The following is a 132,311-nucleotide window of genomic DNA, read 5'->3' on the forward strand; positions in this document are numbered from 1 at the left end:
ACATCCAGGGTTGAGGCAGAAGTGGGAATCCTGGTTTTTGTTTTGGTGTTTTCTTTGACTGTACTTACCACCATCAAATGGAGTTTTTCAAAGCAGTCATTCTCATTGTTTTAAAGGATGAAATTTATGGTTTGAAATTAATGGCTGCCAACCTCATAAAATGAACTTTAATATCACCACAGACATTCTCACAATTGGTCAAATCCCCAAGACCCCTATGAAGAGTGAACTGCCCTAGGCAGAAAAGGATTAAATTCACTCAGCATCATAAAAATACACAACGAACTCCACATTCTTTCTCATTTTCCAGGGACAGGCACGCTGGGCAGGGGTCCCCTGGACCTGATTTTCTGTCACCTCATTGTGTCCTCCTCCCAATATTCACATGTGTTGGCCTCCATGCTCGCCTCACATGGGCTCCTCTTTACTCCCAGATCTCAGCCTCTGACATCAGCTGGACCCACTCCAACCCTGTCAGTCGGTATCTTCTCCTAGATCAGAAGAACCAGGTGAAACTAGAATTTGTTTCCAGATATTAAGGATATGGACTCATTAATTAATATAGACTCATGAAAAGCTTATATTCACCTTGACCTGGGAGATATGTGAAGAGATATATAGATTGTACTTGGCTTTATGTACTGTGACCTTGGGTAGAGGAATAAATTTGCTCTGTAACTGCTTATTCACCTGTTTGATGATCTTTCTTTTGTGTTTTAAATATAGAAAAATAACTTTACTATGTGATCTCACTTACTACTCACTAAAATCCTATGAGATGAGTTATATTACCTTCACAGAAATTAGAGAAACTGACACTATACAGTAAATAGTGGAGTTGAAATTCTAGTCCTGGTTTGTCTAAATTCAAAATCCTTACTCTTTTTCCAGAGAACTCCATCCATCCTTGGGTGAATTCTTGGAGTACTTACTAGGTAACAACATGCAAGATGGCAGGAAAAGACTGATAAAGAAGGAATAGTTCTGAGACCACAGTAAAGGCAACTGGAAGGACAAGAGATATTGTGAAGATTGAAGTAACTTGACAGGAGATAGAGAGAAGGGACATTGGAGTGACCAAACCAAACTGAGGTTTCAAACCTTAACAGTCCAGAAGGTGATGGAAGAGACCAATGCCAAAAACTTCAGAGAGAGCATGCCATCTTTAGCATCAGGACACTAAATGAGAATGTCTAGGAGGAAATTAAATTAGGGATGCAAGATTTTAGATGTTGAAGAGATTAGAGATAGAGAATCTAAATATGAAAAGCAGCCACAGTAATAATTGGTAAAGTCACAGAGGCAGTGGAAAGTCCTCAGTACAGAGAGAAAAGCTGTGAGCTGAGAACAAATGTGGATGGAGGATTGGGAGGAAAGAGCAGTCAGAGGGCAGGAGGAGAACAGAGCGCCAGGGTCACCTGGGGCAGAGACCACTTTCCCAGTAGGGGTGCTCCAAATCCTACAAGAGGACTTCCCTAACAGAAGGGAAGCTCTCACTTTTCTTTTATATCGAGGTAGTTAGTTTACAAGCATGCATTCTTTTTTAAAATTCATTTCAACATAGTGATGAGGGTGAGGTCAGATTACTGATGATTAAAGACTCAGAGGAAAGAAAGACAGAAGTCATAGACCATATGCTAAAAAATATTTAGACGGGAAAAGATTTTAAAAGGTAACAGCAGGAGTAAATAAAGTTACTTTTCTTTCCCTTCAAAGTCAACTACTTGAGTGTGTCTGACTGCAGAAGGGAGGGAGCTGGTAAAGATGGAGACTGAGTAAGGAAAAGAGGATTCTGTAAAAGCTCATTTCTAAAGAATTTGATGTGGCTCAGGGCACACTGTATATTTTAAATACAGTGTATACTTTTTCTTAAACTTTTCCTTAGAACTAGGGTTCAAATAAATGGATTAAATTATATAACAACTAAGTCATACAGATATGTGGACACACACACACACACACACACACACACAAGCAAGAAAATAATGAGTCACTTCTAAAGGGAAAGAGAAGAGGCAGGAATAAGGAGGCACACAGGAGATCCCAAAGGTAAGAGCAATAGTCTCTAAAGTGGGTGTTGAGTGTTCCCTGAGCCATTAGTCTTTTTTTTTTTTTTTAAGATTTATTTATTTATACATACAAGAACTGGGGTATAGGCTAAAGGTGTGGGGGGTGAGAGGATTCACCAGAGACAGCAGGGAACAGAACAGGCAGACTGACTGAAATACACTGCTGAGGGGAGCAGCAGGCGAGTCAGGAGAGGTCTGCTGCACCATGTGGGTAGCTCCCTGGTGGGGGATTGAACTCAGCTGCAGTGGCTGCAGGTAGTTTCATAGGTTGCATCCTAACCCTTCGCATCACCAGGGAAGCCCTGAATCATTAGTCTTTTTATTCTATTCAATTTGATTAAAAACAGTCAGTGAGGATCACCAGGTCTGGTGGTTTGCGTGGCCAGAGGTGCCTCCACGGGACAGCAATTCCTACTCAGCCAGAGCTTCAGGTCAGATGGCCCTTGGGAAGAATGTGTAGAAATATTTTCAGGCACCCCTCAGCAGTAAGAAAGTGCTTTTTTATTTTTCCTTTTAAAATAGGCTTGCCACCTGAACTGGATTCAGGGTAATCTCCGGCTCTGATGGATTAAAGATTAAGTATGTGTGAATGTGTGTGGCCAGGAGTGGCTGAAGAAGGATGAAAGTGAGAAAAGAGAAGAGGGTGGTGGTGTTGCTGCTGGTCAGGGTCCAAAAGACAAGGCTCCAAGTAGGGAGAGGCTATGGGAACGCTCCTTAGAGCACCCAAAGAAAATGAGGATGAATGCTACATGCACCAATTAATGCACACTGCATCTGCAGCTAGGGCCAGATGAAACCAGTTTGATTCTGGCTAACAGCCAGAGGAAAAAACCCCACTGGGCCCGATTTCACAGTGCCCTTGAGGATGTACCTGGTAAATGGGCACTTTGGAAGGAAGAATAAAGGGTTATGTCAGTTCTTGCCAACTTCTTATCCCTGTAAGGTACCAGCATCAATTAAAAATGCCTCGATCCTGTTCAGCCAGTCTGCCAGGGGACAGGGTGGAATATACTGGCCTCGCCTAATACCAGGATTGCTCTGCCTTAGTCTTTCCTGAAGTAAAAATTGGCTCTGGCCTCCAGCGTGGCAGAAAGACAAGCCCATCCCTCCCAGCCCTTCACCTCAGCTTGGGGCGGGAAGGTAGGTGATGCATGAAGCGCCTCTGGGCAGGGCCCCACTGGGCTGGCCCTGCTTCTCCAGGCACAGGATTGCAATCAAAAGGCAAGAGTGGAGACTCCACAGCTCCGGATCGGCTGTCTTCAGAGCTCCAGCTGTTGGGTCTTTTTGGTTTTATTACATTCATCTTTTTTTTTTTTTTTTAAGGTTTTTAATCAGCAAGAATCAGTGAAGCAGGCTTTATGGTGCAATAATTCTGCATGTTTTGTTATAAATATCCCCAGGCAAAGTTAAGGTTATTTCATAGACTATCAAAGTAACACACCCGCTTGGGTTGCAGCAAGGAATCTATGGGGACTAGCAAGCAGAAAGCATACCATCTGCATTTTTAAAAGGCTTTTCTTTTAATAAAACAGGCACATGTTTACCTATAAAAGATTGACCAGCTTGCATTCAGAACTGGTGAGAAGAAGGAAAGATACAGAGAAATCACCTTATTTGCTAAACTGAAAAAAAAAAAAAATTCACCTACCCACTTACTTCCCAGTGAGTTGTGGGTTTTGGCCATACCGATGTTTACAACAACTCGCAGTGCTCAAAGGCTCCGGGTCCAAGACTAGAGGTCCCAGCTCTATGAAAGACGCTGAGGTCTGGTTTTTAGTTTAGTTTTGTTTTTGTATTAAGACAGTTTCCTTTCCTTTCGATGAAAAAAACACAACAGATGAAAGTTTGAAATTGTTAAATTCAGGATGAACAAACACTCTTGTGGTGCTGTTTCATATATTGCACTCCGTCTTGTTTATTTAGAGCCTGAAGAGGTTTAGCAGCAGACACAGCGAGCTCGCAGAGGGGGCGGTGTGGAGGCAACTCTTCTGCTCTTTTCTGTGAAGACTCACTGATGGGCCTCTTAGGACAGATTTCCGAACTCCGTGTTTTCTGCCAGGGCAGATTTCACAGTTCTTTCCCCTCAATTTCCCCTGCAAGTCTCAAAGCAAATGTTGTCCCGGGTTGGGAGACATTATCTACAGGGTGTCAGATTTGGGTAGGAAGTTTGTTTGTTTGCTTACCGTTCAGTTTACTGAGCAACCCCCATGCCCCAGCCCTGTCCTGCCCTGGGCATTTGCATACTGAATCATCCAACGATCCCTCCAGGCAAGCAGACTTCTCCCTCCCTCTGGCCAACCTTCCATCCCCAAAGGTGGGAGGAGGGTGAGGGCCCCCATCTCCCCAGAACCAGCCTAGTCCCTGAGGGCTGGGGAGAGTGATCTTACCACCCCATGCCCACTCTCTACCAGAACCCTTTCTGCTCTCCTTCCTAGGGGCCCTCCACCATTCAGGTGTGCAAGTTGAGACACATGGACACCCATGAAACTCGGCAAGAACTTGACCAGGAGGCAGCAGGTGAGGAGTCTCAGTCTCACGCTCTATGGAGGTAGCAGGTGTGGGGACTTGATGTCAAACTGTAACAGGGTGGTCCCCAGGAAAGGGGGAAGTTCCAGGATGGCAGAACCCATGTAGAATAGGCAGGTTTGCGGGGTTTGGGCTGCCCCTCTCCCTGTCCTATAACAAAACCATCCATCCAGATCATGAGTAGGAGGAATGGTTGACCCAAGGCCCCCCCTCTGCCCTGACTGTACCTTCTCCTTGAAGACCTTTCCAGAGGGCGTCCCAGGCCATGTGTCTCCTGTCGCACACTAATGGAGAACAAATGTATACCTCTAACCTCCAGCTTACCTCTCTGAACCAGGCGGTCTATGATCTGCGGTGGTGAGCTGGGGAGCAAGAGCACTATCTAGGAGGCCTCTAACGTTCCCCAGGTAACGTTAACCCTGGGCTTCCCTTTCAGCCTTTGCAGTGCCGGTCACCCAATGGGCCAAGGAGAGACACTAATCTCACTCATAAATTCACATAACTCCCATGGACACAATCAGCACGCTATGCTGGTATTTGGATGGGAGTTTTTATCCCAAACCCCTTGCTACAGTGGAGAGAGGAGACGACTTGGCTATAAGCTATAATAGTTCCTCCAGTAAAATATCTAGGGGGGCAATTGCTGATGACTAAGCCTTCAGTTGGTTTCTGAGTAGAAGAAGTGACTAACAGAGGGGTCTGGAAATAAAACAGGTTTACTCATCTTGATTTCAGAGCCTGAGGCCCTGCTCCCAGAAAAAACAAGGTGAGGGGAGTGGAAAACACCAAGCTTCTCTCCTCTGTTTTCCAGTATGAGGGACACTATTTATTCTCGTGAGGGAGGAATGACCAGGAAGTCATTCCCAGTGGGAGAAGAGGCAGGAGGAGAGGAGAGCTGCATTTTGCTGAGAGACCCTTGGGCAGATTCCTAGGAAGCCAGGGGGAGTCTTGGTACTACAGAACTCATTTGAAAATGCTTAACCAGGGCTGGTGCCTTAAACGGCAAAGCTAACCTGCTGGCTGTGGCTTCCAGAAGGCAATTTAAAAGAAAGGGTTCTGCACCCAGAGGACTCACTTACCCCCTCTCAGGAAGTCTAGAGGACCGTGCCTGTCACTCAAAGGTGGCCTGTGCTGCCACCAACAGTCAGAAAAATAACCATCAAGCCCTGCCTAGCCGGTTTGACTCCTGCTGATTTCCACAATCTACATTCTAGAAGAGCTAAAAAAAGATGACAAAGTGCCTACTTAATTATGGTTTCTGGCTTCTGTAGGCCCTTCCTCCCCCAGGCTCAAGCTATCTGGCAAGCAGCTAGGAAATGTTCCAGGTGCCTAGCGCCTGGGTGGGGGCCTCTGCTGGTACTGAGCCTCTCAATCCAGCAGGAACCACAGGTCTGCCTTCAGCCTTCAAGCCTCTACCAGATATGGTTTTCTCTAAGTGAGGTTGCCATGAAGGGGCTTTCCTTTTTTTTTTTTGTTCTCACCAGGCAAGGGCAGCCTTAGTGGACCAACCTCATGTGTGAGGACAACCATAACAATCCCACCCTCTCCCACCCGACCAGTCCCATTAAGGAGGAGGAGGAGGTGGGGGCTGGGTGGAAGAGCCTCTGGAAAGAACCCCCAGAGCCTAACAAAACAGGCCTCCAGAGGGGGCCCTTCAACTACTGCCTTAGGCTACTGCAATAACCTAACTTCTCTCAGTGTTGGTGCCCAGGAGACAGGCAGGGCCACGAAAAGATGTCTTATCATTTATTTTGCAACATATGAAAGGTTGAAGCCATGCATGGAGGGGTGTGTGTATGTGTGTGTGTGTGCGCACACAGTGAGCAAAAATGAAGACTATGAGAAAACTGAGGCTCTATCATACTTAAATTCAAGTAGACCTTGCCTCTCATTAGTGCCTGTGGGTGTACCAACAACATATCATAATTCATTTTTATTTATTTATTTATTTAAAAAAGATTTATTTATTTATACATACAAGAACTGGGGTACATGCCAGAGGTGTAGGGGGTGAGAGGATTCACCAGAGACAGAGTGGGGAACAGAAGAGATAGATTGACTGAAATACACTGCTGAGAGGAGCAGCAGGTGAGTCGGGAGAGGTCTGCTGCACCATGTGGGTCACCTCCTTGGCTTGGGATCGAACTCGTGCTGCAGTAGTTGCAGATTGCTTCACTTAACCCCTTGCGCCACCAGGGAGGCCCAACATAATATAAGTTAAAGGACCCCAGGGCCTCCCTGGTGGTGCAAGGAGTTGAGAGCAGCACTGTGAAGTTGTCTGCAGCCTCTGCAGTGCAAGTTTGATCCCTGGACATGGAGCTACCCACATGGCTCAGCAGACCCTTCCTGACTCACCCGCTCCTCCCCTCAGCAGTGTACTTCAGTCTATCTGCCTGTTCTGTTCCCTTCTGTGTCTCTAGTGAATCCTCTCACCTCCCACACCTCTGGCCTATACCTCAGTTCTTGTATGCATAAATAAATCTAAAATAAATAAATAAATAAATAAATGACTCCAGTGTCAAGGGAGTTTGGGATACATGACCTATGCGACCAATGCAGTTTAGTTAACTACTGTACTTCTTAACTTGTTTTACAAAAGCTGTCAATCTGCGCTTTCCATCTTACATGCTCCAGCCTGGGCAACCTTCTTCCTCAGCCTAGATAACTCCTATCTATTCTTAACCTCAGTATAAAGGTTCCCTAGCCCCGTTCTTCCAGAATAGGTCCTTCTTCTCTCTATCCATGGGGTCTAGACACCCTGTTACAGCACTCAGTACATCCCACTCAGTTACTTGGTGACAGGTTTCTCACCCCCATTGTTGTTTATGGGGGTGAGAGTTTTTCAGATACCATGGATCATTGACAAAATAAATCAATATGTTTCTATCCCTTAGTGTTTTGATTTTTTTTTTCAAGAAGAAAAAGAAACTGAAAGAAAAGATAGAGAGAAGTGGAAGTTGATGCAAACAACAAAAGACCTCCCATAGCATGTAGTTTAATCTACACGCTTGCCACGTGGTGCTGATGTTGTTTTGATGAGGTTTTGGTTCCAATGAACTGATTCCTTATCTTCTTTCTAGGAAAGTTTCCACAGAGTTCCTGTTTCAGCAGCAAATGGCAAGTTTTCCTGGGAGACAAAGGCATTTGCACAGACAAAAAAAGGCAAGCAAAGATTGCATTTTAAGAGGATAGGTTCATTAGGAAAGGGAGAGAGAAAAAGAAAGGCACCTGCATAGATCCAGTGAGCTGGAGAGATGCCTCTTGCCACCGCAGGAATTGTACTGATACAGTGTTCTTCCTTTGGGGAGGGGCTCACTCTTTTGTGGAAGAGTGGCCTTCCATCTCCATATCCCCAACTCTGGTCTGTATCAATACTTCTGTAGCAGTGGGATACTTGCTACAGCAGTTGGCACTAAGGATTTTTCATTTCTATAGCTGGTTTAACAACTATGCTAATCATTGCTTTTTTTTTTTTTTAAAGAATTATTTATTCATACAAGAACTGGGTTAACTCCCTGGCCAGGGATCGAACTCATGCTGCAGTGGCTACCAACAGCTTCATAGTGCTGTCTTAACCCCTTGTGCCACCAAGGAAGCCCTATGCTAATCATTTCTACCCCCACCTCTGGTCTGGTCTTGTGACTCCTACATCCTCAATTCTCTCTGAGCCCTCATTAGTGTTACAACCACCTGCTTGCCTGTATGTCTAATCTGCTTCATGGTGAACTCCTCAAGCAGAACATGCGTCTTCATCTTGGAATCTCACTGTAGGAAAGGCAGTGCCTGGTATACTATAGATACCCAGCATATGCTGGATGCATGGAAAAACCAATGAACACAAGAAATCCACAAATAAGACAGCAGTACTATGTAGTGATTTTTAAATTTTTATTTATTTTTGCATAGAACTGGGAAGTAGACCAGAGGTGGGGGGTGTGGGGGTGGGGTGAGAGGATTCACCAGAGACAGAGAGGGGAACAGAACAGGAGGACTGACTGAAATACTCTGCTGAGAGGAGCAGCAGGAAAGACAGGAGAGGTCTGCTGGCCCATGTGAGTTAGCTCCCTGGCCGGGGATCAAACTCAGACTGTAGGGGTGATAGCACTGAGACTTAACCCCTAGGCCACCAGGGAGACCCCAGTACTATGTGTTGAAACAAAATAGTGGGGTAAATTAAAATGTATCCAACTTACAAGCAAGAAAACTGTAGACCTGAAAGGAAGAGACAAAACTAAGACTTTGTCATTGGGGATTAGGGGTAATTATTTTACTAGGCAACCCTAGCATATGCCCAGATGCCAGGCTGTCAAACTCACAAGTCCAGGTTCATTTCCACAAGGGACATTGATTGGCTAAAGCCTCAACAACACTGCAGACACCAGGTATGGGTGCTGCTGTGCTGGCCTGAGTAATCTGTGTTGGGGACCAGCTCCAGAGTAGCCATCTATAGGTGGGCCAGCTGCCCCTGTCATAGTTTAGCACAAAATCACCATCCAAAAGATATGAATATCTAAAAGGAAAAGTATTTAATAGAGCCAACCACTTCCTCTCCCTTAAGTGGTTTGAATGTGGCACAGAGAATGGTGCCCAGGTATGAAAATACACAGGGAGGCACTAAATGGAGAACAAAACCAGAGTTAAAAAAGCTAGTAGTAAGCTGCAAGGGATAATAAATAGCATAGTTAAGTAAATAACTTGAACAGGAATATCCTCAATAAGTGAGAGAGTCAAGATGTAAATAATTGTGACTGGTTAGAATAGCAGGCCAAAACCTACAAAAGGAAGCATAACAGGATGCATAGAATGTTTTCCCTGTGGGATCACTAAGGCCATTGATCAGTTAGAGAAGTGCTTCTCAACCTTGAGTGAGTGCAAGATTCACCTGGGCTTCTTGCTAAGATGCAGGTTCTGATTCAGTTGGTCTGAAGTGGTGTTTGAGACCCTGTGTCTTTAACAATTGCTTCCGTGATGCCAATGCTATTGATTCAATGGCCACTCTGAAGAGCAAGACTGGAAAACACTGGGGTGTTTAGGTAACCACAGGCTTCCGCCACCACGGTCTGACTTTGCACCAACAGCAGCAAAGAACTCTGACCTCGGCAGTGACGGACCTACAATCCTCCCTGCTCCCATCTCTGTGTTGCATTTAGCACAGAGAACCATGGTTTATTTTTATTTATTTTTGAGAGTAACTGATCTTTTATTAACTTATGTATTTTTTGTAATTTTTATTGAAGTATCATTGTCTTATAACATTATATAAATTTTAGGTATACACCATTGTATTTCGATGTCTGTATACATACTACATTATGGTCACCACCATATGTTAATGTGGGTTTTACCAAGAGAACAATTAAAATACTGAGAATCTAGAATCTACATTGTGAGAAGTAAAAGAACTGGTCCTTTCAATAAGGAGAAGAGAATACCAAGTGTTAGGAAGAAAGTGGATGGTGAATTTTATTTTAATTTTAAAGATTTATTTATTTATTTATTTATTTATTTATTTATTTATTTATACAAGCACTGGGTACAGTCAGAAGTGCGGGAAGGTTAGAGAATTCACCAGAGCCAGAGCAGGGAACAAAACAGCCAGACTGATGAAATACACTGCTGAGAGGAGGGGAGCAGCAGGCGGCAGGAGAGGTCTGTGCACCATGTGGGATCCTCATTAGGCAGCCAGAGATCGAATCTGCGCTGCAGAGGCTGCGGGCAGCTTTGCAGCCCAGCGCTCAACTGCTGCGCCACCAGGGGAGGTCCAGGATGGTGAATTTTAGACAGTTCAAGTGCTATCACTGGGCCTCCCTGGTGGCGCAAGGGGTTAAGTGTCAGCACTATTAAGCTATCATCAGCCACTGCAACATGAGTTCCATGCCCAGCCAGGGAGCTACCCACATGCCACAGCAGACCTCTCCTGTCTCGCCTGCTGCTCCTCTCAGCAGTGTATTTCAGTAGATCTGCCTGTATTGCTTCCCACTCTGTCTCTGGTGAATCTTCTCCACTCGTGTTCCTCTGGCCTACATCCCAGTTCTTGTATGCATAAATAAATAAAAATAAATCTTTAAAAAAAAAAAAGGTGCTATTACAGGGAGTAGAGATGAGTTCCGAAGTACTAAAAAACAATCAAAACCAAAACAAAAAAAACCCAAAATCCCAGCTTATTGTAGGGATCAAGAGTACAGGCTCTGGGATTGAACAGATCTAGGTTCAAATGTCGACTCTACTATTTTCTCTCTGACTTCTGCCAATCTCTTGACATATCAGTGATCTTATGAGTAAAATAGAAATAATATATCAGTACGCACCTGGAATGGTTAATGCAGCTATATTAAGAGTTGTAACAGGCATATTGTGTTAGTGATTTTCACAATCAATGTTTATTTCCCATTTATGTATAGTCTCAAATGAGTGTCCTTGATTCACAGGCTATGTTCTTTTTTTTTTTAAAGATTTATTTATTTTATTTATGCATACAAGAACCGGGGTACAGGTCAGATTGGGGGGGGGGGAGAGGATTCACCAGAGACATAGCGGAGAACAGAACAAGCAGATCTACTGAAATAAACTGCTGAGGGGAGCAGCTGGTGAGACAGGAGAGGTCTGCTGCCATGTGGGTATCTCCCTGGCCAGCCGGGATCGAACCTATGCTGCAGAGGCTGCGGACAGTTTCACAGTGCTGCGCTCAACCGCCTGCACCACCAAAGAGGCCCTCGCAGGCTATGTTCTAAGCTATGATTCAGGGACCCAGGGCTCCTCCCATCTGTGGCTCTGCCATCTTTACCTTAGACTTCTGAGGTCTCTGTGGAAAGGGAAAGAGCAAAGAAAATCATGCACAGCTGGTTGTCACAAGCCAGCCCTGAAATGTTACAATCATTTCTCTCTACATGTCATTGATCAGACCTCAGGAACATGGCCACATTTAACTACAGGGAGGGTCAGAGACATGGTCTCATTGAGCATCCGGGAGTGAAGACAGATCTTGGCCACTTTCTGACATAAGGCTGCTATGAGGGTTGATTCAAATGGGGCAAGGAGAATGCTTAATCAGTCGGTGCTCAACAAATTGTTGCTGTTAAGGAAATTTGGAGAATAAAAGTCAGTCCCAAATTTTAAATTTTAAGAAGGCAGATTTCAAATCAAAGAGAGAACATAGACATAATAATATAGTTTAAGTATGACTTCTATGAGGTAGTAAGGTACCCACTACCAGAAGTTTTCGTAGAGGAGGTTGAAGGAATACTGAAGGGTTATTAGGTGGCTTGTTGGACTAGATAACTTTTAGACAGCCTCAGCAATATCAATTATGTTAGGATGCAATTAAGAGACTTCATTCTAGGTGGATTTATACCTAAATGTGGTACATTAGACACATTGACATCCTCTTTCTACATTCATCTTTGTAACCTGGCCTGTTCCTTAACAGCTCGTGTCAGCGGTAACCTCAGAAGATTTCACCAAATAAAAGAATGCCACATCCTGTCATTTTGCTTGATTTGATATTTCTGTCCTTATCCCCATGCTTACCTCCGAGGTTCTCTTTTTTTTTTTTTTTTTTAAGATTTATTTATTTGAAAATATAAGAACTGGAGTATAAGCAGGTGAGAGGATTCACCAGAGACAGAGTGGGAGCAGAACAGGCAGATCTATTGAAATACACTGCTGAGGGGAGCAGTGGGCAAGACAGGAGGTCTGCTGAGCCCTGTGGGTTAGCTCTCTGGCTGGGGATCGAACTCATGCCACAGTGGCTGCTGATAGCTTGATAGCACTGAGACTTTAACCCCTGCACCACCAGGGAGGCCCACCTCTGAGGTTTTCAAAAAAACTGCGTAGAACTTACTCTTGGGGCCTGAGATTTGAGTTCTCCTTTGAAATAACTGAAGACACTGTCATGAAAACAAATCTGAGGATGTGGTAGAGGATTGCTCCTATGCACTGAGGCAAAGCTTGTTTTCTTCTGACCTTTATAGACTGCATTTGATAGACTTTTCTGCAGGATTCTCCCTAGAGTATATGTGGACTTCTAAGGGCTTTTCCTCAAGCTTCTGTCAACTGTTTATCTAGTTATTGAGTAAATCCATAAGTAGACAGGGATGACTTCTTAAAACCGCAATGGGCAAAATACATTTTCTTTAAAAAAATATTTAGGATCTTTTTAATATTCTATCACTGAAGAAATATGATAAAAACCTGAACTGCCTGCAGTGACCTTAGATTTACAACTTGCTACCAACTCCCAGTTTCAGAGGCTATTATCTGGTGCGGCCTGGAACACAGTATAAATTGAATTAAGAAAAATGGGCTTGTGAAAAATGGCAAAGAATAAGATCAGTAGGCTGCCATGTGTAAATAAAGGGAAGTACACAACTATCTACTTTTATATGTTAGACAATGAGAGCATTAGACATCAACCAGACATTCTTAAAGGACAAGAGTTGCCATTAAAATTGTTCTCATTGTGGTTTACCGACTAAGTTTTAAAATGACTTTCTTGGGGGCCTTCCTGGTGGAGCAAAGGGTTAAGTCTCAGCACTATGAAGCTATTAGCAATCACTGCAGCATGAGTTCACAGGCCAAACCCACATGGCACAGACCTCTCCTGTCTTGCCTGCTCTCCTCAGCAGTGTTTCAGTACATCCACCTGTTCTGCTCCTCACTCTGTCTCTGGTGAATGCTCTCACCCCCAGTTCTTATATGTATAAATAAAAATAAATCTTAAAAAAAATTACTTTTACATATCTGTTCTGTTCCTTTCACCAAATCAGTGTTCAAGTATATAGTAATGAATATTTTTAGTTTCTTGCATGTACAGCAGACTCTCAATGTTTATCAAAAGAAAAAATGTGACAAAAACATTCTACAGAGGACCACTCTTTCCAACTGCTGAAACGTCAATGGAAAAAGCTAATGCACCAATGCAATACAACTAAAATGCAAATGGAAACCTAATGAGTAGTTAAAAAGTCAGAGAAAAATATGATATAAATCATGCCCTCATGTTAAGAAAGTTAGCCATGTCAGTTCATCAAGGTATAGGAATGTGTCTGAAAAGATTATGCTAGAAACAACAAAGAAACTTCGTGGTTGTCATGTATAAACATGACACAATGTACTTTATTTGCTGCAGAATTACTGAATCTTGAGGTTGAAGTTTTGTAAACTGGTTCATTCAACTAGATGAAGTTCAACATAAAATTTGCTTCTTTTTAAGAGGGAAGAATCTTACAAGATTTTAGGAGGAAGCATTTTAAAAGGTCAAGCAGTCACATTAAAAGTAAATGGAAGAGGGGCCTCCCTGACGGCACAAGGGGTTACGCACAGCACTATGAAGTAACCTGCAGCCTCTGCAGCAGGAGTTCGATCCCCGACCGGTCAGGGAGCAACCCACATGGTGAAGCAGACCTCTCCTGTCTCGCCCGCTGCTCCCCTCAACAGTGTATTTCAGTCTGTCTGCCTATTCTGTTCCCTGCTTTGTCTCTGGTGAATCCTCTCACCCTCCACATCTCTGGCCTGCACCCCAGCTCTTGTGTGCATAAATAATCTTTAAAAAAAAAAAGCAAATGGAAGAAATGGGTGAATTTTGTAAAATATGCCTCAAAAGTTATTTTAAAAAGTAAATGGAAAATTTCTGATATTTTTTTCCCTTTCATTGTTCATCACCAAAGATAAATATTGAAGGCAGAGGCTCACAATCTTCAATGCTTAAAATAATCAGACAAGGGAAGGTAAACTTATGCCCCGCTACCATATCTGAAGTAGACAGCCACTAGTTGGCTCCAGTGGACTGTCTTATAAAGGCAATGATTCCAGAACTTCTAATTTTTAAAAGAAGTGGAAAAGTATATTTTTGTGAATTAAAGCAACACTGTGTGAGTCACAAAGAATGCATTTATAGATCAAATCTACCCCAAGGCCACCATTTTGCAAACTGAGCAGAATACCTTGGCTACACTATTTGGGGTGTGTGTATGTGTGTGTGAGCTATACTTCATGATACAGTTTAAAAACGTACATTGAAAATAAATTTTGAAAAAAAACATACCAGAGTAAGAAAACCTTTATAGGCCAAGAATAGCTTTTGTAATGAATATGCTTAGCTTCTCTGTGGGTCAAATAGTATGCAAATTTATAACTATTACCAAGAAAGTGATATTATAACTTGATCTGAAGTGAGGTTCTAGAACCCAAATACTGATGCTATAAGACAATCAGACACATGAGAGATCCCCTGAGCACCTAGGTTCAGGGGCTGACTACTAAAGGTAATTTGGTAAAATGTTAATTAGTTTTCAAAGTCAATAACTGAGCAAAGTATTCTTATAATAAAATAATTATTTTAATGAAGTATTTGAAATAATTTTAAACATCTGATCAATAAGATCATACACAAATATGGGAGTATGCTGCACTTTACAAAAAAAATAAAGCTAAGCATTTAAATATACAAAAACAACTTTAGGTATACAGCTCTTCTTAAAGCACTTTTTAAACATATACACTTTTTAAACATATAACATTTTACATAATTTGCTGAAACAAAAAAAATGTGGCCAATTTAAAACTTACTCTAGTATAGAACATGGCCGTAACAGTCCCAGTGGAAAGAACAGGATGAAGAGTAACATACTTGAGGTGTATTTTTACCCCTGAATTTTAAGAAGCATAGCTTTCCTGTTTTTTAAAACCTTGGAGTAGTCACTCACTCTTTCTGTATGTTTCTAACTACAGCTATTATTTTTATCAGATACATGCCTCACAGGTGGAATTAAAAAAAAAAAAAGGTTTTGCTTTGCAAAAACTTCCTTCTCAGATATGTGTGCGTATATATATATATATATATATATATATATAAATAAATATAACATGCTTCTCATAGTATATTTAGAACCAAGATCTCCAAGAGTGAGATGCTGACATTACCTTTTGAGTATGAATCCAAAATGGGTTCCCTATTGTTAAAAATGTTTAATCATTAATTAGGATTTTTTAGATGCAACAAGATGCTTAAAACTTAAGAGTAACTAAAATTTTTTTTTTACAAAACTATGCTTCTTTATATTTAAAACAATACACAAAACAAACAAAAGCTTCTTCCTTTTGAAATACTGTAATATGAAAATGTTTGATACATTCTCCTTTTTGGGTGAGCTGTTACCTCTTCCTGTCAACAAAGCATGTACCAGTTGCTCTGGAGTTCCAATTCCACCATCACCCCACTGGGGACAGGCAGCACACTGCCTGCTTTATGATTCCATTTTCATTTTCCTTTTATCAATCTGAACACAATGCCCTATCGTTGCTTCCAATACTCTCACCCTTTCCATTTTTCAATGAGATATATCAGCAGCTTCAATTTTAAGGTCTCCCATGCCCCGTTACTTGGTATCAGAAGACCTAGATAGGAATATGAATCAGAGAACAGCAACCTAGACACAGAATATCTCTATTTGTACCATTTTTGACAGCACTAGGACTCAGTCAATCACTGTCAAAATAGGTCCTAGGTTGAGGCGCGTTATAATTAGCTAAGCAACTTTTGATTCCAGCCCAGAAAACCTAATGTTTTGAGGCGGTTTCAGTAAAGGATGAAATACATATTCCTTTGGAAGGGGTGATCTCATCTTTCTCCTGCATCTCAATGCAGGCTGCACTGGTGAAAGATAGCGCACCTATTAACAGTTTGGCAAATGAAGCAGGTAGTTAACACCTAGGGCTTTAACTTGGTATAATTAAATGCAAGGTAGGCAGATGCCTACTTCTGTGTGAAATGTATTTCATAACCAATTTCCAGAAGTCAAAGCTGAATTCCAGTTATTAATAACCCATTGGGCTGTATAGGTAAGAATCAGTAAAAGTTTATAACTGTAAACAACGGTCTTCAATAATGGTGAATATTTTCCAGAAAATGAAATTTCAGGACAGTGCAAGATTGTTCTACACATCATCTTTGGCAGTAAATAGCAAGGATCTGGACGGAGAGTGGAGTGGTCACTTCAGAAGGGCAAGGTATAGAGCTCGTGAATACTTCATCTCCCTTTCCTGTTCCATGCAAAATATTAAGTCCCTGAGGCAGATTCTTGTGATTCTTGGACGAAGCAACTGTTTGGCGGCTGGCAGGCTGGCTGTTCCAGAAGCGAGGTTATCTTTTAAGCCCTAAACAGAATAAAGGGAGAAGTTTAAAACAGGCATTCTTCTATCAGGGGAAAACCTGTCAGTTTAGTATGTAATAGCTCCCAAGCCTCTGGTCTCTGGGTCAGGTACCAGAGATGATATAAAGACGAAGGTCAACCCTGTTCCCCCACAGCATAGTCTCTTTGGGGAAGCCAACAGCCACAACGCTTTTAGTTTTTGACCTCAACCATTCTTTCTCTCTCACCTGACCATAGCCAAAGCTTTTATTTCTCTACTTCCAGGCTCTACACTCCATTTTGGTTGCATACTATAGGCCAGACTTTCTTCTTTAAAGGTCTTACATAAAACTTTTGGCAGAGATGGATGTGGTCTATACTTTGTGGTTGTAATTTCATAGGCGTTTGTATACTGGGGGAAAAAAAAAACCTCTCAAACTGTACACTTTAAATCTATATAGCCTAAAAAAAAAAAATCTATATAGCCTTCTGTTATGTTAATTATAAAAATTAAAAGCCTTAGATAGGTTCAGATCCAACCACTCATGGCTCAAAAATCTTCAATGGCTTGCGGCTGTTCAGGGTAGCTAGCTACTTGAGCACCTGTTAGCTTTTTTTTTTTTTTTAAGATTTATTTATTTATTTATACAAGCACTGGGTACAGTCAGAAGCATGGGAGGGTGAGAGAATTCACCAGAGCCAGAGTGGGGAGCAGCGCAGGCAGAAGAACCGAAGTACACTGCTGAGGGGTGCAGCAGGTGGCAGGAGAGGTCTGCGCACCATGTGGGACCCTTCTCCGGTGGCCGGGAGCAGCCGGGATTGAACCAGCACTGCAGAGGCTGCGGGCAGCTTTGCAACCCAGCGCTCAACCGCTGCGCCACTGGGGAGGCCCACCTGTTAGCTTTTGAGAGCTATGTTACGTGCTCTTTACATACTATCTCTTCCTTTTCATACAACATCATCAGAAGATATATGGGTGCTGTTCCCATTTACCAAATGAAGAAACTGAACTTAGATAAAGTGACCTGCTCAAGGTTATACAACAAAACTGAGCTGGGACTCAGTGAGTATTTTTAGTCACTATGCTGTATTATTTACCAAATCACCTCGCTTCTCTCCAGCCTTACTTCCCCTTGTTCCTTACAAAGCATCTTAACTTTACCCAATAGGCAGATTAGCAAAAGGTCATTCTTGGCCAATCTATTCATCTTTTAAGACCCATAATAAATGAGTTTATTTGCCCTTGTGCTCCCTGCAAAGAATTCTCACTGTGGAAATTATGATAGTAATTTGTATATGCCACCATCACCACTACATACCCACCAGATCATATGCTTTCTGATGATAGAGATTATTATTTCTGTGTCCTCTAGGGTTTGGAAGTGAACATAGGAAAACACAAATTATCCACAATAGTTCCTGAGCTGAATGTACTGTCTCAAAAGAGATCAATGTGAGTTCTAAATATCATTCAAAAAATGAACCCAAAACTGCTGTATTTAGTTTTCTGAATATCAGTATCTCTATACACATATTTTTAAAAAGAAAATAAATGACAGAGAATCTCAAAGGAAATTTTTGGAAAAATGAAATAATTTATTCTTTCATGTTTTTAAAATCACATTATTTTTGTTTCATGAACATCTCATCAGAACTGGCAATCCTTTTCCTCCATCTAAAAGACTTATATGAGAAGATATTTACCTAACTTGGGAAGCAAACCTTTTAGTTACTATTCTCTTATCACTGTCAATTTTTAATTATTCCATCTATATTTTTTGGTTATTTTGATGGAGGGGAGGGAAATCCTTTATGTTCTCCAAACGCCATGGTCAAAACAAGTCAGGGTCTCCTTTGTGGCCAAGGGGTAAAGTCTCAGCACTGTCACCTGCTATCGCCTGAGTTCGGTCTCCGGTAAGAGGACCAGGGAGCTAAACCACATATGGTGCAGCAGACCTCTCCTGTCTCACCTGCTGCTCCCCTCAGCAGTGTATTTCAGTAAATCTGCCTGTTCTGCTCCCCACTCTGTCTCTGTGAATCCTTGTACTTCCCATACCTCTGGCCTACTGTACAAAAAAAAAGAAAAAAAAAAAAGGAAACAACAAATGTTGGTAAGGTTGTAGTGAAAAAGGAACTCTTATCTACTGTTGATAGCAATGCAAGTTGGTACAGCCTCTGGATAACAGTAGCGTTTTCTTAAAATAAAGAACAGAAATTCTGTATGATACAGACATACCTGCATTAGGTATTTATCCTAAAAATATGAAAACTGTAATATGAAATGATTTATGTACATCTATGTACACAGCACTGTTCACAACTGCCAAGTCATGGAACCAACCTAAGTGCACTTCAATGGACGAATAGAGAAAGAGGTTAGGAACATACATTCAATGAAATATTACACAGCTGTTAAAAAGATGAAATAATGGCTTTTGGGACAAAATAGATGGACCATGAGGTGAAATAAGTTAGAAAGTAAAAGACATAAATTGGATGGTTTCACTCATCTGTGGAATATAAATAACCAAAAACACACACAGGTAGGAATATATAGAAGGAATAAATTTTGGACTTAGTGAAGTAATGAATTGGCTAGGGAGGAGGTAAGCAGATGGTGTAATGACATGGTGGTTTGGTGGAGGGTAAGTACACATACGGAGGGGCAAAAATGTAACGTCAAAATCTAGAATAAATTGCAGAGTATTCATAGAAATGGAATACCACAAAGATATAAACTGAGTAACATGGATGAATATCACAAAAATGTTAAATGAAAGAATCCAGGTGCAAGGAATATATACAAGTTGATTCCATTTTATATGAAGTTCAGAAATAGGCAAAGCTATAGAAGATATAGTTCTTGCAGAAGAGAAGTAATGACTAGGAGGGAATAGGAAATGTTTTCTGGGGTTCTGGTGATATTCTCTTTCTTGATCTTAGCACTGTCTACACTGATGTGCTTGTGCTGTGAAAATTTGGTGGATTAACATTATGAGTACTTTTCTGAATCTTCAGGAAAAAAAATTGCAAAGTCTCGTCGAGGTAGGAAATAAAAATAAAAAGGAGCGCAAAGAGGGAGAATGAGGAAGGTAAAATTGTTAAGCAGGAAAAAAAATTAAAGAAACTTAGTCATCTGGGTAAGGAACAAGAGGGTCACAGTTCATGTGTGTCATGTGACAAGCTTGGAGGATCCAGGGGAAAGAGTCAAACTACAGCTGCCAGCACAGGGTTGAAAATGAGGTCATTCCAACAGGATGTGGCAGAAGGCCTGAGGCAATGTTATAAATGAAACAAACCCCAAGGGACATTCAGTAACCCAACAGAATGTCTTTTATAATTCACAACTTTATGAAGGTGATAGCATTCTCTTCTGCCAAATAGTGACTGACTTGGAAAGTCAATCATTCTTGAACCTGGATACAAATATACAGCATTTTCATTTCTGTTTATGATTCGAGAACATCCACAATCTGACGTGTCAGTTTCACAATGGACAGCAAGAATCAGCTACTTCTCAGTTACCCACAGCAGAGAGGATAGAGTGTGCACAGGTAACTATATCCTAAAAAAATTCAAACCTGCCTTTTTACCACTAGTTTAATTTTCTTCTACCCCACCAGGTCTTTACACAAAGTTATTTCAGACTGATTTCTGATTGCACTACACTGTCAATATCAAAGAACACTGAAAGAGTAAAGAGACCAGAGTTTGTAAGAAAGAAAAAAACTCGAGATAATGAAGAACTTGTTTCTAAAATGGAGAGTTTTCTTAACTGACTTTCTACACGAGGATTTTTCTTTATCTGGATTCTTGACTTGGATGAAAATAGGGTAAAAATGGAGTGAAGTTCATGAAGATGAAAGATGAAAGAAAGAATTTAATAGATGTTCTTGAAGTGTAATCACACTAAATGGTAACATACCCTAACACTGCCAGGTCAATTAAGTTAGCCTTCATTAATTTGTTTAATGAAAAATACAGAACATGGCCAGTTGTCAACTTCAGAGAAATAACACCATTTTAAGTATGAAGCCAAGTAATTAGAAGAACCAATTCAAAATTTTATTCCCTCTATAGAGCAGGTGCTGTGAAGTAAAAACTTTAAAAGCTTTTCTACTACTTTTTCCATATTTCGTTATACTACTGCTAAAAGTAATAAGCAAAAATAACATCTTAATGAGCTCAGGTGCTTCATGAGTACTGCTGAGGTTCTCAGTGACTTTAATATGGACCTCAGTTTCCAAAAGCTACTTCCAAGGCAACTGAGCTCCTAGCTAGTCCACATGTTAATTCAAAAGTCATCTGGGTTACCAGGCACTTATTATTGGCAAAGAACTACACACCAGGCAGCTTAATATACAAATAAGACAACCAGGTTTGAACACTGGTTGTCTCCTCTATAAGCAATCTCAGACAAATTACTTAACTTCTCTGTGTCTCAGTTTCTGAATCTGCAAAATAGGGATAGTAACCGTAATTACTTCGTAGGGTTGGCTTGAGAATTAAACGAGAATAAATTTAGTATGTACTCTACAAATGGCCCTTATTATAATAAACCAATTCATTAGTCAATTATGAAGCACTTAAGGTTTATAAGAAAAAGTATAATTGTAGTTCCAGATCTTTCCTTCTATCCCCTCCCTAAAACTAGTTAAAATAGTCCTGTCCATGTCCTATTTTCTTTAAAATCCTAGTTAATTTAAAGAGGTATAATTTGTCCTGCCACACTAGCCTTGTCTGAATCAGTGAAAATTTTAAATTTTAGAGTACACTAATGGATATTTCAGTATTTGGCATGATGAAAGATATATCCCAGGAGAGAAAGTTTTCCATAGGCTCCTCAAATCAAATAATGGAGAGCTTGCTTCTATTGAAGAACCAGTTAAGGTTATCAATACTGTCTATAGATGCTAACATCAACTTCTTTCATTCTATTCCTTGATTATAAGGTAAATGTGATTGTACACACAAATATGTCTCTGATTCTTAACCACAAACCAAAAATAAACACATATATACATACATACTTGCATAAATAAATAAAAGGGCATTTTTACTAGAAAGGAATCAAGAGGCAAAGTTCACTACATTTCTGAGATTCTCTACAGGATTTTATCCTTATCCCATGTTACCAAGGCAGCTGTTAAAGGATGACTCAAACCTTTTAAACTTTAGGAAGGAAACCAGGACAGGACATAGGGACAGGAAGTGAAATGAAGATCCAATTCTAGAACAAAAACAGAATGTCTTCTATATCTTGCAAGAGAGGCTCAATATAAGGGTCCTGAATGCCTGAATGTAGTGTGACAAGAACACAGAATCTACACTGTGTTAAAAATCCCTGAGTTGCTTCTAGACTTTGAGAGCACGGAACAGAATATACTGAACTTCGAGATTGACTGCCCTCTGCTGGTTAACAAGCAGAACTTTTGAAATACAGATTTCTCTCTTTTATCACCTTCCTTTTTTCCTTTTGAGTTATCTTATTTATTTTTAAGAATTATTCCTTTATTGTAAGATTTTAATTTTATTTATTTTTGCATAGAAGAACTGGTGTGTAGGCCAGAGGAGCGAGGGCTAAGAGGATTCACCGGAGACAGCAGGGAACAGAGCAAGTAGATCTATGGAAATGCTCTGCTAAGGGGAAGCGCAAGCGAGAAAGGAGATGTCTGCTGCGCCATGTGGGTTAGCTCCCTTGGCCAGATCGAACTCAGGTCAGATCAAACTCAGGAAGGCTGTCGTGAAGGCTCAGGAAACCACCAGGTAGGCTCCTCCTTTTGAGTTAGTTAACTTCTGTCTAGAATTTTGTCACTTTTAAGTTCTTGGGTTTCAACAGTCTAAATAGACAGCTTTTACATGTGATGGTGAGATGAGTTCTAATTCTAGTTCTGTATTTGAGAGCTATAAAAATATTTGTTGTCCTGTGTTAATGATCCATCTCCATCTTTATTTCCAACAGAATACTTTTTAATATTCTAGGCCTCATTGTTCAGTTTTCAATGATGTCTCCAAGCTTCAGACATTTAATTGCATGCAACATTCTGTCTTCCTGGAATTCCTTTCTCAATGTATCACATCCCTGAAGTTCTTTAACACTCAACTCAGGTAGCATGTTTTGCCAGTGTTATGAAACTAAACTCACCCCAGATCTAGACTAGGCACAACTTCTATGTACTGTAGTAGAATTCTGTGTTTTAACTTTATCATTACATGCATTCAATGCAATTCAACTATCACTCACTAGTAGGAATTATTTTGCACCTGTGAATATTTTATATAGTGTTTGGTACCTACCTGGTATCCAGTCAATGATAACAGTGTGATTATGTGCCTTGTGTCACCAATAATATCACTTACATGAGTGAACAATGAAAATAAGCCACATTATGCCCTTTGGATCTTTTAAATTAAGCTCTGGCTGTCATAATTAGCTTTAAGTCAAGGAAATCTGGGAGAAAAATGTAAAATCCTTTGATGGCCTGTTCCTAAGTATTACCTAGCTCTCCAGCAGCTTATCTCACCTACCCATCCCCAACAAATGGAATTTGCTCAAAAGACTCTTTTCTGCCACTTGCACAGTGACAAAGTACTTATGCCCACCAAGTAATGCAACACAGAATAGCAAATAACCAAATAGTCAAATATGAAAAGAAACTTGATGACAAGTTTGAAAAACCCACATCACCACTTTCCTCTTTATGCTATAATTATTCTTTTTAATATTTAATTAAAATACAAAGTCATCCAAAGACTCAAACTATATTCAGAGATAGGTTTTATCTATTTTTTCATGAAAATTTCTTCAAAGCAATGACAGAGACATCCTTTGTTTTTCAGAATCAGCTTGGATTTTATCCTTGTATAACTGTTTTTGTTTTTAACTACAATATCAGTAGGAGTTGCTGTGCCTCACAATTAAAAGTAGATTCATTAATGTATTTAAATGTATTAATAGCAGCTTTGTTTAAAACTCTGGTTATTCTAGAGTTCAATACAGACTAATGGAATGATACTAGAAATAAGTATGAATTTATAGGGAAAATGAAAGCAGGAGAAATGGTAAATATGTATCCACTGTATTTTCATTAATTATTTGTTTTGTTTTTACAGCTGAGTTTTATTGCCATATTACTTTCATATTTCCCACCTCTCTATTCCCCCTCCTCAGATTTACTGTGATCATAAATAAGTTCTTTAAAGGAATGAGAAATGTACTATGGAAGTTAGAACATGTATAGAAGTAAAATAGGTGATAATAACAGCACAAAGATTGGAATGGATTTATGAATATGAATTACATGGTTAAAAAGTTTTATTACATGTGTTCAAAGTTTAGTGCAATCAGTTAAGGAATTCATACTGTACCTCTGAGTGGATACATAGAGCAACCATTTAATAAAATAATAATGTTAAAAGCCAACAGAAGATATAAAGAATGAAATGCTAAAATACTACTTGATTAATTTAAAAGATGAAGAACAGAGAAACAAAACACAGAGAGAACAAATAAAAAATAAATACCAAACTAGATGCAAATTCGATTATTTGTAGAGAACATCATCTTGTATATGTAGAAAATCCTAAGGAATTCACCAAAAACTATTAGAGCTAAGAAACAAGCTCACCAAGATTTCATACAAAAGCCATCGGTAAAATCAGCTTATACATTAGCAATGAGCAATCCAAAAACAAAATTAAAAAGCCAATGCCATTTACAAGAGCATCAAAGAGAATAAAATACTTAGTAATAAATTTAACAAAAAAGTGTTAAGATTTGTACACTGAAAACACAAAATATTATTGAACAAAATTTAAAAACACTAAAGGAAAGACAATATATGTTCATGAACTGGAATACATAATATTGTTCAGATGACAATACTGCTCAAATCAACCTATACATACAATGCAATCCTTATCAAAATCCTAGCTGATCCTAAAATACATATGAAAATGTAAGGGACCCAAAATAGTCAAAACAATTTTTAAAAGGAAGAAGCAAGTTGGAGGACACATTTTTCTGATTTCAAAAGTTGCTGGAAAGTTACAGTAATCAAGACATTGTGGATCTGTCATAAGAATAGGCATACAGATTGACAGAATAGAATTGAGAACTCAGAAATAAATTCATACATCTACAATTAATTTATTTTTTACAAAGGTATCAAGCCAATCCAATAGGGAAAGATTAGCATTTTCAAAATATTGTGTCAGTACAACTGGATAACTATAAACAAAAGAATGAATTTGGACCCCCTATTTCATATTGTACACAGAAGTGGCCTCAAAAAGGAGCAAAGGAATGTAAGACCTAAAATTATGAAACTCTGAAGAAAACAGGTATAAATCCTTGTGACACTGGATTAGGCAATGATTTCCTAGATAAGACCCCTAAAGCAGAAGCAACCAAAGAAAAAAACAGATAAATTAGACTTCATTTCTACAAAGTAGATATACAAGTAACTAATAAAAAGGTGAAAAAATTTCTCAATATCATTAGGGGAATGCAAAACAAAACCACAATGAGATATCACTTCATACCCACTAGGATTATTTAAAAAAAAAAAAAAGAGAGAGATAGACAATTAACAAATATTGGCAATGATAGAAACTGGAACCCTCATGCATTGGGGGTAGGAATGTAAAATGGTGCAGCTGCTATGAAAAACAGCTTGGCAGATCCTCAAAAAGTCAAAGAGAATTGCCTTATAACCTGGTAATTCTAACCCTAGGGGTATATCTAAGAGAAATTAAAATATATGTGGGAAATCTTGTTTATAAAGCCAAAATATTATTCCTAATAGCCAAAAATATAATCAATTGTCCATAAGCTGATGGATAAACAAAAAGTGATATAGCCATACAATGAAATATTATTCAACAATAAATGGGAATATATGCTACAATACAGACGGACCTTGAAAACCATATTCTAAGTCACAGTAGTCAGAGACAAAAGCCTACATATTGCACAATTCCACGTATATGAATGCCCAGAATACGCAAATCCACAGAGACAGCAAACAGATTAGTGATTGCTATGGGGCTAGGGGAGGAACTGCTAATGTTACAGAGTCTTTTTGGAGTGATATAAATGTTCTGGGATTCAGTAATGGTGATGGTTACATAATAATTTGAATATATTAAAATCTACTAAATTATACATTTTATTTTTTACTGAAAAATAATTGATATATAACATTATGTTAGATTCAGGTGCACAACATAATGATTTAATATTTGTATATATTATACACATATATGTGTATAGCATGCAATGTTAACAATAAGTCTAGCTAACTTCCATCACCACAAGTAAAAATTTTTTCTTGTGATGAGGATTTTTAAGATCTACTCTCTTAGCAAGTTTCAAATATACAATGCAGTATTATTAACTATAGTCACTATGCTGGTATATTACATGCCTGAGACTAATTTTATAGTTCTAAATTTGTACCTTTTGACCACTTTGACCTATTTCACTAGCCATCAATCCCTGGCAACCACCAATTTTTCCTCTGTGTTTATGAGTTCAGTTGCATTTTCTTGCTTTTTAAGTTTAGATTCCACATACGAGATCATATAATGTGTTTATCTGACCTTGCATAATCCTCTCAAGATCCATCCGTGTTGTCACAAATGGACAAATGGCAAGATTTTCTTTTTTATGGTTGTGTGTGTGTGTGTGTGTGTGTGTGTGTGAGAGAGAGAGAGAGAGAGAGAGAGATAGTGAATTTCTTGTGACATTTTCTTTATCCATTTACATATTAATAAATACTTAGGTTGCTTCCATGCCTTTGCTATTATAAATGATACTACAGTGCACTATGGGGCTATATGTATCTTTGTGAGTTAGCATTTTCGTTTCCTTTGGATAAATTCCCAAAAGCAGAAACGCTGGATTATATTGTACCTTTCTTCTCGGTTTTGAAAGGAACTTCCGTAGTACTTTCCATAGTGGCCACACCAATTTACATTCCGATTCAATTCAGACTTCAAACTGTTCTACAAAGCTATGGTAATCAAAATAAATTGGTAAAGGAATAAAAAAAGACACACTGACCAATGTAGAATTGAGAGTCCAGAAATTAGTTCACATGTGTATGGACAATTAATTTATGACAAAGAAGTCAAGAAAATACAAGGGAGTAAAGAAAGTCTCTTCAGCAAATGATATTGGGAAAATTGAACAGTCACAGCAAAAGAATGAAATTAGACCACTATTTCACACCATATACAAAAATTAACTCAAAATGGATTAAAGACTTAATACGTCCTTAGGAATTCAACTCCAACAAGAGAAACAAAAGCAAAAATTAACCAATGGGGCTCATCAAATTAAAAAGTTTCTACACAGCAAAAGAAACGATCATAAAAACAAAGACACCCTACAAGTTGGAGAAAACATGTGCACATCATACATCTGACAAGGGGCTTTCCACAATCTACAACTAACTCATACAACCCAACAAAACAACAGACACTATACCCTAACAATACAAACACACTAATTTGAAAGAGCACATATATATGTTCCTATGTTCACTGCAGCACTATTTACAATAGCCAAGTTATGGAAACAACCTAAGTGCCCAAGGGTAGATGAATAATTAAGAAAATGTGGTATATACACACACAATGGAATACTATTAAGCTATAAAAAAGATAAAATCTTGTCATTTGCAACAACATGGATGGAACTGGAGGGATGTTAAGCAAAATAAATCAGAAGGAGACAAACACCAGATGATTGCACTCATATGTAAAATGCAGAGAAACTACACAAAAGAACAAAAAGTCAAAACTAAAACAAACTCTAGAAATCTGACAGTAGAAATAAAGCTACAAGAAGGGGAGGGAGAGAACATAAGGGGAAGGAGACCCAAGATATCATAGTGGAGGATTATGGGTATTACAGTGGGGGCATAGTACTGTAACATACATATTAAGAAGTATGAATCTATACCTCCAAATTAAACACAATGTTGTAAAGCATTGTTACCTCAATAAATATAAAATTTAAAACAAAAAGACAAAAAAATAAACCAAATTGAAGCTAAAACATGTCCAATAAGAGATATGGATAAATTACAGAATGCTTATTAGTACAAAATGTTAACAACATAGGTAAGATGTACAGATTACATAAGTAAAATAGTAGGTTACAAAAACTGAATTTTATAAAAATGTGACAGAATGTAGAAATCTCTATTTCATCTTCTATTTTCTACAATAAAGTTTTGATGAAAATAAAAATTCTGAGTATGATAAGCTCACATTACAGAGATGGAACAGAACACTAATGTGAGGATTCACTATGTGATTAAGTATTTTTGCCTCTGCATGCTATATCAGTTTTGTCTTTGCCACTAAAACAGGGTCATTAGTGCCATCAAATCTAATTATACCAGAAAACCACTTCTGAAAAATCCAGAACTAATTCAAGAATTCACCATTAAGGCTGCTGCTCCTCTACAGCTACTTAAAAACCTTTATGAACATTTCATCAGAGAACACTATGATATATAATATGGCATTTATTACAAGACATGGCGTTGTGTATGTACACCTCGTCAAATAGTTTCTGTTTAGCTGTTTTCTCTGAGTCTGATGCTGGGTCTGGTGGAGGTTTGGAGAAGCCAAAAGAGAGGATCGGGTAAAGCTGAGGAGTCCCGCTGCTCCCTGTGACAACAATGTTTCTGCCCCTACACTGACCTGCTAAATAAGAATATGGCTGCAGCTCTGCTTCCACCTTTCAATATCAAAATGCCCCATGACCCATGCTAACCCGGACCTAAATGCATAAAAAAGAAATTCTGGAAAACAAAGTTCATCTTAATTTGACACAATACAAAAATTCACCACACCAGTTGCCTTTATTTTTCTTTTCCCCAAAGACGTTCTTGGATCTGTCCTGAGTTTTAACTTCAAACCCTCTGTCACTGCTCATTTTCTACTGTCATACTTTAAATTTCCAAGGGGTTAGTTCCATTCAGTTTTCTTCTGTCATCTTTAAAGTAGCCGTTTATTCCTGCTTCATGGTTACAATATTCTCTGCTTGCTAAAATCCCCCTCCCTCTTGCTGGTTTTCTCTGCTTCATGCCATGTACTTCTTCATGTTCTCCTTTTAATCATTTTTTTTTGTTTTTACATGTATTTATTTATAAGTGAATAAATGGCATTTTCTGAAGAAAATAAAACTTAATAGATTACTTATAGCACATCAAAATTTTCTTAGTGAATAAACTGCTAAGCAGTATTCAAATTACACTTGACTCAAAAATTTCAGTTAACAAAGATTTTCTACTTAGCATTCCTTTTTTTTTTTTAAGGTTCATATGCATTTATTAAGCAACACTGTATTAATTTAAACAAGTATCTCCTTTTAATCTTTAACACAAGAGGCTGTCTTCAATTACTAGGTTTTCCCTGCCAACATTTTCATACTAAAAAGTAAGATACTTTAGTATTAATATTTCAGGTCCTGTTTCTAGATTTTTTTTTTCCAGAAAGAATGTCTCTATTTCACCAGTGAGTACTCCCATTGCTTTTTCTTTCTCTCTTCCTTATTCTTGTACATTTATGTTGTTTTCACTTCTTTACTAGTATTTAAGGGGAATTTGAGAAGAAGTGAAAATCAGCACATACTGTGCAATTCAGCATATTCCACAGAAAGTCCCTGAAGACAACTGAGAGTCAATCTCTAAATTTCTGGAAATTTTTAAAAATCCAACAAAATAGGAACTTTCGTTTAAGTAATTCATGAAAAAGAGATAGGTTTTCTTTTTTAATAGAAGTGTGAATTGAACAAAATTAAATGTAAAAAATATATCTTAAAATGTAGAGCTGCTTCTTTAATGTAATAACATGTTCTAAATTCTAATGAATTTATATGTTATTTATCGAAAGAGTTAGATGACAAATCTACTTCGAACTCTAATAAGTCAACTGTAATATGTAACAATGGACACTTCAAAATTGTGGTTCCCTTCTAGTCTGGCAAAAGAGAACGGAAGTAAAGAATGGTACTACTGGTGCCACTCAAGGACACAAAGATTAAAGTTGTACCCTCTGTCAATAATCTTTGCATTAAATTACTTATTTATCTTTTAGGAATAAAAAATCAACCACAATAGCAACCAGAAAGAGAAAATTATCTTTGAGATATCCTGTTTGTTCCCTAACAGATTTTAAATCTTTTTCCCCCAAATAATTTCAGAATTAATATTCAAGTGTAATTTCATACCCTCAAATGAAGAGAATTTGTAAATATAGTAACCAAAATCCCATCTACATGAATCATTCAAATATCCCTAAGAATTCAACTTCATTCCTTATTTCAAAATAAATACATTTCTAACTATGAAAAAATAGTCTATATATAATTTGAATACTTAATTTTTAAAAATTCTACTGTTTCCCTCACAGGGTATTTTAGAGATTGTTCAGCATTTCTACCCCATTTTCTATATAAAAATAGAACCTCAATCTTTGAAGAGGGGACACAGAAATGGTAGAGATATAATATATGGAAAATTGTAGTGACTGGAACATTTTTAAATGATTGATCACATCTGTTGCTAATAAGGAAGGGGAAAAATAAGCATTCATGCCACAACCCTTTGGAAAGCATTGTGGAAATATCAAAATTTAAGATGAGCATAGCCATCAACCCAGAAGTTTCACTTCTAGATATCAATTCTAATAAATGAGTACATGAGACATAGGATGTTCACTGTCTACAATAAACGAAATTATTCTAAATGTCTATGAGTGGATTAGTGAATCATTGCACAAATGTACCAGTATGAAAAACTGTCCTAAACAATATGCTCCACAAGTTGGAGAAAAGTACTTTTGGTATAATCCCATTATTGTGATTAAGCACCAACAAGCATCAAATTCTCTGCATATGTATCTGGGCTCCTCCATTTACTAATTGTGGAACTCGGCAAAGTAACTAATATTCTCTATGCCTCATTTTTTTCATTTAGGGAAAATAATAGCATGATTTTACAAAGGAGTTATGAGGACTAAAGTGACAGTAATTCTAAATGCTTACAAAGGTGAACTTACTATGTATGCATTTCAAAAGTATGTATGATTGCATTAGGTTGAACTATATGAAATTAAGAGTCACCTATAAAAATGTCATGATCCTAAGGTTTAACCTAATAAATGCACGGAAATTTTCAGAAAGGATACCCAAGAGACCTAAAAGCTGTTTTTAATACTCTTCTATACCATTTTCAACATGACCAGCAATAACACCCTCTCTCTCAATAAAAAACTATCTACCCTTGTTGTAAGTGGCACTATCTTAAAATCATGATGGACAAAAGGAGACCTTTTCCTCCATCCCTCTAAATCATTTGTTAAATGAGCAAACAAGCTTCTTACAATACTCTTCTAGGGAGAGTCTTCTTTATTTCAGAGAAATTTAAAGATTTGTAGAATGCTGGCACTGGAAAAGACCTCAGAATTTACATACCTAGGTAAATTCATGCTAGATTAACGTCATGAAGTTGTTCCTGAACTCTAACCTAAATATTATATTCCAAAGAGCTCTGGTTTTAATAATTCTGTATAACTATCCTTATATAAAGGTGGGTGGGAAAAGAGGAGAAAAGTCAAGAAAATAAGCCAAGATAATGTTTTCTGACAGATGCAAAGAAATGTGTGGGGCACTCTGTGCTTGACAAGACCACCACAAATCTAGTGCTTTGGAAATCCTATCTTGTTCCACTTACACTGAAATGGTTCTTGAAAAAGCTATAATGGGGGAAATAATTTAGTCTAGAAATCCTAATGCCATCTTCTTTGAAAAGACAAAGTAATAGACTATATCTCATTTTGCCTCCTGATTTTCCTCGTACCCGATATGGACACATCAAAACTATCAGAGTTCCATCTGCTTTTGGGCAGAACAGGCTCTAGTTCCATCACCCCTTCCCAGGACATCCCGTTTTCCCAACTATTCTTGGCACAAAAGAAACAGTATGCTAAGTATGGCATATATATAGGAAAATGCTCAATGGTTAAATAGCATCATCCAGTTTTAGTAACATATTTACACACATTTATACACAAATTAACTGAAAATAAAGGGCAGTAGGTCATCTCATGCTAGAGAAATAAAAAAAAAAAACTACTGGACTGGTTTTATGGTATTTTTAAATATATTACGCTTTGGAACCTTGAAGGCATTATGCTAAGTGAAATAAATCAGTCACAAAAAGACAATCATTGCATGATTCCACTTACATACATTATCTAAGTAATTAAATTCATAAAATCAAAGTAGAATAATGGTTATTAAGTGTTGAAGGAGGGGAAAAAAGGGAGGGTAGTGCCTCAGTTTTGCAAGATGAAAAAATTGTGAACATATGTTGCAAAAGAGTGTGGCTATACTTAACACTATTGAAATGTATAATTAAGGGCCTCCCTAGTGGTACTAAGGGTTAAGTATCAGCACTATGAAGCTATCTACAGCCACTGCAGCATGAGTTCCATCCCTGGCCAGGGAGCTACCAGACAAGGTCCCACAGACCTCTCCTGTCTCACTAGCTGCTCCCCTCAGCAGTGTATTTCAGTCAATCTACCTGTTCTGCTCCCCACTCTGTCTCTGGTGAATCCTCTTACCTCCCCACCCCACCTCTGGCCTACACCCCAGCTCTTATATGCAAAAATAAATAAATCTTAAAAAAAAAAAAAAGTACACTTAAAAATGCTTAAGATAGCAAAAGGAAAAATAAGATTGGTACCCATGCACAAAATAGCAGTAAGTAGATAGGCATCAGTAGACTATTTCTACTGCACTAATATAACAGCTTCTAGCCACATGTGACTATTAAAATTTACTTTCATTCTTAAAAATTAAAACTATCTCCTCAGTCGCGACTAGCTGTATTTCAGTCACTCAACAAACATGGCTATTCAGGACAGCACAGACACAAAACACTGTTATCACACAAAATGAGAAACAGACTCAAAATATATATGGAAATTTGTATTTGACAGAAAATTGTGAGTGATAAAGGTGGTATTTCACTAAAGAAAGCATTATTGAGTAAATAATGTTACAACAATTTGCTAGCCTAGGGAAGAACGAGGGAGAACTGAGGAAATAAAGCTTAATTCATATCTCAACTTTCATTCAAAGTAAATTCTAAACGAATCAAAGACTTGATTTGATGAATTGATGAAAGTACTAACATTTAATTTTAATTAAGAAGTGACCTTCCAAATACAGACCCGTAAGAAAAAAATGAATGGCTTATTTATTTTTCACAAAAATAAAAACTTCCAATGAATAAAGCCCAAAGTGAAGAAAAGGGAAGAGGGTGTGGAGTACTACATTTTTCTTTTTTTTGAAATAAAGATTTATTTATTTATGCATACATGAGCTGGGGTGTAGGCCAGGGGTATGGGAGGTGATAGGAATCACCAGAGACAGAGTGAGGAGCAGAACAGGCGGATTCACTGAAATACACTGCTGAGGGGAACAGAGGGCATCTTGAGACAGGAGAAGTCTGCTGTGCCCATGTGGGTTAGCTCCCTGGCCAGGGACAGAACTCATGCTGCAGTGTCTGTGATACTTCATAGTACTGAGACTTGTGCCACCCCTTGTACCACCAGGGAGGCCCATTTCTTTAATAATTAAAAAATAGAACTCAATGGGAAAAGGTAAATTGAAGGGGACAATATGTACATGAAAAAATTGCTTGTATTTACTATAATTTAAACTATTAAATTTCATTTTCAACCATGGGATAGCAAAGATAACTGACAGTTGAGAAGTGTGGGGAAACAGGCAGTAATGGATGCAAAAACTGACATATAACTAATCCAGGATGTAATTTTTAAACATTAATCAAAATCAAAAGCAACAGAAAGTGCTTATGGATAAAATGATATTGAATTTAAGAGTGATCAACTTTATAATAACCTGAAGAGTGTAAAACTTACCTGAGTTGTATATATGTAAACAAAACAAGGTTAGGCATAAATTGATAGTAATTATAGCAGGGTGATGGGTACAGTCATCATACTAGTCTCTCTAGTCATCATATACTAGTCTTTATCTTTGTATATGTCTGAATTTTTCCTATTGTTCATACCTTTGAGCCTAAGAAAACCATGTCTATGAATTTAGTTTGTACATTGTATAAGCAAACAACACTGTAAGTACAGGGTCTTCTCTGAGATAATCAAGCAAAAACCTGGAAACAATCTAAAGAGCCATTAAAGGTCTGGTTGAAATAAATTATTTTAATCTAAACAATGTTACACAGTTTAAAGAAATATGGAGGTTAACTATATGAGGGAGATTATGAAAAGAAGGAACATCATCAAGGGCAGAACAATAGGTATAGTTTGATCACATTTAAGGAAAAATAAAGTTAAACTTGCAGATTGGTAAATGTATATAAGATATGTACCCATATTCATAACAAATTTCTAGAAGGAAATGTGAAAATCTTAACAGAGGGTATAGCTGGTTGGGCAGGGGATTGGGAATTGGAAACCTGCAAAAGGAAACATTTTTTTTTTCAAACATTTTTATAGTGTGATTTTTTTGGGCACGTGAATATACTGCATTCATTACATTTATAATGAAATCAATTAGATTTTTTTAATCCTTCATCTATTTAAGTAATTTATTTATTTAGGAATTATCAATATTCAGGGTCAGTGTTGGGGAGGAATTTGTCACAAAGCACATTTAAATTTACAAAGCAGTACAGATAAGTCAAGACTCCTTTATCGCTAATCCTATCTCAGAGCTCTTATGTATATGTGCCTCTATCTTAGCCCTGAAGATGGATCCAAAAATTCTATCAAATATTTGCTTGATAATAAACTGTATCAAGTAATTTCTCTAAGTGTAAGTAAGATCCTTCCTTGGTGTTAAATAATTACTGATATTTACTGATATATATGTACATACACACACACTGGTATGTGGGGAATACAAAGGAATCAGATTATAGTCTTGCTCAAGAAGCTTATAACCTCAAGAAGAAAAAAACATAAGAAACAGAGAACAATTAATGCACGAAAACACAGGTTTGTTCAGAAAAGGAGAAGAAAGGAGAAGTCAGTGTGGGGATAAATAGTTGGGGTTCATACAAGAAATCAGAGAACAGATTTTATCTTAATGAGCCAGCTTTATATACACAGAAGGGAGAGAAATACACAAGACATCTAGAAAGAATGCATGGAAATAAACTAAGATAGTAAGACTCTATGACTGGAGATGAGATGAAGGATAGTAAGAAGTATAAAATAAATAAGAAGTAGGACTAAAGTTCAAGGCATAATACACATTTTCAAAACCAGGGGAAAATTAAAATTTTATAAAGTAGGTAAGGAGAGTTTTAATAAGTGTTTGGCAGCAGAAGTGAGCACATCTTTGCTTCTTTCTTAGGCACCCTTTCTTGACATGAAAAATAAAATAACGAACATTATTTTATTACCTCACTTCCAGACCCAGGTTCCAGTGGTCTCTTCTTTCTTGGTCCAATAGCTGCAAGAGCTGTGAGATTCGCATCTCTGTGCTGTATCTGAGCAAGCTCCAACTGTTGTAACTAAAAGATGGAATAAAAAAAAATCAATATTTACAATAGTCATGCTCAAAGTGGAAAGAAACTGATCACTAAACCTATTTCTGCCTTCTTAACCAAATCAAGTTACAGTGTAAAATAAATATGAAATTTTGCCCTAACAAACAGGGACATGTCGTTTCCAGATTTCTTCATTCTTCTTAGTCCTGAATCCTCAATGAAAAGGGCAGAACTGAGGTTTAAAAAGTACAGAATAGAAGAAAAAGAAGAAAGGAGCTTAATCTCTCCTGAGTTTAAGCACATGTAAGAAATGCCTGAAGAATGAACAGAGCAGTAAGTTGGAGAGAAACTGGCCAAACCATAGCCAACATTTTCAGATTAAAAGAAAATTACTTAAAAATGAAGAATTTCTGTACATGAAGGGAAACAGTTCTGTTATATATGATTTAAAAAGCACTTTCTTAAAAATTTCCTCATTTAACTGTTCGGTCACATGAAATAACACTTCTTTTTTTTTTTTAAATAGAGACATGTTTTTATTTATTTATTTGTTTGTTTTGTTTATACATGCACTGGGTACAGTCAGAAGCATGGGAGGGTGAGAGAATTCACCAGAGCCAGAGTGGGGAGCAGAGCAGGCAGAAGGACCGAAGTACACTGCTGAGGGGAGCAGTGGGCGGCAGGAGAAGTCTGCGCGCCATGTGGGACCCTCCTCCGGTGGCTGGGAAGCAGCCGGGAATCGAACCGGTGCCGCAGAGGCCAGGGGCAGCTTCGTAACCCAGTGCTCAACCGCTGCGCCACCGGTGAGGCCCCATTCTTTTTTTTTAAAGATTTATTTATTTATGTATACAAAAATGGGGATACAGGTCAGAGGTGTGGGAGATGAGAGGATTCACCAGAGACAGAGTGGGGAGCAGAACAGGCAGATTGACTAAAATACACTGCTGGGGGGGGGAGCGGGCGAGTCAGGAGAGGTCAGCTGCACCATGTGGGTAGTTCCCTGGTCTGGGATCAAACTCATGCTGCAGTGGCTACAGATAGCTTCATAAGTTGCATCTTAACCCTTGTGCCACCAGGGAGGCCCTAATTCTCTTTTTATTAATGGAGATGGTGAGTCTGTAAAAGGTTAGGAAAACTTTATAAAGGTCACACTAGAAGTAAGTAGCTAGAGACAACTCAATAACAAATGCTTTCTTCGCAAAACTTTTCAATAATCACAATTTCTTAATTGCAAATAAAAATCATTGATTTACTCTATATTTGCCATCATGGCAAAACCTGAAAGTCAGTTACATTAGTATTGTTTTATTATACAGTTTTTATCATACTTAACACAGAATGCCCAAATATAACAAGATATAATTTTTGGAATGCTGACTAGAATCAGATTTACATGTGACAGGGCCTCCCCTGGTGGCTCAGCGGTTGAGCGCTGGGCTTCAAAGCTGCCCACAGCCTCTGTAGCGCCAGTTTGATCCCTGGCCACCGGCGAGGGTCCCACTTGGCGAGACAGACCTCTCCTGCCTCGCCTGTGCTCTCCTCAGCAGTGTGTTTCATCGGTCAGTGTTTTGTTCCCCGCTCTGGTGGGTTCTCTCATCCTCCCGCACTTCTGACTGTACCCAGTGCTTGTATAAATAAATAAATAAATCTTTTTTTTTTTTTTAAAAAAGATTTACATGTGACAAATATGTAGCTCAAGAGTGGACCTAGGGGTTTAAAACAATGATTTAGGATGGCTATTTTGAGTTCTTCCCTTTCTGCAAATTCCCGGTAATTTTTGGTCCTTTTTTGTTCTAGTGAGAAAAGTGGGGTTTTGGTTACTCCACTTTGCCATACACTTATATGACTGTCTCCATGACCAGGAATGAATGTGTGTAGGAAGAATGTGGTGAGGGCGTTGGGTGGGAGCGGTAGAAGAATGGCAACTTCACCACTGCTTCAGTGGTATTCTGAATTCTCATCTTCTCTTGCTGTTCATTACCCAATTTGCTTACTGTTTACATTTGAAGCTCTCAAATATCTTCTCTGCATATTCTGCCCAGGATCTATATTCAGTGGGACTAATTTTACTCCATCTCAACTGTAATCATTAAAAGTTTAAGTAGAATTCTGACAACAGGTTTCTGTTACATTGTATTGCAACTAGACTTTGTTTCATAAAATTTAGGCTGCTTGTCACCAACCAATTTAAAAAGCACTTGGCTTTGAAATAACCTAAGAGGTTTGGCTGGTTCTCTTCTAAGAAAGAGTACCCTTGCCCCTTCCTTTATGGCTATTAAAGGCAGAAGCCCTGACTTCCTGTATCACAATTTCTCTGGGATATCAAGTGAGATCCTGTAAAATTCAAGTCAGTGTCCTAGAGAGAAACAGAGCAACAACAATTGAGGATTATTTTACCTTTGGTTTTTGGTACTCGTGTCTGTTCATTTTTAAGCACATTTATAGTAGTGCTGACTTTAAGATCCAAAGCACATTAATAGATTACCTTAAAGATCACACAAACTCTCAGATTACTCTCAATAATCTCTCTTAATAGATTACCTTAAAGATCACACAAACTTTGAGGCAAAGTTCAATGGAGGTACTTCTCGCTTTTAAGCACATAATTCTCAAGAATAAAAGACATTGGGGGAAAAAACCCACAAAGATTAGGTAAAATGAGAGGAGTCAGATGAAGAATGAATAAACCAAAAGTCATATAACCAATTCTCTCTACTGATATAGGTACATATTGAAGAGGTAATTTACACTAGGTAAAATACCTAGGTAATTTACACTGACAGTGTAGGAAACCCAGAAATATTTCTTTTCATGCTTAAGGAAGGCAAGTTACAGGAGAAAAATGCAGGTACTGAAAGTACCAAAGATGACAACAGAGCTATCATCCAAAATACTATGTGATGTCATCTGGTTTTGCTATAGACTTCTGGAAAGTGTTAAGATATAAAGCAAAGGAAAGAGTTGAGAGGTTAATGCCTTTCCAAGGCTTATTTGTGCAAGCCAGCAATAAATACATTAGTAACAATGACAACAGCTTAGGCCACTAAATAGCAATGTTTGAAAGTATCTAAAGAGAATGAAGTATGTTACCAGATTTTGAATTCAGTATACAAAGAATTAAGAATAATATCCTGTGCAGATTTCATAATAAAGGTAAGTGTACACAGAGAAGACAAAACCCTAACACTGAGCAATAAACATTTCATAGCAAAAAGTTTTATAAAATTTAGTTATGCTTTGGAAAAATCAATTGTCGAAATTCTGAAATTCTCAACCACGCTTATAATCACTTCTGAATTACTACAACTTACTGAGGAAAGCAAAGTTAAATCATAAATAAGATACTACAAAATGCACCAAACCCTATTAACAGATGATTCATGAACCAAAGGAACCCAAAATTCAAGGATACCACCACAGAAATACAGAATCCTTTTCAAGCCCTTAAAAACAATTATTAAGAAGGTATTTCACCAAATCAACAAGTATAGGTCTGATTATTTTTTTTCCTCCTAACAACTAAGGCTAGTTCTGATGATATTAACACCAGAGAATGCTGGAATTTGAAATGCACACTCTGATGCCTAGTCAGCCGTTTTAATCCATCTCTACCATTCAGGAAAAAAGGATATTTCACATACCCTCAATAGACACTTTCTCCCTTACACTTAAATATGATTCTTGATTTATATACAAATATAATGTACTATATTTGTACAAGATTACAAAACTCCCCTTCTCCCATAGTTTTCCTCCAAATATTTTTCTACCCCATATTTTTTCTAGTCCTCTGAAAGGGAATAAGCACAAAACAAAACAAAAAATCTATTGTCAATCTCAAACTTAAGTTTAAGACCTTGATAGCACCTATCTTAAATGTTTCTATAGCTAATGATTTTAAATTACTGGTACCTGCACTTATACCTCACCTTTCTCTAAATTAAGATAGCAGTTTTGTTACATTCATTTTAAATGCAAGGAAAATGAGGTAAGTTCAAAGAGGTAAAGTAACTTCCCCAAAGTTTGATTAGATAAGGGCAGGCTTAATCTAGAATCCAAAATTCCTGACTTCTGTTTCTTTTCTTTTTTTTTTTTTTTTAAAAGATTTATTTATTCATGCATACAAGAACCAGGGTACAGGACAGATGTGTGGGAGGGTGAGAGGATTCACCAGAGACAGTCCAGGGAACAGAACATCAGACTGACTGAAATACACTGCTCTTGGGAGCAATGGGCCAGACAGGAGAGGTCTGCTGTGCCATGTGGGTATCTCACGAGCTGGCGGAGATCAAACTCATGCTGCAGAGGTTGTGGAAGCTTCACAGTGCTGTGCTCAACCACCTGCACCACCAGGGGAGGCCCACTGACTTCTGTTTCAATGCTGTTTCCTTTATAATATGCACCTCTTCTAGCTCTCTCAAGATACAAAGATCCTATACTTTAACATTAAGGATAAAATTATCCTTCTGATGCAGCTCTAAATAAATATTCTCTTTTGATGTAAGTGCCCAATCAAGAGATAGAACCAATAAAGATTCCATGAAAATATCAAAACAAAGCAAAACTCTAGTGTAGCTGTCCTAGTTTTAAGAGAGAACTTACTGAATGGTAATTAAATGGTAAACCAACTATATAGGCCAGTTCTCAGATTCCCAAATCACAGTATTTGTTTAACCTTCTAAGACCAGTTAGTCAATAGGAAAATTAAAGTGATGGATTTTAAAGACCCCCTTTATTCTCCTATGCAGAAATAGCAGAATCACCTAAAATTTGTTGGAAAAGCAAATCCTCACCCTTTACCCAGACTTAGTATTTGATAAACCCAGCAATCTGTATTATAACAAGCCTACATAATTCTCATATACAACAAAGTTCGAAAACCACTGGTCCAAGACTATTGAAGCTTTGAAATATTTACATCTGTTTCTCTGCTACATAGACAAGTTGCTTATTACATCATTTTAAGAATGTCTTCTCCATACTGCATTCATGTGACTGTTAGCTATGTTTTTAGTGACGAATTTCATTTTCCAATGTTCCAAGAATTTTGGCTCATGGAGATCAACCATAAAGTTTAAATAAAAACTGCTGTAATTTATGAGTTAGTTTTAACTATCACATTTCACTAAATCCATCTTTTTCAATTCTTGTACCAAAATAGTATATTACTTAAAAATGAGACTTATGATTCAGTTATTTTATTTCTTGTAGAATAATGATTTATGAATAATTATGCCACTTACAGTTTTTATATCCTACACCTTCTATAAACAAAAATCCTAACTACTGCAGGGTACATGTTTTCTGTTATGCATTTTCATCATTTATTACTTGTTCTTTGGCCCAGTTTCTACAGCTTGAACTGTAAAGTTAATGTGCCAGCAGGTACATGCTTTGCATTCCTTTTTCATCCTTCTATTATCTGATAAAAAATGAAAGTGAGAATGCAAGGCATTGTTTAAAAAAATGAATTCTTTTGTCTCATTTTGTACAGATACCCGAACTCACATTTCCTAAAGTAGAAAGAAGATATTCAGAAGGAAATAAGGGTCACAATATATACGACAAATGTTTAAGGAATCAGGATATTTGTATGCCAAGGTCAGATGGCTTGCGCTGCAGAATTCTAGGTGATGTGGTAAGAAAAGAAAACACTGAGGGCTAGATGGTAATCTAGGACACACACCATACATTTCAGACAAGTCTGCAGCTGCATTAAACAAAGATGTGCCTACTTGTTTGAAGTTAGAATTTGGCAATTAGCAACCTATTTTAAACCCTTCACAAATAGACAGTGAAATGGAAGAATGTCAGTATTTACGTTTTAGGTAAAGTAACTAGGAAAGTATCCAGAAAAAAACCAGAGTTTAAAAGTGTCAGTATTTAAAATACTGTGTGACAATGTATGGTGACAATGCTTATGTTTCCCCACCCTGGCAACAGAAAAGGGGGAAAAGATAGCTCCAAAGTTGAAACTAATATGTTTGAATTACAGGACTATCCACAGACACTTTAACCAGACAAAAATAAGATTCTGAAATACAAAGACAACCTGTCAGGTCAAAAAGAAAATGAACAAGAGCTGGGGCCTCCCTGGTGGCACAAGGGGTTAGTCACAGCACTATGAAGCGATCCGCAGCCACTGCAGGACTAGTTCGATCCCCACCAGGAAGGTGACCCACAGCAGACCTCTCCTGTCTCACCCACTGTTCCCCTCAGCAGTATATTTCAGTAGATCCTCCTATTCCGCTCCTACTCTGTCTCTGGTGAATGCTCTCACTGCCCTGCACCTCTGGCCTGCACCTCTGGCCTACCAGGCTCTTGCATGCATAAATAAATCTTTTAAAAAAAAAAAAGAGAGAAAAGAAAAGGAATAAGAGCTATTTCAATGTATTGAGATTAGGCTGGAGGCAAATCAAAAAGTAAACTTTTAAAAATGAGAATGCCAAGTAAGAATGATAAAATTAGAATAGGCAGAATGAAATTATGAGGCACCTTTATAAAAACCTTGCCAATTAAACACCGTTTATATTTATACCCAAGATGCAACAGAGAAATGAATAGCCTCCAAAACTACATTAGAGGGAGGAAAATCCACAGGAGAAATAATTCCAAGGCAAAACTTTAGGCCTTACTCAACAGGTGAAAACAAACACTTACTATAAGTTTACATACAAAGAGGACTCGAGCTGTGATTTAATACTTATATGACAAATATTACTGCAGAAACATTTCCCAGCATCAATAAAGGCCACAACTTCTCTAAACAGTTCTTTAGAATTCTACCTTAATAAGATACTATCATTAGACTATTTCTAAAGGCCAGCTTGGTAGGTTGTTAGTTACCTGGAAAAGAAATGCAACTGTCTAAACTCAGCAACTGTCAGAATTTGGTGCTAATTTTCACAAATGAATAAAGATAACTTCCCAGATAATCAATTACCACATCACAAATGATGACCTTATAAATTACTATGCAAAAAAATTCCATTCTATATTGAGATAGGATCAATGACTTCTGCAATAAACTGTGGTATCCTATGTGCTTGATTTAACTATAACCCCTCAGAACATTAAATTTACTAGAGATCTATGGGGCTAAGGGTAACAAAAAATGGCAATATTTTACTTTTATCAAACATTTACAACATTTATAAATGTTTTTGGAATGGGGGGGGGTTGCATTTCTTTTTTTAATCAAAGTAGATTTAGGACATGAAACATATAGAAAGCTTTCAAAATATTTTGGAAGGAATTACAGAGTCCTTTTCATCTTGCTAGGAAAAAAAATAAATGGAGGCACAGAGAGAGTGAAAAAGAAACAGCTTTGCTACCACCTGCTCTCCTTAAAACAGGTCGTTTCTTTTCTCCACATTTACTCTTACAATTTTCTTTTGAAAAATCCTGTCATCCTATTCATCCCCGAGGAAATAACTAAAAATATGAAAAGGAAATCCAAAGGAAAAAAGGCATCCCACACAAATCTAAAGGAAAAAATAATCTATGATCCAGATACCTATGACAGTTTATAAAGGAGAGCAGACGGGATAAGAACTCTAAGGAAAAATGGGGAAGCTCTATGATACATATTTTCAAAAAAGTGGGTGCAATTAGATACAAGTAAGATAATCATGTAATCAGTTCTTAATTAAAACAAAGAATACCCATGATTCAGAGCAATATCAGTTACCCATCCCCAATTAATCTATCATCAGACCAGGCTTGCTTAAAGAGGATTATAGGTACATTTGTCATATTCACTATTTTAAATAATATTTTTAGATATATTTTCCACTGTCAAGAAATGAGCATTAAGTATTTTTTTCTATTATTGAAATAATTTGTTTCTGATTTCAATCCTTTTTAATGTTTTCTCTTTCCAGGTGTCCTACCCCAAACCAGAAGCCTCTCCAATTCCAGTTATGTATTTACCTTCCTTATTTTAGTGAAAACACACCACAATGATTGTTAAGAATCTTACTAGATTTCCATTTGTTTTGCCTTGGCGCCTACATTAATCCAAACAATAAGGGCCTTTAAAACATTCATAAATAACCTGCTGTTGCTGGCACCTAGGAACTGAGAGCAGCAATGTTAAGCAACAACAAATTTTATAGTTCAAGAGGCACAGTTAAGGAAAAAGGTTGCTCAGGAAGTCACTCTTATTTAGCACAAAGATCCTTAAAAATTGCATGAAATCAGTCAAGTAACTATAGAAACCAATTTCTTCAGCTCCATATCACACGCCTCACACCTCAATTGTCTTTATTATCGTCTGCTGTCAGATCCTTAATCAGAAATGTGAACAGGCTTGATGATTTATTCAGCAGGGAAAAGAATCTGTAGGTCAAGTGAAAAATTTCACTCACACACACACTTACACTCACACACCCATACACACATCACATCTTCAACCTTAGGTACTTTCATTTCCTTCTGTTCTTAGCAGCTCTGGGGGCAACTCCAGTGAGATCCAATATTAAGGCTCAATTAAAATAAGCTCCAATTAGTGGAGCTTTTTTCTCTGGGGCTAGAAAAGTCAGGAAATGGATATTGGGAAATGTAAAAAGTCAGCTACTGAGAGGAGGCTGCAGACATAAATGAACTTATTTGTTGATTTCTACAGTTGCTATGCAGAGGCCTCTGGGAGTAAAAGCTTAACCAGTCTAAGCTATAAACTAAAACCCCTGCAGCTAAACATGAACTGTGTGAAACAAGGGCTCCATTCCAGAACAGAAAACTGCTGGGCCCAGAAAATTAAAAGCCAGAGGCGTTTTCCATTTAAAACTAAATCCCAGTACCGCCTCCCAGCCAAAGAATTATAAGCAGTATCAGATTTACAAAACGAACAATTACCCTGGAAAAATGTAGCCTATTGTACAGTCCCAGATGCTAAATCTCAAAAGTTTTTTCTTTTTTTTTAATCCCACATTATATTCCTCCAAGTACACTGATGCAGTTTACAAAGAACCATTTCTAGACAGGCCTAAGCCTTGAAAATAAATTTTAAAAAGAGAGCACATAACTCATTGACCTCATTTGAAGTACTGCCCTTGCCTCCAGCAGTTCCTGTCCTTCCCCAAGGCTTCTGCAAATGGTATGCAACAGCAAAATAAACCCTGACCTAATTGCCAGGAGAGAGCTGCCAACCTTCCCTCAAACACAAAGACAAGCATGGTAACTTAAAAGTCCTACCTCTTTGGCTTTCTGCTTTAATCTCAGCTGTTCTGGATCTTCTTTATTGGAACGACTCTATCAAAGGAAAAGAAAATTTTAATAGAAATTACTAGTATCTAAACACCATAGTTGCCGTTAAATATTTAATAAATGACAATTTTCTCTTGTGATTGAAAACCTTAGCTCCAGGGGAAAATGCCTCAATCCAGCCTGGTGTACTCCCCCTCATATTCCCCCATCCCCTGCTCATCATCTGGGCTGGCTGCTGCAGTTCTAGCCCGGAGGAAGCTTATACTGAAATGATGCTAACAATGTCAGTCAGGTCCAGTTGAGGCATGACGTTGTTCTTGTTGGAACACTAAAAACTGAAAAATAAATAGTATGGATGATGGAAAAGAAAAGGATAATTATTGGCTCAAACTATGGAAACAACACTGGCAATCTTCATGTGAAGACATTTTGAAAAACATGGTATTTCAAGAACCATTAAAAATCAAGACCTAACTAACCTTGAACCAAATCTCTTTTCAAAGGGGTAATTTAAAAAAAAATGAGTAGGAAATACACCCCAGTGTTTTCATTAGAGTATCTTATACATCCTTGGTCCTCTATAGAGCTTAATAGAATGCTAAGCACAAGTATTTTAGTAAATGTTTACTGAATGTCACTTTCCATTCGGATTCAGTTTAACATTCTAAAAGATGTACAATCTTACAGCATTGGTATAAGAAGAGAGCTACCTTTTACAAATAATTCCATGATGTAACAGAAGGCAGGAACTTTTATTTCTGATAACTATGAACATTTTTCCAATGAAAAGTATGCTTGGGACAGATGTATCCTTTTTCTTATTTTAATAAAAGTTATCTAATTCCTTTTAAATCTAAATATCTGTTCTAGAAAACGCAACATCAGTTAACTGAAGATAGCTAATAAAACCTAAAAATATTTTTCTATTTACTAAGTTTACATGATGCTTTTTACTAATTTATCATGTGTTAAAGAAAAATGCAAGAAAATCTTCAGATTCAACACTGTTTTCTAATTTTAAGCATTTAAATACCTATAAAAATTCCTGACATTAGTAATTTTTTCCTTCATTTTTGTTCCCGATCTACTAAAACAACTTCACTTCAGCCCAAACTAAGACAAACTCCTTTGCTATTCCACCTATAACATTACCAAAGAATGAATATACAAAATATGTGTATGTGTAGATGTATGTGTGTGTATCTAATTTTTTGTCTCAATATAAAATAGGCGCATCTGGGTATTAAGTCTTTGGATTCAACCAATATCTAGTGACTATCAGTAGCACAAATTCTACTGTCACTGTTCTAAACCTTGGCAATATAGAAAGAAAATTACACAAAGCTTCTGTTTTTAATTTTAAGTTACATTTTAAGAAGAGATGAAAAAAATTTATAAAAATTAAACACAGTTGTGATATATAAAACATTCAGGTTGGGGAGAAAACACAATTACTGGATGGGAGTGCTTCTGTAGGATATAAGGGAAGACATCTGTGAGGAGTAACATTTGAGGAGAATCTGAATGACAGGAAGGAGGCAGCCATGCTAAGAGCTGGGAAAAGAACAATCCAAGCAGAAGGCATAGTAATTGCCAAAGCCTTAAAATGGGAATAAACTTGGCATACTTGAGGAAAGAAAGCCCATGCAGTTGTAATACAGAGGAAAGTTGGAAATAAGATTGGAGACCATGTGTTGCCAAGATAAGGAGACTGGATTTAATCTAGCTATATGATAATAAGCCACTAGATGGTTCGGAACACAGGAGTGAGATGCTACTGATATGACACCTTGGAAAGATCTTCTGGCTATTATGTAAAGAATGTACTATAGGGATCTAAGATTGGAGACACAAGCACATAGAGCAATTAGGAGAACTTTCTAAAACAACTGGCAAATACAAGAGTAGGAAAGACAAGAAGACAGCTTTGAGTAGGATCATAGCAAAGAAGAGAATGGTAAGTAATCAGATTTGAAATATAATTTGTAGGTAGAGTCACCAGATTTATTGCTATATTGGACAGAGGGTATAAAGAAAGAAATCATGAATGAGTCCTAGAATTCAGGACTAAGTAACTAGGATGGTGCAAAAGCTGGCACAGATGTAGGGGTAGCAAATTCAACGCTCAGTTTTAGATGCCTAATTAATCATGTAACATCATGAGGAGGGACACAAGTTCAGCACAAAGAAAGGTCAGTGCAACTGGAGCAGAGAGTAAAATTTGGCAATTTTTTAGTGCAAGGGGAAGCCCCTGCAGGCTTTTAAGCAACAGAGACACACACAATTTGTTAAGAAAACATTATTCTGACAATAAGGTGAGACATGGCTGTAGAAGGAAAAGGAGATCAATCAGTCAGAAGACATTATAAAAATAACAAGTGAAAGATGACAGACAACAGTAGTGACGATGATGTGATAAACAAGAAAATGGAAACATTTTGGAAATAAAATAAGGAGTGAAATGAATGTGGATAGAAAAGAGAGTAAAGGAGTTAAAAATGACTCCCAGGTTTTTTGGCTTGATCACTTAGGTGAGTAAAGATGTCACTTACAGAGTTAGAAAAACATAAAAAGTTATTTTGAGAGTGGAGAAAATAAATTCTTTAGGGCACATTAAATTTGGGATGCCTATTGAACTGAGTGATTTCAAGCAGGCAGTTAGCCATAGGAGTCCAGAGTTCCAGAATGAAGACTGAATTGGAAATATAAATTTAAGAGGGAATGTAGACAGCAAAGAAAGCCTAATATTAACACTTGTGACACTCCAATATTTAGAAGTTTAGTAAAGGAGGAAAAGCCAAGTATATTGTACCTAATAATGACTAAAGTATTTAATTGCTTATGACCTTATTTACAGCATAAGTGGAGATAAAATACCAATAAATCACCCCATTACGCTGGATACATGCTTGTTTATAATACTTCAAGGCTCAAGATGGACCATCTTCCTGCCCTACCTGCCCTTCCCAATGCAGGTTGTGTCAGCATGGAGGCTGAAACTGTAGGATAGTAGAAAGCTGCAGTGCTAAGGTTGTGGTGTCCCCACATTCTTTTGGTGGATTAGGGCACATGAAGGTGTAGAACAATGGCTAAGAATGCAGGTCTGAAGGATTGGACAGACTCAACGAGGAATAAGTCAGTGAACAGGGAGGCCAATTATAAGGGTGATGATGTGAGGGCAGAGGAGAGTAAAAGTAGTAGCAGATAGAGGAGAGGGCTGACATGACTGTCTCAGAGATTAGTTACATAGATCAGCTAAGTAAATTGAGGGAAAATGTAAATATATTGAGGTTAATGAGAGCCAAGATTTCAATTATGGAGAATATATTTATAAAAATGGGATGATTATGGCCAGAAAGCATACTAAGATAGGGGCCTCCCTGGTGGCACAGTGGTTAAGCGCCATGCTGTGAAGCTTTCAGCAGCCTCTGCAGCACCGGTTCGATTCCCTGCCGGCCAGGGAGAACCCCACATGGCGCGCAGACCTCTCCTGCCGCCCGCTGCTCCCCTCAGCAGTGTCTTCGGTCCGACTGCCTATTCTGTCCCCGCTCTGGTTCTGGTGAATTCTCTCACCCTCCCACGCTTCTGATCTGTACCCCAGTTCTTGTATAAAATAAATAAATCTTTAAAAAAAAAAAGCATACTAAGATATTTATTGGAATTAGAGGTATCCATATAAACTCATGGTTTTGAAACATATACAGATAGTTACAGATGTATGTTTGTGTGTACATATGCACATGTGTGTGTGCACATATGTATGTATAAATATATATGTAGCACTACTTCTATATATTTCTGCCAAGAATGTACAACCTAGGTCAAGTCATGAGGAAGTATACATACTATACATATATTTCCTAGCTCTGTCCATGGAAAGGGCCTACGTATAATGACACTTCACTAAAATAAGCATACTGTATACTATAATCTTAGTTTCTGGATATCATCCTCAATTAAACAGAGAAGGGTTCCTTGGAGAAAAGGCTGATTCTAGGGTTAGGGAAGGAAGAATAAAAGCTGGGCCTGGAATACTTTGTGCCAAAAGTAAATACACACTCAGTGAGTGATGGAGACATGAGTAAAGGATAGATATGCCAGCTGGGTCTTCCCACTCAAAAGCAACATGAGCATAAAAATCTAGTAATGGATAAATTCTGCTGGATTAAATAGAAATCCATGAGCCCCTGCTGATGAATGAATGCATGAATTATTGAATGAATAAGAGAAAAAGGAAATCTCTTCCATATAGTAAAATGCTAGTAAATGTAGAAAGAATTAGGAAAATAAAAAAATTACCACTTAATAATCTTCAGATATTGCTGATTCAAGCAGAGTCATCAATGGATACTAAAACTGATATGTGGAGATGATGAGGAACAGATATTGGTATGCTGTCAGGATGCTTCCAATGAAAAACTAATTGATTACAAAGCGGAAAGTGAAAAATTTAAAATGGAAAGAACTGGTAGGCACCCATGTGACCAGGCTATCAAGGCTGCCTTTTGATATGATCAGCTGAGGAAAATGTAGCATCATTTCTATGTATTTCTGCCAAGAATGTACAACCTAGGTCAAGCCACGAGGAAGTATCAGAAGAAACCAGGTTAAGAGACATCCTAGAGAAGGTTAAGACCTCTACTCTTAAACCTGAAAGAAAAAGAAAGACTCAGACAACTGAATAAAAAACATATTTGTAATGGGAAAACGGACCATGAAAGAATTAGGAATAAGAGGACATCGAGTCTGAACTTTGCTTTCAAAAGGTTCAGAAAAAGACCAATTAGAAATGAGAGTTGTGGCTGTTTCTCTTGGTTCTACAGACAGCCGCCTCTCTGCATGCAGTGCCAATGTATTCCCCCAGACACTGTGGTAAAGGTCAAAGCGAATGGATTTGGCTGGAGTGGGTGCCTCGTCACCAGGGCTGCTTTTACCTCAGGCTAGATGGATATTGCTACCATCAGTGATCCCTTCACTGATCTCAACTACATGGGCAACATGTTCCATTACTGCTTCTACCCACAGGAAGTTCAATAGCATAATCAAGGCAGAAACCAGGAACCTTGTCATCAATGGAAAGTCCATCTCCATCTTCCAAGAGTAAGATCCCACCAACATGAAATGGGATGATGCTGGTGCCAAATATGTTGTGGAATCCACTGTCATCTTCACTACCTTGGAGAAGGCTGGGGCTCTCCTGATGGTGGGGCCAGAAAGGTCATCATCTCTGACCCTTCACTGATGTCCCCATGTTTGTGTTGTGTGTGAACCAAGAGAAGTGACACAATTTCCTCAAGATTGTCAGCAATGCCTCCTGTACCACCAACTACTCAGCCCCTCTGGCTAAGGTCATCCATGACAACTCTGGCATTGTAGAGACTAATGACCACAGTCCATGCCATCACTGCCACCAAGAAGACCATGGACGGCCCTTTTGGGAAGCTGTGGTGTGATAGCTGAGGGGTTGCTCAAAATATCATCTCTGATTCTACTGGTGCTAAGGCTGTGGGCAAGGTCATCCCTAAGCTGAATGGGAAGCTGACAGGCAAGGCCTTCTGTGTCCCCACTCCCAAAGTGTCAGCTGTGGATCTTACCTGCTTCCTGGACAAAAATGCCAAATACAATGACATTATGAAAGTGCTGAGGCAGGCATCATGGGGCTTCCTCAAGTTACCCTACACTGAGGACCAGACTGTGTCCTGTAATTTTTACAGTGACACCCACTCCTCTACCTTCAATGCTGGGGCTGGCATTGCCCTCAATGACCACTTTGTCAAACTCCCTGGTATGACAATGAACCTGGCTATAGCAACAGGGTGGTGGTTCACATGGCCTCTGATGAATAAGAGACCCCTGGACCATGAGCCCCAGCAAGAATACAGCCACCCTCAGCTACTAGGGAGTCCTTCCCCCACTAATCCACATTGAGAATCTCCTGACTGGTTATACAGTTCCATCCCTGAGAAGGAAAGGGGCTTAAGGAGCCCCACCTTGTCATGTACGATCAATAAAGTACACTGTACTCAGTCAAAAATAAATAAATGATAAATTGCAAAGTTTTGTGAATGTACAAAAAACCCTCGGAAATGACAGAAAGGAGAAAAGAATGAAAGAGACAAGACTAAAAGAAATGTGCTTGTGTGTGCATGTATATATAGAAAGGGTGGTGATGAAATAAAATTCAGTAAAGTGTTAAAAATGGGGGACTGTGGGAAAAGTAAATGAGAGATTTTTGTATGGTTCTTCTTTAAATATGCAATAATTTCAAAATAAACTAGTTTTTTAAAAGGCAATTGGTAAGTAATTAGGAACAAATACTCTAAAATGGAGACTGCCAAGAATACTAGAAATGAAAACTAAGGTGCTTAAAAAAATAAATAAGACTAAAGACTAGTACCCAACTTTTAAAACTACACACAAAGGCCATAGGCCCATCTTTACCATTTTTGTGGAGTTACAAAAAATGTAGTAGAATTAGCTTTCACTCCACCTGGTGCTAATAGTCCAGGTAAATGTTTAAATAAGGAAGAAAGGAAATAAATAATAGCCTCACCTGTTCTCTCTTTTACACTCTTAAGTCCATTTCTGCCCATCCTACAGTTTGTTCCATATAATCCTAACTACTCCTAACTTTACTCATAACCTTCCATCTATTGTAATTTCTAATTTTCCTCTTTCAACTTCAATTTGGCACATCAAATCAAATCCCTAAAAAGACCTTGAAATTTTTATGAAACATTTTTACTTCGGTCTGAGGGGAGGTGCTATGTTGGTGGTGGCAGGTATGCTGCTGGGCAAAGAGAAATTAAGACTAAGAAGTCAAAAGAGGGCCTCCCCGGTGGCGCAGCGGTGGTGGAGTGCTGGGTTGAGAAGCTGCCCGCAGCCTCTGCAGCGCCGGTTCGATCCCCGGCTGCTCTCTGGCCACCGGAGGGTCCCACATGGCACACAGACCTCTCCTGCTGCCCGCTGCTCCCCTCAGCAGTGTACTTCGGTCCTTCTGCCTGCTCTGCTCCCCGCTCTGGCTCTGGTGAATTCTCTCACCCTCCCGTGCTTCTGACTATACCCAGTGCTTGTATAAACAAACAAAAAAATAAATAAATAAAAAGAAGTCAAACGATGTTTCATTAAATTAAATTAACTGAAAGCTACTATAACCACATAACCCTGGGTGTGAGAGATTCTATTTATAATTTCTTTTTAAGAAATCTTTCAGAGAAATCCAAAGGCCTAAAAAAAACCAAACATGATAGTCAACCAACAATAAAGGTAATTCTGTCCTCCTTGCCAGGCCATGTTCACCTGTAAATCACACAGGACCTTACCTTGGCTGCCTTCAGTAACATTTCCCTTTCTTCTAAATCCTTTCTCTGCTTCTCCAATTGATCAAGCTTTTCAAGAAATTTGAGTTGTGACTTGGTATCACTAGACAGGATGTAATTTTCACTCGCCTGGAAAAAAAAGTCTTATGATGATCTTAGGTAACACATTCTCTACTAGATATTGTTATAAATCTACTAGAGACAATAACATCAACATATGGAGGGAAATGTATTTTTATGAGATTTTTTTATTTCTGTTAAAGAGACTTAATAAGAAGGACTTTAATCATTCTTAAAATCTGAAAGGGGATTAAGCATTTCCATTTCAAAGAGCTTTCCTAGTAAGCCTCACTCAAGAGAGTAAAAAAATGAAATTATGTCAAGCAGATCCTAAGAATAGGAAGTAGAAAGTAACAGTATGCCATTTACCTATAACCCAAACCTTTTTAATAAGTTATTGTCATCTCAGCAGACTTTAATATAGTTTAATTAAGCCTTAGGCCTGTGAAAAACAAAAAACAAATAATTATCTCACTAAAAAGTAAACCAAAAAAGTCAAGTTATCACTACTGTTTCTGTTGTTGGTCTGATCTAGCCTTGACAAGTGAATGCAACTTGTATCAAAATAAAACATAAGATAAAATGGCAAACAATAAAATCCTAAACTGTTTTGAGGATTCCCTTCGGCTGTGCAGTTGGCCAGAAATTATAGTCAGAGTAATTAAGCAAACAATTTATAAGTGAGAGCCATACAGAGAAGCATAATCGTGTATCTTAATTGTTCTATAAAATGTTAAAATTTACATTACTCCATTTGTTCTGATAGTCTAAAGTGTAAAACATTGCTTTCCAATTTAAATATTTTGTCATTTTCTTCAACTGATATATCCACCTATCTGGCCTCTTTATATGAGTGCATGCTTTTGGAGGAGGTAGAGGGGAAGGTGATCTTCCCAATCAGTATTTAAGTTCTCCTAGCATCTCTCATCTCAATAAATCATACATCCAACCTAAAGGAGGGAGTCTGAGGGAGCATGTATAGTAGGAAACAATGCTTTTAAACCTTTGGTTCAAAAGTCATTGCTTGGCTTGGAAATCATGGGTACAGCATCCATCATTGTTTTACTCTATGCTTATGGCTGATTCATATGCCCAAGATTCTTTTTAAATTAAATTTCTTTTGTTGGTATTTATCTAGATCAAAAGAGCATTATACAGCATTATAGAAAAGGATGTATTAGTGCTACTTATTTTACTTTATGTTTAAGACAAAAAAGAATTCTGGTTCTTTTAAAGTTAAAAAGTAAAAGACAGAATATAGAATACATTATAGACCAAACATGTAAGTATAAACATAATAACCAATAGTTTTGAAACAATAAATAATTCATCTTTACCATTTTTGTGTTCACTCAATAATAATTAACATTATTTCAAAATAGCCTATTCCATACCAAATCATACCCATAAAGTTTTGCATAGAAACTACCCACTATTAATGATGTAATAATGTATTTCTGAAACAACAGGTTGAAAGGGAGAATCGAGGTTTGAAAAGTAATTTAAAAAATTTGTTCCCAGTATTATATTAATTGAGGTAAAGTCAGTTTATATCTTTGTATTTACTCCAGGGGTTATAGGTTCAAATATCTACAAATGTATACATTCACAACATGCCCACCACCAGTGCCCCAATAATCCTCTATCATGTTCCACAGGGCCCTTTCCCTCCCCTATACTTTTTAAAGTAATTGTAAAGAGCAAAAAAAAAAAAAATTAAAAAAAAAAGAGAGAATTACTTTTTCTAAAATTGAAGGTAAGCATCATGTTATCAACTCAAACTATAGTATTATAATTTTGGAAGTTAATTGAAACCCACAGTGTATATCTAGTGTGTGTGTGTGTGTGTGTGTGTGTATGTGTGTATGAAGGGAATCAAAACAAAAAAGCTGTCACTCAGAAACTTAGTTCTTTCTTATCAATAATCACTTTAAAAAAAAAATCAACAGATAGAGCCGCAGAATGGATTAAAAAACATGATTCAGCTATATGCGATCTACAAAAAATTCACTCTAGAGAAAAGCACCAATAGGCTGAAAGTGAAAAGATGGAAAAAGATATTCCAAGTAAATAATAATCAAAAGAAAAACCAGAGAGGCCATACTATTATTGGACAATATAAACTTTAAGCAAAACACTGCTAAAAGACATAAACATATTGGTAAAGGGGTCAATTCATTAAGAAGCTATAAGGAGGGTCTCCCCGGTGGCACAGTGGTTGAGCGCTGGGCTGCGAAGCTGCCCACAGCCTCTGCACCCTTTCGAACCTTGGCCACCGGCGAGGGGCCCACATGGCGCACAGACCTCTCCTGCTGCGCCCACTGCTCTCCTCAGCAGTGTACTTCGGTCCTTCTGCCTGTTCTGCTCCCTGCTCTGGCTCTGGCTCTGGTGAATTCTCTCACCCTCCCGCGCTTCTGACTGTACCCAGTGCTTGTATAAATAAATAAATAAATCTTAAAAAAAAAAAAAAAAGCTATAAGGAGAAGAAACGTACAGACAACGCAGCCCCCAAACATATTTTTTTTAAGATTTATTTATTATGCATAAAGAACTGGGGTACAGGCCAGAGGTGCAGGGGATGATAGGATTTACCAGAGACAGAGTGAGAAACAGAACAAGCAGATTGACTTAAATACACTGTTGAGGGGAGTAGCAGGTGAGACAGGAGAGGTCTGCTGTGCCATGTGGGTCAGCATGTGGAAACTTGTGCTGCAGTAGCTGCAGATAGCTTCATAGTGGTGGTACTTAACCCCCTGCACCACCAGGGATGCCCAGCCCAATATATACTAAGTAAAAACTGACAGAACTGAAAAGAGAAATGGTTCTCTAATAACACCTGAAATCCTTGATAATAGATAGAATACCAAGATAGAAAATTAATAAGGATATTGAAGACTTTAAACTATAAATCAGCTAACTACAGCAGACATACATGAATACTTCACCCAAAAACAGAATACACATCCTTCTTAAGTACACATGGAACATTCTCAAAGACATCCTATGTGTTAGACCAAAAAACAACCCTCCTTAAACTTAAGACGATTACGGGCCTCCTTGGTGGCGCAAGTGGTTAAGACACAACCTTTGAAGCTATCCACAGCCACTGCAACATGAGTTCGATTCCCCCGCCAGCCAGGGAGCAACCCACAATGCGCAGCAGACCTCTCCTGTCTCGCCCGCTGCTCCCCTAGCAGTGTATTTCATTCAGTCTGCCTGTTCTGCTTCCCATTCTGTCTCTGGTGAATTCTTTCACCCCCCACACCTCTGGCCTGTATCCCAGTTCTTTTAGGAATAAATCTTAAAAAAAAAAAAAAACCTTAAGATGTTTACATCATAAAACATGTCTTCTCCGCTACAGAGTGAAGCTTGAAATGAGTAACAAGAAGAAAACTAGAAAATCCACACTTTGTCAACTAAAGTAAGGAAATTACAATCAAAAGATGAATGAAAACAAAACCGCAACATAGCAAAAGTTGTAAAAATGCAGTGAAGGAAGTGCTCAGAGGGAAATTTATAGCAATAAAAGAAAAAGCTCTCAATCAACAACTTATTTAATACCTGAAGGAACTAAAATCTGAAATGAAAGTAGGATCATTACTACTGCTCATATAGAAATAAAAAAAAAAAGGTAAGAGAATAATAGAATAATTGCATGCCAAGAAACTAGATAACTTAGAAGAAATGGACAAATTCTAGAAACACACACACAAAAAAAGAAACATCAATATTATTTGTGTTGTTTATTCATAGCTTTTTCTCTTATTGATCTAATATTTTTCAATCTAGCAAGTTCTTACAAAGATTTATACAATGAGAATCTCACCAACTATAAACAGTTCTTCCAGTTCTAAATGAAGAAGAGAAATAGGGTGATTCCTCCAGGAAACATACGAGTGATATGAAAGCTGGTATTTCCCTATATTCCTTTAATGTATGGTTAGTATGGTTAGGTTATCATGACAAGGATCATCCTTGCAAACTCACCCTCTCATAATGTTACCTACAAACCATTTGTATAAAATCTAGCTTTCAAAATTTTTTGATGTAAAGGGAAAATTTTATATTTTTCTTTTTCATCCCTAACCACCCAATAAATTCACTCCTCCAAAATCATAATTCAAGTAATTTAAATCAAGTGCTTTCATTTTGATGATGACAAGTGATTTCCTCATACCAGTGACAAAAAGAAGCTATTTTTGAATTTAATTTTTTAGTAAAGCAGTCAATATAGTGATGAATGATACCTGTGTTAGCAATGAACACAATCATTTTACTCACTAAAAGGAAGAGGAGTGCTAGCAGAGGACGGATCATTGAAGAAAACAGAACTAGCTAATATTCCATTCTAACAAACCCTTTCAATACCAACCAAAAGCTTTAAGAAGGATGTCTCAGACTGAACAGATGCATATTTCAAAATACAGTGATATAGATGCTTTGGATACCATTTTAAACTTTGAATTTTATTTGTCATAAGCATATCTAAATAAGGCAAATTAGGAATGGCCTTTTAATTTTCTACCAATATGAAATGCAAGTTCCCACTGTTTTCTTTAAGAAAATACTGAGAGTATGAATTTGCATCAAAAAACTACCTTTAATGTGACAAAGAGGAGAGACAAGAGTTTGCAATTGCTTAATGATTTTCTTTACCTTATAAGTTGTCATTCGATGCTGAGCTACTGTTGTCAGTTTTTCTAGAAGGCCTCGTAATCGCTCCTGTGTTGCATGGGAGATCAAATTCACAGCATCAGAGTTAAGTTCTGTAATGTCATGCTTTTTACCTGTGGAAGCAGAGAAAATCCATTACGTGTTTTAGTAGTGGCTGATAATTGAAATAATTAGCACAGCAGGTATTCTGTTCCCCCTGGAAGTCATACCCATTATGAATAAAGGTTTGGAGATTATGATTTTCCTGGTAAAGTCACAACTTCAAAGATCTTAGACATTATATTAATAAAACCTAGCCTGAAGCCTCAGAAAATATAGACATTGTTTCACTTAGCCTCTAGAATCATTCTCCTTGCAAGGTCATTTATAGGACAAAGTTAATAAGAACACAAATCAAGTCTAGTATTCAGGGAGGAAAATGGTAACTGCAGAAATTAGTGCTGTATTCTGTTCATTTTAGTAATTAAAAAAATAGAAAATTACATTTTGCCCTGTTTGACACAGTTAACAATTTATGACATTTATTTCAATGAATTCAGATTGTGAGTCTCTGCTAATGCCTACAAGACATTCCTATGTTCTTTTGTCCACTACCAATCATGCTTATTTTGCATTAACTCATGTTCTGAAAAATTAACCTGGTCATCAATTTACAATATGAAATGGGGTTCTAAGCTTTGTTATTTCATCCATTCATTTGAATGACTTCCTTTCACTATATCTTTTTCCATAAATAAACCAACCCTCTTTTCTATTTTCTGCTACTAGGAAGAAAAGTTTCAGCAAAACAACCAGGACCATAAACCCCAAAACAGAAGCTCATTTATAAATCAACCTTATCAGTATTTAAACAGAAACTCTCCAGCACAGTAAAACCACCTGTATCAATAGAGACCTAAGTTTAATTATATAGGCAATTAGGAAGTTTAATTTAAATGACATCTTAATGGTACCATTGTATTTGCTTTTAACACATGTATGTAAGTAAAAATTTTGAAGATATTGTTTGATTTTGTACTTTATCTGAAATATATTCATCAGAGAGTGAATGAGTAGAGCAAAAATAACTTGATTAAAAACCAACAAATTTTATATCTATTCTTTGACATCATCACTATGTAATAAATATTATATTTCAATTCAGAATGAAGGTTACAGTGAACAATATAGGAAGAAAATATAAAATAATCCGGTGGGAGGAGCAAGAGGAAGGTTGGGGAACAGCACAACACTATAGTGTTGGACCATGGGTCTTTTCCATGGTGAGTACAACGAGATAAAAACATCTGAGAAGGGAAATCTTATACTTCCAATGTACAAACTATGGTATAAACCAATGTTAACTCAACCTCAATTTTATATACACATACATATGTATATAAAATTGTATATGTATATAAATATATATGTATATATGTATACAAAAATATATATGTATATAAAATTATCCTGCTTCTCCTAAGTCAAACCCTCAAAATGTCATGTACTGTTTTGCAGTGAAACGGATTCATCTTCAATTTCAGATTCAAGCAGGAAAAGAACACTACAAAGTCAAAAGTACTTCACTAAAACTGTTAGCATAAACAAATATTGGGGGCCTTCTAGAGAAGGGACAATACAATTTCAAAACCACCCAATGATTACAATTACCAGTATACATACAGTAGGTAGAGGATGACATGCTTAAATTAAAGAAAATGAGTATTTAAATATAGTTACTGTCTTGGGAAAACTTTTAAAATAATGTTAAAACAGAATAATTCATCTTATGTAAAAGGAAAGTGTCCTTTTTTTCCTAAAAATATTTATTTATTTATTTATTTATTTATTTACTTACTTACTTACTTACTTACTTACTTACTTATTTATTTATACAAGAACCAGGCACAAGAAGTGAGGGAGGGTGAGAGAATTCACCAGAGCCAGAGCAGGGAACAGAACAAACAGACCTATGAAATATACTGCTGAGGGGAGCAGTGGGTGCAGCAGGAGAGGTCTATGTGCCATGTGAGACCCTCGTCTGGTGGCTGGGGATTGAACCAGCACTGCAGAGGCTGCAGGTAGCTTCGCAGCCCAGCGCTCAACTGCTGCACCACCAGGGAAGGCCCGAAAGTACCCATTTTTAAGATATTGGAAATAAACAAGTATAGGGATTTAGAAACAATTCCAGGGTTTAGTGACCAATTCAATGTTCTATTATCTTCACTAAACTCATAATAAAAAATAAGAAAGTTATAAAATTAAATACTATAAAGCAAATTCCCACTTTTAAATAAAACAGTTTTGTTTTTTAACAAAACCAATTCATTAAAGAAGTCTAATTGGTGCTTGCCAACTTGTTAAGTGATTTTACAGATTGTCTATATAACGTAATTTAGATAAATAGCAAAAAAAGGAACAATATTAGCATGTTTAATTGCCTTATATTATTCCAGCAGGAAATTTTTCTTCCAAAAAAATTATTTGCGTAAAGTTATCATTTCTGTTAAGAAATGGTCTTGGTTTTGACCAGTTCTATAAAGACAAAATTGTACTATGAAAAAAATCCTAGAATTATGTAATTTCATTCATTCTATGGTTTTGGATTTTTTGTTAAGCTTAGGTAAAATCAGAAATGATATTTTGCAGTTTTCCATCACATTAAGTGACAAGTTTGTGCTTCATTATTAAGAACTGATAAACAATTTTGTTCCTAAAATTCTCCTTGAAAGCAAGGTTTGGCAAATTAAATCTAGTCTTTTTTGGTAAATAGTTTGATGGGAATATAGCCTTGCCTATTTTTTACATTTTGTTGATGGATTTTTTGGTGATAAAACAGCATAGTCAAGTAGTTGCAACATAGACTGTATGGTTCACAAAGTGGCAAATGTGCCCCTTTGTGGAAAAAATTGCTAATCCTTGCTCTAAATGATCAAAACTATTTTTTCAGTGCTAAAACTTAAATAAAGCTAGAAATAAAATTAGGGTAGGGAGCAGGGAATTGACAAAGCTATGTATCTGCTGCTACTCTAGCCAAGTCTTTAATAATTATACAAGGAATTAAAATACTAGTAAATTTTCCCAGCTTTTACAGGAAGGCATAGTGCTTAGTTTTTTCCAAAATTAAGGAACTTGCACTGTGCAGTACAAAATAAATATGCAAAGAAGAAAAAAGGGAAAGAAGGAAGAAGAGGAGGAGAAAGGAGGGAAATCAAACAACAAAGGAAACCACAAATATTTTATAATCAACTGTTCTAAATTTCTATCCTTTTGGATTATTTGTAAACTCTGTTGTTTTTTTTTTTTTCATGATAAAGACACTATACCCTCAAATTTGAGATTTAAAAAGATTCATCTGTATAGCATACAGATCAACCATTTACTTCTTTTGAAGCAGACTTAATATATATAATAACTACACCCCTTGCAATTCTTAAAAATACCATAGTTATATATAAAAAAAAATAATCAGGAACCCTGAACACTTTTGTATTAGGTCTTCAATACAAATATAAAGATTCCTACTCTTTATAAAACATAACATTTTTGAGTGAAAATCACTAGTACTGGCCCCTAATAAGTTACAGGATCAGAAATGAAGATATGAGATAACTCATATGAGATAACTCATGCAACCTGTGTCTTTTTGTAGTTAACTTGGGGAGATTATAGTCTTTCACAATATTCAAAGTTGGTATTAAACAAAAACAAAAGAGCCTGTTTGGCTCTAGAATGAAATTGGCATGTTCTCTTTATTTTCATGTATTAAGCCACCTAACAATTACTCCTTGGCCTACAGAGACTCTTAATAGAAACTTGTAACCTAGTGTACATTTGTACACAGGCAAGCCTAAAGGCCAAGCAAGGAAGGAATAGGACCCAAAAATAAATTTAGTATGCTGTGTGTATGTATATTTTATTTTCATACATATATATATATAAAATGTCTATATATTGACAAAAATATACAGTATTATTCTCTCAATAATATAAAAAATATTAACTTCTAGTTTTTAAACCAGAAACCATGGAATACATGATTCAAGTTATTGTTAGTGACTTTCAAGATATTTTTTTTTCTTACACTCACAAAATCTTCATTATTTCTAGAGCCTCTTTAAGCTTCAGAGTTCCAACACAACCAATCCAAGCTGTCTTTTCTGATAGTATTTTCCCTGGAACAGATAATACTATGAGGTCAATAATATTAAGTATGCACTTACCAATGTCTAAAATTTTCTTTTGAAGAGCTCCAGTGAAGAGAAATGGTTCATCTTTACATGACTGAACAAGTGTGCCTATCAATTTAGAATTTGTTGATAGGATGCAGGCATTTTCTTCACTGAGATTGACCCCTGCCATGGAAGTCACATCATTGATATCATCTTCATCTCTTAAAAAAAAAACAATAAAAAAACAACTTTTTTGATAGCGGTGATGTTGATAGTGGCATATTAATGATTTAGGAGAGAAAAGAATTATGATCTCTCCTTATAATAAAAGACAATATTTTACCCAATTCATCCAATCAAGAAGAAAACTGAAGAACTATCTTTCCCTGTAATTTTTAAAAATTAATTGGTATCTCTAACCACTAGTGTATATTTAATATCAGAAAGATGAATCAGAATAAACTGTTTTTCTAGTGACTATCTTTGCCTCTCTGTTTAGTATATGAGATAAACCAAGAGGGATTTGGAAGTTACACTAAGTTATCCTCAAATCCCCTGCATTGACAGACAAAGAAATGAAAACAGACTTCTTTGTTTTCATCCAAGATGATTAAGTCCCTCAGATTTCCCCTGTGCAATCCATGTTCCACTGAGGGGCAGCATGAATTCCTGTCCTGGAAAGGTCTACACCCAAATAAAGATCCTTGAGAAGATGTTTTCTTGACTATCTGTTCCGAAACCAAATAGTTAAGACTACTTTAGGTTTTTTTGTATGTTCCATCTGCACCAACTGAGTTTATTAAACCACATTCTCAACCAAATGACTACAAAGGACTAACATATAAAATATAAAATTATACATATACACATGCATAAAAGACATACACATAAAACACAAAATTTGTTTGAACTCTTTGCATTGCACCAGGAAAATTAAATACTTGTTTTTAGCTACTAAAAATTGCTACATGGCTATAGTACTAAGATAAGTATGTATTTTAAAAGTAGAGAAGAGTGGGGAGGGATACTAAAATTCCTTTATATTATCCTTATCACCATATGCCGTAACAATTTTGTTATTGATCATAATTCACACAAATGCAAAACATAATTTACATTAACTATTATTTAAGAGATATTGTTTCTTTTTATTATATAGACCAAATGGTGCATCATGTGGTCTCACGTCAATAGATGTAAATTATGACCCTCCCTCTGGTAATGCATTTCTGCAATATAAAGGGAATACATTATAATTAGCAAGTGTTCAAGAAAGCAAGGCCTCTGGTGTTCAACTTTATAAAGCACATCAAGGGGTGAGGTGGGAAAGAGTCCACACTCAAATATATGAGATGCACACTAATGACAGAAAGAAAGTACTACACAGATTTACAGGTGAAATGAATGAACAAAATGGTCTTACAATATAGAAGCTCAATATTAAAAGGTATGTCTCTGCAATGAGAAGAAGAAAAAATTAGTATCTCAAAACACCAAATGAAACATGCAAAATAAAGATACTAAATGAGAATGGTCAAACTCTACCTTATGTCACAGAAGTATCTGACAGAAATGATGAGGATGATTTTAAGATTCAATATGCCACCCATGTAAGTAAAGTAGTATTTCTAGATACAACTAAATTTAACCCTTTGCACTCCGAACCATTCTGGACATTGGCTACCAATGTCCCCTGAGAGGGGACAGAGGAGTGCAAAGGGTTAAACATCTGAAATGTAGCAAACATATAAATCATAAGACTGAAGATAAACCGAGACCTGAATCTTAAAAAATATTTTTAAAAAGCAAGTATCAAGAGAATGAAAATGCCACAGAGTGGGGAAAAATATTTATAAAAGACACACCTGGCAAATAACTGTTATCTAAAATATACAAAGATCTCTTAAAACTCAACAAGTAAAATGGGCAAAAGAGCTAACAGACAACTCATCTGAAAAGATAGCCAGGTGGCAAATAAATATATGAAAAGATGTTCCACATTAGGGAAATGAAAATTAAAACAATGAGATGCCACTATAAACCCATCGATTGGCCAAAATCCTGGACATTTACAATATTAAAAGTGGGTGAGGTTGTGAAGTACCACTCATTCACTACTAGTAAAAATGCAAAATGGCAGAGGAACTTTGAAAGACAACTGATAATTTCTTACAAAAGTAATCATACTCTTATAGGATTCAACAATCACACTTCTCAAAGGAGCTGAAAATTTACAAAACCTGTACACAGATGTTTATAGCAGTTTTACTCATAATTGGTGACACTTGGAAACATCTAAGAAGATCTTCAGTATGTAGATGGATAAATCAACTGTACCACATCAAATCAATGGAATACAGTGAACACTAAAAATAAATGCGCTATCACACCATGTGAAGACATGAAAGAATCTTAAATGCATATAGTTAAACAGAAGTCTATCTTAATAGATTTATATACTGATTATTCCAACTAAGACATTCTGGAAAAGGCAAACTACGGAAACAGTAAAAAAAAACAGTGGTGGCTAGGGAGTCAGTGGAGAGGGAGAGATAAAAAGGCAGAGCAGAGAGAATTTTTACTGCAGTGAAACTACTCTGTGGCACAGTATGAGTCTATGATGGTGGATGTCACTAAACATTTGTCAATACCCATAGAATGTACAACATAAACAGTGAACTATAATGTAAACTACAGACTTTGGGTGCTAATGATATATCAATGAACACTCATCAACTGTAACAAACGGATCATTCTAGCAGGGGGTATGGATAAATAGGGGAGGCTGTGCATGTGTGCGAGTAGAGAAAAAGTCTTATTTTCCTAGTTTAATTTTGCTGTGAACCTAAAATTGCTCCAAAAATACAAAGTCAATTAAAAAAAAAAAAAGGACCAAGTAAGTACACATCAATGGAAAATCAATTCACACCAAAACAGAATCCTAACTAGTTATTTAATATCTTTGGAACTCCCAATATTTACTCCACTGAAAAACAAATCTCTTAGATTTGGTGCTTTCTAAGGTCCCTTTTAGTCACCTAGAATAAATCAGCTGGTTTTGACCTGGCAAAACAATTGCCAGTCACACTGTGAAAAAAGAGGGGTTGGGGAGGGGTGTCACAGAACACACTATACTTTGAAAACACACCGTTATATTGGCATAATATGTCTCTGAAAATATACATGAAAAATTTTCCTACTATAAATGGTAAAAGGATGAGAAGACTTACTCTATACCATATTATGTTTCCTGCTATCTTTTCAATGTTGTACTATGTACATGAACTACACAATCAAAATGATTACTGACACTTAAAAATAAGCACTTATGATAACTAAAAATAGAAAGTAAGTTTAGACGGGCCTCCCCTGGTGGCGCAGTGGTTGAGCGCTGGGATGCGAAGCTGCCTGCAGGTGAGGGTCCCACATGGCGCACAGACCTCTCCTCCCGCACCCGCTGCTCCCCTCAGCAATGTATTTTGTCAGTTTGCCTGTTCTGTTCCCCTCTCTGGCTCTGGTGAATTCTCTCACCCTCCCACGCTTCTGACTGTACCCAGTGCTTGTACAAATAAATAAATCTTAAAAAAGAAAATAAGTTTAAACATAACCACTGCCTGGATGTCCTTTCCTTAAAATAAAATCAGAATTTTTAAGGTATATACACATGGCCTTTACACACATGCACTCCACACTGAACATTTACAATTTCAAATATGTGCCTGGTACATCGGCCCTATAAATTGCACCTTGCTACTGTAAGAGGTTTCTCGTATGGTTCCTGTTAGATCTCACAGACAGACTAGAAAGACCTGCACCATACCTACTTACTACCATACCTAGCAGTGTGGTAAACTGAAGAGAATTTATCAGTACCACGGTTTTTTAGAATCTTCTTACAGCCTTTCTCTGAAAATAAGCAAGGACCTAACCAACCAGTAAGATTTGTTCTTGCCTGCCTTACCTCCTCCCCTATTTTGCTCCAAGCTGAACACAGTTCCCTCTACTAATGCTGCCAGTTGCTATGGATACTATGGGCAGAAGGAGTAGAGGAAGATCCCTACTGAGGGAAAAGGAAAAGGTGCCATAAAAAACAGCACCCATTTAAAACTTTATCAAACAAGGCAGACTAAAGGAAAACAAAGACAATACTGTGGCAGCATTAGCAGTAAGTCTAAAACTGGCCAGGACAGTAATAAAAGCTTTGATATTGAGACATTTGAGATTCTAACTTGGTATTAACTGTAAAGAAAAAAGTTAACATCTCTGAATCACATCTTTAAAAGCTATCTGGACTAAAACAGTGCCTTTTAATAAAGGTGCTGTGAAAGACGATCTATTTTATTTTTAAAAACATGGAAATGAAATCTGTGGGGTATAATAGGTTACATTGCAAAAATTAAAGTATTATCCAATTATCACTAATACCTTGCTTTCTTGCATAAGAAAGTGATATAGTTCTTTAGCTTTTGATAAAGTTAACCACTACTCATGTCTACCTTCTTAAATCTCTTCCACCCTCTTTAAATCTTTAATAGCACCAGACTAGTTCTTCTGAAGTAGAATGAATGACATTACCCTCTTGTTCAAAAACCTTTCATGCTCCTAAGAACTCAACCTGATATCCGAGGCCTTCTAGGTAATGCTAACGTAGCATTCTTTCCTTCCATTGTTCATTACCAAATAGCTCCTACCGAGTCTAGTCTTTGCTCAGGCTATTCCCTTCTTGTTCTAGTCTTCAACTCCTCTTTTTCATTATCTTTCCATTGTCGAAGTCTTATATCAATCCTAGACCCACTTCAAACACCTACTTTAGAAATGTTGGTTCAACCATTAAAAGAAATAGAAGAAGATGCAAAGAAATGGAAAGACATCCCTGCCTATGGATTGGAAGAATTAACATTATCAAAATGGCCATCCTACCAAAAGCAATTTACAGATTCAATGCTATTCCAATAAAAATGTCAATGAAGTTCTTCAAAGAAATAGAACAAATATTGATGAAATTAATATGGAGCCACCAAAAACCCTGAATAGCCAAATCTGTCCTGAAAAAAAAAAGAGAAGGGAAGGAGGCATCACACTCCCAGATTTCAAACTATACTACAAAGCCATAATCATCAAAACTGCATGTTATTGGAACGAGAACAGACACATGGAACCAATAGAACTGAATAGAAAATCCAGAAATAAACCCACAGATTTACAGTCAACTACTCTTTGACAAAGGAGCAAAGAATATGCAATGGAGCAAAGAGAGTTTGTCAATAAATAGTGCTGGGAAAACTGGGTCACTACATGCAAAAGAATGAAGCTTGACTACTACCTCACACCATGCACAAAAACCAACTCAAAATGGATTAAAGAACTAGACATAAGACCTGAAACCATAAAATATATAGAAGGAAATATAGGCAAAACACTATATGACATGCACCTAAAAAACATCTTTACAGACACATCACCCAAAGCAGTGATAGTGAAGGCAAAGATAAACAGCTAGGACTACATCAAATTAAAGAGCTTCTGCACAGCAAAAGTGACAATAACCAAAAACACAAAGAAATCCCACCGACTGGGAGAAAATTTTTGCACACAACACAATGATAAAGGACTAATCACAAAAATCTACAAAGAGCTGATGAGACTCAAAAAAACCCAAAATAATCCAGTCAAAAAATGGGCAGAACTAAAAAGAAACTTCTCCAAAGAGGAAATGCAAATGGCCAACAGGCATTACAAAAAAATGTTCCTCATCACTTGTAATCAGGGAAATGCAAATCAAAACTACAATGAGATACCATCTTACACCACTGAGAATGGCATATATTAAAAAAAACCAGCAACAACAAATGTTGGCGAGGATGCAGAGAAAAAGGAACTCTCCTACACTGCTGGTGGGAGTGCAAAATGGTTCAACCACTATGAAAAGCTGTGTGGAGATTCCTCAACCTACTAGAGATAGAGCTTCCATATAATTCAGCAATTCCTCTCCTAGGTATTCACCCAAAGGACACAGAAACATTAATTCAAAAAGGCACCTGCACCCCAATGTTTATAGCAGCACTATTTACAATAGCTAAGCTATGAAAACAACCCAAATGCCCAAAAATAGATGAATGGATCAAAAAGATGTGGTACATATACACAATGGAATATTACTCAGCAATCAAAAAAGATAAACTCATGCAATTTGCAGCAACATGGATAGAGCTGGAAGGGATCATGCTCAGAGAAATAAGCCAGAAAGAAAAAGAAAAATACCATATGGTCTCACTCATAGCAGGAATCTAGAAAATCTAAGTAAGGGACCAGGAAAAAGACTAATTATAATAAAGAAAAAAAATCAAAATCAACAAGCAACTATAAACTAGAGACATACTATGGAGGGGGCAGAGGGAGGAGGGCATAGGATCAAAACAAGGGTGGGTGGAAATCGTACGGGGGCTATAACCAAAATGAAAATGCATACATTGTGCAAAAATGAAAAATGACATAAGAATTATATAAAAGAAAGAAAGAAAGAGAGGGAGGGAGGGAGGGAGGGAGGGAGGGAGGGAGGAGGAAGGGAGGAAGGAAGGAAGGAAAGAAAGGAAAGAAAGGAAAGAAAGGAAAGAGAAAAGGAAGGAAAGAAAGGAAAGGAAAGAAAGGAAAGAAAGAAAGGAAAGAGAAAGAGAAAGAGAGAAAGAGAGGGAGGGAGGGAGAGAGGGAGGGAGGAAGGGAGGAAGGAAGGAAGGAAACAAAGGAAAGAAAGGAAAGAGAGAAAGAAGGAAAGAAAGGAAGGAAAGAAAGGAAAGAAAGAAAGGAAAGAGAAAGAGAAAGAGAGAAAGAGAGGGAGGGAGGGAGAGAGGGAGGGAGGGAGGGAGGGAGGGAAGGGAGGGAGGAGGGAGGGAGGAAGGAAGGAAGGGAGGGAGGGAGGAAGGAAGGAAGGAAGGAAGGAAGGAAGGAAGGAAGGAAGGAAGGAAGGAAGGAAGGAAGGAAGGAAGGAAGGAAGGAAGGAAGGAAGGAAGGAAGGAAGGAAGGAAGGAAGGAAGGAAGGAAGGAAGGAAGGAAAAAGAAAGGTTGGTTTAATTTTTTAAATAACTTTAAAGCAATGATCCAATTGCTACTTTTTCTGAGAACATATTTTGCCTGTGTTGTGATAGGTCTTACTTTGTCTAGTCTAGTAATCAATATATCTGCCGTAAACATTTTTATTGATATTAATCATCTTCATCACCTATTGCTCATAGAAGAGTAGTAAATAGTATTTAAATAGCTGTAGAATTTCTCAGTGCTCAGAACAGTGTGTTGTTTATCTATTACATTGTGATGGGAAGTAGAACAGTATGTAAAAACTGTGATGGTTCTGGGTCAAATTGCCTATCACAGACTCCAACTCTCCCACTTGTTGGGAGATGTATCTAACATAAAGCAAATTAATTAACCTCTTCTTCTACTATCTCTGGGAGTGCTGAGCTTCAAAGAGAAACACAGACGCCAACGTAAAAGGCTGCTGGGGCCCAAGCCAGGCAGGGACAGCCACACTAATATCACATACAATAGATTCACAACTAAAGTAACAAGAGAGAGATGACTACCATATAATCATTAAAGGAACAATACATCAGGAAGACATAACACTCTCGCTCGCTCACTCTATCTAGATATGTACTAAATGAAGGGCCATCAAAATATATATGGCAAAACAACCCAAATGCCCAAAAATAGATGACTGGATCAAGAAGATGTGGTACATATACACCATGGAATATTACTCAGCATTCAAAAAAGATAAACACATGCAATTTGCAGCAACATGGATGGCGCTGGAAGGGATCATGCTCAGCGAAATAAGCCAGAAAGAAAAAGAAAAATACTGGATGGTCTCACTCATAGCAGGAATCTAGAAAACTTAAATAAGGGACCAGGAAAAACAATAACTATAAGAAAGAAAGAATCAAAATCAACAAACAACTATGAACAAGAGACACTCTATGGGGGTAGGGGGTGGAGAGGGGAGGGATTGGGGTCAAAATAAGGGGATTGCAATTGTATGGGGAATATAAAAATAAAATTTATTTAAAATAAAATAAAATAAATAGATATATATGGCAATTTTATTAGAGCTGAAGTCAGACACTGGCAGCAACAAATAATAGGAGATTTCAACACCTCAATTTCACCAATGAAAAAATTAACTAGACAGAAAAATTAAACAAGGAATTAGACCACATGGGTTTCATAGACAGGCCCAGGCAGTGTCACTAGTGAATTCCACTAAACCTTCAAAGATGAACTAATACTTATCCTTCTTAAACTCTTACAAAAAAATAGAGGGAAAAAATACTTCCAAACACATTTTATGAGGCCAGTTTCACTCTGATACCAAAACCTGACAACAACATCACAAAAAGAAAATTACAGACAATATCCTTAATGAACATACATGCAAAATTCCTCAACAAAATCTTAGCAGGTCAAATCCAACAATACATCATGACCTAGTAGGATTTACTCCAGAGACACAAGGATGGCTCAACATCTGAAAGTAATCAATGTAAGTCACCACATCAGCAAAAGGGAAGATAAAAAACATTTCATCATATTAGTGAATGCAAAGAAAGCATTTGATAAGATTCAACATCCATTTGTGATAAAAAACAATTTATAAAATCTGGGGATAGGTTGAACATATCTCAATATAATAAAAGTCATGTTGACAAATCCACAGCTAACATCATACTCAACTGTGAAAAGCTGAAGTTTTCCCTCTAAGACAAGGATGTCCACTGTCACCACTATTCAACCGAGTACTGGAAGTTTCAGATAGAGAAGTTAGGCAAAAGAAAACTATAAAAGGAATCCAAATTGGAAAAGAAGAGGTAAAACTATTTGCACATGGCATGATGAAATATATAGAAAACCCTGAATACGTCACTAAAAAACTACATGAACTAATAAATCAATGCAGTAAAGTGCAGGGTACAAAATCAATTTATAAGAACTAGTTGCATTTCTATATGCAAACAATTTAAAAGAGAAAGAAATCAAGAAAACAATTCCACTCCTAGTCACAAGTAAAAAAAATAAACACTAGGAGTATACTTATGCAAGAAGGTGAGGGATTTATACAATGAAAACTCTAAGAAAATTGCTAAAAAGAAATAGAAAAATATTCAAGGAAGTGCAAAGATACTTCCTGCTCATGAACTACAAGAATTAAAATTGTTTTAAAAAGGTTCTCTTATCCAAAGTATTATACAGATTCAATGCAATCCCTATGAAGTCTCCAGCATTATTCTTCTAAGAGAACAAATATTACTGAAATTCATATGGAACCACAGATGACCCTGAATAGATAAAATAATCCTGACAAACAAAGAGGAAGACTGATCATATCACATTTCTAGACTTTATAATACAAAGCTATAATCAAAACAGTAAAAAGAGAGACACAGACTAATGGAATAGAGTTGAGAACTCAGAAATAAACCTGCACATCTATGGATAGTTTATCTATAACAAAGGTACCGAGAATATACACTGGAGAAAGGGGAGTCTCTACCACAAATGATGTTTGTAGAGATAACAGGCAGACACTTACAAATGAATAAAATTAGGGGCCACCCTGGTGGTGCAGGAGTTAAAGACACAGCACTATTAAGCTATGGCCAGCCACTGCAGCACAAGTTCAAATCCTGGCCGGCCAGGGAGCTAACCCACATGGCACAGCAGACCTTTTCTGTCTCACTTGCTGCTCCCCTCAGCAGTATATTTCAGTACATCTGCCTGTTCTGCTCCCCAATCTGCCTTTCACACACTGCACCTCTGGCCTACACCCAGTTCTTGTATACATAAACAAATAAATCTAAAAAAACAAAACAAAAACAAAAATGAACGAAGCTAGATTAACATCGCACTTACACAAAAATTAACCCAAAATGGATTAAATATACGTATATATGACCTAAAACCATAAAATACACTGAAGAAAACCAAGCAAAACACTCCTAGATATAAACAAATGAAGAAATATAAACAAATGAGACGATATCAAACTCAGAAGCTTCTGCAGAGCAAAAGAAACTCTCAGTAAAACAAAAAGCACCCAACTGAATGGGAAAAAATATCGATATTTGTACATCGTACATCTGACCAAGAGCTGATATCCAAGATAAAGAAAGAACACATACAACTCAACAATAAGAAAACAAAGATCCCAATCATAAAATGGGCAGAACACCAAATAGACATTTCTCCAAACAAGACATACAGATGATCAACAGGCAAATGAAAAAATGCTCATCATCACTTATCATCAGGGAAATGCAAAAAAAAAAACACAGTGAAATGCTATCTCACTATAGTAAGAACAGCCTATATCAAAAGATTACAAACAACAAGTGTTGGTAAGCATGTGGGGAAAAAAGAACTCTCTTACATTGTTGTTGTGACATAAACTAGCCCAGTCCTTATGAAAAACAGTATGGAGGGTTCTCAAAATATTAAAAATAGATCTATCATATGATTCAGGATTCCACTCCTAGGTATCTATTCAAAGAATGCAAAACCACTAATATGAAGGGATATATCCTGCAATTTGTTAATACAGTATACTAGCAGGTATTAAATTACTTCAAAGTATAATATATTCTTTCCTATATTAATATATTCTTGATTGAATTATTGATCCTATCAAGAGATTTTTTTATTATAAATCACACCACAACATTAGCATTCTCTCTTGGCTTTGATCCTTCTTGAGGACGACAAATAAATAAGATATGCTCTATCTCACGCACATGTAATTTTACCCCTTGCTTTTTGGTGTCTTTCTAATATCTCCCGTTCCTAGTTCATTCTGCACATAAGTACAAAAGTAATTTTTCCTAAATGGATTTTACTATGAGAAAATCTGGCAATAAAATCTGAAAGACTTCACAGTTTCATCTCCAAATCCTCATTCATGTAGTGCCCATGTACAGAATTTTTAAGAACCTAATTTCTATCAAGATCTAATACAAGGCAACTCTTCCAAGAAAACATTTTTGTTGAATTTTAACCCATTAGAGTTAATCTGGGCTGAGATTTGAACCCCTGTGCCACGAGGGAGGCCCAAGGAGAAACTCCCAATAAATACATCATTATAGAATGAATTACATATGATGAAACATAAAAACGTTTATACTAGAGAATCTCTTTTGAAATACAAATAAATGGACAAAGTTGGTAAGCGTTGCCTATGCAAATAGCATGTAACCTTGTGATATTATTTTCTAAAAGTCTTTAAAAGAAAATTGAAAAATCACACTAACCCCCTAGCTATTAAGTACCTACACTAATAGTATGTATGCATAATTTATTGATAAACATTTTATTTCTCTCTAAAATATAAGGACTCAAAAAAACTTTAACCATACTCTATAACATCTGATAGAATTAACAATAATGCCTTTCTATCATCCATTTCTAATCAGTTAAATTGGGTTAACTATCCAAATATGCAGAGGTACAATACTGTCACTTCAGTTTCTGAAATATGAGGAATAAAACATGAGTCTCTGGCACCCTCTGGTGTTTAAAGTACAATACAGTTTCTCTTATTCTAGGTGTGCTGATAAGCAGAATGGAAAATATCATTTCCTTAATGAAAAATGTTACTAATGAACAAAAAATATTGTTTTCAATTAAAAAGAAAAATTTGAAAAAGTAGGCAAAGTTCTATGTTATTAAACTTACATCCAATTCAATTAAGATAGGATCTAATGCCATATACTAATGTCCTTTTATTTAACTGTCAATGTCAAAGATCTACTTTAAACATCATTTTAACAATAACTGAAATAATACTGACATTAAATATCCAAGAAAGCAAATAAATGAAGTCATCAATCTAAAATGATACACATAAAACCACATGACACAAATTACTACAAAGTATACAAAAATGAAGTGTATCTTAGGTGGTGCAAAAATAAAAGACAACTTAAAAAAAAGTTTATAGTTGCTCCCATTCTTTTTTCTAAGATTTATTTATTTATGCATACAAGAACTGAGGTACAGGCCAGAGGTATGGGGGGTGAGAGGATTCACCAGAGAGAATGGGGAGAAGAAAAGACTGAAAGACACTGCTGAGGGGAGCAAGCAGCAAGTGAGACAGGAGAGGTCCGCTGCGCCATGTGAGTAGCTCCCTGGCCGGGTGGGGATGAAACTCATGCTGCAGAGGCTACGGATAGCTTCACTGTGCTGTGCTTAACCCTTTGTGCCACCAAGGAGTCCCTGCTCCTATTCTTTTTTCCAAAATCCATTATTTCAACAAATATGTAAATGCTTATAACAAACCAGACATTGCTCTAAACGTTAGTACATAATAAACAATATAGTAAACAAAAGATAATCAAGACAGGATCTAATGCCATACACTAAACTGTCATTAGTGTATGCCTTGCTGCCTCAAGACAGCAAATGTACTGAAGAAGCTACTTTTTATGTTGACTGCCCAAGCAAAGCCTCCCCAAGGAGGTAACTTTTACACTGAAATAGGAGGACCAAATCATTTGAAGACTAAAGGACAGAGCCCAGGGAACAGCATATATAAAAACTGCACTGGGAACAGAAAGAAAAAGAACAGGGAGACTAACTCCCTGACACCCTCAAACACTGTACCTGCAATAGTCCGCCTAGTTCCAGTTTTTATGAATATGACAGGTAATCTCTCTTGCTTATACTTAAATAGTTTTCCTGTTATATACAATCTTACTGAATTCTAACAAATACAACTATGGTTCAACATGGTCCAAATTGTTAAAAAGTCAATTCTGCCTCAAATTAATCACATTCTGTTAGTACAAAATTTTCAAAGAACTCTGCTGATTCTAAAATTCATGTGCAATAGAAAATTAACAAGACACCTTCCTAAATAAGGAATGAAAAGAGATATACCCTGTTGTATATAAAAACAAATAATGAAGATGTAATAATAGGAAACCAAAATATTAACATAAAAATAAAACAAAAAAATCACAAGAATGAAATTCTTGAAATGTACCCCTGGATAAATGAAAATTTATTCTAAGATAGAAGTGGAGGTTTCAAATCAGAAAAGTAAGGATAAAGAACATTTTATTAGCTACTGTTGTTTATAATCCATCTGGGAAAAAGTTTCTGATTCAGAAATTTACAAAGATAAAGAATTGTTGAAGATGTAAAGGTAAATATGCATAAGTAAAATGTGTGCGCATGTGGACACATGACAAAATGACAAAAAGGGAATATATTTGGAAGAAAATACAGGTGCATATCATTCTAATCTCAGGATATGGAAGGGTTTTTTAGAAAATGGTAAAATTCAAAAGATACATAGAAAGAAACTGATGAATTTAATTCTGTGATTTAAAATCCTGTATAATTAAAGACACTAAGAAACCAAGTACAAGTTAAACAAATAGTGAGAAAAATATTTACAATATATATACAGCAAAGAATTACTCTGTGTGTGTATTATTTCTATGTATTTATAAAAAGTAATAAGCACTTAACAAATAAATGAGTAATAGAAGAAATAAGCCATAAATTTCCCAAAGAAAATACTAATGGAAACACTTAGGGTTCAAGCAGTGAGTGGACTAGATTTATTGAGGAGAAATTATAGCCATTATAACTAGATCGGTATAAGACATTTTCATTCCAGTGTTGGGTGTACATAAGTTGTCAAAGAAGGTGTCGGTAAAATAAGAAATGAGTAAATTCCAAAGGCTGAAGTGTCTCAGGGACAAATGCCTGTGGCTGGCACTATTTCTTGAGGCTCTGATAAAGCAGAGAAATTATATTTGAGATTGCTGGGTTAACTCTGGTTTCCTGAAAGGGAATAAAGTAGTCCCAAGTCAATAGTCATTCCTGGTTCTACAAATCACAAATTCTCTCTGAAATAGAGAAATCTCAATTTTGGCCCTCAGGTTTAATATGATCTCCCCATCCAACAAGGTTTTTAATTCAACAATATTTCTCATCTCCTAACTGGTTCTTTTTCAAATCTATATATATATATATATATATCTGTAATAGATTATTGTCACTTGCTCATTTTTGTGAAGCCACAGCCAAAGAAATCAAGAATAGCAGGAAAGTGGGCCTCCCCTGTGGCGCTGCGGTTGAGCGCTGGGTTGCGAAGCTGCCCGCAGCCTCTGCAGCGCTGGTTCGATCCTCGGCTGCTCCCCGGCCACTGGAGGAAGGTCCCGCATGGCGCGCAGACCTCTCCTGCCGCCCGCTGCTCCCCTCAGCAGTGTACTTCGGTCCTTCTGCCTGCTCTGCTCCCCGCTCTGGCTCTGGTGAATTCTCTCACCCTCCCGCGCTTCTGACTGTACCCAGTGCTTGTATAAATAAATAAAAATAAATCTTAAAAAAAAAAAAAAAGAATAGCAGGAAAGTCATATGAAATTTATTTTGGAATTATAGTAAATTGAACAATATGTTCTTGGAATAAACAAATCACCTAATAAAATGTAGACAAAAATGAAGATTAACTAAAAGAATATATAGCCCAGGAAAGACTCATGCATTGTGACATAGGAGACTTTACAGATCACTTCTGCTTGGGGCACACAGGTATAAAGATGTAATTTTGCACATCAAGAACTGAAAGAGGTGGGGACAGGACAGAGTGATGAGAGAAGAGTTTTTTTTTTTAATATTTTATATAATTCTTACATCATTTTTCATTTTTGCACAATGTATGCATTTTCATTTTGGTTATATCCCCATACAGCTGCACCCCCCTTATTCTGACCCTAATCCTCCCCACCCCACCCCCCGCAGTATGTCTCTGGTTTATAGTTGCTTGTTGATTTTTTCTTTATTATAGTTAGTCTTTTTCCTGATCCCTTATTTTACATCATTGATGTTAAGCTAATGTAATTTGATATTAGTGTTACAACTTTAGGATGTTCACTGTACTCTCCATAGTAACCATGTCTAAGAAAGCTACAGCACACGCACACACACACACACTCACAAAATGGAGACAGGAATTTAAATCATTCATTACCACAAAAAGCAACTTAACAAAACGACTACAATAATGTGTGAAATGAGGAACAAAAAAGCTATAAGGCATACAGAAAACAAAGCGCAAAATGACAAAAGTCCCTTATCAATAATTTCTTTAAATTAAAATTCACTGATCTTTGGGGCCTCCCTGATGGCGCAGCAGTTGAGCGTTGGGTTGCGAAGCTGCCCGCAGCCTCTGCAGCGCCGGTTCGATCCCTGGCTGCTCCCCAGCGACCGGAGGAGGGTCCCACATGGCGCACAGACCTCTCCTGCTGCCGGCTGCTCCCCTCAGCAGTGTACTTCGGTCCTTCTGCCTGCTCTGCTCCCCGCTCTGGCTCTGGTGAATTCTCTCACCCTCCTGCGCTTCTGACTGTACCTAGTGCTTGTATAAATAAATAAATCTTAAAAAAAATTTTTCGCTGATCTTTCCATTCAAAAGACAGCAATTGGCAGAATAGATCATATTATCTGACTCATTTTGGAGCCCCAAACACCGACAGAAAGTGGATGGATAGAAAAAAAAATATTCCATGTAAAAAGCAAACAAAATACAACAGGGATAGCTATACTAATATCAGACAATAGACTTTTTTTTCTAAAGAATGTCAATAGCACTTTAATGCTGTCATATTAATAAGAAAATGAGCACATGGGACTTACATTGGAATTTCTTTGTGATAATACTTATAGATTTTTTTTTTATTTCAACTAGATAACAAAGTAGATAGTTGAGGGTGGGTGAATGCATTGAGAAACAGGTAGAGAAGAATCATAGCACAGAAAAGATACAAGTAGAGGGCCTTGCTGGTGGCACAAGGGGTTAAGCACAGCACTGTGAAGCTATCTGCAGCCTCTGCAGCCAGCCACTGTCTCTGGTGAATCCTCTCACCCCCCGCACCTCTGTTCTGTACCCCAGTTCTTGTATGCATAAATAAATAAATCTTTAAAAAAGAAAAGATGCAAGTAGAATAGTAAAGAACTTCTTATAGAAGTGTCTCCAATTTGACCAAAAGGGAATCAAGAACTGAGGCAGTGAATAGATTTGCCATGTTACTTTTGCCATGTTATGTCAATTATCTTTGGCTGTATAGTAATTGCTATCACTATTTAAAATTCCTATCTAGAAACTTCATTTAATTGTATTTTTTTAACCAAGGTAGTATCAGTTTATATCACTGTATATAACTTGGGGTTATAGGGTCACTCTTCTTCAGATGTATGTTACCAATAACACCTACCACCAAAGTGCCCATAATTCTCGATCACAGTCCATTGGCCCTTTTCCCCCTTAGCTCCCCTCCAGGCAGGCTCAGTTCTACATTCAGATTTCAAGGGTTTGCTTTGGCTTATTTTTGTCAGTTCCTTCAGATAATAGACTTTAAAGCAAAAAAAAAAAACAAAAAACAAAAAACAAAACAAGATACTAAGAACATCATTCTGTTTTAATAAAAGGTCTAATTTTAAAGCAAGTAACAGTTACAATATACTAAGAATATTCTACTTTTCTACTTTAATTAAAGAATATTCAATTTTAATCAAATCAGTAAGAGCAACTACAAACTTTTATACACCTATTCAAAAACCAGCAAAATGTATGAAGCAAAAACTTACAGTATTAAAGGAAGAAATATACACTTTTGCAAGAATAGAGATTTTTTAATACCCCCCCATGAACAGAATACTAGGCAGGAGTTAAGTAAGGATACAGAGAATCCAAACAAGACAACAGACCTAGTAAACTTGACAGGCATATAAAAAACACACTACCCAAACAAAAGCAAACATGTTCTTCTCAAGTACACAGGGGATATTTCCTAGGATTTGTCTATCAAGGCTGCAAATGGAGTTTCAATAGATTTAAAAAGATAACATACAATGTCTTCTCCAACCACTATGGGGTGAAGTAAGAAATCAAAGGAAAACTGTCAAATTAACAAATCTATGAAAATGAAACAAAAGCACTTTTAAAATAACTGATGCATGGAAAAAATGTAATCACAAAGGAAATTAGAAAATACTTAGAAACAAATGAAAATGAAAACACAATATAACAAACTTTATGGGAAACTGCAAAAGAGATAAGGGAGAAATGCATACCTTTAACTGACTATATAACAGAGGCAAACCCATAAAAGGGGGAGGGGTACCATGTTCCCTGCCTCCCTTTACTTGTACCTGCCTTGGAATAGCTATTCGGAACTAGAGGGGGGAATCTGAGCAGCCAAGAGAAGTTATATTAACATCAAAGGTAGCTGCGCTCAGAAGAGACATGTGGAAAAGAAGGGTGTGCTTGCTTCTCACCTTTGGACTTGCACCAGGGACTTGGTAACTTGGAGCAGAAACATGGAGGGACATGTAGAGACACTGAAAGAGACATGGAGGTGAGAGACATATGGGGAGGGTAACAATGACATCCATTGTCTTGATTTTGCTCTGTTTGTCCCAGCTTTCTGGGAACTGCTTCAAAACCTCTTTCCAGTGGTTCACCATCAAAAAGTACCTTAAACTTGTGGCAAATTTTCTGGACCCAGGGAGCCCATGGCAGGCATTTACCCATGAAGGGACAGGTAACTTTGGGTGTTTTATTTATTTATTTTTAAAATTTATTTATGCACACAAGAATTGGGGTACAGGAGAGAGGTGTGGGGAGAAGGGAAGTGAGAGGACCCACCAGGGACAGAGTGGGGAGCAGAACAGGCAGATACACTGAAATACACTGCTGAGGGGAGTAGCAGGTCAAACAGGAGAGGTCTGCTGTGCAATGCGAGTTAGCTCCCTGGTCGGGGATTGAAGTCATGCTATAGTGGCGACAGCTTGATAGTGCTGAGACTTAACCTCCTGAGCCACATCAACTTGAGGTGTTTTATTGGGAAACTATTACCTTTCTTTTCTTCTCTCTCTCTATACACATTAACTCTATTCACATTCTTTTACACTAAAGTCTCCTTTGTCTTTGTGTGCATTCATAGCCAGACCCTTTTAGAGTGTGGAAGGTTGGGGGTACCAGGGTATCCCCCAGTCACATGCTAACAATTATATTTAAAAAAATAAGTTTGAAAATCTAAGGAACTAGGGGGGAAAAACCCTAAATCTAAAGCTAGCAAAAGCAGAAGATAAAGATTATGGCAGAAATAATGAAATAAAAGAGAAAATTAATGAAACCAGAAGTTGATTATTTGAAAAGATAAAACATATATATACACTTTTAGCTATATATATATATATATATACACACACACACACACACATATATACATACACACACATGCCTTTAGCTAGATGGATAGCATTACCATTACTGTATGATAGAGTATTTCCACTTCTGATTACATATTCAAGATTACTGAAAATAGACTTGAGATACCTGTACTCCTATATTCATAGCAGCATTACTGACAACAGCTAAAATATGTAAGCAACTCCAGTGTCCACTGACAAATCAATGAGTATACAAAATGTAGCATATACATATAAAGGAATATAATTCAGTCTTAATAAAAAATAATACTGTGACACATGCTACAACATGAATAAATCCTGAGGACATTATTCTATATGAAATAAAACAGTTACAAAAAGACAAATACAAGGGTCTCCCTGAGGGCACAGGGGGTTAGGACGCAACCTATGAAGCTGTCGGCAGCCACTGCAGCACAAGTTCGATCCCCGGCCAGGGACCTGCCCACATGGAGCAGTAGACCTCTCATAACTTGCCCGCTGCTCCCCTCAGCAGTGTATTTCTGTCAATCTGCCTGTTCTGTTCCCCACTCTGTCTTGGATGAGTCCTCTCACCCCTGAACCTCTGGCCCCAGTTTTTGTATGCATAAATAAATAGATCTTTAAAAAAAAGGATGACAAATACAATATAGTTCACTTATATGAGATATTTAGACCAGTAAAAATCATAAACAATACAGTGGTTAAAGTGGTTATGGGGAATGGGGCATTTGAGAGAATAAGGTGTTGTTTAATAAATACAGAGTTTCATTTTACAAGATGAAAAGAATCCTACTCTAAAGAAAAAAGTAGAAGGGAATGGAGAGTTGTTTAAAGAGCTCTGTTTTAAAGAAAAAGTGTTTTAAGTAAAAATAGAATTGCTTAAAGCCCAAATAACAACACTATAGAATAGTTTACAATGCATGCTGATGAAATACCTAAGAAAATTAAAATATATGGCACTAAAGAGTCAGGTAAATGAACATATTTTTGCAAGGTTCATGCATTTTATATGTATATTGCATTAAATCGAATTAGAGAGAAACTAAAAGTACAGATTGTAATCGCCACAGATCGACCAAACAAATGAAAGAAAAACACAAAAAGATATAGATAAAAAGTAAACAGAGGAATTAAAATGGAATAGAGAAAATAATAATTACTTAGGTCCTCCCTGGTAGCTCAGGGGTTAAAGTATCAGTGCTATCAAGCTATCACCAGGCACTGCAAGATGAATTAGATCCTTAGCCTGGGAGCTAAACCACATGGCTCAGCAGACTGCTTCCCTCTGGCCCACTGCTCCCCTCAGCAAGGTTTATCAGTAGATCTGCCTGTTCTGCTCCCACTCTGTGTCTGATGAATCCTCTTATCCCCACACCTCTGGCCTACACCCCAGTTCTTGTATGAATAAATAAAAATAAATCTTTAAAAAAAGAGCATAATAATCACTTAAACCAAATAACGGGGGGTGAGGGGGAAACAGGATTATTATTATACTACTTGCAGAAGGACTGAGCACATCACAAATCAGAAAATACTAAAAATGTGTTGTGGTAGGTCAAAGTTTGGACTACATTCAATTTAACCTGGCAGATTTGGAAAGAGAGATAAAAAAGAAAAAAGTCTATACTACTACTACAGCCCCTGAAGAAAGAAACCACAAAGGACTAGAACTAATACTAAAACTATAATCCAAGAAAACTTTGCAGGAATTTCAGTAAGTAAATCTGTATTTAGAAGGACCAATTGGAAAAATTAAATAGGAATCATCAATGTTTTACTATATATCTTAGTGTAAAAGTATTAAATTTCTAACATAAAGAAATTCTCAAGACCATAGACAAAAAGATAAAATTGATTAAAAATAACATGCAAATCAAGGCAATAACGGGGCAGTATAGAGTAAAAACTACAAAAAATGTTCACTTCATACACAGTCAAGCTGTCCTCCAAGTATCTAGGACATTGAAAGACAGTTTTTATTTAAGAATTTTACATATATCTTACATGTAAGAATTTAGGAAATTCTACACCTATGAGTTTTTCTTGAGTGGATGAACTTCTTCCAATCAAGAGATGAGAGAAAGCTTCAGAAAAGGGACTGAAAGAAAACATTTTAATATAAAAATAAACCTGTAGTAAAAATAGATGGGGATGAGGACATGTTAGGGGGAAAAGGATGTCCTAAAGCTAATTCCATACAGGCTTTGTGGACTCCACCCCCCCAACAGAAGGAAGATTAATATATAAAAGTCAGTATGTTGTGACCAAAAAAAAAAAAAAAAAAAAAGTTAATTAAAATTGGGAGAAGGTAGGGAAAGAAGAATATTCACATTAATTTTTATGTAGGTAATAGGTAGAAATTAAAGAATATTAACTCTAAGGGTATATCAATGACAAACCTAAAACAAAACTTCTAGAACAAAGCATAAGGGAAAAATCTTTGCAACCTTGTAGTATACAAACTTTTCTTAGATGAAATATGAAAAGCATAATCTACAAGAGAAAAAAATTAATGAACTGAGCTATAGCAAAATTAAAAACCTTGGCTCTGTGAAAGACACTGGTAAGAGAATAATAGATCAAACCACAGAGAAAATATTTCCAAATCACTTACCTGGCAAAAGGCTTGGATCTTGAATAGAAAAGGACTCTAAAATCTTCAACGTTAAGATAATGAACAACTCAATAAGGAAAAATGCACAATAGGTCTGAACATACATGTCACCAAAAAGATATATGGGCAGCAAATAAACAGAAGAATAGATTTTCAATGTATTTAGTCATTAGGAAAATATAAATTAAAACCACAGAATTGACAATACCAAGCATTGACAAAGTTGGAGGGCACTGGAGCTTATTGTTGCAGGGAATGTAAAGTGGCACTCACCCTGATAAACAATTTGGTATTCTCTTAAATATTTAAACACATGCTTACCTAATGGCCCTGCAGCATACTCCTACATATTTACTAGAAACAAATCAATATCTATATTCAAATAAAAAAATCTATATGTAAACATTTATAACAGCTTTACATAAATTGTCAAAAACTGGAAACACCAATGTCCATGAACAAATAGATAAATTTACATTCATACAATGAAAGCGTCTCAGCAATATGGAAGAACAATCTTCTAATATTCAAAATGAAATGGAAGAATCTCAAAAACATTATGTTAAAAAGGTGAGAAACACTGGAGTATATAATAATGCAATACTCTATCTACTTCAAATTCAAAAATAGACAAAAAATGATACATGATGATTAGGCATTAAGAATAATGACTGCTGGGCTTCCCTGGTGGCGCAGCGGTTGAGCGCTGAGCTGCGAAGCTGCCCGCAGCCTCTGCAACGCCGGTTCGATCCCCGGCCGCCGGCGAGGGTTCCAGATGGCACGCAGACCCCTCTTGCCGTGCCCACTGCTCCCCTCAGCAGTATACTTCGGTCCTTCTGCCTGTTCTGCTCCCCGCTCTGGCTCTGATGAATTTTCTCACCCTCCCGCACATCTGACTGTACCCAGTGCTTGCATAAATAAACAAATAAATCTTAAAAAAAAAAAAAAAAGAATAATGACTGCTGGAAGCAGGGGTGGGGATAACTGATTTGAGAGATGCATAAAGGTGGTTGATATGTTCAGTGTCTCAGTCTGGATAATGAGTACACATGTATACATGTTCATAAAAATTCACTGAGCTGCACACTTAAGATCTGTACATTTTACTATTCATAAATAATATTCAATGAAGTACTATTAGCTTTTTAAAAAGGAATCAATATTTATATTACTATTATCTTGTCATCTCTTTTGGTGTTTTTTTTTAAAATACTGCTTCCTTTGACTATACAAAGTCTTAACTATTTACTTTCTTTACCTGAAGGATGTTGTTCCATTCTCTTTTATTTTATTTTTCTGAATAGAAGATGCTCGAACTGACAGAATTTTATTTCCTGGCAGGGTAATTTGCTTTAGAATAGAAGCTATAAAAACAAAAGAAGAAAAAAGTAGAGAAAAAAACAATCACATAATCGAAAGCTCAAGCTGCCTTACAAACCTGCTTGAATTCAAACATGACACTGAATTTATTCTCAATACAAGAAAGCATCTTTCAAAATCAAAACCTTTTCATTTCTTTTTATAAGTCTTTAAATTGTTTTAGAATTATCAGCATTATAAAAATATGCAGAAAAGGTGACAAAAACATTGGTAAATTTTAAGAATACATCATGAAAATTCTTATGGGCATGACTGATTTTCAAATTTAGAAAAAGGTGTACATTTTAAAAATAAGTAAGGCTATGATAAAATTTTTTTTTTAAAGATTTATTTATTTATGCATACAAGAGCTGGGATGTAGGCCAGAGCTGTGGAGCAGTAGGGGGTAGGATTCACCAGAGACAGAGTGAGGAGCAGAATAGGCAGATTGTCAGTTGAAATACACTGCTGAGGGGAGCAGCAGGCGAGACAGGAGAGCTCTGCTTCGCCATGTGGGTCACCTCCCTGGCTGGGGATTGAACTCCTGCTGCAGTAGCTGCAGATGCTTCATAGTGCCACCAGGGAGGCCCCAGCTATGACAAATTTTATAAGTTCAAAAAGAACTTAACTAGGGCCTCCCTTGGTGGCGCAGCGGTTGAGCGCTGGGCTGTGAAGCTGCGAAGCTGCCCGCAGCCTCTGCAACGCTGGTTCGATCCCTGGCCACCGGGGAGGGTCCCACATGCACGCAGACCTCTCCTGCAGTGCCCACTGCTCCCCTCAGCAGTGTACTTGAGTCCTTCTGCCTGTTCTGCTCCCTGCTCTGGCTCTGGTGAATTCTCTCACCCTCCCGCGCTTCTGACTGTACCCAGTGCTTGTATAAATAAATAAATAAATCTTTAAAAAAAAAAAACCCTCACACCTTAGAAGAGGAAATAAAGAATTTAAAAAAAAATAAAGAACTTACTAGCAGATTGTTATAGTATCTACAAAATATCATGAGTAGTCATTTCCTTAATTCTAAAACAATATATAGTTGAACAAGCCAAGAATGCAACAGTATCTTTCAGTCTTCTCTCATAGGTAAGAAGTTAAAAGATCAAATCTCCCTTCTCTTAATATAACCAAAAAAGACAGTATAAAACCCCATCATGTTGGGCCTCCCTTGCACTAGCAAGGGGTTGAGTCTCAGCACTATTAAGCTGTTGGCAGCCACTGCAGTGAGTTCAATCCCCAGCCAGGAAGCTAACCAACATGGCGCAGCAGACCTCTCCTGTCCCACCCGCTGCTCCCCTCAGCAGCGTATTTCAGTCAGTCTGCCTTTTCTGCTCCCTACTCAGTCTCTGGTGAATCTTCCTACCCGCCCCAACCACCCCCACTACCTGCACCTCTAGCCTCCACTCCAGCTCTTGTATGCATAAATAAATCTTTTAAAAAAAAATAAGAAATAAAATCACACTGTGATGGGTCAGAGTCTACCTGGAGGAAACTGTGTGGTCGGTACTGCAGTGCTCACTGGCATCTTCTGTCCGGTTTTCTGAATGGTCAATGCTGAGGAATGGGAAAGTGTGGTCCCTTGTTTTGCAATGCCTCCAGAAGGTTGCTGGACTACCTGAAACAATGAGAACTATCAATAGTCATTCAACTAAACTGGCTTTGCAAAAGAACAAGTATTCAGTAATAACAACAGCACACTCAATTGTAAATATACCATTATATTAACATAACAAGGAAGCCTATTTAAAATTCAAAATACTATATAGGACCTCCCTGGTGGCAGAGCGGGTTGAGCACTGGGTTGCAAGGCTGCCCTCAGCCTCTGCAGCACCAGTTCGATCCCGGCTGCTCCCAGCCACCAGAGGAGGGTCCCACATGGCACGCAGACCTCTCCTGCCACCCGCTGCTCCCCTCAGCAGTGTACTCCCTCAGCAGTGTACCTCGGTCCTTCTGCCTGCGCTGCTCCCCACTCTGGCTCTGGTGAATTCTCTCACCCTCCCATGCTTCTGACTGTACCCAGTGCTTGTATAAATAAATAAATCTTTAAAAATAAAATAAAATACTATGTAGGCAAGATTACCTAGCTCAAAAGTGAAAAACAAGACTATTTCACACAATATATATTGTCTTTTAAAATAACTCAATTCACATTCCACACTGCCCAGTTTAAATCTCCACATGGATCCTATTTTCATTTTTTAAGAAAATTTCAAACATACACAAAAGTAGAGGGAATAATAAAATATACCATTATGCCATTTCAACAATGATTACTACAATTCTTTACCAATCTTGTTTCTTCTACATTCCTATGAACTTCTCTGCCACCCTCAATTATTTCAAAGCAAATCCCAGATATATCTTTTTATCCATAAATGCTTCAAAATATATCTCTAAGTGATAGGACTTTTAATGGATTGGGTTTTTTTAAGTATCTGGAAAATGACAATGCTAATGGCATTTTCCAAGATAACAACGGTTCAGAAATCCAGAAAGTAAGCATTGGGAATAAAAAGAAATTACATTAATTAACAGAGTCTTATTTTTAGCTTCAATGAAAACACAGAATAGCAGAGTTTCTTTTTTCATTTCAAAGAAGGGAAAAGTCACCTATATTTAAAAAGGCTATTGAAGAACAATTATTGATGAAATTCATATGGAATCACCAAAAACACAGAACAGCCAAAGCTCCCCTGAAAAAAAAAAAAAGGAATGGAGGCATCACACTCCCAGACTTCAAACTACACTACAAAGCTGTAATAATCAAAACTGCATGGTATTAGAACAAGAACAGACACACAGACCAATGGAATCGAATAGAAAATTCAGAAATAAACCCACAGATTTATGGTCAACTAATCTTTGACAAAGGAGCACAGAATACGCATTGGAGCAAAGGAAGTTTGTTCAATAAATGGTGCTGGGAAAACTGGGTCGCTACATGTAAAAGAATGAAGCTTGACTACTACCTCACACCATGCACAAAAACCAACTCAAAATGGATTAAAGAACTAGACATAAGACTGAAACCACAAAATACATAGAAGGAAATATAGGTGAAACACTTCATGATATGCACATCAAAGACATCTTTACAGACACATCACCCAAAGCAGTGATAGTGAAGGCAAAGATAAACAACTGGGACTACATCAAATTAAAGAGCTTCTGCACACCAAAAGGGACAATAACAAAAACAAAGAGAAACCCCCCCAACTGGAAGAACATTTTTGCACACAACACAATGATAAAGGACTGATCACAAAAATCTACAAAGAGCTGATGAGACTCAACAAAGAAAATAATCCAGTCAAAAAATGGGCAGAAGAGCTAAAAAGAAACTTCTCTGAAGAGGAAATGCAAATGACCACAGGCATATGAAAAAATGTTCAACATCACTTGTAATCAGGGAAATGCAAATCAAAACTACAATGAGATACCATCTTACACCAGTGAGACTGGCACATATTAAAAAAACTAGCAACAACAAATGTTGGCGAGGTTGTGGAGAAAAAGCAACTCTCCCGCACTGTTGGTGGGAGTGCAAACCGGTCCAACCACTATGGAGAGCTGTCTGGAGAGTTCTTGACCTACTAAACATAGAGCTTCCATATGATCCAGCAATTCCACTCCTAGGTATTTACCCCAAGGACATAGAAACATCAATTCCAAAGAGCACTTGCACCCCTATGTTTACAGCAGCACAATTTACAATAGCTAAACTTTGGAAACAACACAAATGCCCAAAAATAGATGACTGGATCAAGAAGATGTGGTACATATACACCATGGAATATTGCTCAGCACTCAAAACAGATAAACACATGCAATTTGCAGCAACATGGATGGCGCTGGAAGGGATCATGCTCAGCGAAATAAGCCAGAAAGAAAAAGAAAAATACCGGATGGTCTCACTCATAGCAGGAATCTAGAAAACTTAAATAAGGGACCAGGAAAAAGAATAACTATAAGAAAGAAAATATCAAAATCAACAAACAACTATGAGCCAGAGACACTCTATGGGGGGCGGGAGTGGGGAAAGGAGGGCTTGGGATCAAAATAAGGGGGTTGTAATTGTATGGGGAACATAAAAAATAAAATTTAAATATTAAAAATAAAAAATAAATAAATAAAAAAGGCTATGGATACTGAACTATTCAGAAATTCTTTTTTTTAATTTATTTTTTATAGAGGCATGTTTTATTTATTTATTTGTTTGTTTGTTTTGTTTATACATGCACTGGGTACAGTCAGAAGTGCGGGAGGGTGAGAGAATTCACCAGAGCCAAGGCAGGGAGCAGAGCAGGCAGAAGGACCGAAGTATACTGCTGAGGGGAGCAGCGGGCGGCAGGAGAGGTCTGCACGCCATGTGGGACCCTCCTCCAGTGGCCAGGGAGCAGCTGGGGATCGAACCAGTGCCGCAGAGGCCGCGGGCAGCTTCGCAACCCAGCGCTCAACCGCTGCGCCACCGGGGAGGCCCATTATTCAGAAATTCTTAAACTGATACACTGCTAATATAAACAAGCAGGTGGAAGAGTTCTACAAAATTTTAGGGATACAATTTATTCTATATTCTAATATTTTGTATGTAAAATTTTAAATTTAGTGTGTATTACTAAATAAAGTAACAAAAAATGCAAGGTGTCCCAATAAATAATTCTACAGGATTAGTGCCCTAAGCATTATCTTAGAGATGGAATTATTTTAGAAAGATGGAAATGGACTCATAGAAGAGATATATTTACTCCTACTTGGCAAGCAAAAGAAAGAACTATTGTTTTTCTACATTAACTATGTTTGGAGTATCTAAAAAGAAAGTATTCTTAAATTCCATAAAGAAGCAAAACACAAGCATGGATTAAAGAAGTCTATGAGGACATCCCACATACCTTTTCCCTCTTTATTTCAACATCAACCCATTCTCCTCTTCATAAATATACACAAATCAAATACGAACCTCAAGATAACTAAAGAAGTGCACACAAAGCTACCAGAATCAGGGTACTATCTCCTTTAATTTTTTTGTATTATTCAATAAGTACTGGTATGCAGTCACCAAAGTTGAGTTCTAGACAACAGAGGGTCCCAAATAAATGATCCCAATTCCAATAAAAATCCTGAAGTAGAATTTGGAATTTATCTAAATGCCTTATCTCAATTAAAATTCAGACCTGGTAAGCCTCAGAATATGCTATTTCCTTAAAGGCTCTTCTAAATTCTTCATAAAATTTGCTGAAAGTAATTCCTAATTTTTTTTAAAGACTTTGTTATGCATAAAAGAACCAAGGTACAGGCCAGATGTACAGGAGAGTGAGAGGATTCACCAGAGACAGAGCGGGGAACAGAACAGGCAGACTTGACTAAAATGGACTGCTGAGGGGAGCAGCGGGCGAGGCAGGAGAGGTCTGCCTCACCATGTAGGTTTTTCCCTGGCCAGCGGAGGATCGAACTCGCGCTGCAGAGGCTACGGATTGCTTCACAGTGCGATGCTTACCCCCTTGTGCCACCAGGGAAGCACTAATTTCTAATTTTTTGACCAGCTTTTACTGGAATCAATAAATCCTTCAAATTGAAAATGTATGGGCCTCTCTGGTTGCGCAAGGGGTTGAGTGCAGAGCTGTAATGCTATCCGCAGCCTCTGCAGCACAGCTTCAATTCCCAGCCAGCCAGGGAGCAACGCTCATGGTGAAGCAGACCTCTCCTGTCTCGCCCGCTGCTCCCCTCAGCAGTGTATTTCAGTCAGTCTGCCTGTTCTGTTCCCCACTCTGTCTCTGGTGAATCCTCTCACCCTCCAACACCTTTGGCCTGTACTCCAGCTCTTGTATATATAGATAAATCTAAAAAAAATTTTTTTAAAAAAATAGATTTCTTAAAAATGTATGAGTTTCTGTTAAAGAAACTGAAATGCACATATTGTATATCCTTTCATAATTTCTGCAACCAGTTCTTAAATGGCTCAGGAAAAAATGTCTGGGTGTGTGACTAGAGAGAAGAGACAAATGTGGTAAAATATTAATAACTGAGATTTGGCCAACGGCATAAAAGGACTCATTTTTTACTAGTCTTGTAAATTTTCTGAATGTTTGAAATTTTTGAAATTAGAAATGGAAGAAGAAATGAAACATTACTCACTAGTTGTTTGACTTTAACTGTTTGTGGAATAGCAGCTGGTTGTGAAAGAATGGGGCCTGGCTGTGAAAGTTTGATTTGAACTGGAGTGCCAATGACAGGCTTGTCACATGTAGTCCCAGCAGAAGTAACAACAGGCTTCACAGGTGGAAGACAAATCGCTGCTGCTGAAGTTTCTCCTATAGTTACTGATGGGAGGGTCAATGTTACTGCTGCCCCAGAGACAGCTGGTGTTTCGGGTTGAAGTGAGACTGCTGCAACTGTATTTTGTATAGATGTCACAAGTGGTTTTGGAGCCTGAAGCAAAACAGTTCCAGCTGTTGTTCCTCCTGATACAGCAGCTGGACCCACAGAATGAAGTGTCACAACGCCAGTATTTGCTCCCGCTGGACCAGCAAGTGGATTCAGAGTTTGCACTGATACAGTTCTGGGTGTTGTTGTTCCAGATACAATGATGGGTTTTTCGGACTGGATTGAGGAAATTGTTGTTGTCACCACAGGAGAAGATGTTGCTGTTGTGGCACAGGTAGCAATAACTAGCTCACTAGAAGTCTGCTGAACACACTGCTGAATAAAGCTCTGGGAGTTAGGTATAAGTTGTCGTAAGGCATTCATACTTTTCTAGAGACAGAGGGAAAAAAAAACAAACATGGATAGCCAAACAAATTAGCTACTACAATATAAGGCAACTTTGTACTTTACATTATTACAAAATAAAACTATATCAAGTGTTTCTACAGAGGAAATCTGTATCACTAATTTATATTCTGTCCATATCCAGGATAAATCAATTTAAAGACCAAAAGCACTTCACTTTTCAACACAAAATTGGTGTGTCTCAATATTATTCTTATTTTAGTTACTATAGCTCAACATCAATTTGGTAAAATGAAACACCATATCATACTTGTTCATATTCATCTAAACCACATAACCTTAATAACTTTAGCATCTATAAGTTTATTTATATGATATCAGAACCTTAAAAAGTTTTGTTAAATATGTTTCAAATTTTGGATTGAAATAGTCTCTTCATCAAAAAAAAATAAACACAACCAAGGTAAATTTCCTAGTTAAGCTAGAATATTTTCTGACTGGATTTTAAGATGGTGCCTATCTTTGTAGCTGCTGAGAGAATTAAGGCAGTTAAAACTAAAAAGTTACAGTTCTACCTTTTTATTTTGTTTTTGAATAAGTAAAAGAGACGGAAAAGAAGGTAGATAGCAGGTTATCTTTTGGTCATTGACTGTTTTGGCAGATTTTCTTGTCTTTTTTAAATTTAAATTTTGTCAAACTCAAGAAGCAAATGAGTACTATTACCCCCTTTCCTTTCATTTGCTTTTACTTATTCCTTTATATTTTCTATTAAAAAAGATTGAAAAAATTCTTATATGACCTCCTCAGACAAGAAAATATATATACACACATACACACATACACACGTGTGTGTGTGTGTGTATAAAACAAAGAAAAATAAGAAGCAGAAAGTATTGTATAATCTTTTTTTCCAAACTTCAAATATGGTAGAAAACAAGAAATAAGTTGTTTTAGAAATAAAATGAAGTAATTTGAGTAATTAGATTTAAGGTAGAGATTTAAGGTGTGGGGGTTCTGAGAAAAACTCAATTGGAAAGAAATGTTAAAGTAGTAAGACTTAAAGAGGCAACAATAAAAAATGTTTGTCTAAATAAGCTTTTGGTCACCTGGCCAGGGTTGAACTTAAAAGCTGAATTCCTCATCCCTATCCAACTTCCAATCTCCAAAAGTTCCCAAATATAAGAGGAAATGTTTTTTAAAAATGCATAAGGCTTTTACATAAGGCTTAGATAACAGATACAAAGTGAAAAACTTGGTAACTGAAAGGTAAAGTTACTTAGCAAGTTGAGCCAGACAGACTAAATTCTGGACCTGTGAGTTTATCAAAAGATAGTCAATTTAAATGATTTTCTCATCTCTAAAAATGCAAAATACTATGTAACACCTCTTCTTTTGGAGAAAAGCATCAGACACATAGTAGGTGCTAACTTCTCTTTTCTCTTACCATGACTTCAATAAGTTGAAATGTGATAAACTCAAGAGTTGTCTGTGTTATGTGGAACACCTATAACTCACAGAACTTTTGCACTGAAAGGAACCCAAGGAAGAACTGCCTCAAACTCTCAATCAGGAGGGTCATCCAGAAACAGGGCACTAGTTGTTTGAATACTAGGTGCTGTACCGATCATTAAACTTTCCCTTCCTCAGGTCAAGTCTTCCTGGCTAAAATAATCATGGTTTCGTTAACCATACTATAATTACATGACTGGCTCCCTCCTAATCAATATGGTCACCTTTTAGGGTCAGTTTCCACAATTTTAGTTTCCTACTGGAAATGTGGTACCTCATCTCCCTTCCTACTCTTCTTTCATGAGGTAACAAAAGGGAGTCTTCTGTTATGAAGCCTCGTTCATCTTTCTTACATGATTAAGCTAAAATTTCCCAAAGGCAACTAACTCCTAATTCCATTATTTTAAAAGGTATGGGATGAGTCTTTGGTTCACTATAGCTTCTGATCTTTAACGTCTTTATAAATTTCAATTCAATTTCATTTCAGATCTGAGTATTCAAAAGAAATACTTTCCCTGCCAAGCCAAGTTCTTATTAACAGTTATTATTCTCCATCAAATTCCACTTAATTCAATAAATCATAGACAGGAGTATGACAACATAAGTTGTTTTTTTAATATTAGACCGAAATACACTGCTGAGGAGACCAGCAGGCGAGAGAGGAGAGGTGTGCCACACCGTATGGGTAGCTCTTGCCACAGTGGCTGGTAACAGCTTGATAGTGCTGAGACTTTAACCCCTGTGCCACCAGAAAGGCCCCTGGTTTATTATTTCTAAAAAAACATGAGTCATTAGGATAAAAAATAGGTCTTATATATATTTTCAATGAGTCCAGAATCTTTGTGTATATAAACATTAAACAATAAAATTAAGTTTTGTTAATATGTTATTTGTTTTCTCAATGTGTTCCAATACAAAGAATATGGTTTGTGAACATATTTTACAAATTACAATAGCACTGAATGGTTTCTCCTACAGTGTTAGTATCTTCATATTAAATTCCTATCATAATGAAATATTCAGGTTTTTAATTATTTCAAAATAATCAATCCAAACAATATTTTCAAAGTAACATATGACTACCTTAAGAAAAGGAACTAGGTGAGGCTGAGGCGAAGACTTGAGTTCAACATATAGTTGTCGAGTAAATTCTTCTGCTTCAATTTTTGCTTCCTGAGGGATGAGAGAAAGAAAACACTTTTTTTTTTTTTTTAATAGAGGCATGCTTATTTATTTATTTGTTTGCTTGTTTGTTTGTTTGTTTGTTTATACATGCACTGGGTACAGTCAGAAGCGTTGAGAGAATTCACCAGAGCCAGAGCGGGAAGCAGAGCAGGCAGAAGGACCGAAGTACACTGCTGAGGGGAGCAGCGGGAGGCAGGAGAGGTCTGCGCGCCATGTGGGACCCTCCTCCAGTGGCCGGGGAGCAGCCAGGGATCGAACCGGCGCCACAGAGGCTGCGTGCAGCTTTGCAACCCAGCGCTCAACCACTGCGCCACCGGGGAGGCCCAGAAAACACTTTTTAAGTCCAGAAATATTTTAAAAGAGAAAGAATATATAACTCATGAACGCAGACATTGCAAGCTTTGCACAGTGTTAAAAGGAACATTAAATGGGGTCATTTTTTCATATGATCTATAAAATGAATAATCAAACGAGATGTTTGTTCATATAAAAATAAATACAATGAAGGGATTTTTTTTTCTTTTTAAGAATCCTATAAGCTGAATCACAGAAGAGCTGGCTCACAAAATGAGGCTATAGTATTATAGTTTCTTAAAAATTAAGAGGTAAAGACACCAGAGTCCTAAATTTCTTAGAGTAGGGAATAGTAAGTTCTTTGTTTGGGGGACCTTGAGTTTTCTTGTTTTGCTTTTTTAATTTTTAAATTACCTTAGCTAAGGTAAGACTATATTTTTAGAATGCTATTACACAGACAATAATAATAGATACCCTATTGTTCCAAAGGACTTAGGAACCATTCCATACTGTTTTACATGCTAAGTATTCAGTCGCCTATGATGTCTAAGTTATAATCACATTAATAAATTTGGGGGCCCTTTTTCACTGTGCTGAGATTTGTACTGATAATCAAAAAGCAACAGTGGGTAAAAGTGCTGGCAAGAAAGGAAATGACAACAAATTGAAATAGTTATCACATTCTACATTACTATGCACTAGTAGTAAAAATAAAAAATAAAATGTTTGCCTTTAAGATGTCCTTGATGAAACAGTAAGAATTCATTTTAGTAAATCACAACCCTTAGTAAATGTCTTTTTAGTATTAGATATGACAAAATAGGATTCATATATAGATCATTTCTGCCTCAGACCAAAGACAGAGATCAAGGAATAACACTTTTTTATTGAGTTGCTAGCTGAACTAGCTGATTTTCATTTATTGCAAAGAAGTCAAATCAACTGTGGTTAGGACCTCCCCTGGTGGGCAGCAGTTGAGCGCTGGGCTGCGAGGCTGTCCGCAGCCTCTGCAGTACCAGTTCATTCCCCAACCACCGGCGAGGGTCCCACCAAAACAAAAAAATCAATTGTGGTTATTCAGACTTGGATATTTGATAGACAACCTGTCAAACCAACAAACCAACCAAACTTATCACTATGAGGAAAACAACTGACAGTAGTTGTTGCTAATGACAAAAATTAGAGTACTCACACCAAAATTAGAATTCTAGAAAATCTGTAACTACAATCCTTAGCTTAATAGCATCCAGTATTTAAATTTCTGGTGAGATTCAACTATGATTTTTTTTTTCTATCTTAGGTAACCAATCTTTGGGAGATCTGCACAGCTCAATGAACAATGTTTTCCAAAAGACCAAATGCATGCAATTATAAAAGTCATGCATGGATAAGAGATCTGGGAATGCAAGATCAATCAGTAGACTCTAAAGAATCTAAATGATCTGGAAAGAAAACCTCTTAAAATATTTCCTTTCCCAACTACCTTTCTGCATGAGGTCAGATATTCACCAAACAAACACTTTGACCAAAATAATATATCACAATTAGGACAAAAACAGAAGCAGATTACGAGAATCCAGCTATATCTATTAAGTCAGATATTAAAAACTGTTACAAAGATGTCACTTATTCAATTTTTCATTTTGGAAATTAGTTTTAATCTAGATGTTATTTATTATTTATGTTAACAACTAACGGACTTACTGTTATTTTAAAACAAATTAGTAAATTTAAATTTGTTTTAAATTTCTGATTTAATCTCCATCTCCACAAAAGCAAAATGTCTTTCGGAATCCTTAATTTTTAAGAATATGAAGGTATCCAAAAAATAAACTGTTTAACAATTGTTATTTGCTGTTCTAAGCTAAATAGGTCATAAGATAGAAAGGTATTAGATTAATCTGACTGCTCCTAGCTATTCACAAAAATTCACATAAATTCTTTGTACTTGGATATTTTTTAAAAATGTTTATTGGGTAAATGTTCCTTTGCTTTCATGCGTCTTCCTCTAGAGTTTTTAATCTCAGAGAAACAAGTTACCAGATTCCCTTTCAAAACTAGCATGGCTTGAAAATGAAAGATAAAGTTTATAGTTTCAAAAAGATGCTCAAGTTAAATTAAAAACATATTTTTATGACATAATTTTAAATATCTAAAATAGTTTCCTCAAATGGAAAAGTAACCACTTAGATTATACTCTATTTCTAACAAATTATAGGTAGAATAAAAAGCAATAATAAAAAAGGTATTTCAATACTTTAAAATTATGCTTGTATTTCTATACATCAGTTGAAATATGCAAATCTTAGGCTGGGAAAAGGTGATCAGTTTTATATAAAGAAATACACAAAAATTCTCATTATATGGGCAGAAAATTTATAGATTTTAGTATTTAAAAAAATCCCAGTGCATCTGTCTGTTATAATTTCAGCATATAGCTTAACCACATAATGTGCAGCATTTGCTAATTTCCACTTTCATCCATTTTAATATATCTAAGCATTTCATCTGAAAGAAGATATAAGAAACCAAAAATGTGTAATTTTATAGCTGAAAGACACAGCATACTGGCATTCTCACAAACCTCAAAGATCTCACATTTACTCTTTTCAATTAAGAAGAAAACTGAAACCTACAAAGGTTAACTTTTACTTCCACAGGTCCCCAAGTTTGTTGTTTGGACATAAAACTGAATTTCATTATCTGCAGATAGCCTATCTTTCTGGCATTTGCAATTCTACTAACAATTTTTTATTTGACCAAATAATCAACCTTCTCTCCAAGGCATCTTTCCAGGGTAGCCTAAAACCTTATCTCCATGCTACAGAAAGTAATATATAACAGATTTACTTGTCTAGGATTTATAAACATTACATAGCTTTCAGGAAGCAAAACCAAAGTTCATAAAAAATTTCATTTAAAGTAAGCCTCATTTAAAAATATTAATTTCCCATTTGAAACATATTCTAAGGATTCTTACAGAGGTGCAAGTTTTTTTTTTTTTTTTTTTTTTTTTTTTTTTTTTTAAAGATTTATTTATTTATTTGTTTATACAAACACTGGATACAGTCAGAAGCGCGGGAGGGTGAGAGAATTCACCAGAGCCAGAGCAGGGAGCAGAGCAGGCAGAAGGACCGAAGTACACTGCTGAGGGGAGCAGCGGGCGGCAGGAGAGGTCTGCGCGCCATGTGGGACCCTCCTCCGGTGGCCAGGGAGCAGCCAGGGATCGAACCGGCGCTGCAGAGGCTGCGGGCAGCTTCGCAACCCAGCGCTCAACCGCTGCGCCACCGGGGAGGCCCCAGAGGTGCAAGTTTTATAGTACAACTTACCAAAAGTTGTTCCACCAGCTTCTTTACATTCTGTCCCATTTCTGGGGACTGTGATCCACTGCATGCTAGTTTTATTAACATTGCGAGGAAGTTCTTACATTTCTTCACATTTTCTAGCATTGCCTAATACAGAAATACAAACACAAATGTTTGCTAGAAAACAGAAAAAGTAAATCTTTTTTTTTTAAAGATTTATTTATTTATGCATACAAGAACTGGGGTACAGGCCAGAGGTGCAGGGGGTGAGAGGATTCACCAGAGACAGAGTGGGGAACAGAACAGGCAGATAACAGAAATACAATGCTGAGGGGAGCAGTGAGCGAGCCAGGAGAGGTCGCTGCACTGTACGGGTTGCTCCCTAGCCAGCCGGGGGATCGAACTCATGCTGCAGTGGCTGCAGATAGCTTCATAGGTTGCATCTTAACTCCTTGCGCCACCAGGTAGGCCCTGCAAGTAAATCTTTAAAAGCTGTATTTATGTACGGTACAAGTGAGAACTTACCGGAGAAAGATTAGTCTGAGCAGCTGCTGAGTTCTCTGCTTTGAGACTGGGCTCATTTGAGGGGACAGGTAAGGCTCCCAAATTTGAAGTCTTCAAGTTAGATACAGTATTCAACGGCTTCACTGGTGTAACTGTGACAACATTAGTTGGCACAGTCACAGACTGAAATTAAAAGTAGCATATATTTAGATGTGAATTGCTATGATAGGTATCATAGTGGTGCTTCATTTCATAATTATCAGACTACAAATGGATCCTGCCTGACATCTTGCTTTTCTGTTACTCTATTAATCTAAGGCAATGTAATCCAGCTGTAAGAGCTCTAGTAGCAGACCTAGGATTCATTCTCATCTACCTTCTTTTCATTGACATCTGCTGAGTGCTGACTTCAACCAAATTACCTAATTCTGTTAATCCTGACTCCTTTCTGTAAAAAACAATTAACAATGGCACCCACTATCTAGGACTGTTAGTGAAAAAGTCCTAAACACATATCCTTAGTAATTACTAATACTTCTCTAAGAAAGATTTGCAAGAGCAAGTATTTATATAAAAATATATTAATAATATTTACCTGTTCTGTAATTTTCTGCTTTTTCTTAAGTATAAAGCAGAGAGAGCTACTAGTTATCTTATATTCAGATAAGCTGCTGATATGTAGACTATTAGAGTAAGCAAAATGTATAAGACATAGTAACCTTTTTTCACACCAAAAAGCATTTCAGTTGTTTCTTTCACCCTCTATTGAAATGAGGTGTGATTATAGCACCATCTGCAGGATAAAATGTTTAATACACACAAGAAATCATAGTTGTAAGTAATGTAGATAGATAAAAGGAGAGAAAAGCAACAACCTCATTTTATAGACAAACACTAAAAGTTACAGGCCATAAGTAAAGTTTGGGATGGAGGAGAGAAAAGTATTTACAATTCACACTGAGAAACTTTACACTATCATTTGAATTTAAATGCTTGCGTGTTCTACAGGTTGAACAGTTTGGTATTGCTATCATTTTCAAGAAAATTTCCTTCTTTAAAGTCAAGACAAGTGAATTTAAATGTACACCCAAATTTCCCATGTAAAAAAGACTGGAACATATATTAGACAAGAATCCTTAATTTTTTTTTTTTTTAATTTAAGATCATTTTAGGGCCTCCCCAGTGGCGCAGTGGGTTGAATGCAGTACTATGGAGCTGTCCACAGCCTCTGCAGCGCAGGTTCGATTTCCGCCTGGCCAGGGAGAAATCCATATGGTGGGGCAGCTGCTTCCCTGCCTGCTGCTTCCCTCAGCAGTGTCTTTGGTCTGTCTGCCTGTTCTGCTCACCGCTCTGTCTCTGGTGAATCCTCTCATCCTTCCGCGCCTCTGACCTATACCCCAGTTCTTGTATAAAATAAATAAATCTTAAAAAAAAAAAAAAAAAAACAAAGCACTGACATTCTCTGAGACAGGTTTCTTTAAAAAATAAAATAAAATCATTTTAATACACAATACTTGATGCTTCCTGCATTTATCTGATAACCCCACAGCACAAAGGCTTTTAACAGGGAAAAAGGCATGACTGAAGGTAAAATAAGAAAGAAATTAAAAATTAATGGCAAAGACTAAAACTAAAAATGAAATGTTAAGCAAAAAAAAGTAACGTAAAAAATTAGTATGATTTTATTAAATATAATTAAGTCTCAAAAACAACAATGAAAGTGAAGACTCTATCCTATTCCTATCCTTAGTCAGCTTCTTTAGGGACAACTACTGTGCAGTTTCCTTTGAATCATTTTGGAGATTTTCTTATAAGCTTTTTTAAGTTTATGTAGAGCAAAGAAATTCTCTTTCTTCAGTAAGTATATTCTATATTGAGCCATCAACTCTTTGTTCTACTATATTTAAGAAAGTGTGATCAGAACCATCTAGTGAGATTATGACCTTTCAAGACTGAAGAGATGAATTCCCAAAGGAAATATAGTCCACAAGATAAATACCAATGAAAATTGAGCCCCAGAAAAGTGTCCTTTTTGTGTGAGTAGAAGCAGAATTTATGGCATTTCTACTTTCTTGTTAATATTTTGTTTCCAGCACAAAATTTATCCTTCATAACTCTTTAATATACCTACTATACTTTACCAGTTATAAGGCACCTTCCATGCCAATTTCACCTCTTACCAGACATGGTAAGGTAGATAACCTGGTTTTATCCTATCTATATAACCCCACTGCAGTAATGGATGGACTGTCTTAAATTCTAATCATAACTCTGCCTTGCTGTTCGAAACCAGCCAATGGAACTTCCATGCTTTGTAGGCCTGTTCCGGTACTGATTTCAGACACACTTGCGAAACAGGTGGGAAAAGCACTGGTAGATATGGGAAATAAACCTGTGAAAATTAGACTTAGAGCTAGCAGAGCTAGCAAAATAAGTTGTAAGCAATTTTAGGAGACCAAATGCAATTTTAAGGAGGGCCATTTTCTTTCTTTCTTTTTTTTTTTAATTTTTTATAGAGGCATGTTTATTTATTTATTTATTTGTTTTGTTTTGTTTTTGTTTATACATGCACTGGGTACAGTCAGAAGCGAGGGAGGGTGAGAGAATTCACCAGAGCCAGAGCGGGGAGCAGAGCAGGCAGAAGGACCGCAGCACACTGCTGAGGGGAGCAGCGGGCTGCAGGAGAGGTCTGCGCGCCATGTGGGACCCTCCTCAGGTGGGTGGGTGGGGGGGGGGGGGCAGGTTCGCAACCCAGCGCTCAACCGCTGCGCCACCGGGGAGGAGGAGGGCCATTTTCTAGACGAGTCTGAAATCACTTTGGATCTGTTCCCATTTAATTAGAAATGCTAATTAGAAATGCTAATTCCAGAACCAATCATATGCACAGTAGAGTTTAACCTAACAAAGGGGCAATATACATCAAATACAATATAAAAGTAAACAAGATTTCACACTAGTTTCTGTGTAACATTTACTAAATGAGACCACGTTTTACTATAGAACTAACTACAGTCCATTCTAACGATAAGCTATGGAAGGGACAAACCAGGCCATGTTTTAAGCAAATTTTAAACAAATTTCAACACCTATTAATAGGAAATACTTTCAAAATTTCTTAATACACATTTGCTTTTGTATTCAAAGTACAAAGAATATTATTTTCTCTATTTTCCAGCTGTAGCTCCTTATTTCCAAGCAATACCTAAATCTAAGCTCAGAGTGAGCACAAATATTATTCCTCAATTTCACTGTTTGATGAGTTCTACTGCTTTGGCCTACCATCCACTGAGAAGCAACTTAGCTTAAAATATGCACTGATATCAATCAGAAAAAGCTGTAAACAACCCACAGCAATATTCGATATTCATATGGAAAAATAATTTAAGGAAAAGAATCCAGAGATACCATTTAAAAATTATCAAATGCATTCAATCTTTAAGATACAGATGTAATGGAAAAACTCATCTCTATATAGCTAAAGTGACAAAAACCCTTTCAAAACTATGTAATTGAATTTAAATTCTTAAAAATCAGTATTTTCCTGACATCTAAACATCTCCTGAAATAGTCTGTGAGCACCCCACCCAAGTGACTAGGTATACCCATGTAATAAGGCTTATCCCTGCCACAAGTTCCCCTACTTCCCTTCCTTAACTGTACTCTAGTGCCATTTAACAGATATGAAATCCCCTCAGACCTTTTGCTTCTGTACTCCACCCCAACTCTCAATAAAGGCACTTGCCTCCAAGTCCTTACTCTCTCCCAGTTTCCTGTTTGGTCAAGTCCCCTTGCCTGTTCCTCCTACATGGTCCCCTGCATAACATGCTATGCTGTCCTTTTCCAGGACCTGAGGATTATAAATTTCTTACTTTCAGACACTTCTCTGAAAGTGTCTATATTCCATATCTATATCTGACTGAGCATCAAAAAAACCCATAATTATTTCTCATAATACAATAGTAAATATCAGGAGGCCAAATTCATACCCTTTGGCCTAATGGGGCAGAGGAAAATTGTCCTAAACAGGGGTGGAGAAAAACTAGAATTTCAGATAATCAGTACAGAAGCCATTACAACAGTCCTCAGAGTCAGATAAAGACTTTGGCACAAATAACCCCGTTAACACACATTAGCAAACATCATTCAAGTTTCTTATGCTCTCCATACCGATTTCACCTATATAAAATGGAGATAATATTTCCGAATAGAGTAGTTACAAGGATAAAATGAGATGATATGTAAAGCACCTAAAATGGGTCAAGGACATTAAATGCTCAATAACTGGTATCCTTTATTAAGGGGGGGAGTGGAACAAACTGTTTACAATTAGATTCACTGCTCTGTTAGAAGAATAAGAGCAGTATATGGTTAAATAAAATTAGAACCCAACGAAGGCTCTGCTCTACAATATGGGATTTCATGTAACGTGTTCTAAGAAAATACATTCTCTGATAGCAAAGGAAGTGTGTCAGTGGTCACATGACCAAATGATCTTTTGATTGTACATCCATGACATGACCCAGAAGCTGCTGGCCTAGTAAAGTCTTAGAGCATTCTGTAGAAGGCACCGATGAAGTGCAAACTCATAAACAAAACTCTATGGAGATGTAATTTTGTCTTTCATCTTCCAAAATTCAGTGTACTCACAGAATCAAAAAACTCTTTATGCACTATTTTCCCAGTAAGAACCAAGGAAAGGTATAAACAGATAAATGGATCCACTTAACTATCACCTCCAAGTTCCACAAGGGACTATACTTTCCATTTCTGCCCACAGAAGGCACATTTTCACCCTAAGACACTGTAAAAATTCCTATGAACTAGCTCCTATGGCTGTCTGCTGGGCTCTTTGGATTCCTTGTGTCCTGCGGCCAGCAGAAAAGAAAGCCGTCATTATCATGACAGGAGTATAATGATCTGACATTTGGAATAGGTAAGGCTGCTATTATATATAATGGAGGCAGAGAGAAATATATGAGGTGAATCAGATGATCCACATAAGTGCCTCTTGGTATTTCCTTGCCCAATTGTGATGATTAATGGACAAGTGCAGCAACTCTTCCTTACCTGAAAAGAGCATGATAATTAGAACCTCAGATTCTCTAGGTCTGAAGGTATGGTCACACTACCAGTTAAGATACCAATATCAGCAAAATTAGTAGTTGAATACGAGGGGAATGCAGAGTGGATAGTGAAGGAGGAAAATGACACCGATCAGCTACAGAAACCCATGGGCCTCCCTGGTGGCACAAGGGGTAAAAATAGCACTATAAAGCTATCTGCAACCACTAGCACGAGTTCGATCCCTGGCTGGCCAGGGAGCTACCCACATGGTGCAGCAGACCTCTCCTGTCTTGCCTGCTGCTCCCCTCAGCAGTATGTTTCAGTCAGTCTGCGTGTTCTGTTTCCCACTCTGTCTCTGGTGAATCCTCTCACCCCTCAACACCTCTGGCCTGTACCCCAGTTCTTGTATGCAAGCAAGCAAGAAACCCACTGGAATCCCAGAAGTAGATGCCAGCAATGCAAAATATAGACTGATACCTGATCAAAAGGAGAAATCTGTGTTGCCCTTGCTGCTGGGAATGCTACTTAACAGCCTCCAGTTTTCAGTTCCTTCAAAGTTTGTCTCAGCTACAAAAAATTGCTTTGCCCAAAAGCACAACTCCCCCTCAAGAGTATAAATCTAATATCTGAGCACAGAGGGGCCATTAAGAACCAGTTGACCATGTTGACACACAGTGGCACAACTCTGACAAGCTGTATTTGCTTCAAATTTCTCTACCACAGTGACTGAGGTTTTACTTGCTCTGCATCTAGTTCACTCTTATTTATTCTCCTTCCCTTTCACAGATATCAGTCCTTGAAAAATATCACATACATCAAAATTTTGTTGAAGCACCTGCTTGTATATATTGTGACACATAGTGATCAGGTACATTTGCATTAATTTAATAGTATCTAGCAAAAGTGATATTCTAAGAATTACATCATGTTTATTGTGTGATTCCCAAACTTCTAACAGCTCCTAGTTTGATAAATGACATCATATAACATTCAATTGCTCTCTTCAATGCCATATAGTTAGCCACTTATACATCTGGCAGGAAACAGCTAAAAAATAAAGAGAGATGAAAGAATAACCAAAGTACACAGGGCCACAAGTAAATCATGACTTACTTGTACTGAAGAAGGCTTCTGAACAGAGGTTACCACAGTAGTACCCACTTGTGCCAATTTTTTAACAGGTGCCACTGCCATGTTCTTGATTAATTGTGAACTAGAATTCTGGAGGTGGGGAGTGGGAGGGAGACAATACAGTTATCAGTGTTATTAATTTAAAATCAATTGTTTGCCAGCAATTATGGCAAACATTATAATACTTTACCTTATCAAACTTCTCTGTTGTAACTCGCTTTACAACTTTATGGGTTTTATGCATGTTCCTTACTATGAATCTAACTGATTCACATTCCTATGAAAGCAACTGATTTAATAAATAAATATCATAGCATTTCATCAATAAAATCTTGAACTTTACTCTTCGGATCACATAGAAAACTTACAGATTTTTATTTAACAATGAACAAAAATCTGCTAATCTATCTTCTCCACCAACAGCAATTAGATAAAGGAAACTAGAAAGGCAAGGAGCAGCTATAATCACCAGATACAGTAATAGAGAGAAAATGAGTGGTTGAGAATCTAGAGATAAGGAGAGCACAAAATGGGGGGAAATGAACTGGCAGAGAATAGTATAACCATAGAATACAATCCAATCTTTCATCAAGATGAGCCTGACTCATCAAGACAATGCTATGCTACATTCAGTACTGGTTGCTGAATGAAATAAAGATGCCATAAAAATAAACTCTTAATTCTGGCACAAAGATAAGCTTTAGTGATCTAGAAAGATTATCATGTATGTAAAATAAATAAGTTTCTTACAATCTCAAATTAAGGAAAATTTACAGCTGGTTCTGAATTTCTTAAAGGTAATGACTGGAAGATGTAGATAATAATGAATACTTGAAATTGTAGTGTTAATACTTTTCTACAAATTAAAATTAAAGTGGAAGACGCAAACAGTCCTTCAAACATTCTCTTGAGGCCTACAAAATCTTTGAGTAGGAAAACTAACATTTTATTATTTTAGTAATTACCAAACAACAAAACCAAATATTTCAATTAAATTGGTATGGGGGAGAATTTACAGAGGTAGAGGTCACTTAAATTCTAAAAGTTGAGCAGAATCACCTCTTTATCTTACAGGCAAATGTGTACGCATTTATATGGAGATAGTAGCTAGAAACTAAGGAAGATGGAAAAAAAACTTAAAGGTATATTACCGGCATTGTACAAATTTTGACTGTTTGAGAATTTGTTGGCCTTGAAGTTACATTACTTGTTGTCTCAGGTCTTGTTACAGCTTGTTGAGGAGATACCAACATCAACTGTCCACTGTTACTTTTGATCAAAACTGTTCCTATAATTAAAAGGGAAAAAAGTGACTTCTGAGTTAATAAAGGAAATAAAATCACTGTGTATTTTCTCCAATTTATTTCAACACTAAAACATGCTCTTCAATAAGTGATTACTACTACATTCTGAATTCCTCATCTGTTATTATAAGTAATACAGAAAAATGCTTTCACTCAAGCTATTCTAAACATTCCAAGTCTAAGTACATGGACAAGAAACTCCTGAAGGCAAAAATACTTTTCCTCTATAATATCAAACTATTTATAAAACTACAAGAAGTAAAACAGCACAGTAACACACAAAAACCACACAAACTGACCAATGGAACAAAGAACCCCAAAATAGAGTCAGGGAGATATGCCATATCAGATTTTCCTAAGGGACAATGAATATTCTTTGATCAGTGAAAATAAGAGAAACTATTCAAGAAACTGAGGTGGGGGGACTCCCTGGTGGTGCAAGGGGTTTAGCACCGCATTAGGAAGCAAGAGTAGCCTCTGCAGCAGGAGTTCGATCCCCAGCCGGCCAGAAAGCTACTCACATGGCACAGCAGACCTCTTCTGACTCACCCGCTACTCCATTCAGCAGTGTACTTCGGTCCGCCTGTTCTGTTCCCCACTCTGTCTCTGGTGAATCCTCTCATCCCCAGCATCTCTGGCCTGTACCCCAGCTCTTGCATGCATAAATGAATAAATTTTTTTTTTTAAAAAAAAGAAGGCCTCCCCTGGTGGTGCAACGATTTAGCACTGGGCTGCGAAGCTGCCCGCAGCCTCTGCAGCACCGGTTCAATCCCCAGCCACCAGCAAGGGTTCCACATGGCGCAACAGACCTCTCCTGTCATGCCCACTGCTCCCCTCAGCAGTGTATTTCATCAGTCTGCCTGTTCTATTCCCCGCTCTATCTCTGGTGAATTCTCTCACCCTCCCACGCTTTCTGACTGTACCCAGTGCCTGTATAAATTTAAAAAAAGAAAAGAAAAGAAATTGAGATGGTTTAATTAGTTACCTATATGAAAATGATGAAAAGTTTACACTATACATACACACACGCACATACATACACACACAAACAGGGCATTAAGAATAAAACATGGAAAAGAATTTTAAATTTAGACAATGTAGAAAGTTATCTTTCTAAACTTGGGATATGAAAAATACTCTTAAGTTTGATGCAATAAACTATATTAAAAAGAAATTTTTTTGTTATTTATTTATCTATTTATTTATTTATACAAGAACCAGGGTACAGGTCAGAGGTACGGGAGGGTGTGAGGATTCACCAGAGACAGAGTGGGGAACAGAACCAGCAGACTGAAGAAATACACTGCTGAGGGGAGCAGGGGGCAAGGCAGGAGAGGTCTGCCTCGCCATGTGGACATCTCCGCAGCCGGCGGGGATCAAACCAGCACTGCAGAGACTGTGGAAAGCTTCACAGCACTGCACTCAACCACCTGTGCCACCAGGGAGGCCCTTATAAACAAATTTTGTTTAACAAAAGATACTATCAAGTAAAAAGACAAAACAGAAAATGGCAGAAAATTTTAGTTAATAGATATTCAAAGGACAAATATCCAAATATCTAAAATGTGCAAAAGGAACACCAATGACAATGACAGGGATAGGTAAATTAATGCCACAGCATTTTACATCTATCTAGATAGGCAAAGATTAACTAGTCCAATGGAGATAATTAAATTGGAGAGATGTGCAATAGCAGGAACTCTAATATCTTAATGATAGTAGTGTAAATTGGTACAACAGCATTTTTCAATTACATAAATATGTCAAACTGATTTTCATTTGTATACCCTTTAACCCAGTATTTCTAATCTGAAGAAATTATTGTTCACGTCAGTAAAGGCACAAACAAGAATACTCATAGCTGAAATTCCATTTTCAAAATGATAGCATGAAGACTTCAACAAACTCAGCCCCAGCAAAACAAGCATAACTGGTGAACATTATTTTTAAATTTTTTAAAGATTTATTTTTATTTATGCATACAAGAACTGGGGTGCAGGTCAAAGGTTCAGGGTGGGGATATGTGTGAGAAGATTTACTAGAGACAGAGTAGGGAGCAGGACAGGCAGATGCACTGAAATACACTGTTCTTTTATAAAGTCCCATGCTGCAACAGGTAAGCCAAAGACTCAGGGCTACCACCTGTGTCCAGCACTGCACCTCTAGAGTAGAAATATCATTCACACCTAATTGCTGTTCTAAATACCACTCTAGAGAAACTAATTGGCTTTATTTCAAACAAAGTGTAGAGAAACTCAGAACTAAGGATGTTCTCAAATACAAGCAACAATTAAAAGGCTGGTAGCTTCATGACAGTTACAAACTAAGCCCTAGTCCCAGCTCTAGTTTACTTGAGAGAACTAGTCAGACAAGAGACAACCATGAACCCTTCTGAGGTCAGACCATAGTTCACACAGTAATCTCAAAAACTACTCATGTAAAGGAGCCCAAATTTAATTGGTCCAGACTATGAGCAAGTCAGATCCCAAGGAATTATTGAAAACAACAGGGTAATTGGTCTGGGATTGAGTGGAGCTGGGTGTGAAATTAGAGACACACCAATTAACAGGAGCTCAGAGAAAGAGACACAAAGAGCTCTATTGAAATCACTGTCATCCCAGTTTATACAGTGTACTTATGTTCAAGGCTGTTCCCTCTGAGAACAATATTAATGCTTTTCACTGTGAGAAAAATAAACCACTAAAATAATTCACCCAAACACTAAAAATATAAATAAGCAAACAACAGAAACACACTCAGTGAAATAAAGACTAATATCCAATGTTCCTACAATGTTAGTTGTGAACAAAAAATAAAATGGGGACCTCCTGGTGGCCTAGGGGTTACATATCAGTGCTACCACTGCTCTGCTACAGCCTGAGTTCAATCCCTGACCAGGGAACTAACCGACACACAGCAAAGCAGATCTTTCCTGTCTCACCTGCTGTTCCCCTTAGCAGTGTATTTCAGTAAAGCCACCTGTTCTACTCCCCACTCTATCTCTGGTGAATTCTCTTACCTTCCACACCTCTGGCCTATACCCAAGTTCTTCTACGCAAAAAAATAAAATAAAATGAGAAGGAAAAAAGTGTGACACATGGGGAAAAAAGACAGGCAAAAGAGTCCACCTGTGAAAGGGACTGGCTGTTAGATTTAATTAAGATTTCAGAGTAACCATTCAAAGAACCATAAATTTTTTTTAAATATTTATTTATTTTTATACAAGAGCCAGGGTACAGGCTGGAGGCGCAGGAGGGTGAGTGGTTTCACCAGAGACAGAGTGGGGAACAGAACAGGCAGACTGACGAAATACACTGCTGAGGGGAGCTGTGGGTGAGGCAGAAGGTCTGCCACGCCATGTGGGAATTTCCCTGGCCGGTCGAGAATCGAACCGGTGCTGCAGAGGCTGTGGACAGCTTCACAGCACTGCGCTCAACCAGCTGTGCCACTGCGGAGGCCCAACCATAAATATGTTTTAGAAGAGTAAAGGAAGCCATGCCTAAAGAAGCAAAGGACAGCATGAAGATGATAACACATCAATAGTCTATCATAGTGACAGATATTATCAAAAAAGAAACTATGTACTTAAAAGTATAACAACTAAAATAAAAAATTCAACAGTGAGCCTCAACAGTAAACTTGAATGGGCTTGATCAATAGAAATTATTCAACACAGAGAATAAAGAGAAAAAAGAGTGAAAAACAAATCTCAAAGAAACATAGAACAATAAGCACATAATGTAAGCATCAGAAAGAGAGGATTGAGAGACGCAAAGGAGTAGAAAAAATATTCAAAGAAATAATGAGTGATAACACCCCAAATATGAAGAACAATCTAGACATGCAAATAGCTCAGCAAAGTCTTAAGTATGATAAATGCAGAGATCCACACTGAGACAACACAAACACAGCACAGTAAAAATATTCAAAGAAAAAACCTTGAGAGCAGCAAGAGAAAAATGACCAATCATGTACAATATATTATCAGTTGATTTCTCATGAAAAACAATATAAGTCAGAAGTTAGTGGGATGACAATAGTCTACTTGATGAAAGGAAAAAAAGTCAACCAACAATTCAACATACATCAAAATTATCTTTCAAAAATGAAGACAAAACTGGGTCTCCCTGGTGGCGCAAGGGGTTAAGCATAGCACTATGAAGCAATCCGCAGCCTCTGCAGCAGGAGTTCAATCCCCAGCCGGCCAGGGAGAAACCCACGCACAGCAGACCTCTCCTGTCTCACCCGCTGCTCCCCTCAGCAGTGTATTTCAGTACATCTGCCTGCTCTACTCCCTGCTGTCTCTGGTAAATCCTCTCACACCCACCCCACCCAACTCCCACCTCTGGCTTACACCCCAGTTCTTGTATGCATAAATAAATCTTTTTTTTTTTTAAATGGAGGTAAAATAAAGGCATTACCATCTAAAAACTAGAGAAGTGGTTACAGATAGTACACACCTCAAAGGACATATTAAATGAAGTTCTTCTGGGTGAAAACAATTGACCCCAAACAATAATTTGAATTCACATGAAAAGAAGAAAAGTGTGCTGGTAAACGTAAACTGACAGAATAAATGCATGTTACTTCTGCTATCTTCTCTCAATTGATTTAAAAGCAATGGGCCTCCCCGGTGGCGCAGTGGTTGAACGCTGGGTTGAGAAGCTGCCCGCTGCCTCTGCAGCCCGGTTCGATCCCCGGCTGCTCCCCGGCCACCAGAGGAGGGTCCCACATGGCGCGCAGACCTCTCCTGCCGCCCGCTGCTCCCCTCAGCAGTGTACTTCGGTCCTTCTGCCTGCTCTGCTTCCCGCTCTGGCTCTGGTGAATTCTCTCACCCTCCCGCGCTTCTGACTGTACCCAGTGCTTATATAAATAAATAAAACAAATCTTTAAAAAAAAATAAAATAAAATAAAAGCAATTCTATAGAACAATATGTAGATAATTGTATCACTGCACCTATAACATATAGAAACACAGTATATTTGTGAATAGCTGAACAAAGGAAGTGGGTGGGAGCAGAGCCATACTGTACTAAGGAAATGACTTGAAATAACTCAAATTTATGGGAACAAATGAAGAAAACCAAAAATGGCAAATAAGAAGGTAAAAAATAAATATTACAAATATATCCTCTTCCTTTCTTACACCAGCCTCTTTAAAAGACATAAAATTACATATGATAATAATTATAACCAGGTATCATTGGATTCATAATGGGTCAGGATACAATATGTAGAGCAACAATAATTGCACAAAATTAGAGAAATTAAATAGGAAAAATGTTTCTATCTCTCATCAAAGTAAGTTAATATGAATGTGAAATAACTTAAGATGTATATTGTAAGCCTAGAGTAACCACTAAAATATTTATGTGTATTTGGGGATGTGTGGACATATATAACTATACTGGAATTGATGTTACACAGGAAAATATTCATGTAAGACAAAAGAAAACAAAAAAGAGAAACAAAAAGGACAGGAAATATAGAGAAACAAAAGTAAAGGGCAGACCTAAACCCACTTTTTTCTGGAACATTAAATGTGAATGGATTAAATAATCCAATCAGAAGGCAAAAAGGTATCAGGTGGATTTTTAAAAAGCAATATCCAATATTAAACTATACGCTGTCTGCAGAAGAGACACTTTACATCTAAAGATACAAAACATTTAAAGTAAAAAGGACACTAAAGATGTAAGTACATGCAAGACCCACCAAAATAAAGTGGCCAAATATAAGACAAAATAAACAAAACCAGAAAGTGTTACTAGTGGGACATTTATAATTGATAAAACACTCAATGGAACAAGAAATATAAGAATTATAAACATACATGCACCAAACAACACAGTTCAAATCACATGAAGCAAAAGCCAACAAAAATGAAGGGGAAAATAGATAATTCAGTAATAATACTTGAATGTCTCCAGTACTCCACTGTTAATAAAGGACAAAAAAACAAGGAAATCAAATACTTGAAAAACAATATAAACCAACCAGACCTAGAACAAATCTATGAATACACAACAACATTTATCTTAAATGTACATGGAACATTCTGAGGATAGACCATATACTAGAGCATAAAACAAACATCCACAAAATTAAAATGACTGAAATCAAATTGTATAGTCTCCAACTACAATGGAATGAAATTACAAATCCATAACAAAAAGAAATTGGAGGAACTCAAAAATAAGCAGAATAACACACCCCCAAATAGGAAATTGGTCAAAAAAGAAATCACAAGCAAAATTGAAAAATAATTGAAATTAATGAAAATTAAGACACAACATACCAAACTTATGGGATGCAGATAAAGCACTGTTTAGAGCAATAAATATAGTTGTAAATACCAGCAATCCAAAGGAAAAATTGCAATCAATAACTTCTTCCCTCTTAAGACACTAGGGGAAAAAAAAAAAAAAAAAATGAAGGCAAACAGAAAAAAATAAAATAAAGGTTATAGCAGAGGTAAAGAGAATACAGAACAGAAAATCAACTGAGGGAGATTAAAACAAAAATTGGTTCTCTGAGAAGACCAACAAATTTGACAAAAGTTTAGATTTTTTTTTAAAGAAAGAGTACATTCAGGGCCTCCCTGGTGGCACAAGGGGTTAAGACGCAACCTATGAGGCTGACCACAGCCTCTGCAGCATGAGTTGGATCCTCAGCCAGGGAGCAGCCCACATGGTGCAGCGGACCTCTCCTGACTCACCCGCTGCTTCCATCAGCAGTTTATTTCAGTCAATCTGCCTGTTCTGCTCCCCACTCTGTCTCTGGTGAATTCTCTCACCCCCCTGCACCTCTGGCCTGTACCCCCATCCTTGTATGCATAAATAAATAAATCTTTAAAAAAAAAAGTACATTCAAATGATTGAAATCTAGAATGAAAGAGGGGACATTACTACTAACATTACAGAAATAAGGATTATAAGGGAATATTATGAATTGATTACATATAAATTAGATAAACATGAAATGGAACAATTTTTAGAAACACACAAACTACTGAAACTGATTCAAGAAAATAAGAATAGGCAAACTGAACAAACCTCTAACAAACAGACTGTATTAATAATCCAAAAATTATTCATAAGAAAGTTCAGGTACAGATGAATTCTGTACCAAACATCTAAGAAAAATCAATCCTCACAAATTCTTCCAAAAAATATTAGAGGAAAATATTTCAATTAATTCTGCAAGATGAGTATTACTCTAATACTCAAAAAATATTAGAGGAACATATTTCAATTCATTCTGCAAGATGAGTATTACTCTAATACCAAAGTCAAATAAAGACATCATAAGAAAACTAGAGACCAACATACTTTGTGAATATAGATAAAAAAAATCTCAACAAAGTACTAGCAAACTGAATCCAGTGACATATAAAATGTTAAACTCCATGACAAAATATTTATTTCAATTTTCAAGGTTGGTTTAATAGCCAAACATTAATTAATAAAGAATACCCTATCAATAGAAGGCTAAAAAGCTACATGATCATCTCAATGTGTAGAACAAGATTTACAAAATTTGACACCCCCTTTTCATGATAAATACACTCAACAAAATAGGAATAAAAGGAAACTTCTTCAACCTCATAGACTGTTTCTACCAAAAACCCCACATCTAAAAATCATATTTAATGGTGAAAGAATAAAATTTCCCCCTTAAGATCAAGAATAAAACAAGACTATGAAGAGGAGGAATGAGATAAGGATACCTACAACCATTTCTACTCAATATTGTACTTAAGAGTACTATCCAAGACAATTAAGCAAGAGGATGAAATAAAAGAGATTCAGATTAGAAAAAAGTTAAACTATTCACAGATAATGGAAAAATCTTAGCAAACACTATTAAAACTAATAAATGACATAGCTAGGCAGCAGGATACAAGATCAATAAGGATTTAAGCAGGGGTCTCAAAAAGCAACTGTATTTCTTATAAAGAATAACTATGAATGAAATTAAGAAACCAATTTCATTTACAACTGCATCAAAAAGAATAACATATTTCAGAAACAAACATAAGTATAAAACCAATGTTTTTGTACTAACAAAATGTGCATCCTGTGTGAGGGCTCTTTGTGCACCTATACAAAATAAGCTTACTTTCATCTCTATAGCACAGTCCTTTAAACACCTAAAGGCAACTAACACTCACATTTGTTTCTTTCCTTTGGCACCATGGGACCAATTCCTTTAATTTTTCAGATATCACAGTTTTCCTTAATGAGCTTAAAAGACACTTAAATTTTTCTCTTTTCCATAAATCTTTGAGAAAATGAAAGAAATAATTAAATCAATCACTAAGTTTTTATTCCAGATTCTACTATTTTTTGTGATGCATGCCCTGCTCTCTACTTACACAACTGACTTGTCAAATCAGAGCTTATTTCCTTCTATTAAGTTTCATCATTTGTTATCAAAAATCATTTTTGTGACATAGCTGACAAATTATGTTGGTCTCAGGTGATTCAATATTTGTATACATTGTGAAAACATTACCACAGTAAGTCTAGTTAACATCTGTGACCACACAAAGTTAACTTTCAGGGTTTGTCCTTTTGACTTACTTCGCCTATTTCATGTATCCCAGCTCCACACCCCTCTGGCCACCCCACCAACATATGTTCTCTGAGTCTATGAGGTTTGCCTTACTTGTTCACTTTTAAAAATTGTACACATAAGTGAAATCATAGACTATATGTCATTCTCTCTCATTTTGCTTAGCATAATTCCCAAGAGTCTACGCATATCATTCCAAATTGCAATATGTTTTTCAACTTATACAGTGGGGGTGGGGGGGGAGAGAGAGAGAGAGAGAGAGAGAGAGAGAGAGACTATCCACTGGTGGACACCTTACATTGTTTTCATACCTTAACTATTGTAAATAATGCTGAATGAACAAAGGGTGCATATCTCTTCTAATTAGTGTTTTTGTTTTCCTGGAATTCTGGAAGTAGAACTGTTAGATCCCATGGCAGTTCTATTTTAACCCCTTGAGGAAGCACCATACTATTTTTCACATTCCACAAGCTACACTTCCCCCAGAAGTATTAATATCCCCCTTTATCAACATCCCCACCAAGATTTCCTTCTTGTCTTTTTGAGAACAGCGAGCATGCTATCTCACTGTGATTTGCCTTTCCCCAATGATAAGAGATGTTGAGCATCTTTTCATGTGTCTGTTGGCTATCTACATTTTCCTTTGGAATAATGTACACAGATGATCTGTCCATGTCCATTTTTTAATTGGAATTTTTGCTTTGAGTTTTGTGAGATCATCATCTATATTGAAAATTAACTCCTTATTGGAGATATGATTTGTAAATATTTCCTCCCATTTAGTAGACTGTCTTTTTCATCTTGTTGATGGTTTCCTTCACTAAGCTGAAGATTTTGCTGCACTCCCAAAACCAATGTCAAGCAGCTTATCTATCATGTTTTCTTCTAGAACTTTTAAGTTTGAAGTCTTACCTTCAAGTCTTTAATCCATTTTGAGTTAATTTTTGTTTGTGGTGTAAAATAGCAGTCTGATTTCATTCTGTGCATATTGCTGTCTAGTTTCCCCATAACTATTTATTGAAAAATCCACCTTTTCCCCACCAGGTATTTTTGCTTATTTTTTCATACTAAGTTTCATCTTTTAAAAGCAGGACCATAAGATTTTAGGTGATCATTATTTCCTTTTCAATTTCCCATATTTGTTACTGTTTTTACATATGGATTAGTTTACAAAGAAAAATAAGATTGTTGGAGAAAAATTATGTCCAGTGTACTTTAGAAGTTCTAGAAATCTATTTGATTTCCAGGACAGGGATTCTGCATACAATAACTTCAAAATGCTCATTTCCTTGATTCCAGAAATTCCAATTCTTTTTACCTGTCTCAAGAAACTAAGCTATACACCACAATCTACATATAAAACATTTGGCTTGCTTTTATTTATAAACCAAAAAGCACAAGCAACCAAAGCAGTCAGAGGAATGACTAACTAATGAATTATGCAACCATTAAAATTAAATTTAAAGTTGTCAGTATATAATGATTAATGAAATACAGAATATAAAATTACATCATAGATTCCAATTCTGTGAAAGCAGAGAAAGCATGCACGTATTTTCTTCCAAAGAGACTAAAAGCTTTGAGGAATAAAATGTTCTGTAGATTGCAGTGGTGGCTACATCTTTGTCAAATATTTCAAAATACACTGTAAAGTGGTTGCTTTTGTTAACGTCAAAATGTGCAGCACAATAAAATCAACATTAAAAAAGGAGACTAGGGCTTCTCTGGTGACCTATACGTTAAGTCTCAGCGCTATCACGGCCACTGTATGAGTTCGATCCCGGGACAGGGAGGTAACCCACATGGGGCAGCAGACCTCTCCTGTCTCCCCTATTGTTCCCCTTAGCAGTGTATTTTGGTACATTCATCTGTTCTGCCCTCCACTCTGTCTCTGGTGAATCCTCTCACCCCTGAACCTCTGGCCCCAGTTCTTCTATGCAAAAATACTTTTAAAAAATTATTTTAAAAAAAAGGAGACTAAAAAATACACTCAAAATATTTTTGGGTAATTGTCCTATGTTTTCCAAATTTTCTAAAACAAATATTATTTTCTAATTTGAAAAAATCGGGGCAGGAAGGCATTAAAGTTAGAGAGTCACCCTTTCAAACTACTGAGCATCTAGTGGACACCAATACATATTACTACATACAGAATAGGTATCACAGAATATCTAGAGCCAAACGCTATACAGGTACCTTAAATATTCAGGACATTGCTATTTACAACCACTGTGTATTCCACACAAATGATGCCCCCTACAGTTCTGTAACAGCAGGCCTGTATACTCATTTAATCTTTATGATACTTCTATGAAGAAGGTATGGTCCACATTTCAGATGTAAGAAAAATGGTGTTGAGCATAAGGTTAACTTGCCAAGAGCACAACACTATTTAGTGGTAAAACTGGGATTCAAATCCAGGTCTACTGATTCAAGGCCAATGTTCTAGCCTGTTTTGTGACATGTACTACTTTCCCCCAAAGGCTGATTCTCCAAGTCCCTTGTTACCTACAAACTTGATTAACACACCTAGTCCTTATTCTGTGACCTGAACTAAACTGTCTTGGCTGCTACATATCATATACTATTTTTTTTCATATACTATTTTAACTTCAAACTAACAAGAGCATTCTTAGGTATATTTATTCTGTAATTAACAAAACCATGTTATCATCCAGTCTACACTTTTTTATTCAAAGTCTCCCTCTCTCTACTCATCTCCTCTTACCATAAATTAAATTTAAAAAAATAGTCCATAGGTGACATTTTAAAATTAGGCTGATTTTGCATTTAAAAAATCTCTGGGTGTAAAATTTACCAGTACTTATTAAAGTATTACCATTTGAACCAACAATTCCACTTCTAGCAATTTATTCTATAAAAATACACGTTTATAAAACTGCACAACATTTACAAAGATATTTACTATCGTATTTGTAATCGCATAATATAGTGTAAACAATATCACTGATACTGTGATGGCCCCTGGAATCCCCCTAACAGCTACACCTATTGCCCTTCTTTTCTCCACATACAATACACATGCATGCATTCAAATACTTGAGTGCTTTCTTTTTTGCACCAAACAATTTACTAAGCCCTGGGGTTAATAAAGTCCATGCCAGAGTCCCTACCTCTGGAACTTAGAATCAAAGGGATGCAATAATAAGAGTATGAGAGTACTATGGTGGTGAAAGTGCAGGTGGGAACACATAATGGGAGAGCCTAACCTAGCCTTGAAGAAGAGCAGCAGGAAGAGAGTACTGGCACTTTCTTTGAGGATGACTATCCACAGAATAATGCTATTGACACTATCCAGTTAGGCTGACTCCACAGCCTTTGAAATCCAAACAGTGGATGGCGTATAGCGAGCACTAAAAAGAATAAACTCTCATTTCATGAAGTCCAGCAGCACTGTGACAACGGTGGAAGCTGATGATCATGTAGAAACCCTTTAATAAAGTCAGGATGGAAACAAGAACCACTAGGTTATTCAGCGGACTAGCTCAGGAATCTAAGATGCAACTTCCGTGTATGAGCCTGAAGGAGTTGATGAAAAAGGACCTCAAACATGTTGCAAGTAACTTTCACAAACTTCTATACAATATGACAGTAGCAGAACTTATCACAGTTTATGACATAAAGTAAGCAAATTCTTGCTCATCACTCTCAAATAAGAGATAGAAGAGACAGAATATCAAAAGCAAAGGGTAACAGGCAGGCTAAAATCTCATAGGTTCACAAGAGAAAACTAAAGAGATTACCAGAAATAACTGACATAATAATTTTGAGAGCTTCACTACAGTTTCTTTCATTTCCTCATAATGCTCCCCCTTCACTTTATTTCCAGCTGCTTCACCCATATTATTTTCAAAAACCAGTTTTGTTTGTTGAGAAAATTCTCAAGTAAAGATAAATCAAATACAGTCAGTATTCATTATTTTGGAAAAAAAAAGAGAATAGCTGACTTCTGTATAATTTAAGTATCCTCAGGTAATCTGTTAATCCTCAACATATTAAAAATGGTATAAAGCTCATAACTTTTTAAGAGGCCATTTTAATTGGTGCTTCTATTTCATCTCTAAACTATTGGTTATTTTATTTTGCACCAATGAAAGAACAAATATTTTCATGTATTCTGATGCCACACACTAGTAGAAATTCCCAAAAGTACCCTTCAAAGCAGCTCCACACCTCCTCTGTACTAACAATTTCCAAAGACAATTCATTTCCTCTCTTTTGTGGGAATTTCATCAGTCAGTAATATAAAATATTTTAGTGCAGGATATACTGAGGCTGTGTACTTTGTTGCTATTTAGTTCAGGACAAGTTTCAGTTCCGGTCTTTTGTTCTATAAAATGAACAGGCTCTAAATCACTTTTTAGCACTGATCATCAGTGAGGCATACTGTACACACACACAAAGTGATAAGCACAGTTTTATGCAAATTAGAGTCAAACAGACCTGGACCCAAATTCCCTTTGACACCTGTGAATTGCCTGGCTTTGGGCAAATTATTTACCCTTAGACACCGTAGTCTTTATTTGCTACCCACCTATTATGACCAGCAAATAAAAGATATAAATAATGTATAAAAAGTGCCTATCAAATTGACCCCAGGAAGTGATCAGTTCCCATTATCAGCAAGTTTTCACTCTTGACAGTTTTAATTCTTTTTTATTGTTTCTAAACATACAGAGTAGAATGGAATTTAGTTTTTAAAAAATTATGGAGCAATTTCAAAATCATTCATATAATTACTTTATAAGCATGTTTGCAAGATGACAATTTATAATTGGTTGATAATGTACCCAATGGGGGCACTCAACCTTAGTAAGTCTTTGTACCTCCTGTCCCACACAAAACTGAAACAAAACTTTGTAATAGAGTCACAAAGTTCTTGACCAAATAAAATATGCTACAAAAGAGCACCTGTCATTTTGCTGGGGGATATCAAATCTGTTGATTCAAAGCTTCCATTTCTTTACCATCTTTGAATTTCAGTTAATGCTAAGCAAAATCAGTAGAAGAAAATCTAATTATGAATGGAGATCATTCCAAAGAATGTGCTTTTTTTTCCCCAACTGAAATTCCATCAGACTTTGAGGGGGAAAAAGGAAAAAGATTCAAATGACATTCAGCATATTTACAAATGCAAATGATCACAAACCAAACCCCTTGTATAAATCACGGAAAATAGCCCAACGGAGTAAAACACTATAACAAGTTGTCATAGTCCTTAATTGTAGCATTCATGCATGCGCAGCACAATTCATTTCTGATACCAGAAAGCAGAAATCTTATTTTGATTTGCTCAAATTTTAAAATTCCTTCAGACTCAACACATAAGAGCCTTTGAAGCACTTTTTTTACAACAAAATCTAAGCGTGTGATTATATAAATTGGTCTTTTCTTCATATATATTTTTTTCATGAACAAGAATGCCAACATAATTCAATCATAAAGAAACAAATCAAAGCAATCCTGAGAAATTCAGTTTGGGACAAAACTGGTGTAAGGCAAGTCTGTATTTCTAGCACTGTAAATAAGCAACACCTTTTCTTCATATAAAAATAAACTTTCGCAATACGCTGTCCTCCCTCACCAAAGCAGCCAGTGCCTCAAAGGCCCTCCTAAATATGCGATTCTACCTTTTACTATGTCACTTACGTGAAAAGCTCCTTTCCTTAAGTACGAAAAGAAAAACTATGCAGTAATGACCCAGAGGCTATATTAACCGTAAACCCAAATCTCATCCCTGCAAAGTCAAGAATATCAAAGGTTGTTTTGGTTCCGAGCTTTTTCAGCGCTCCCAGGGAGCAGCTGCAATCCAGGGCTGCGACGGTGCCCTGCAGCCGCCGACGGGCCCGTGCACGGGCTGGAAAAGGTGACCAACATACCTGGAGGAAGCTGCAAATTCGCAGGCAACTGGATAGTTGTAGTGTTGGGGGCTTTCACCGCGACCATCTGAGGAGCAGGCAGCCGGGGGCCGCTGCTGAGTTTAGGAAGGGCACTGACAGGCGCCACTTTGGTCACCAGGGTCCCGACGGGGGAGCGCAGGGGTTGGGAAGAGGTGGGCTCCACGCAGACACTGACGGGAGCCTTCGTCACGGCGCCCAGGGGCACAGGAGTGGTCTCCACCCGGACGGGCAGAAGCCCGGCAGGGGCCATGGTCAAGGTCCCGGAGGCGCTCACACCAGCGGGGGGAGCGGCGCCGGCCGGTTCCGTGAGGCCGCGGGCATCCCCCAGGCAGATCAGCGGCAGCGACGGCGCCGCCGTTCGGAAAGCTGAGGCGAGGCGAGGCTCGTCGAGCGGCAGCCAACTCCAGAGCGACGCCGGCTCCACAGCATCGCTGGGGAGAGGCGCAGGAGCCGGAGCCAGGGGGGAGGGAGCGGCGCGGGCCGGGCGGCGGGGCCGGCGCGTGCGGCTCTTCCTCCGGCGGCGGCGCCGGGGCCGGATCCCCGCTTCCTCGGCGGCGCTCACACGTGCGCCGGGTCAGCCCGGCGCCTCAGCCGCGGCTCCGCTGCAGCGAGCCCCGCCGCGCGGCTCCCGGAAGGGCGTCACTTCGGCTCCCACCTCCCTGCCTAAGCCGGCGCCGCGGTTCCCCCGCCAGAAATTTCAAAATTACAAACCCCGAACGCCCCCACAGCCCCCTACATGCGCTCCGCGCGGCTCCATCGCGCGGTCACGCCAGCCATGTTTATATAGCCACGCGGAGAGCTCGCGCACGCGCACAGGCCGCCGCCGCCGCCCGGGCTTTCCCCGGAATCTAGCCGCGTGATTGGCCACAGACTGGAATCGCGCAAGTGACGTCACTAGGGACGCCTCCAGTGGGCGTTAGAATCGTCCCCGGAATCGCAAGGAGGAGGGGCGAGTGGCCAAAAACCTTCCACGTGGGCGGGGCAAGCCGCACCTTGGAGTCTGTGAAAAAAAAAAAAAAAAATTCTGTCTGGTCCATCCGTGTTCTTCCCTTGGTTTCTCCCCGTTGCTTGTTCCTTAAAAAGATTTCCTTTTTAATAAAATTAAAATAAATAAAATAAATAAATAAATAAATAAAAATAAAAAGATTTCCTTTTTAAGGAACAAAAAACGTGAGGACTGATTGCGCAGAATGTAACTAAGAACTGAATCCTTCTTCCTCAATGTTTTTTGCCCACTTTGCTGTAGAGCGTCGCTCAAATGGTTTAATGCCATTCCTTTGAAATGACAAGACTGGTGTGTAATTTTATAGTCTGTAATATGTACCTATTTTCATATAATTTTTAGAGTTGGGCTGCCCAACTCTAAATTTTTCTTTGCTGTGGCTGTAGATGTTATTTATCAATTTTCTAAACTTACTTAAATTGTATACGTGTTTATCTTCTTGGAAAGTGAGGCGAGGTCTTAATTTCTGCATCCTCACATTTAGCACTGTGATGTTAGCTGCAATCCAGAATTTCTTTGAATTAGTCAAAAGTGTTTAATGAATCAATAGACCCCAGTGTGGGAAAATGTGTCCCTTAGAGAGCTGGTCAGATGTCTTGATGTCAACCTGTTGTCGTATTATACTTTGTTACAACCAACATTAAGCTGAAGGAAATATTGCAAATAGGCAGGGAACATGTTTAGTTTCAAGTTTTCTCCCTCCCTCCCTCGGTGCCACTGTAATAGAGTTTGCTGTGTTTGCTGTATCCCACACCTTAACGAGTCCAAATCAAAACCCAACTCATAATCCAAATCAATGGTAACCATCCCCACATTCCATGAAGACTTGCCTAATAGCACTCACCTTCTACAAAACTCAACGTGGTGTTGGGGAGAGAACTAAATTAATTGAGCACCTGTTGTGTACTGTTCACAAGAGATACATTTCCCTGTTTCTTAAAAAAAAAAAAATACACACACAACAAAAAAATAACAACACCTCATTTTACTGACTTTAAAACTGCAGTTAAAAGAGAGATTCATCCAAGAAGCTGGGATTCAAATCAGTCCGTGTGATGCCAAAATACATCTCTTACCACTATTCCACATGTCTGATTCATCATATATCCTACAAAATGGCTTATATAAAGCTGCTTAAGTATTTTCTAAGTGAATGAGTTAAATGGAGCAATGCAATATTTTCAGTCAAGTAAAACAGTGTGATAGATTTTAGTCTTAAATCCGCTCATTTCTAGCTGAGCAAATTGTTATAGCCTTAGTTTTTTCTTTCTACAGTACCCTGGAAGAAAGGCTCAGTTTGCTCTGAGAACACTCTTTCTAAACTTCCATTAAAACCCACCCCAAATCACTTTGTGGTTTTTTTTTAAATTTATTTATTTATTTATACAAACACTGGGTACAGTCAGAAGCACGGGAGGGTGAGAGAATTCACCAGAGCCAGAGCGGGGAGCAGAACAGGCAGATGGACGAAGTACACTGCTGAGGGGAGCCGCGGGCAGCAGGAGAGGTCTGCGCGCCATGTGGGACCCTCGCCTGGTGGCCCGGGATCCAACCGGCTTGCAGAGGCTGCGGGCAGCTTCTCAACCCAGCGCTCAACCGCCACCGCCACCGGGGAGGCCCTCAGTTTGTGTTTTTAGGTATGCAAATAACCTCAATTAATTTACTTGGAAGCTTGGCTGGGGTATTATACTTTCTCTTTAAAGTGACCTTGCACATTTTTCTTCTAATTGTTTATGTTGCTTTATACTTTGTCTCACTAAAGGAACTTTAATTGTCTAGTTGCAAAGAATATACTCCTGCTTACCCAGCACAGGTCATTATTAATCTTGAATTTGGAATTCAGTAATAATTGTTTGCTATATTTTTCCCTTAAAGAACTTATGAATAAAGCAGGGCAAGTAGGGAGGCAAAATGCATTTTACCTATCTATGCAGTAAAAGAAAAAAATGGGATGAGATTTGTAATGGCAGGAATGGCCACAGTGCAGGTTTTCTGATCCCATGCAGACCAGGTAAAGGAGGAGTCAGAGTCCTCAGTGGTTTTTGCAGGTCTTTCATTGGGATTAACCGATACACAGCAGGCAAGGGTGCTGGGGGGCCGGGAGGCAAGTCTTCACTCTATCTGGGCTCTCCGGCCTTCTCTGCTTCTCTCGCTGCTTCACTTTAGGCTTCTGCTTCTTCTCAGCTTCTGCTGGCGTCCCCGTGACGCCGCCCTTAAAAGTCCAGTCTCAGCCCAGGTGAATCCCATCTACCTATGCCCACACCCTATTCCAGGAGCCCGCCATCAGGCATGCATTCAGGACTGCAGGGATCCATCATCTGTCCTGATGGCGGGAGGGCAGAAAAGCCTGACATTTTTCCTTACCCTACAGGATTATACTTTGATATTCTTAAATTTTATCTCTTAAAGTATTTGTATAATTAAGATGTTGAAAAATACTTATCTACCTCTGCCTTAATCCAGTTGGGGTGCTGAAAGAAAATACCACCACAGACTGGATGACTTACTGCTAACAATTATGTAAGCTAGAAGTCTGAGGTCGGGTGCCAGTATGGTAGGGCAAGGGCTCGGATTACAGAAATTCTCCCCTTGTCCTTCCAGGACCTCTTGATCCTCTTTTATCGAATACTAACCCATTCTTCCTGGTTCCACCCTAATGATTTAAGCACTTTGCAAAGGTCCCACCTATGAATAACATCACTTTTGTTATTAGGATCTCAACATAGGAATTTTGGTTAGACACAAACATTACAATGAAGGACTTTTAATATTGTGCTCATCAATTCAGGTAATGACAAAACTTCAAACAAATATAAAATTTGTATTTCCATATATCACTAGTTTACACAAACACATGAACACACAATTTAACTTGGGCAAAACCAAAGGTTAAGGGTTACTATATGGGGGTAAATGTAAATTATGCTTATTATCTATAGGGGCAGGAAGGGCCAGAGCAGGTTTTCTATGATCGGAGCAGACAGGATAAAGGAGGAGTCCTGGAGCTCTCAGGGACCTCAGTGGCTTTTGCAGGCTTTTATTGGGATTTACCAGGTACACAGCAGGCAGGGGTGCTGGGGAGCCAGGAGGCTGGCAGGCTTCACTCTATCTGGGCTCTCTGGCATTGTCACGTGGCCTTTTCTCTGCTGTTTCTTTCTCTCCGCTTCTCTGCTCTTCATTTGTTCTGCTGGGGTCCCCATGACACCGCCCTTTTAAGCCCAGTCTCTCAGCCCAGGTGAATCCCATCTACATATGCCCACACCCTACTCCAGGTGTCCTCCATCAGGCATGAATTCAGGACCGCAAGGATTCATCATCTATCCTGATGGCGGGAGGGCAGAAAAGCCTGAAAATCACTTACCCTACGTTATCCTTATTTTTCAAGTGCCTACAAGTCTTCAGAAAATGAATAAAAGGTTATTACTCTGTAGAATTTAAACAGAAGGCTTGTTTACTGCGAAATGAGATCAACTGAAGAATCTGCCTGGGAATGTAAGTCTTTGACTATGATGGGTACAACCTTATAGGGGACAAAAATCTGCCACCCCAAAATATGTCAGTCTCCTGACCTTTCTCTTTCTTTCTGTCTCTCTCTTCTCTCCCTCTTTTTAGCCTTCTCCCTCACATGCTCCATCTCTTCCTGTCTCTCCAGAATCTCAGGGAAACCAAGTGCTGAGAACTCTTTTTATTTCTCTCTAAATTTACAACTGGTAAGGGGAAATGTTGGACTAACTAACTTTTTGGTTATTGCATGAAGCTTTGGGTTGATCCATTGATATTTGTTTCCCCAGAGCCTTGATTGTCACTCTCCAAAGAAGTTATTTGTTTTTCCCAAATTTTTCTTTGGAGCTTCTTGTTAAGAAGTGAGATCCGGCTATATTTTGCTCATGTTAAGTGGTTTTTATAATTGATTTCTTTGGTCTCGGCTAGCTGGAGCATGCATGTGCCTGCATGGATCAAGTGGGCAGTGGAGTAGGTGATCTGGAGATTGCCTTATTGTGTACTTAAATATTTCCAAATTGAAGTTCAGGTAGGAGGCCTGCCTCAAGATGCTGTTTTGTTCCATTTGTGGAAAAATCAGGCTCCTGGTTCTTGCCTTCCATACCTCCCCTCCCCACCACATTGTTTACCAGGTCTTGAAGTTCAGATATAGGTTTTACTGCCTCCAGGCTCTGTTTTTTGTGTTGTTAATCTTAATATACACTGAAGGAAACAGATATTGCTCAAGAAATCTCAGAAGTCAAAGAGCTGCATGGGTCAAGCTTGACATGGGTCTGTTAGGGGGAAATGATGTCCTGAGATAATCCCATGCAGGCTTTGTGGACCCCACCCCCACTCCAGACTAAAGCCATCAAGACACTGGGAAAGACAAATCCCATCACCACCAAGGGGAAGGTGGCTGGGACCTGAGGGTGGAGTTGGGCAGCCAGGTTGGATATAAAAACCAGACACGTGGGCCTTGGGGTCTCTCTGGCTCGGGATCGCTCACCTCCTGGCTTCACCGCTCCTGGCTGGCGGCCAACTCTGAGAGCGCCATTTTGGGATTCCTGATCAGCGGATCGGGTAGGACTCATTTAAAACTTTGTCTCCCACTTTTCTCCCAGAGCTGTACATTTCCTCATTTCCCCTTCCCTTGTAAATAAACCTTTTATTAACCTTTCACGTGTGCCTGCAGTAGAGCATTGATAATTCCTTTTAAGCGCGCGGGTGAGGACCCACAGTCAGGCACCCAGTTTTGTATCGGGGTTGCTCTACAACAGTTCAAGCGCCTAAAAGCTGTTAGAGTGCTTTGCCACCTCAAAAATGAGTCTACCCAGGGGGGAGGCAAATAATGTTTAAAATTAAACAATGATGTAAAAATAAAAAAAAAAATTCTGAAAAAAAAAAAAAATAAAAATGAGTCTACCCAATAATCAACCAGAGATATCCCACAGGGGAGGAGGAGGGAGAATGATCAGAGGGAGAAAGAGGGGGAGCACAGGGGACTGTGGTGATGGTGCACGGGTGAATTGGTGAAGGAACTTCTATGGGGACTACACCCGAGGGGGTATTAAAAAAAAAGCAAACATTGTTTAAAAATGAACAATGATATAAAATATATACATAAATTAAAAAAAAAAAATGAGTCTACCATGAAAGGCCCAACCCCTGTGGCATAATCCTCCTAGATTAGAGCTCTGGCTGCAGCAGAACAAAGGCTTAGTGGAAAACTCTTCATGAGCACTGAGTCTTGTCTTTATCATTTTTTTTAATATTTATTTTTATTTATTTATGCATACAAGAACTGGGGTATAGGCCAGAGGTGAGAGGGGTGAGAGGATTCACCAGAGATAGAGTGGGGAGCAGAACAGGCAGAGCTACTGAAATACACTGCTGAAGGAACAGTGGGCTAGACAGGAAGGTCTGTTGTGCCATGTGGGTCAGCTCCCTGGCTGGGGATGGAATTCATGCCACAGTGGCTGGCAATAGCTTGAGACTTTAACCCCTGCACCACCAGGGAGGCCCTTGTCTTTGTCATATTTTATGCTAAGAGTGTATTTCTCTATACTTTTGGATCAACTATAAAGAATACTTATTGGTTGGCTGACTTATTATTAAATTGGAAAACTTCCAAAAAATTGTTTATTGGACCTATGAAAAAATCTGGAGAGCTCTCAATCTAAATTTCTAATTGGAGAAAAAGGAAAGGAAATGTAAAGATGTACCTTGTTTAGCCAATAAACAGCAGAATATAAGATAAGACATCTCAGTTTCTCTCCTTTCTTGTCCCCTTCCTCATGCACTGTTTCTGTTTATCATTTGTCTTGTTCTCCAGAAAGACAAAAAGTCCTAGGATTGGATGATGTCATCTTTTTCTTTTGTTTTCATTTTGAGAGTTAGGCTTGGTTTTAAAATATGACTGAAGTGAGATAAGGGCTTTACTATTGCCAGCTCTGGGGAGTTAGCTAAGTCCTTTCTTTGGTTATTTTGGGATGGTTCTTGGGGCACTTGAGTTTTTATTTGTAGTTGAATAGGACACTTATTTTAGAGTGGAAGAATCTTAATTCTATTTTATATTAGAAACCTTAATATAATCATATTAAAGAAAAATCTATTTGAGTGGCAGATGTACTTTATGATCGCATACAGGCTACAACACAAATTCTTTGCCGGATTAAAATATCTTTGTCTTACAGATAGAGTATAGGGCCAGACATGTGACTCTAGGAACAATTCAGAGTCCAACCATCCCTCATTTCCTCTAGGAATTATTATTCAGATCTTCAAAATGTTGACATATTTCATTATACACTATCAAAAGTCATATTTCTCCCTAACATCACAATTCTAATTAGCATTATATGTTGAAAGCTACCAATCTTATAGTAGTATATACAAATCTTCCAAAGTTGTAAATTTTGCTTAAAAGTCGAATTTTGTCATTGCCATTAAATACTGTTGAGTTTTTTTTTCTTGAAGTAATTGATTTATTATTTGTATTTTTGATTTAGGATTTAGGAATTCTGATTTAGGAACAATTCCTGATTTAGGAACAATCTGCTCTTTTTCAGTAAAGATCAGGTCAGTGTGGCAGGGAGAGCTCAGACTTGGTTACCAAGTCTGAGAAAAACATAGTTTCTCTGTCAGGATGTTTTAGACAAAATGGTTTGTCTGAAAAACAGTTTCTTATTTAAAAGAAATGATGATCCATGGTAAAGTGGTTAGTTCAGGTGGTGATTCAGTCACACAAGTGCTTTTCCTCAGTTCAATCATCTTATTTTAGTGAGGAGCAGAAGTGCTTTATGTGTATATCCCTCTTCATCACACAGAATATTTTTTGTATAAACCAAAATTTTTTTTTCTTTTTTATTATTTTTTTAATTTTATATATTTTTACATCATTTTTCATTTTTGCACAATGTATGCATTTTCACCTTGGTTATAGTCCCCATACAATTTCCACCCACGCTTGTTTTGATCTCCTATGCCCTCCTCCCCGCCTGCCCACCTAGTGTGTCTCTGGTTTATAGTTGCTTGTTGATTTTGATTTTTACTTTATTATAATTAGCCTTTTTCCTGGTCCCTTATTTAGGTTTTCTAGATTCCTGCTATGAGTGAGACCATCCAGTATTTTTCTTTTTCTTTCTGGCTTATTTTGCTGAGTATGATCCTTTCCAGCTCCATCCATGTTGCTGCAACTTGCATGAGTTTATCTTTTTTGATTGCTGAGTAATATTCCATTGTGTATATGTACCACATCTTCTTGATCCAGTCATCTATTTTTGGGCCTTTGGGTTGTTCCAAAGTTTAGCTATTGTAAATAGTGCTGCTATAATCACAGGGGTACGGGTGCCCTTTTGAATCATTGTTTCTCACACATAGTATTTAAAGGACGTAATTTTTAGTTCTTTGTTAAGAACATTCTTAAGTGAAACTGTCACTTTTTTTTCACTTTTATTTCCATTCATTTTATACTGACCTTAATCCGAGGCCGTAAGTTTTTGTTTCTTTAGTTTCTTCTGGGATATCTTTTTCTTATGTGCACCCTTCTCTCCTGATATAGGAACAATCTGCTCTTTTTCAGTAAAGATCAGCTCAGTATGGCAGGGAGAGCTCATATATGGGTTAATTCTACCATGAGCTCTTTAAGTTCTGTGAGGCATCTTGGAGCTTTGTTCACCTGGATGTGCTCAACAACCAAAGAATGTACATCTAAACACTTACGTTCAGCATTATTCTCTTCATTTTTAAGCATGTGCAGTAAAAATTTAGCACTTTTTTTGAGCCCCAGACCCTGAGTCCAGCCCCACTGTTTGGCCTGGGCACACCTACCAACTCCACCACTATAGTGACAGAATGGCACGTGTTGCTTCGGTAGAGTGACATCTTTCAGATACTTTTTAGTTATGCATATTTCTGATTGTCTGGGCAGTTTCACAAGTATTCTTAAAATGTACACAAATATTTAAACCTGTTGATTTACATAATTTTGCAAGGTTTTCTGGGTCAAATGAGTAGCAAGCCATTTTTAGAGATCACCTAAAACAAAGCAAAATGTGAATGCATGGCAGTAAAGAATATAATGACTTATGTATAGCTTGGTGTCACTGCCCTGCCTTGTCCTAAACCTCCAGCAGGTTTACCCATCGCTGCCTTTGCACTGTCAGCAGAAATGTTCACACGGTGAAAACACTAGTACATGAAAAATAATTAAGACCCCCCACCCCCACCCCATACCTTGTAAAATGGTCTCAGGTACTGAGGGACAGACAGACTGCTTTATCTTGTTTAAGACAGCATTTCACAAATTTCCCCAAGCAGAAATGCTTTGACCATATGACATCTATTAACATGACACAAAGGAAGCTTAAGATTTAGAAAACTGTGCTGACTTTGCTCCTTTGCCCAATATCATGCACTTTCCCAGCAGAAACAATTTTTACAGAGGGTAACCTCTAGCTAATAATCTACGTATTTTCCTTGTCAAAAAGAAAAATCTCTTCCCATTCCTTCTTTTTTGGTATTGAATAATATATAGATTTTGCCTACTCCTTCAATAAAATAAAAATTTTGTTAAATCTTGTTTATTTAATTATCATAAACTGAAGGCCCAATAGTAAGATTCTTAGGCAGAGATGATCACACTATGTAGGAGATACAAGTGTGAAATGAGTACTGTATAGTAGGAAACAGTTGCAACAAAGAGCTATGAAAACACAAAGGTTGGGACAATGAGTCATAAAAATTTTCAGTCAGCTCAATCAATGAAGGTGTGGGGGGGCATATTTCAGGAAGAGGGAGCTGGTGTGTACTATTCAAGTCTGCCATGATGCCCACCCTTGCAAGAAAACTGTTTTACTGACACTAAGGGCATCCCCACTTGACCCTAAGCTGCTGGCCTCTGCTGGCTGGTAAACAACAAGAAACTGGCCAAAGGTAACCAGTCCTTTGAACACTAATACTCTGCTGTGGCACAATGCATAAATATTAGCAATACATTGACTCTGCATAATTGAAACTGGGAAACTTGGAAACAGAAGGGAAGTTAACTATGGAAGTTAACATGGACATAATTGAAAGAGAGGCTAGAAAGGTCATATTACAAATGTGTATGCTAGGTGGTTGTAAGGGGAAATAAACTACCATGTAATGTAAGTAATGGGTTAAATATAACAAGGCTGAGAAATTCAGATAGTAAAGAGAAAACAGAATAGATGTGCAGAAAATAACTGATCCTGTTAATGCTTCACATTAAAGATTCAGAAACTCTAGATGCTGACTTTTCTACTGTTGCCATTCCTAGAAGGCAAAATATGCTATTATTGCCAGTTTTGTATTCATCCATGAAAGCCCTTATTTCTTTTTATCCTTCTTGAGTGAATTTATTTCTTTTTAAAAAAGATTTATTTTTATGTAGAAGAACTGGGGTACAGGCCAGCGGTGCGGAGGGTGAGAGGATTAACCAGAGACAGAGTGGGGAGCAGAACAGATTGACTGAAATACACTGCTGAGGAGAGCTGTGTGAAAGACATGAGAGGTCTGCTGTACCATGTGGGTCTGCTTCCTGGCGGGGGATTGAACTGTGCTGCAGTGGTTGCAGATAGTTTCATAGTGCTGAGACTTAAGCCCTCGCACCACCAGGAAGGCCCGAGTGAATCTATTTCTTTTAACCAAAAGATCTCAACTGAAATGGATATAGAGAACGTATGATGCAATCAGCAAAATCCAAGTATAGTGTGTGAATAAAGTGACCTTGAATTGTCCCTGAATTCCTAGTACAACAGGACTTGCCTCATATGCATGATCGCTCATATATTATATTCATTTCAAAGACAGAATTAAAATTCACAAACACACACACTATTTGGAGAATTTTACAAAGCTCTTTCATATTGTTTTATCTATTATCAATAAATATAACATTAAGCTAGAATAATGAATAGTGAATAAAAAAAGCCTAATCTTAGTAACTTCATATATCTTTTAAAAGAACACTGTCCCTGGAATCAATCCCATTTTTGTCATGGTATATAATCCTTTTGACACATTGTTAGATTTGGTTTGCTAAGATTTTATTGAGGATTTTAGCATCTGCTTCATTGGGGTAATTGGTCTGGTTTTTTTTGTGTTATCTTTGGTTTCAGTATTAGTGTGATGTGGACTTCATAAAATGTTTTGGAAATATTCCTTCTTTCTTTTTGAAAGAATTTGTACCTGATAGGTATTAGTTCATCTTTGAACATTTGATATAACTTGTTTATCACACCATCTGTTCCTGGGCTTCTGTTTTTTTGGAAGAGTTTTGATGTCTTTTGATGTACACTTTTCCTTAAGTGTGAGCACTTTTTGTTTTGTTTAGAAACGCATTCTTACCCACAAGGCCTTAAATATATTTTCCTGTATTGTTATATAGAGGTCCAGTTTTCTTTCCAAATAGGTAATAAGTTGTCCTATTTAGGCAGGAGGGGTCCTGAAACAAGGACAGCCAGGATTCAAGGACAAAACTTTGCTGTTCCCATGGGCTGGTAAACAAGCGTTAAAAACAAAACAAAAACAAAAATCAAAGCCTGAAGACTCAGTTCTAGATACCTGCTACCATAAATTTCCTTGGCCCATTGTTTTTATTAATTTTTCCCCAGCCTGTGCATTCCTGAGCTCTCTCCTTACAGCTTATCAAGTTAGCCTGCTGAAGAAGGAGCAACAGGTCTTGAGAGCAGGCTGGTTCAAACTGGAGCTGCAGGCACCTCCACGAGATGTTCACCTTGGGATGGTCAGAGCCGTGCATGACCACCAAACTGCAGCTGGTTCACACTTACAATTAGCAACACACTCAGGTGGATAAATGAACTTTATCCAAGTCCATTCTCCTTTGGCTTTCTCAGCCAATAGTATTTAATTTTTTCTTCTCAAACACCAGTCCTAAAACCTATATAGACCCCTATCCCTGACACTTCAGAGACTCATACTCAGAGGTCTCCCTGGCACTCTCTTTTATTGCTCTTTCACTAATCAATAAAAACTGACTTCTTGCCTGCCTTCACTGGTATCTCTGGAGTCCTCTTTTCCTTCTTAATCAGAGCATCTTAAGAACCCTTTCCCCAGTGTGGGAGCAGGACCTCTCAGTTCAGCTCTGATTCCCAGCCTGTAGGAGTAGTGAACTGAGGCTGGTATGCTCCTAGCTTATCTGCCTGTTCTGTGGGCAGGGGGCTGGTGTGTGTGGGTTCAGACTGAGGGGCCCTGGGCCTGCTCACTTGCCTGGTAACACTATAACCATTTATTAAGAACTATTATTTGCCACTGATATATAATGCTAGCTGCCATAAACAAGACATACTATTAAGGGTGATGGGGAGAGGTGGAGAATATGTTTTTAGGCTCTATTGTCTCATTCATAGTTTGCTTATTCATTGTGCCAATATTGGGCAGCACCAGCATCTACTTAAATGTCTTCTCTGATTTTCAGATCCCTTTCTGTTTTTGGCCTCTGTGGATTTCCCTTATGCCTTCTCTGATTTTCAGATCCCTTTCTGTTTTGGCCTCTGTGGATTTCCCTTACTTCTTGAGCCCAGCTATGCATTTAAAAGGATGTTTGTTAGATTTTATCCAGAATTTCTATGCCCATGGTGAGAGGTTTTCAAACTGTCTAATTAACCATAACCCAATGATGAAAAAGAGAAGTTGTTTAGGGATTCCTAAAACTGAATGTTTGTGATTATCTCAACTTGAGATTCAAAGGAGAAAAATCACAAAGTGCTTGCATACTGGGGACTTTTCTCTCAGTAAGAGAAGTAAAAATAACATTTTAAATAGTAATGATGTTTATGTTTTGGCTAAAACTTCACATGAAAGCACTTTGTGTAGATCAACAAAACCTGACCAAAATAATACTTAAATTTCCAAAGTAAAACAGAGCAATTGGGCCAAAAATAATCAGACCATGATGCTGATTACAGGAGAAATAAAGCCCATGGTATAAAAACCTCTTTCCTCTCATCAGAAGGACACATGTGGGAGATTTGGGAAAAATGTGTCCCTTTTGATGGACAGCTGTGATGACAAAGGACTATCAGCATCAACTACATAATGTCTCTCGTGGGAGTTGTGAAGAGAAGTAAATGAGTTAATACTTGTGAAGAACTGAACACACCTACTTCCGCAGCAGCCACTGTGGACTCTTCACTCCCTCATGGCCATGAGTCTCAGGTGGCCAAAAGTGTGAGCAAGCTGAGACATAGGTGCCTTCCCCAGCAGACCATGTTTGTGGCTTTGCACTCAGCCATGTTTGTGGCTGAGCAGTATGCCATGGAGCTGCCCACATTCTCCAAGGCAAGCAGGCCGTCGAGTTCATGAAGAAAAGTACAGGAGCACACATCTACAGCAAGAGGCAGAGAGAGGAGTTGAGCCACACCCTGGCTGCCATGTGGAAGGTGGCTGCCAAGAAAGACTGAGTCCCATGCCCCATGCATAAATAAAGCCTTTTCAGGAGAAAAAAACCCAAAATACACCACAGTGTGTGGCATATAGTAAGTGCTATATGTGTTCATGTTAGATAAAAGAGAGAGAGGAATTACAACCATATCATTTGAATCATGTGTCCCTATGCCCCTAGACAAGAAACATGGGATCCACACAGCTGAGCTATAGTTCACAATAATATTACATTATACTTATTTGTAGTCAAATCTATTCAGGGGTATAGACTGTCTTATTTTTATACCAGAGGTAGAAATTAAGAGATAGGGGAGGTACCACAATTCCATTTTTGGTTTATTAATCCACAAAATATGTTTCATTTCCTTTAAAAGATTTGGTGTTATGTGTTATACACATTTACTAGTGATTTAAATTACTTCAGAAACCACTAGCAAATTCTCCACATTAAATTCACATATTAT

General features: G+C 37.5%; 1 protein-coding gene and 2 pseudogenes across 1 annotated transcript; 1 reads left to right on the forward strand and 2 right to left on the reverse strand.

Moving 5' to 3' along the window:
- Positions 1–14,954: 14,954 nt before the first annotated feature.
- Positions 14,955–110,335, reverse strand: TAF4B (TATA-box binding protein associated factor 4b). The gene is made up of 15 exons (XM_054694121.1): positions 110,234–110,335; positions 103,783–103,919; positions 102,614–102,721; positions 96,458–96,619; positions 95,957–96,079; positions 92,232–92,321; positions 89,046–89,663; positions 84,396–84,528; positions 82,819–82,924; positions 60,755–60,924; positions 56,535–56,665; positions 51,822–51,947; positions 44,488–44,544; positions 35,206–35,316; positions 14,955–16,748 (listed from the first exon to the last, which is right to left on the reverse strand). The coding sequence occupies exons 2-15, from the start codon at positions 103,882–103,884 to the stop codon at positions 16,584–16,586; spliced, it is 2,202 nt and encodes a 733-aa protein (XP_054550096.1). The 5' UTR covers positions 103,885–103,919; positions 110,234–110,335; the 3' UTR covers positions 14,955–16,583.
- Positions 49,339–50,345, forward strand: LOC119243711 (glyceraldehyde-3-phosphate dehydrogenase-like; annotated as a pseudogene).
- Positions 110,336–126,896: 16,561 nt separating the features above from the next.
- LOC119243807 (60S ribosomal protein L17-like) lies at positions 126,897–127,442 on the reverse strand (annotated as a pseudogene).
- Positions 127,443–132,311: the final 4,869 nt, after the last annotated feature.

The sequence above is a fragment of the Talpa occidentalis genome, unplaced genomic scaffold (assembly GCF_014898055.3).
Source record: "Talpa occidentalis isolate TD23 unplaced genomic scaffold, MPIMG_talOcc4v2.1 talOcc4.13, whole genome shotgun sequence".
In the NCBI taxonomy this organism is placed as follows: domain Eukaryota; kingdom Metazoa; phylum Chordata; class Mammalia; order Eulipotyphla; family Talpidae; genus Talpa; species Talpa occidentalis.

Coding starts and splice junctions, on each gene's coding strand:
- TAF4B (XM_054694121.1), bottom strand. CDS start 103,884: ATGTTGGTATCTCCTCAACAAGCTGTAACAAGACCTGAGACAACAAGT. Junction 51,948..56,534: donor ATCGAATGACAACTTATAAG/GTAAAGAAAATC, acceptor TTTTTTTTCCAG/GCGAGTGAAAATTACATCCT. Junction 35,317..44,487: donor TAAAGCAGAAAGCCAAAGAG/GTAGGACTTTTA, acceptor TCCATCTTTTAG/TTACAACAGTTGGAGCTTGC.